A 137,594-nucleotide genomic window follows, 5' to 3' on the forward strand; every position below is an offset into this window, starting at 1 on the left:
ACTAGTGACTGGCTTTGTATCCAGCCAGCTGCAGGTTCTATAATGAAAGCAAACATTTGACTGGTTGCCATGGGGTATTGCCCAGGTAAAATTTGCTTATTGTTTATAAATGAGCCCCAGTACATTTAAAATCTTTTCTTCTTTTAAAATTCTTTTTATTGAGTTTACAATAAAATAAATTGACTTGACAATCATAGAGATATATCATGCAAGTCTATACAAATGTTGTTCCAAAATTTTCATAAGAACAAAAAAAAAAATAAACAAGAAATTGTTAAAACAATTAGACTTTTTTCCTTTCCATTTAAAACTTGACAAAGTAGGTTTAAGAATCTAAACAATATTTGTAAACTAGTATAACACAGCAATTATGTGAATGGTTTAGCCTGTTTATCATAAGACTAATTTTTCATTCAACTTTCCCCATTTATGGACAAAACTTTATCTTCCAGCGTTGCAATATAAACAGACCATCTACGTCTAATTTTATCTCTTTGAAACAAATCAACTCTGTATTGAATAACTTCCAGAATGCATAAATTATATAAATATGAAAATACACCTTTCAAAGTTGGAGACTTATCTTTAATCCAGCACAAAAATCTAGATATTTGAGTAACTGCCATAACTAACCAGCAGAAATCTAAAATTTCAACTGGGAAATTGACAGAAGAGCTATTATTTACCAACTGAAACGAACCTCTCATATCCAATAGTGCAAATTGCAGACTCAAAACAATATCCAGATTAATTGCATTTTTGATAGAACATGTGATTCTCTCCCAAAGTTTTTTTTATAAATGGACACAGCCAAATGTAATAAAAAAATTAACATTCTGCTCTTCACACTTTAGACAAAAATAAATCTTTTGAGAATCGGTAGAGTTCTGGTATAATAAACCATAACCAAGGTGAGTAAACCGATATTGCTGGTCTCTCCAGCCTTCTGAATTTATATGCTTCCTAAAATTTTGGAAGGATTTTAAGAGATCCCTAGATGTTATATTCATTTCCAAACAAAAACAAAAATTTTTTCACTCTCACTCGATTAAGTGGATCAACATCATTGGAGAGCATATTAAATAGATGTGCTGATGTAAAAAGGAATACTATTAAGTTTAAGGTTTTCAGTTAGTTGTAATACTGATTCATTTTTTTTCTGTAATTGCAACTTTGTTTTGTCACCAATCAGTTGAAACTCTTGTCTGACCTGTGAATAACTAAGTCTCTCTTTCTCTGGAAGACTATATACTTCAACTACTTCCCAAGAAAGATGATCTCCTGAATAAGATTTTATAATATGCCTAATTTGGGATATGCCAAATTGTCTCCACTTATAAGAAAACAGATTCCTTTGCCTTTTAGGAAAACCCTTTAGAAAAAAAGGAGAGAGGAAGGGCAAAATGTTATTTAAATTATTCTGTTTTCATAAAATCTTCCATGTAATGCCAGTATCCCTATAGAATGGATTTCTTTTAATATCAATATGCTGATCAGACCAATCTTTATGAAGAAAGGAAATAATATGCTCTTTGGAATTTTAAAATAGTTCCAAGTCAAGATTAGTACATTTCTCTTTACCAGATAACTACTCTAAAATATATTGTCTTTGCTGCTATTTTAAATTTCCTAAAATCCGGAACATTAAGCCCTCCTGAACATTTAGAGCTCAGTCTAACTAAAGACATTTTTGGCTTTTTGTTATGCCAAATAAAATTACTCAAGATTTGATCTAACTTTTGCACATCTTAACGCTATTTTTGGAAAAATTTACATTTTAAGTAGTGCTACTCTTCCCATTAGATTTAATGGTCTGTTAATCCATTTTTTACAAAGGGCACTCGTAGTCTGGATTAAAGTGGTGTAATTTAATGAGTATAATTTGAAGAGGTCAGAAGAGACCTGAATACCAAGGTATTTTAATTTGCCAGAAGGTGGTTTAAGTTTTAGATTCGCAAGTGTTTGGGGATGACATTACAAATATTTTATAGATCTGTTTTGTTCAAATTAATAATATATGACATTTAAAATCTTAAAGGAGAGGGAAAGGTTAAAACTAAGTAAGCTTTATCAGAAAGGTCTATATAAATACAACAGTAAACCCTCAAAGTTATGCTTCTCTGAGTCATCTGTCAAAAGAAACACAGCATTTCTTCCTATTGTGAACACGTGGGCTTCTGTTTCTGACTTCTTTCCTACATCTTAAAGGGATACTGTCGTGGAAAAAAATGTTTTTTACAAAATGTATCAGTTAATAGTGCTACTACAGCAGAATCCTGCATTGAAATCTGTTTTTCAAAACAAGAAATGGATTTTTTTTATATCTAATTTTAAAATTTGCTATGGGGATAGACATTTTGACATTTCCCAGCTGCCCTCAGGTCATGTGACTTGTGCTCTGATAAACTTCAGTCACACTTTACTGCTGCACTGCAAGTTGGAGTGATGTCATTACCCCTCCCTCCTACATGCTGCTGTAATGTAAATAGAGCCTTGTCTGCTGAGCCTGTCAATTGAACAATAGGCAGGAATCAAGATAAGCTCCCACTGACACCACTTCAGAAGGATTGAAATCCTGCATACAAACATAAATAATAATATAGTCCTGTGATCACTGCCCCCACTTACGTTTCAAAAATAAATAAATATATATACACACACAATTCATTTTGGGCACTGGAAAAAATATTTTATATACTGTAGATAGTTTATTTATATTTGTTTACACAAAAATGAAACACAGGAGTACACTCCCAGGACTGATGACAGGGAATAGAAAAAAGGATAAAATAAGGACATACTTGAAAACCAGGAAAACTTAAGAGGAAGTCTAGAAAGGGTTAAAATAGCTCATGAGAAAGGAGGCAGTAAGTAGTTAATGAAAAAATAAGTATTGCAGGCAGGAAAGGAGTAAGGCCTGTGTGAGATGGATAGCAGAGGGAACTCACAGCTCCTTTACCTTATCTAGTAACCAGTAAAACAAACTAGGAAGGCAGCAAGGAGAGAAAGCTCCCCCTCCAAAGGAATGCAGAGAACAAACTTACAGAAGGGCAGGAGCTTTGATAGTGTCTGTGGGAGGAGGGGCTGCTAGTGCACACTGTAGAGAAGGACGTAGGAAAGTGAAAGTAATTGCTTCCCTGCAAACCATGTGACCGCTCTCCTCCAAACATCACACGCATGGGCAGAGAGGGGAGGGGGAGTGTACAGCTAGATTCTCATGTCGTAGTGCGACTTGGCTTTTCATTACAGAGTGGCTGCCTCCAAGCACACAGGTAATGCTGTGCACAGGATGAATGTGTAATGAGCAGGAAATGGAAGCCCCCATGACAAAATACAAACTAAAATAACTTATGCATGGATTTGTGGATTAACATTTTATTTGCCAGACAGTGTTTATGGATGTGTGTTTTTTATAAAAATGCAAAAAAAAAAAAAAAGTTTAAAATGACGACAGATTCCCTTTAAGCCTCCAGGACATGGCTTGAGCATGCTCATTTCCCCTCCCTTTTACCTCCTCCCCTTCTAGCTGTAACCTGAGCCCAGAGCTATAAACTGGCAGGGAGAGATTCCGACAGGAAGTGATGTCAGACCAAGTTAATATGGCAGCTGCTTTCCTAAACAAACAAACAGTGTCTAGAGCTGTTTACTCAGGTATGGTAAAGCATTTTACAGAATAAAGAGTGTTATAGCTTGCACTATTGTGGCTAATCTATTGGCAATAAACTGCCTCAGTAGCTTTCCTTCTGCTTTAAGAATACTGTTGTGAGCAAAATGTAGCAAAACTCACCAGTGCATTTTCTCCCTACAATTATAGGGGGAAAACCCACAACAGAATTGACGCAGGATATCGATATTGTAGATTATGACTTTCAAGTATGGGTGCTCTTTATCATTGTAGGTAACCAGCTTGAACCTTGGGAAATGTTTCTTTCCAAAAATGTGTTTATGCAATCCTAATTGCCAATGATAAACAAAACTTCAAAGAATTAAGAGTGGTTCCCAAACGTTTTCATGTGACGGTATCTGTATCTCTGGGTGAAGCACATTGTAGTCATAAAAGGAAAACAGGTGAGTGGGGACTAGATCAGGAGCCATAACTTTGCTGGACTGATAAATTCACACTTACTGTAATCTCTCTGAATTCTGCTGCTTATCAAGTTGCACTTTCCTAACCTCTCCCTCATTCTTTCTGTACCTAGAAAACATGCAGCAGAAAATGTGGTAGATTACAGATTACCATGATTGAGGACACACTGTAACTTTAACCCTTTAAAGGTTTGGTATAAAAATAAAACTGGGTAAACAGACATATAAATAAAGATATTTCTAATATTCTTAGCCAAAAATGTAATCTATAAAGGCTGGAGTAAACAGGTGTCTAACATATTAGCCAGAACCCAACTTCCTGCTTTGCAACTCTAATTTGTTAGTTGGTCAGCAACATGAAGGGGCGCCACAAGGGACATAACTGTTCAGTTAGTTTGTTTTTTAATCTGACCTGAGTACTGAGGATCCAAAGCAAACTAACTTTGTTTGTTCCATATGGCTTCCCTTCAAGGCCCCAATTGATTACTGATAGGTAAAAGGTTAAAGAGCTGCAAAGGAGGAAGTAGTGTTCTGGCTATTATGTTCGACATCTGTTCACTTTAGCCTTTGTAGGTTACATTTTTGTCTAATTCATTTTAATTTTCCCAGCAGCACTTCAGAATTTCGCTCTCTTGAGAGGACACAAATTGTACAGTTCGCTTACCCCTGGAAACCAGATTTATTTTGGACAGAACACAGTCTAACAAATCCAAAATAAATATGTCTTTCTACTCTAAACTATTTAATTGCAATCCTTTCCTCCAAGGAACCATTTCTGAACAATTACATAAAAGTTTCTACTTTGCAGCATCTTCTCTCCGACACATCATTAGGTACCAAGATAGAAAATGATAAATATGAATGCCTGGGGTCTAGGTAATAGTTTAATGTGCATAAGTTAACTAAAATATGTGACATGTAGGGGCCCCAAAATAAAAACAGTAGACATTATTTATTGTGTCTGTCCTTTCAGCTACTGCAAAATTAACAGTTACTGCGTTGTGTCATGTACAGCCAATAAAAACTGCATATACCATGGGAAGTCATATTTTTGGAAAGTACTTATTCTCCCAAATCCAATATGGGCAAATATGATGTTCTACACCAAACTATCAAATTCTGAACCTTTCCAGAATGACGGTTTATATGAAAATTCCTAGAAATTGCCTCAAAACTTCCAATTTGCAGCATCTATTTTCCCACACATCATTAGGTACCAGGATAAAACATCCTTAATATGTATACCAGGGGTCTACTGAACAGTGTAATGCCCATTGGGCACCAAAGTATGTGTCATTTAGGTTTATCATTTCTGTCATTTCAGCTATTGCAAAATCAAGATACAAAGCACACTTTACCTACATCCAAGGATAAAATGTTCTAAATAGAAAGCTAAGGTTTTATTAAAAAGGGTGATGCCCAATATGCATAGATTTACCAATGTATGTGTCATGGAGGGACATTTTATGTCATAAGACCCCCTAATAGTATGGTGACCCTGAAAATCAAATATTTTTGGAAGGTATACATTATGACAAATCCAAAATTGGCTGCAACAAAACTACATACAAGAATCAAACATCCTAAATAAAAGCACCAAGGGTCTGCTGAAGAGTTTGATGCCCAATATGCATAGATTTACCAAGTTTGTGGTATGGGGATCCTAAATTGACAATTGTGCATATAAATATTTTCTTGACTACCAATTCACCTAATGCAAACAAAGCCCCCTGTCTGCATATTTTATGCTGTACAACCCATAACAGTACAAAGACTCCTGAAAACCATATATTTGATTTGAATGGTACAAAGCAGTCCTTTGGCTTAAATGCCAAAAATCCACTCTGTCTGTAAAATACATAGGACTGTCTTTGGCATACTGTAGGGTCTGAAGTTTGCCCATTTTCTTAGAGGAGATGGCTACCAAACATAATAATAGCAGCCAATGAGAAATTGAGTGTTTCTGGGAACATGGTTTTACGAACAGTGGTAAGTCCCAACTTGGACATGAAGATCTCAACTTGAAGACATGAAAAAAAAAATCTGTTCACTAGCATATGTTGGGATCATCAAAACTCTGAAGATGCAGAAATGTCAGAGACAGAGTTCTGACATTGTTAACCAATCCAAGCCTTTAACCAACCCATACTGGAGAAATGTAAGAACATATGTTGCTGATACCAAGGCTTAGGCTTTGCATTTTGATCTAGCTGAAAACATTTCCCATACTGTGGCATATTTGTCATTAAGTATTAAATATTGTAAGACTTTCGTAGAAAGAAAGTTCAATCTATCAGAGCCAAAGGTTCTGGGTCTAGGTGGAGAAAAGGCTATGGCAGGGCTGTCCAACTGGTGGCCCGTGACCCCCCCCCCCCGTGTAGCCCCTCACGTGAAAGTATGCCTGCTATGATTGCTTACCATGTGTAAACTATAAAAGGTATCACAACAGAGATTAACTGGCCTCAGCATTGCTTAAACCTCAAATTCAGAAATCCCCTGTATTGTTCACACATGTAATCCCCCTGCATTGTTCACACCTGTGACACCTCTATTGTTCACACTCTAAAACCCTGTTCTGTTCAAACCTGAGACCCAGACTGAAACTGCAAATATTGTTCACCTGTTCATACTCATACAAACTGCTGAAGGGCACCAGCACTGTGTCACTGTACATCTTAGAGGTCCTGGTAGGTTTCCCTGTCTCCTGCTCAGTTCTGCCTTCCCTATGCTTCTTGTGTGTGCCATACTCTGCCTTCCCTATGCTCCCTGTGTGTGCCATACTCTGCCTTCCCTATGCTTCCTGTGTGTTTCATACTCTGCCTGTCCTATGCTCCCTGTGTGTGCCCTGCTCTGCCTGTGGAACATAAGCCCGGTATTTGTTCTGAGGGTTTGTTAGCATTTGAAAATTATTGTTAGGGGCCCTAAGGCTGGATCATGTACTGGGGAGGGGTTGCTGTGTTATCCACAGGGGAGTAGGAGGCATATGGATTGAAGGGTAGGTCTTAATAGGACCTAACTTTTTTCACATATGAGTGATAAATGATATCTGTGCAGTGAGCACCAACCATCTGTTTTTTGGGGTGCTACCACCATTAATGTGGACATGGTCTTGCTGTGAAATGGGTGTGGGAGTGGCCAACACTGGTTTCCATTATCTGCCCTCCACTATGTAGGCCAGAAAAATTCTGGCCCTCGGCACCACAAAAGTTGGGCAGCACTGGGCTATGGGATAGCAGGTGGACTGATACTGGAAGCTTCTAGGGCTGGCCTACCAAAAGTTGGACCAGATCTATAAACCACAATCTCCGTGACCAAGCTTGGACAATGCAACTGATCTTTGGATCACTTTCAGAAACAGTGGAAAAGGCAGGAAGATGCAAATAGCATGTCCAGTTTTGGGTTCAGAGCATTCACTGCCAGAGTCACTGGATACCAAAATAGAGGACATTTGTGTTATGGACAACGTTTTGAGGTCTATACTCGGCTGTACCCAAAGTCTCCTTCCCACAAAGTTTCTATGACAGACCTGGAATATATACTACAATGTAGTCTACTAGAAATCTTTCTGCCCACTTCAAAGTGAGCTTAACTTCTGACAGAATCTAAGAACTCTTCATGTCTCCCTGCTTTTTGATGTGATGTTGTCTAATATGTCCTCTGGTCTTCAACCTTTGAGTTGATCTTGAAATGAGAAACAGGCCTGAAGAATTTCCCTCTATGCCAAGATGCCATGTTTGATAAGGGGTGACAACCATATTGCCACCCTACTGGCTATGGACAATTATGTGCACTGGGCAAGAGGAAATTGGACCAAACACCACTGAAGAGACTAGATCAGCTGGGAACACAATTTTATTAGTTGACTCTATTGCAGCAGGAAGTCAAATTGAATGGGTTTACAATGAGCCCATGTAACTTCTGTAAAAGGTAATCTGCAGTGATATTCTTCCAATTCTGTCTTCTTTCCTCTGGGCACAGGTAGGCACATACACAGGGATTGTGCCATGAATTGTATGGTATTGTTTTTAATAATAAATTATACTGTGTGTATATTGCATGTAATTTATAGTACTATTTATAATTATATTCTTTAACAAATAAATGCATTTTTTAGTTGTAATATTTGTGCGTAGCCAGCCATCTCAGGTCATTGTGCCTGATCACGTTCTTTCAGAAAGCCAGCACTACACACTTGAACTAATTCAAGACAGAGTATAATTTCTCCTACTCAATGTACAGTAGGAGAAGGATTCAAGTCTTGGAGTAGCTGGACTTGGATTTTTACTACTGACTGCTGTTCTCATATTTACCAGTAGGTGGTAAATGGGAGCATTTTAGCAATGAAGGTGTCAGTGAGCTCTTATGTGGTTACCTTCCCAATGTACTGCTGGAGGGTAGGGTGATATCACTCCAGCTTGCAGTGCAGCACTAAAGAGTAACTGAAGCACAAGTCACATGACTGGGGCATCTGGGAAACCAACAACATGTTTAGCTTCATGTCAGATTTAAAAATTAAATATAAACAAATCTGTTTGCTCTTTTGAAAAACAGATTTCAATGCAGGATTGAAGGAGTTGGAGGAGTGCTATTTAGAGACTCATTTTGTTAAAAAAAAAAAAAAACTTGTTTTACCATGATATAATTCCTTTAAAATTAGCTTTTTCACTATACTGCACATATGCAAAGAAATGCAAAGCAACTCTGTTGTGCTTCTATATAAATACCCCAGGCCAGTGCAATTTTCTGCTACCAGGAGCACTTGCCTAGGATATCAGGCAAGTATTTACAATTACTGGGGGATGCCTATCATTTGGCACTCACAGTAATTAACCCTTTTCTTCTTTACAATTATTTTATGGAACAAGTTAGAGGCAATGTCTCTTATGATTACTAAAACACTCACTAAGGAGATCCATATTTTGAACATAGTCCATGAAACAACAATAAGATTATTACCACAATCTGAAAGGTGAGACCACTGTTAGCTTTCTAGGTACCACATATCTATATATGAAGACATTTTCATTGGCAAAAACAATAAATTAAGAACAATACAGAAGGCAATCCAATCAGAATAAAGAACTGATTAAAGCATTTTCCCTGTTTCCCCCACATAGAATGAAACAGTGAACTAAAGTTTTACAGGCACAGACAAGCAATTAACAGCTACGCAGAAAGGAAAATGAAATAAATCACCAGTATATAAAATACGAAGTTAAAGGGGTTGTTCACCTTCAAACAACTAGTTGTTATCAGATAGATCACCAGAAATAACGACTTTTTCCAATGACTTTGTATTTTCTATGTGTCACGGTTTTTCTAATATTGAAGTATAAAGTGTCATTTCTCTCCTTCTGAAGCAGCTCTGGGAGGGGGGGTCGCCGATCCTGTAAACTGTTCTAAATTGATACATTGAGTTGATACATTTCTTATCTTTGTCCCTGCTGAGCAGAATCTCTGGGTTTCATTACAGGCAGCTGTTAGACTTGATACAATTGTTGCTAATACTCCAGAGATGCTGCTGAGAAATGGATCAACTAAATGTTGCAAAATTGTAACAGTTTAGAGTCTGCACCTGGATTACTGAGCTGTCAGACTGAAACACCACAGACACGAACATTCAACTTTAAACTTAGATTTTGGAAAAAACGTAAAAAATAAATAATGGAAAGTAATTGGAAAAAGTCATTATTTCTAGGGAACAATCTAAAAACAACTAAATTGAAAAAAGTGTTTGGAAGGTGAACAACCCCTTTAATACATTTTTAGGACAAAAAATAAAGTAGAGTAAAAAAAAAAAAGAAAGTGAAAATATTGAGTAAATGTGTATATGAGTCAAGATGGCGACCTGATAGCACGCGTTCTTACTGAGCTCCGTCATATAAAATATAATCCTGTCACTAATCCTTCCAGTCCAGCACTAAATACAGACAAGAAGTCTTCCATTCTCCCAGACAAACGATGGGCAAGCATGGGGCAAAAGCTACCGCAAACCGTATGGAGAAATACCTGTCTCCAACGCCACCACCTTTCGAGGCAGCAACTACGCAAGACCAGGACGCAGATTCGCAACCAGGCGCATCGGAGGACACAGCTTCGGCCTCCTCCGAACCAACAAATACTGACCTTCTTGCGGCAATCAATAATGTCCATTCCAGCATGACTTCCCAGCTGGAAACCATTAAAGTGGATTTATCGCACCTCAGGCATAATATGCAGAATCTCTTTGAGCGGACTACTGAGGTTGAGCAACGGGTCTCCACGCTGGAAGACTCTGCCAGGCCCATCCCGACAGAACTAGATCACCTTACCAAACAACTGGCGGAAGTCTCCTACAAAGCGGAGGATCTCGAGAACAGGCTCCGCCGGAACAATGTGTGGCTAGTAGGCCTACCTGAGAACACAGAAGGAAAAGAACCGGAGCGCTTCGTTGAAGACTGGCTAAAACTCACCTTCGGCGCAGAGGTATTCTCACCGCTATTAGTGATCGAACGCGTCCACAGAGTCCCTACTCGCCCACTGCCTCCAGGAGCCAGTCCATGGGCCCTGATTATGAAGTTCCTGAACTACAGGGATAGGGATGCGGCGCTAGCGGTGGCCAGACGGAAGGGATAGATTCTTCACAACGGTGCGCAAGTATCCCTTTATCCGGACTACTCCGAAACAGTCCAGAAGCAGCGCGCATCCTTCATAGGAGTCAAGCGGAGGATGAAAACAGCCGGCCTTACCTACTCAGTTCTCTTCCCTGCCACACTCCGCGTAATTGATGGAGATCAGACCAGATTCTTCACAAAGCCTGAAGATGCCGACCAATGGATGGATGCACGACAACGACGCATGACCCCAAGAAACAGCCCTACCAGGCGATGATTTGCCATTGCACCCATGAGCGACGCTGGAAGAGTCCAAGACCCAGTGTATGTAAGTTACGGTGGGCCCCTATGTTCCGCTGGGACCCCCGCATGATTGACCTTACTACCCATAAATGCACACAGTAAGCACTGAACAAGGGACACGCCTATGGCCTTTTTACCAACATATAGTTAGCCTTGGCCCAGTGCGAATAGCTTGGACGAATTCCAGACGGGAATACTAGGAGACGTTATGTCAACTTTGGATATTTCATTAATTCACTGGAAGACTACTCCCAGTGACGGAGCCTACATAGAGAAAAGCTACTCTATCTGTTACAGCACCAATACTCCTCCACAGTTAAAGTTACTACAGTTCGGGGCCTAGGCCCACTCCATTTTGCGGGTGGGCAGGGGAGGGATACCAGGGTGTGGGTTATTGTTGTTACCTTTCTGCACTTCACCACTTTCATTCCTTCTTCTCTCTCACCTCTTACCTCGTATACTTACTGTATTGCCAACTGTATGCATGTTAACTGGCTTCTTGTATTATTACTGACATTCATGTCTTCCAAAGTGACCCTTGTCGTTGCCCAACAGCTAGATCCCCAGTTCAGATCGGATCCTGCTAAGTCATTCCAGAAGCTTCCACAATGCAGAGCATAACGCTCATCTCCTGAAATATTAGGGGTCTAAATTTAAAAGGGCCCTCCTGTTTTCCTACCTTAAAAAGTATCGTCCTTCACTATTATTGCTTCAGGAAACACATCTCACAGGACAAAAATTACTTTCTCTCAAAAAACCCTGGGTAGCCCACGCCTACCACGCCCCATTCTCCACTCATTCCCTAGTCAGGAAGAACATTGCCTTTGAGCTGGTAACAATTCGAACAGATTACCATGGAAGATATATAGTCCTACAGTGCAAAATTAATGACCACCTGCTAACTTTAGTGAATGTATACTGTATCCTCCTCCCCCTTTCTCAACCGCACTCATGGATCATATCACCACAGTTTTGGCCTCCCTTCAGACAGCACCATTGTGCCTCCTGGGCGACCTCAATGCCGTATTGGACCCGCTACTTGACAGACTGCACCAAGGGGGCTCCCACAATCAAAGTCTCTCAAAATGGGGAGATGCCCTTGCACTTACAGAAGTGTGGCGATGGAAACACCTGCAAACAAAGCAGTACTGATGTCATTCAGCCACCCATGGCACTCTCTCCAGAATTGACATGGCTCTAGCATCTGCAGATTTTTGCCAATTAGTAGACACGGCCACATACCGATCATTCTCCATTACTGATCTCCATCCTCCCCACTACCGGGGGCAAAAACTCATCCTGGAGATTATCCCCACTATGGCTTACGGTACCCCTGGTCAGAGAAAAAGCTCAAGAGGAATATCTTCAGTACTGGGAAATCAACCAGATGACCAGGAAAACTTTGGGATGCATCCAAAGCTGTGGCTCGAGGAGTCCTAATATCAACAATGGAAGATAAAGTTGTATTTTCCGCACACTGCTTCAGTAAAAATCCAAATTCTTTATTAATCCATTTAAAAGCGAGAACACATCACACAAGCTTGACGCATTTCTGGCGCATGCGTCCTTAATCATAAGCTTATGATTAATCATGCTTATGATTAAGGGCGCATGCGCCCGAAATGCGTCAAGCTTGTGTGATGTGTTCTCGCTTTTAAATGGATTAATAAAGAATTTGGATTTTTACTGAAGCAGTGTGCGGAAAATACAACTTTATCTTCCTTTGAAATATACGGCCTGGGACGCCAAGGTCTTTCCAGCACCTGATGATATTTAGCATGGACTGCCTGCATTCCTACAAGAGAAAGACGCGGTGAGTCTGAGCGGTTTACCATTTTTTCACATTGCTCTAATATCAACAATAACAACAGCAAGAAGGGAATCTGCTGATAAGGTTAAGGAGGCAGAACACAACCTAGCGCAGGCGGAAGAGAAGCACTGCGATAACCCTACACCAGTGAGCAATATCACTCTATCTAATGCCCAGAGAAACCTGGAACTGGAACATACCCAATTAACTAAGAAAGGACTATTATACACTAACCAACGTATCTTTGACAAGGCTGGCAAGCTCCTAGCGTGGCTGGCTAGCGCCAGGGACTCCCAAACATGCATACCCAGAATAGCCAACTCCAAGGGAGAACCTGAAACCACGCCCCAAGGCATACAAACAGCATTCCTAAACGACTACACTGACCTGTACAAATCCAGGGTTAACTACACCCAACAGCAACTCGACGACTACCTTAGCCACATCGAATTTCCCACCCTATCACATGGTGAAGTGCTTGATTTGGATGCACCTATCACCCTACAAGAAGTCAGGGAAGCAATGGCCGCCCTCCCGCAAGGCAAAAGACCAGGCCCAGATGGGTTTCCAGTAGCCTGGTACAAGCTACATAGCAACAGCCTGCCCCAGCACCTCCATGAAACTATACTGGACGCAGTGAATAAAGGGGAATTGCCGCCTTCCTTTTACGAAGCAGTGATTGTCTTAATCCATAAGGAGGGGAAGGATCCAGAACAGTGTGAGTCATACAGGCCCATTTCGTTGATTAACACCGACGCAAAAATATTTGCTAAAATCCTGGCCACGAGACTAGCGAAAGTAATTACTTCAGTGATCCACCCGGATCAAACGGGCTTCATTCCTAGTAAATCAACAACTACTAACCTGAGAAGAATCCACACCCACCTACAAATCCTGCACGACAACTCAGGATCAAGAGTGATTGTCTCACTTGACGCAACCAAAGCGTTTGACTCAGTGGAGTGGCCCTACCTGTGGGAGATCATGAAACACATTGGGATAGGCCCAAACTTCACGAGCTGGGTTAAACTGCTATACAAAAAGTCGACAGCCAAAATCAAAGTCAATGGCACACTCTCCTCCCCCTTCCCACTGGCAAGAGGCACAAGACAGGGATGCCCGCTGTCTCCCCTACTCTTCGCTCTGGCTATTGAGCCAGTAGCCATTCTTATCAGACACTCCACCCAAGTAATCGGCCTACGCAAAGGTTTATTAGAAGACAAGCTGGCCCTCTATGCGGACGACCTCCTATTATTTCTTGCAGACCCATATGAGTCTCTCAGGAGTACGTTCACAATACTTGAACAATTCAGCACATACTCGGGCCTCACAATCAACAAATCCAAATCCGTCCTATTACCGATTGACCCGATACCAGCCCCATCCCCGGAAACATGTGAAATTAAATGGGTCACAAAATTCAAATATCTAGGCATAGTAATTACGCTCCAAGATTCACATTACATCGCAAACAATCTTGAACCTCTTATACAACAGCTTAAATCGGCATTATTAATATGGAACCCATTACCGATCACGCTTTGGGGAAGAGTAAACCTTTACAAAATGATTTATTTACCCAAGTTACTCTACAGACTCCACAACTCTCCAGTATGGGTCCCTCTAAAACTCTTCTCCCAGATCACATCTATTCTCACACCATTCCTCTGGGCCAATAAGAACCCCCGTTTGTCCTGGAAAAGCCTTACAGCCCCAGTAGAGAAGGGAGGCCTAGCACTGCCTCACCTTCAGTTATACTTCCTAGCAAGCCAACTATTTCACATCCACACCTGGTTCCACCCCGAGGGGGACCACCCTGGCCTAGTATTACAAGCAAGCCTAGTGGGCTCGTGGGCAGGCATCAGCAACCTTCCCTATAGGAGACTTACAGACTATGACAAAGAACCCTCAACTATCACGACTCCTTACAAAGCGTTGAGAGCAGCATGTAAGGTAATGAACTGTGCCCCACCGATCCTCTCACCCTTCCTCCCCCTCTGGCTGAACAGCAACCTTCCCCACCTCCGGGACCTCCAAGACTTCAACTATTGGGAGACCTACTAATGGGAAACCAATTCCCCACGCTTAACCAACTTAAAGAAAGCTCAGGACATCAGGATATACAATTATACAGATACCTTCAGCTAAGGCATGCATTTGGATCCCAATTCTCCACTTTAACTATACAATATGCAACAATACCATTTGAACAGGTCCTTAGGAACCCGCAACGCAGCAAACTGACTTCCAGGCTTTACAAATCACTGCTTAAAGTATTTCCTTCCCCCTTTGACAAAGCTCTTTCAAAATGGCAAACTTCTCTCCCGACGATAACAATGAGCTTTGGGAAGATGCAACAGACTCCATCTACACAGACCTGATTTGCTTGAAAGATAGACTGATCCAATTTAAATTCATGCACCAAGTCTACATCACCCCCACCAAACTGGAAAAAATGGGTAGGAATACAGGAGCCATTTGCCCCAAATGCGGCGAGGGAGAAGCAGACTTCTTCCACATAACTTGGAACTGTCCATACATTAATAACTACTGGAAACTAATAGTAAAATATATGACTGATGAACTGTTCTATCAAGGCCCCTGTTCACCAGAAGTATGCCTACTAGGCCTAGTTGATGACATAATACCCCTAAACAAAACTAGATCGCTAATCCGAACACTTCTGTTCTATGGCAAAAAACTCCTGATAACCAAATGGATGGCACCGCAACCCCCGACAATTCCAGCCTGGATAGCACTTATCAATAAACTCCTACCTCTGATTAAGCTCACATATGAGGGACGTGGCTGCCCCAAGAAGTTTGAGAAGGTTTGGACACCCTGGCTCGAAACTAACCCGGAAGCACAGATAGATTACTAGCCAGACACCTGTAAGACCTAGCAATGGTCACATAAATGAGGCACCAACACACCGCCTCCCTAAATAACTCCCCTGGGCTACACTTGATAAGGGTCACTTTGTAAAGTCAAACGCAAATATTCTCTTTTCTAATGCACAGTACATGTCGCGAGGTTTCTTTCTCTCGTTTCTGTCAATCTTATAATGTTAAAGCATAAATAAAACTTTAAAAAAAAAAGAATGTGTATATGAGCACTTGGCAAATTGTGTGTTGTTTGCTGTGACAGTGCGGGATTATTGGCAGGGCTCCCAGGTGTCTGCGGTTGTTTTTAGGCCTCCTGGAGCAATAGCGTTACTCACGTTTGCTCATTGCCAAGGACCTGGGGGAAACGACAGGAGAATTAATTATTGACTTTAAAAGCCTGCTGTCCAACCAGCAGTGCTGTCGAAATTAGGTGCATGATGGATACCTCCCTTACGATTTTGACAGCTCAACCCGCAGTCCTGGATTGTTACTGAAATGTCCTGACTTTGTTTTTGATCTCCTGCACTGAACAGCCAGAAAAAGATGCAAAGATTCTAAAATGTAATTGGTTTTTGGCAGTGAGCCCAAAATATGTGGCAGGTGCTCTTAGATACTTTTGTAACAATTTAAGATATGCAAAGAAACAATTGTAACTATTTAAGAGAAACAGGTCTCTTGGGGAAACTGTGACTTGCAGCTAAAAGAGCAATTCACCTTCATTAGCAAAACTGTTATAACAAATAAAAACCACAGCAATCTGTTAATACTTCCACAACCTGATACATTTTGTAAAATGAACATGGTAATTGGGGGTGTGATCACAAAAAATGGCCATGGTCAAAAACTTTTCAGCACGATTTGCGCGGCAAATCTTTTTGTTCCTCTTTATATTTCCAAAATGTTGGGCGGTATGATGATGTAGCACTTGGGAATTTTTGTCCACAGAACATGGATTCTGCATTTTGTGATATGTAAAGGGTTAAATAATGATTATACTAATCTATTCGTCTACTAGTCATAGCCACTTTCCTTCCATTGGAAGAAATGCCTTCCCCCCACCCATGCAGGGGGGGAGGGTGGTGAATTGTGTATTTAGTGAGCTACCAACAGAAGGCTTTAGATGTAAGAACTTAAATAAGATATAGAACTTGCTTGGAAGAACTTAAATTAAATATTAAATTCCAGTACAAACAAAATCTAATGAAACAACTGCCTTTTGCACAAATTCTGCATGTAGAGAGACAGTATTTCTGGTGATTTTAATAGAGTGAGCTCTAATACATCTTCTAGGGGAAAGGAGCCCCCCTATAAGATATATTGGATCATTTATCTGACATCCAACTCCTGAATGAAGACAGAGGAGAAACAGATGAGAGGAATAGTGAAGATAAACCAGATTATTTCATGAATGGTAGAGAATTTTTAATTGATTGTATTAGAAAGTTTCTTATTTCAATGAGCGGAAGCTAATATTACATTTTTATTTTCCCAATAGATCCCCTTTAATCTTCGATTATACTATTCATTCTTCCTCAAAATGTGTAAAGATGCTGGGGGAAAAAATGTTTTGAAAGTGTTTCACTTCCTAAAAATGTCATTAGATCAAAGTTGCAGAGAACCTTTCAGTTCAGAATCCAGGCTGAAATAAAGGGTGGGATTGTCCCACAGGAAGTGGTCATAGCTCTGATGGACAGGATGTGTTGTTAATGCAGTAACAGGGAAATCCTTCTCAAGTTCCTCCCTCTCTTCCCATCCTACATCATTTTGCTTATACTGCTGCCAGATTAATAAACTATAACAATATATTTTAAATGTTCAGCATAAAGTAATAGACGTTAAATTGTAAAGCTTAGTAGTATAACATATAAATTATAGTTGTATAAAAATATAAATAGAAAAAATATTTGTAGAAAACTGTAGAAAATGTAACAGTGATATCTTCTTTATTTATATTGCAACAGTATGTTCCACAGCAAATATGCAAATGAACACAAGCAGTGCACATTAGAATGTAGCAATTCCCTATTCTGCAATAACAGCTGCAAATTTGTTTTCTCTACAAATGCCTGCACTGGATCATAAACTGTTTCTGTACATTGTTTTCTCTGCAGCTTCCTGCACCTGATCAAATATCAATGCTGCAGCTGTTGTGGAACAGTATATGAACAGTATATGTAGGGAGTTTCAGGGGAAAAAAGTTGTGGGAGAAATGGATTGCGTGACATCACAAACAGCACCACCCACCTCTTGTTTAAAATATTTTATTTGATTTTCATATTAAACAAATGAAATCAAAATGACAACAAATGTTATGCAGATGAAAAAAATATGTTGCATACGAGACAATGGCATGATTAACAAAAGCTAACTAAAAATTAACTAAGCCAGTGGATGCACATGTAATAAAAGAAAGAAAAAGCCCATTTATCATCTGGAATGTCAGATAGGTCATCTAACTATTGAAGAAAGTGCATTATTTGATCGCCAGTATTGGAGTTACAGATTTCAAAATAAGGAGACCAAACCAGCCTAAAAGAATATTTGGAAATACTTCCTTTAGTTTTAGTTATTAAGGCTTCTTGCCAACTAAGCTGATTCATATAAGAAATGATGTCCGATAATGAGGGGGGTTCCTTTTGTAACCAGAAATTAAATAAAGCTTTCCTAGAAGCAGCTAGAAAAAAGGAAGTCAATAATTTACTCTCATGGGAGATAATATTTGATTTAGGCACCCACCTCTTGGATGCGGCTCTGTCACTGAAACAGAAGGTCAACTACAAGAGGTCCTCTGCACTCAACCCATTATCAATATATTTAAGACAGCGACATTATGTGCATACTGCTACTAAAAAATGCCTTACCCTTTAAACAACACAGGGATTGTTTGTCCATATATTGCAATATATTTAAGCTGGCCAACTACGTCAAAGTCATCCCATATCTGGCCAGTCCTACGCTTAATTTTCATCTGATTCATTAGGAATTCAATTGCATTTTACAAAGGGACTAAGTTTTACCTGCAACTTACTAGCTGCTTTCAAAGTAAAACTCCCAAACTTGTGTCAAATAAAAGGGCAGCCAAGTTTGGGAGTTTTACTTTGAAAGCAGCTAGTAAGTTGCAGGTAAAAGTTAGTCCCTTTGTAAAATGCAATTGAATTCCTAATGAATCAGATGAAAATTAAGCATAGGACTGGCCAGATATGGGATGACTTTGACGTAGTTGGCCAGCTTAAATATATTGCAATATATGGACAAACAATCCCTGTGTTGTTTAAAGGGTAAGGCATTTTTTAGTAGCAGTATGCACATAATGTCGCTGTCTTAAATATATTGATAATGGGTTGAGTGCAGAGGACCTCTTGTAGTTGACTATATGTATTTTGTGGTCACACCCTCATTGCACCCCCGCCTAATGGTTTTAAAAAATAGTGGTGAGCACAACTTTCCCTTGTTTGTTATAGTTATACAGGAGCAGTGACCAGCTCCATGTTGTAGCTCCCACCCTTCCCAGCTATAGTCAGGTGATCCCACTGGTGTCTAATAAAAGGGCAGCCAAGTTTGGGAGTTTTACTTTGAAAGCAGCTAGTAAGTTGCAGGTAAAACTTAGTCCCTTTGTAAAATGCAATTGAATTCCTAATGAATCAGATGAAAATTAAGCGTAGGACTGGCCAGATATGGGATGACTTTGACGTAGTTGGCCAGCTTAAATATATTGCAATATATGGACAAACAATCCCTGTGTTGTTTAAAGGGTAAGGCATTTTTTAGTAGCAGTATGCACATAATGTCGCTGTTTTAAATATATTGATAATGGGTTGAGTGCAGAGGACCTCTTGTAGTTGACTATATGTATTTTGTGGTCACACCCTCATTGCACCCCCGCCTAATGGTTTTAAAAAATAGTGGTGAGCACAACTTTCCCTTGTTTGTTACTGAAACAGAAGGTGCCAGCTGCACCTTAGCCATATATTTTTATAAAAGTTTACCGGCAATTAAGTAGTCGGAAAACTTGTAAAACACTTATGTTTAGCCCCTCACACATTTTATGTGCTAAAGAAACTAAATGACTCATTTAAACTGACATACTTAGAGAGCATGTGGGATTTTTTACACTTAAGACGAGAGATGTAAGAGGAGATATAACAAAATATAAATATAGTACAGGTATAGGATCCCTTATCCGGAAACCCGATATCCAGAAAGCTCCAAATTACGGAATGGCTGTCTCCCTTAGACTCCATTTTATCCAAATAATACAAATTTTTAAAAATGATTTCCCTTTTCTCTGTAATAATAAAACAGTAGCTTGTAATTGATCCCAACTAAGATATAATTAATACTTATTGGAAGCAAAACCAGCCTATTGGGTTTATTTAATGTTTAAATGAATTTGTAGTAGACTAAATTACAGAAAGATACATTATCCGGAAAACCCCAGGTCCCGAGCATTCTGGATAACAGGTCCCATACCTATATAACTATATGGAATAACTTCTCTAATATTGTATTTCCCAACAGGTTCTTCAAGCAGACATGGGGGCATCTATTCAGATTGAAGAAAAGAAGTTCATTTTAATATTGAGAAAATTGTTTTGTTTTTTAAAGTGAGAACTGTCAGGTTGATGGATTCTCCCCATTAAGTGTTTGTACTAGTGGATACATTAGATTGGATGGCTTTTTAGCAAGTGAGGAAATATAGGCTTACTGAAAGAAGCTCATATTACAAGTTGGTCCAGGGACTGGTCCAACTCCATCTTGGAGTCAGAAAGGAACATTTTTTCTTCTGAGGCAAATTGGAGAGGCTAGTGTTAGTAGCCTATAGTGTTTTAGCCCTGCCATAAAATGCCTTAAGAGGAAATGGACTAGCAATTCTGGGGTACAACAGGACATGATCAGGCAGCGGCCAAATAAATAAACGATACTCACCTTGACTTGCATAAGGGCAAAAGCTCTATCTTGCTTTATGGCAGGACTTCGGTCAAAATGAGAACGAATGACTCCACTGGAAAATAAGGTATTTTGGGTGCGTTGTCACTTGTGAAAACTTTTCCAGTGGGAGACAGGCCTTAGAAGAGTAGTTCACCTTTTTATTTTATCTGTGCGACCCTTATAGATTTATCCTATGTTCTAATTTCCCATGCTCCCTTGTTGCTAGAATAATTACACCTTAACAACAGCATTAGCTGAAACCATACAGAACACCTATCACTGAATTGTTATAAAAATAGAAAACTGTTTAAATACATAAGCTGTGCAAAATGAAAAAAATTTTCAAAATGTAATCTATAAAGTCTGGAGTGACTGGATGTCTAATATAATAACCAGAACACGACTTCCTGCTTTGCAGGCCCCTGGTAACCAATCAGATACTTGAGGGGGGGCACATAAGTCATAAGCATTTCTTTTTGAATCTGAGCTGCATGCTAATGATCAATGGCAAACTCACTGAACAGTTATGTCCCATGTGCGGTGTTCATCAGGTTGATGGCAATTAAATTGTTAACCTCACCTGCTGAGCGTTTTATTGATTGCGGATGCAGGCCAGGCAGGTGAGGTGATCCGAATTGTGATTGGATGAATCCAGTCACGTGATGTAATCTGTGGGGTATAAAATACCTGCGCTTACCGGGGCTCTGGTTCTTCAGCGAAAGTCATCAGCGGAGAAGGACTGCGGAGAAGATGAGCACTGGCATGGACGTCCAACAGGTTCTTCAATGGTTTCGGAGCTCCGCCAGTGACGAGGATCTTCGGCTTCTTCAGAACAGCTCCTGGTACCCGCGCTCCGACAAGGAATCGATGGACGATGCGGATGTGACATCAGCGTGACGGAACGTGAGGCGGAGCAAAATCAGCTACAAGCAACTCGGAGGCTGATCCTTAGTGGGAATAAGAGAGCTGCCAAAACTAAGAAGATTCCGGCGAAGAAGCCAGCGAAGAGGAGCACCGCAGCCCAGCAGCACACAGCAGGAGCATAGCCATCCATATCACCCCCAAGACAAGAAGCAAGCACGGAGTTTCCTGTGAGGTCCAGGAACATCAAGAGGAGAGGTAGCGGTTCCTGGGGCACTTAGTCAGGCCGCTGTTGCAAGTGGGCCTAACTACATAAGAGCTGTAAACACCGCTCAGGAAAAAAATGGCTTCTTCATCTGCAGTCCCATCTACATCGACAGCATGCCCAGGACCAGCGCCATCAGCACAGACAGTGGCTTCAACACAAGGCAAGGACGTCACAAGTGCATTAAATAATGTAGAACTACTAACTTTTAGAGAGGCAATTGACTCGCTCTCATCATTATTTAACAATATAGTCCTGCAGATAATTCAGGTTCTAAAGTACCTGAAGTCTGTTTAAAAGATGCTGTAACATGTAACACTACACCATTGGGACTACATCTGTCATCCAGCGTTAAAGAAAAAATTGTTAGAGGGGAATATATGGACATTTTTGTCACGAAAAAAGCAGATAACGAGGAAGACAGAAGGAGACCCATGGCTCGTACATTCACAAATTGGTTGCAAGCCTTTTGTATCTATGCCAATGTAATGACTGAGAAAAAAACACAACTTGGACCACAATTGTTTAAACATATTGACATTATCCTGGAAGCTTACAAAAGTTATGGTGGATAAATACATGTTAATAATAATAATAATAATAATTATCATGGTATTTCTATGATGATAGATTTAGACAGAAAATGTCAGTCCATCCAGAAGTCACTTGGGGAAAGAAAGATGTAGTTCTTTGGTTAGGAATGCTAGCTCCTAGACCCCCTCCTAATGCTACAAGTAAAAATCCAGCTGCCAAACCAAATTGTTGTTGGGCGTATAATAAATCAGTGTGTAAATGGCAGGCTAATTGTAGATATAAGCATGAATGTTCTATTTGCAATGGTAATCACCCTTATGTTGTGCAAGAAAATATGCAGTCAACCTTAAAACAACAAAAGAGCAGCCAGGCAAAATTGACAACCCCAGTTAGTTGGTTAAAAATGTTGCCTTGGCTAGAGCTCTAACCAAACCATCAGATGGTCATACTAATTAGACAAAGTTTTAGTGGTATTTTTTTTTGGTATCCCCGCGGAGAACATTAAGCCGTCTGTATGTGTGTATGACAATTTGAAATCTGCTCATTTACATGAGGAAGTTGTTAGGAATAAGATACAAAAAGAGTTGGAATTAAACAGGATTCATGGTCCATTTAATGAATTTCCATTCCAAAGGTTCAAAGTGTCGCCATTGGGAGTTGTTCCTAAAAAAGAAGATGGTGCATTTAGGTTAATTCATCACCTATCGTACCCTTGCGGTGATTCTGTGAATGATGGAATTGACGATGATTTATGTTTGGTTTCATACACTTCTTTTGACCAAGCCTTAGATATTCTTAGGGAATGTGGGCAATTAGCTCTTATGGCTAAATCAGATGTGAAATCTGCATTTCGATTATTGCCGATATACCCAGACTGCTATTGGGTATTGGGCTTTCACTTTGATGGAAATTATTATTACGATAAAAGGCTACCTATGGGTTGTGCATTATCGTGGTTTTTATTTAGAGGTTTTTGCCAAATTCATTGAATGGGCTGTAAAGTTTGAATCTGGATCTTCTTTTGTTATACATTACTTAGATGATTTTTTGTTTATTGGACCAAAAGAAACAGAAACTTGCTGTCATTTGTTGAGAGTTTTTATGTGGATAGCAAGGGAGTTTGGTGTGTCGCTATCTGAGGAAAAAACGGTAGCACCTACGACATTAATACAATTTCTTGGTATTGAAATTGATTCGGATAAGTTGGAGTTCAGGTTACCAGCGGAGAAATTGGAGAAGTTAAAGGGCATGTAAAGGCAAAAATATAAAATCCCATTTTTACTTTCTTTAATGAAAAAGAAATCTATCTCCAATATACTTTAATTAAAAGATGTCTACAGTTTTTATCATAAACCTGACTGTATGCAGTGCAATTCCCCCTTCTTTTACTGCTGTTGATAGGAATTGTCAGATGGTCCCCAACTGCTGTGCAGGTAAACGATCATACTTTCAAATGGCAGTGGGAGCCCCCCCACACCTTACTTCCCAGAACTCGAGCAGCATTGTTGGATTCCCTGTAGAGATTTGTATCCAGAGACGCAGTGCAGTCTCTATATTATGATTATTAATCAGTCTTACTGTATTGGCTTCTATGGCAGATATTATTTGACTTGTGCTGTTTTGATAATTTATGACGATCCCTAAGCTTAACCTCCCAACTGAAGCCCAGACCACACTGAGCATGTGCGAGTCTTGATAATGCAGAAATGTCTAACAAAGTTACAAGATGACAGCCCCCTGCGCCAACTTTGAAAGCATAAATCATTTGTCTTATTAGGCTGCTGGTGCTGTAAGTTCATGTTTATATTTAGTATACATAATACAGCATTTCTAACATTATTCTATTTTAGACTTTAGTTGCCCTTTAAAAAACTTAATTTCTCTTCACTTACTGTATCTATAACGGGACTATGGATCTTCTCATCGCGTCTGTCTGATCTGGAAGCCCTGGGGTTGGATCTCTGGACACATAAGTATAATCTTGAAGCTGCCTTTATCATCAGTACAGTTTGTCTTACATGTTGTGCGCTTTGATTATTGTTTATGTTCCCGAAAGTCTGGTGTAGAGAGCTACTGATAATATCCTTATATATCACGGTGGCGTAGTACAGTATGATATCTCGACCCCTATGAGATGTTCTCTTCTTTGCCCCCTCTAGTGTGAGAACAAGGTGGGATGAGTAGGGGGTAGGCCTCTTACGGGACTGTAGATAACTTAAATTCTCTCCCCCCCCTTTTTTTTTTTTGTTTTGTTTTTGTTTAAACTTAGTTTTCACTGGCGGCAGGCAACTCATAGGAGTTGGGCTGCGTGGGTTAATCTGGATTCCCCCCCAGGTAGTGTGGGACATCCGTATCAGGACGAGTCCTGAGTAAGATCCACTACGTGGACTACACCTAGAAATGTGGTCCAAATTTCAGGCATTCCTGAGTTGGTTCTGGAAATTTCAAGACATGTTGTTTTTTATTTCTATGTTTCAATTCTTTTTGTTGTTTACAAGTTGGAGACTAGACATATGGAAATGGAGTGTGCTTGTTACTATTGCCCTGTATACATTATGTGCACTGTATCCGAGTGCCTGTCACCCCCCTCTGAAACTCTATATAACGGTGTTGCAGAAGCTCATTATCACCCATAATGAGTCTACAATTTATCTCACATAATGCTCAGGGGCTCAATTCCCCACTGAAACGGAGAAAAGCCTTCTCCTACTATGCATCAGCGCATGCTGATATTATCTTTCTACAGGAAACGCATTTCTCAAAAACGTCTTTTCCTAAATATCTACACAAAAAATTTCCTGTAGTTTATATGGCAAACGGTGACTCTAAAACTAAAGGGGTAGCAATCTGCCTTAGAGCTGGCCTTCCAGTTCAAATTATTGACAAGTATGAGGATTCAGAGGGGCGGTTTCTGGCTCTTAAGATCTTGTTTAATGATGTTAAGCTTACGTTGATCACTTATTATGCACCTAATTCAGCTCAGTCAAGGTTCTTTGACAAGTTAGTTGCTTTCACCGCTAATTGGGCGGAGGGCGACATAATTGTTGGGGGGGACACGAATGCGGTACTAGACAAATACTGGGACAGGCAGTCGTATACTGCAACGCCTACTTCTGCTTTGCCGCCCTCGGTTAGAGAAGGGTGTAAGATCAGCAAATTATGTGGTGACATGGGATGGTTGGATATCTGGAGAGAACAACACCAGGGGGTCAAACAATTCACCCACTTTTCCGCACCTCATAAAGTCTATACTAGAATAGACCACATTTGGATATCTCAATCGCTGGCCTCCAAATCTCAGTCATCTAAAATTTCGACAGTGCCCTGGTCCGACCACTCCCCTATATCATATCTGGTTAAGCTACAGGCATTGAATAAAACCTTTGATAAATGGCGGTTAAATGCCCTCTTGTTAAAAAAGGCTGAAGATGTCTCACAATTGGAGAAAGTTATTACAGACTACTTCGCTGATAACTTGGGCTCTATACCCTCTTATGCCACAATTTGGGAAGCCCATAAAACAGTGGTAAGGGGACACTTAATTCAATTGGGTGTGGCTCGGAAAAAACTCCGGAATACTGACAGAGACCTGCTGACCAAAAAATTGGAGGACTTGGTTACAGCTCAATCTAATGATCCTGGGAAAGATCTTTCGAGTCAGATACACAAAGCTCGTATCGAGTTAGATCTGGTGCTTACCACTTCCGCCCAAATAGCAAACCAATGGACCCACCATCATTTCTACCAATACTCTAACAAACCTAGTAGGCTCTTCGCTAGACGATTAAGAAATAGGCTTGACTACACTCCAATAACCAACCTTAGAACCTCTTCAGGGCTAGTAACTAATGCAATACCTAAGATTTTACAGGAATTTCTGAAGTTTTATCAGCAGCTTTATGATACGCCTGCCGCTTCGGCACAAACCCGTTTAGATTCCTTTTTTAGGGGCCTTCGCCTTCCAAAAATCTCTGAGGATTTTAAATCCACGATGGACTCAGTGATTTCTGAAGACGAAGTTAGGTTGGCTATTAAAGCTCTAAAACTCTACAAAGCTCCTGGCCCAGACGGGCTCACAGCTATTTACTATAAAAAAAATTCCCACGTTTTGACCCCTCACCTTACAAAAGTGTTTAATAAACTACTAGAGGGAGATTCTCTACCGCAGCAAACCCTCACAGCTAACATTACTCCTATTCCAAAACCCCATTCTGATCTCTCTGATTGTAAGAACTTTCGTCCAATCTCAGTTTTACATATTGATGTTAAGCTTTTGGCAAAAATTTTGGCGGGGTGATTGAATGAAATTCTTCCTTGCATTATTCATAGAGATCAGGTGGGGTTTGTAAAAGGGCGGCAGGCAGCCGATGCTATTCGTAGACTCACTATTTTATCACATTACGCTATTCGGTCTGACATCCCGACAATGCTACTGTAGCTGGACATAAAAAAAGCGTTCGATTCCGTAGACTGGTCCTACCTATATCGTACACTTAACGAATGGGGGTTTGGGGGACACTTTATTAAATGGATTGCGGCATTGTATCATAAGCCTTTGGGCAGAATAACTATAGGCTCACACTCTTCACTCACGTTTCCAATATCTCGAGGAACCAGACAAGGCTGCCCCTTGTCTCCCCTACTGTTTGATCTGATGATTGAACTGTTGGTGATTGCAATTAGATCAGACCCCGATATCCATGGGCTCCAGTTCGGTACCTCTGAGCATATCTTGAGTCTCTTTGCCGATGATGTTACGGCAGTGATTTCTCGCCCTCTTACTTCGCTTCCTAATCTATATAGAGTGTTGCAACTTTTTGGTTCTATCTCTGGCCTGGTTCTTAACCCCTCCAAGACAGAAACCCTAAATGTGAACCTCCCTCCTGATATAGTTAAACTGTTGTCAATTAATTTTGATTTTCACTGGTGCGACAGATATATCTCGATCTTGGGCATTCGTTTTACCCCGATTTATAGCCAACTATACCAAGTTAATTATCCGTATATTTATAAAAAATTGCTAAAATCTTTGGAGGACTGGGGAAAGTATCATATTTCCTGGCTAGGCAAGATCTCAGCGATCAAAATGACACTACTTCCAAAGATTCTCTATCTGTTTAGAGTCCTACCCACGAATATCAAAGTTCATGATTTGAGAAAGTTTGAAAAAAGTGTATTGGCTTTCATTTGGAAGGGTGGTTCCCCGAGAGTAAATAAATCAACGCTTTGTAGAAGACCCTTGGAAGGAGGCCTGGGCTTGCCAAATTTCCATAATAATTATTTGGCTTCTCAATTAGCACAGATTCCAACACTTCATGTACAACACTTACCTCCGCTCTGGGTAGAACTCGAGAACTTTTTGGCACGTCCATACTCAGCTGAGGCTCTTGTGTGGGCCCCTCGTAAGGCCAGACCGTTGAATCTAAGCCCAAGCTTGTTACACACGCTCTCCCTATGGGATGGGTATGCTAAGAAGTTTGCTTTGGTATCCTCGCATCTCCCGGTAGCCCCGATCCTACATAACCCTATGTTTACTCCAGGGATCACTTCCCAGTCTTTCACTTGGTGGACTTCTAGAAAACTGACCAGATTAGCTAACCTATGTACAGTACGGGGCCCCTGTTCTATATCTTACCTACGAGAATCACAAGACCTTCCAGACTCAGAACTATTTCGAGCTTCTCAATTGTTGCATTGGGTTAAAGAAAGATGGCTATTGAAAAACCCGGGCGCAGCCGCCCAAACTTTCTTTGAACGATGGTGTTCAAGGGAAACTATACCTCCAAAAACAGTGTCACTTTTATACAGATGGATGACTTCGCCCAAGGTGGTTACTAATTTGGGATATATTAAACTCTGGGAAAAAGAACTAGGGACTTCTTTATCTGAAGATGAATGGTTCAGGGTCTGGTCTAACTTGAAATATAGTTCCATTAACACAGTCCTTTTGGAAGCAGGGTATAAAGTCTTGACAAGGTGGTACTTAACGCCAGCTAAAATAGCGAAGATATACCGCACATCTAACAACCATTGCTTCCGGGGGATGTCGGATTCCGGGCACGATGGGGCATATTTGGTGGACGTGCCCGAGGGTTATTAGGTTCTGGAGGAGGGTCTATCAATTAATATTTTCGGTTTTTCAAATTAATCTAAGGCAGAACCCTTACGAAGCCTTAATGGGATTACCTCCTACAAATATTCCGAAAATTCATTGTAAATTGTTAAATCACATATTCTTGGTGGCCAGACAAACAATAGCAAAATGCTGGAAAAGCCCAAATGTCAATTACACTATGTTTAAAAATAAGGTTGATTGGATATACGTGAATGAACGGCTTTCGGGGTTGGCCACGGACAGGTTATAGACGATTAACAAAATTTGGCAACCTTGGATCAGGTATAGGTTTAATGGCACAGTTTCGGGAGGCATCTGACGGGTTACGGTAGCGGGGCATTCAGACACTCAATATGTACTAGATTACTCTTCTCAGTCCATGGTAAATTGGTCTCCATCAGTTGGGTTATGATGACCGTTTCTTTTGTTTTTACTTTTTCTAGTAGTTTTTGCTTGCTTTGTGCTATCATGTTATATTGTCGAAACTATTGTTGAAGGGAAAAATAAATAAATAAATAAACAAATTGGTACGCATTTGTACATAGAATGTGGTTCTGTATCATGGCCGGTACTTCGCATTCTGTAAATGTATCTGGATTATACATGTTGATAATAACAGAATGTAATTTGGTTTTATATTTCTGTTTGAGACTACACAAATAAAAATATTTAAAAAAAAAAAAAACTTAATTTCTCATGCATAACTTGTTAAGAAATTAAAGCTGAAGGAAAATCAGTCTTTAATTGGTCATTTAAACTTTACCACACGCATATTACCTATAGGCAGGGTCTTTAATAGAAGATTAACAAACCTTTCACATTAGAATCACAGCTGAGGCAAAAGAGGACTTGAAGTTCTGGCTGCAATTTCTGACATATTTCAATGATAAATCATGTTGACAAAGGGATAGTTTACAGTTATTTACAGATGCAGCGTTTTCAGTGGGCTATGTTGCCTTTTTTTGAAGGTCAGTGGAGTGTAGGTACTTGGCCTCAAAGTTGGATAGATGTAGAACTTACTAAAAACCTGGTGCTATTAGAACTATTTCCTATAGTGGTGGCAGTAGAAATTTGGGGTCACATACTAGCGAATAAAAGAATATTGTTTAGAATGGACAATTTGGGAGTTGTTCAAGTTATCAATAACTTATCTTCAAATTCATTGCCGGTTCTCAAACTTGTTAAGATCACTGCAAAATAATATTTGGTGTAAGGCTAAGCATATAAAAGGAACCCTCAATACGACTGCTGATTCTCTGTCTCGCTTACAGTTTGGGATATTATGGGGACTAGAGAAAGGCGCAGAAGCGCAAGGAATGGCATTGCCTAGAGTATCTATGGGATTTGGTTTGGTGAAGCTGAAGGAAGCAGTAATTAATTCATTGTCAGAGAAAACTTTATCACAATATATATCTGACTGGAAGACTTGTGATAGTTTTAGATCCCAGAGTCAGGTTACAGAATATACATCAGAATCTGACTTATTTTTGTATTTTTTGCTGTAAAACATGGAATAGCAGAATAGTGTCTGCACTTTAAAAAGTTGCTAGGGGGCGGAGCTAGACGCCATGCTGTGAAGACGCATCTTTGGGAAGCTCTGCATCGTGACCAGGTTCATTACGAGATATAAGTTACTGGCTGGCCACATATATCTCTAATATACAGCCCGACGTCTACAGATTCTACCGGACCTCAACATGTCCGCATCCAGCAAGCGCTCGTCGCAAAAAGAAGTAGGCACCTACTTCAAGCGTTCACAGGACAGAGGTAAGGCCCAAAATGGCGGCGACTCTCCACAGTCTGACTCTAAGGCCAAACACACCTCGCATTCCTCCTGTTTAACTAAAGATGTCCTGGACTCGAGCCTAAATGCTCTATTTGATAAGCTGACGGCTACATTCCAAACTGACTAAAAAAACGCAATGGCGGACATTACTAAAGAACTGTCGGTACTTGGCACTCAAACGGATACATTGGAAACTAAACATGATGATTTATTAAACGCCCAACAAAAAATGCGAAGTCAAATAGACTCGTTACAAAGGGCTGTTTGTGCCTTGTCTTCGCATACTGAAGACTTAGAAAACCTTTCCCGCCGGAACAATATTCGTATACGCAATGTCCCTGAATCGTATACAGATTTGCCGAAACTGCTGGATCTGCTGTTCTCCAAACTTTTGCCCAATGTTAGACCAGATTTGCTCATTATAGACAGGGTGCATCACACTTTACGCCTTAAACCATGGACGGGTGAACTCCCACGCGATATTATTGCCAGGCTCCACTACTATGAAACCAAAGAGGATCTGCTACGTTCCTCTCGGGAGCAGTAGGAGATCGAGGTTGATGGAGAAGCTATACAATTGTTTGCAGACCTTGCAGCCACTACTTTAATGAAACGCAGAGCACTGCGCCCGGTTACTATGCAACTTCAGAAAGGGGGCCTGAAATATAGATGGGGATTCCCGTTCAAACTTGCTGTTTTACAGAATGGCACACTGCACACTATCACGGATCTGGCGGAGGGCGCAACATTCCTCTCCGCGCTTGGCATTGATGCAGATTTGGAGATTCCAAGATCTTCCAAAGATGATACCTATTGCAACCTATCTGGGAAAAAAAGCAGAGCAGACGCCAGATTAAGCCGCCACAGAATCCTCAGAAACCGACTACAACGACACCTGAAGATCATCTAAGATCCATATGGCAGCTTGGATACTTATATCTTAATCTCAATTGTTAATACCTGATGGATGTGGAGACGCCCCCTAACTGGATGTGTTAGTACAGTGTGAACTCTACCCGGACCTCCTGAATAGGTCGTTTTTTTTTTCCTGGAAATCGGTTTTTGGAGACCTTCCTGAGAATGTTGGAGCTCAGGTTTGATTTTCAGCTTAAACGTAAATTTTTTGAATTTATTTTTTGGTTTTTGCCTATTTTTGCTTGCTTTTTCTTGTTTTTTGTATATTTTTCATTATTTTTTTTGCCAATATATGGTACTTGGCGGTACGATCTAACCTACGGTGGTTGGACTTCTGTGATAGATGCATACTGGATGCTGTACTAATTGTTTTGAATTATGTTTTTATGCAAAGCTTTGCACAATGGGTATATTGTATGGGGCAGCTATTGATTTGTATGGGCTACTCAGTAGTGATAAGCGAAGGTCTATTGTATTTGTAAGATGGAGATTGACTCTATGCAGTTATGGCAGTGACTATCATATCACATAATGTGAAGTGACTGAACTCCCCTGTTAAAAGGCGCATGGCGGCCACATATTATCTGAAGCTGAAAGCAGACATAGTAGCTCTGCAAGAAACTCATTGGGCTCACAAAGGCCCCCCCCCCCATATCTGCATAGGTCCTTTCCTCAAATTTTTGCATCACTGTATTCAGATAAAAAAAAGAGGTGTAGCTATTGCCTTTCGCCCTCATATCCACTTTGCCCCACAAAAAATTATTAAGGACCCGGAGAGTCATTATATTATTTTGATAGGTCTATTACAAGGCAACCCATACACATTTGTTAATGTATATGCTCCATTCCTATAACCTAAATATTTTTTTTTTTTCGGGAATTGTTTACCGTGATAAAACAACATTCCCAGGGGACCGTGATATTGCTGGGGGATTTTAATTTAGTGGTTAACCCGATTATTGATCGCAAAGGCCCCATGACCATCACAGCTAATGCTGCTCCTAAAGGGGTGAAACATCTTATTACTGACTCTCATTAAGTGGATGCCTGGCGCTATCAACATCCAGCAGACCTGGAATATACTTTTTTTTCTGCTCCTCATAATTCCTATTCCCGGATAGATTTCTTCCTGGTCCCCCAACATTTTCTCCCAAGGATAACCGATACACAAATTTATCCTATATCCTGGTCGGATCATGCAGCAATAACCTTAAGCTTCACCCCTACTTCAAATACATCTACCTGTCACATGTGGCGTTTGAATGAATCCCTTCTGGTTGATTCTGCAATTTCATCTAACATCTCTGATGCTTTAGAGGACTATTGGGTCCATAACTTAGATGCAGAACTCCCTATGTCTACCATATGGGCAGCACATAAAGCTACATTGAGAGGGGAGTTTATAAAGTTAGCAACATTTAAAAAAAAAACAATTTCTGGATGATGTAAAAGCGTTGGAGCGGGATATTGGAGATCTGGAGAGACTGCACATAAACCCACCTACCCCACAAATTTTTACACGTTTGATAGACACTAGACATAAATTACAGAATTTATTACAACATAAAGCGGACAGAGCATACAACTGGACCAAACAAAAGTTGTTTAAACTTTATGACAAACCTGATCGGTTATTAGCCCACAAATTACGCCAAGATCATGGTTATCGTCCTAATCCATATATACTGTCAAAAGAGGGTAACAAATTAGTTAATCCAGTAGATATGGTTAAAGAGTTTGAGTCCTTTTATGCAGCTCTGTATACACCTCCCGCAACCCCCCCAACTTCCTTACGGGAAAGACTTTTAGATGGTATTGTTTTACCTAAACTTTCCAGTGAGGAGAAAGCTAACTTGAATGACCCAATAACTATTGAGGAAGTGGTACTGGCAATAAAGCAATTGAAAAATAATACTGCACCTGGTCCAGATGGATTTCCACCAAGTTATTACAAAAAATATAGAGACATTCTATCCCCGCATTTACTGACGATGTTTAAAAACATGCTACATGGTCGAACTCTCCCAAATGATATGCTCACGGCAAATTTATCTGTTATTCCCAAGCCACACAAAGATACTTCGGATGTTCAAAATTATAGGCCTATCTCAGTTCTTAATGTTGATCTCAAATTATTCTCCAAAATTTTGGCCACCAGACTTTCTGATTTTCTACCCCAGCTTATCCAGCCAGACCAATGCTGCTTTATCCCAGGCAGGCAAACTATAGATTGTACATGCCGTCTGATTAACATTATTGCAGATGCTAATCTCTCCAGGTCTCCTTTACTCACCCTTATGCTGGATATACAGAAGGCATTTGACACCGTATTATGGCATTATTTGTTTACGGTGTTACCCAGATATAATATCACTGACCCCTTTTTAGATGTGCTCAGAGTTCTGTATAATAAACCTACAGCACATGTAAGACTGATGGGGCTTCGATCCCAGGGGTTCACCATAGCTAGGGGGACTCGTCAGGGTTGTCCATTATCACCATTACTATTTGCCCTAGCGATAGAACCCTAAGCATATCTTATTCGGACTTCTCCAGATATCATGGGTTACGCCAAAGGTGGTTCCTGTCATAAAATAACTATGTATACAGATGATATATGCCTCACTTTTACGAAGCCCCTGACAAGTCTCCCTAATCTATTCCATATATTGAACCAATTCCACTGTATCTCAGGATTGAAAGTTAACCTCTCTAAAACGGAAGCCCTCACAATCAATATCCCTAGACCACAGGTGAAATTACTGGAGTTAAATTTTCCATTCCAATGGAGGCAAGAATCAGTAGACTATAATGGGCATTAAGCTTACCAAAACATATACCTTACTATATAAAAGCAATTATATCCCCATGTAACGAAAATTATTTGATTTGTTGATTGAATGGGACAAATTGCCGATTTCATGGTTCGGTCGGATCGCTGCATCTCGCATGGTGATTTTACCTAAGATCCTATATTTGTTTAGAGCCTTACCATCTCCGATATATAAGAAAGATATTGATTTATTACAAAATAAGATGTTTAATTTTATTTGGCACAATAAGTACCATAGAATCAACAAATCTACACTTTATAGGTTACCGGCACAAGGAGGTTTAAAGGTCCCATGTTTATATAATTATTATAAAGCAGCCCGACTAGACCAATTAATACAATGGCATGTTCGTCCGACCATTCACCGTTGGGTAGATTTTGAAAACGCATCTATAGCTCCGCTCTCTACTGCAGCACTTTTATGGGCGACTCCACTGAAAGTTAAACAGTGTAAAATACAAAATCCAGTTGTCTCCTTTCATTTGCAACTGTGGGCAGGGACTTCCTCAGCTTTAATACCCCATCAGTCACGAAGCTACATGCAACCTTTAATAGGCAATCCAGATTTTCCCCCAGGATTAACACATTCCTTATTCTCGTGGTGGATAGACAAAGGCCTCCTAACTTTTTACAAATTACTTTCTCCTAGAGGACTTAAAACACTACAGCATTTGAAAGAAATACATGATTTACCCAATTTGGAGATTTTTAGATACCAACAAATCTCTCATTTTTTTCACTCTCAAACACCGATCCCACCTACATTGGAGGGCTCTGTCTTTGAAAGACGTTGTCGACACCCACTTACTACTACCAGTAATATTTATAGAATTTATAATACGCTCACGGAAGTGTCACCTGAGTTGGAATGCTCTTATATGACCCTCTGGAATACAGATCTTCCCACGGGAGGTATGGCGGATAAGTGGCCAAGAATATGGTCCTCCATACAAAAAATTTCACAAAATGTGGGGGTCAAAGAGATGGCATACAAGGTAATCTCCAGGTGGTACATCACCCCACTTCGTAAACATAAAATTATGCCTACCACTTCAACATTATGTTTTCAAGGATGCCAACAACCAGGCAGTTATATGCATACTTGGTGGGAATGTAATATAGTGCAGACCTTTTGGTCAAAATATACCAGATTGCGACACAAATCTTTGGTAGTACGATTTTACCAGATCTAGATGAGGCATTGTTTTGCCTGCCACACCGTTCTCTACCGATCATTCATAGGAACTCATGTCTCAAATAATAGCGGCGGCTAGATGGGTTATAGCTCTGTATTTGGTGGCTCCTAAACTCTCTCTCCTACAATTCCGCCAGAGACTTGATTACATACAGAATATGCACTATCGTACAGCTCTCTTGGAGGATACTCTGGATATTCACTCAGAAATTTGGGCCCCTTGGGTCTCCTATAAGTCTGATACAGTAGCTCCGATAGATTAAGGTCCTACAATGATACTGTGTTCTTACACTAGTCAGTGTTGTGTTAGATAATATTCTGCAATGCTTGTGATTTCTTATCCTCTATGAGATAGAATAAAAAAGAAAAAAGAAACGAGATACATTTCCTAACCATTCTCCGACCCATTGTTATGATTTCTGTACTTTTTGGCAGTTTTTTTGTTTTCTTTGGATTTACTTATGATTTTGCTTCAAGTGTATTTTTGTTTTTGTTTTGTTGAAAAAACAATCATAAATAAAGAGATTTTAACCCTTTAAGTGCCACAGAACGTAGAATCTACGTTCTGTGGCAAAGTAACTTGAAATTCCACAGAACGTAGATTCTACGTTCTGCAGCATTTCCCCCAGGCTAGGAAGCGATGCGCATCAAAAACCGGCACATCGCTTCTAACAGGCGCAGATCCCCTTAGGCAACGAGCAGAGGCGGTCCACTTACTGGATCCCTTCCTCGATCGTCGCAGGCAGCCAATGGGAGCAGTGGAGACCACGAGGAACACACTGATGACGTCTCCACTGCTCCCCCTATAAATTACTCCCCCCAAACGACACACCTTCCCTCCTGCTGCGCACTTGTGGTTGCTGGAGTTCCCCCTGCTGCCTGTCTGAGCTTTGATCGCTGGATTGGTTGCCTGGATTGCCTGGATTCAACATTGTGAGTTGAACTGCACCTCTCTACACCCTTTATTTTACATATTTCTCTCTAAAAAAAAACAACTTTTTTTTTCTTCTGTCTTTGGCCTTAGCACACTTACAGACAACTTTGCCAAGCTCACACTCACACACACTCACACACACTCACACACACAAACTCACACTTACTTTCTTACTTTTTATCTCTACTTATTTTTTACTTTGCTTTCTTTAGTCATTTGTCTTTATTTGTTGCTCAAACTTTATTTCTGCTCTGATTTGATTGCGTTTTACTGTTTTTTGGCCATTCTTATCATTGGTTTGTGATTTTATTGCACTTTTATTGCACTATTACTTGTTTTGTTCTTCTCATCCGTAAAAATGTTCTGTTTGCAGTGACGCTGGTGGATCTAGATTTCTGACCACCGATTTCACTCCAATACCTTTATTTTATTGCTTTTAGTGATTTTATTACATTTATTCTTTATATTTTTCTTTACTGCTGGTTTAGTTTCCTAGAAAAGTTTTCCCCTACCCAAATAACTGTTCATTGTATTGCTTTTGGTGGTTTTATTACGTTTACCCTTTGCATTGTTCTTTGCTGCTAGTTTAGTTCCCCAAAAAACTTTCCATTTGCAGTGACGCTGGTGGATCTATAGTTCTGACCACCAATTTCACTCCAATAACAGTTTTTTTATTGCTTTAGCTGTTTTTACTGCTTGCTTAGTTCCCCCGAAAAAGTTCCCTTTGTAGGACACTAGTGAATCTAGGACCCTTGACCGCTGATTTTAGTGTATTTGCTGTTCTTTTATTGCTTTGAGTAGTGTTGCATTTTAGTGATTTTTTCAGGAGTTTTCTTTGCACTGTTTATTGCACACTTTATTGCTTGTTTAGTGCCCCTAAAAGAAAGTTCCCTTTGCTGTGACACCATTTAGTGGTCTTATTCTGCTTTCTGATTTAGGTGATTGTTCCAGAAAGTCAGGGATTACGTTGATTGTAAACTGTGCCATATCTTTATTCCATAGAATTCCATAAGGGTTCATTTGTTCAATCTCAAGGTTTTTTCCTTCTGCTTGTTTGTATTAGCAGGGGTTAATTGTTGGTCATATCTTGCAGCCTTGCTTTTTTTTCTTCTTCTGGTTGTTTATATTAGCAGGGGTTAACTGTTGGTCATATCTTGCTGCCTTGCTTTTTTTTTTTCCTTCTGGTTGTTTCTGTTAGCAGGGGTTAACTGTTGGTCATATCTTGCAGCCTTGCTTTTTTTTTTCTTCTGGTTGTTTATATTAGCAGGGGTCTCAGTCATCTTGCTGGCTTGCTTTTTTTTTTTTTCTTGTGGTTGATTGTATTAGCTTTTTTTTTTTATTTATTTGTTTGACTTGCCTATTGATTCTTAGCTTTGTAGTTGTCTGTAAATTTCTGGCACAATGGCCAAACGGTTTTATACCACTGAGGAAGCGGCTAGGTATTGCGAGGACTCCAGCTCAGAGGAATTTAACAATTCCGATTCTGAGTATGTCCCATCTGATGACTCTAGTGAGGAATCAGAGATTGGTGATAGCAGCACTATTAGCGCAGAGGCTAGTAGGGGCGGCACGCTTACTGCTGAAGAAGCAGAGGAAGAGGCAGAGGCTGGTGGCAGTGTGCCAGATGCACCCATGGAGGTAGAAGAGGGTGAGGGTAGTGATGATGCAGCAGTTGGAGCGCCCATGTGGGGGCCTCCCTGTAATTATGCCCCCAAAATTCCCCCATTCACTGCAGTCGCAGGCGTCAAGGTGGACACCACTAACTTTCAAATCATAGATTTCTTCAATCTTTTTATCACAGAAGCCATCCTACAGGACTAGGGATGCACCGAATCCAGGATTCGGTTCGGGATTCGGCCTTTTTCTGCAGGATTCGGATTCGGCCGAATCCTTCTGCCTGGCCGAACCGAACCCTAATTTGCATATGCATATTAGGGGCGGGAGGGAAATCACGTGACTTTTTGTAAGAAAACGAGGAAGTAAAAAATGTTTTCCCCTTCCCACCCCTAATTTGCATATGCAAATTAGGGTTCGGATTCGGTTCGGTATTCGGCTGAATCTTTCACAAAGGATTCGGGGGTTCGGCCGAATCCAAAATAGTGGATTCGGTGCATCCCTATACAGGACATGGTCCAAGCATATGGGTGGCGTTGATAAAACAGACCAAATTCAAACTTACTATGACGCCACCAGAAAAACCAGGGCCTGGTACAAAAAAGCAGCAATTTACATGATTCAAATGGCCCTTTATAATTCCTATGTCGTTTACAAGGCGGCAGTACCAGGCCCAAAATTGTCTTTATACAATTATCTGCTGCAACTGCTCCCTGCCCTTTTGTTTGGTGATGTACAGGAGGTTCCAGATATGCCTGGCAATGACAATGTTGCCCGAATGGTGGGTAAGCATTTCATTGCACAAATTCCACCAACACCTAATAAAAGATATGCCCAGAGAACTTATAAGGTTTGCCGTTCCAGGGGTGTTCGAAAAGATGTGCGATATTTTTGTCCCAAGTGTCCTAGCAAGCCTGCTTTGTGTTTCCAACCCTGTTTTGAGGTGTACCACACTGTGGTACACTACGTGAGGACTTGAGTTGTGTTGGTAGGTTAGGGTTCTCTGGGTTTGTTGGTGGTAAAAGGATTTAGTAAATCTGTGTAGTAAACTTGGCATGCTCTGTTTTTATGCACATGCTAGCAGTAGGTGTGCTGGCAAAGTGATGCTTTTTATTTCGTGTTTTTTTGAAGTTGTGATTGTGCAGTGGTTTTTCAGGTTCAAGCCCCTTTTGAGATATAACATTTCACAAGCTAGGTGTCTATGCACACGCTAGCAATAACTGGTTAGGTGTGCTGGCAAAACAATGCTTTTTCTTTTGTATTTTGTGCAGTGGTTTTTCAGGTTCAAGACTCGACAGACAGACGGCACTTCTGGAATAGGTTTATTGGGGTTGCTGCTGTAAAAACCTAACGCGTTTCGGGAGTAGATCCCTTAGTCATAGGTCCTATGACTAAGGGATCTACTCCCGAAACGCGTTAGGTTTTTACAGCAGCAACCCCAATAAACCTATTCCAGAAGTGCCGTCTGTCTGTCGAGTTTTGTAGCGTCCACAGTGGGGACACTGTTTGACTGAGCACCTGGATATAGGCAAGAGCGGTGAGCAGTAGCGGTCCTTCTTTGTTCTTTATTTTCAGGTTCAAGCCCCATATTGAGATCTAACATTTTACGCTCTAGGTTTTTATGCACACGCTAGCAATAACTGGTTATATGTGCTGGCAAAATGATGTGCCTTTCTTTTGTTTTGTGCAATGGTTTTTCAGATTCAAGCCCCCCATTGAGATTTAACATTTTGGCAGGTACCAACTTGGCTTATAACTAGGTTATATATATTGGTAATAAAAAATGTTTGACGAGGCAAAAGTTGGCAGTTTTTTTTCTGTATAGTAGTGATCTTTGATTTATGGTGTAGAATTTGGCACAGGGTGAGCAATTTTTTTGTGCAGTGTAGCAGTAAAAACAATTGTATGTAAGTTTGTTCTTAGTCTATGCATTCAGCTTTTGTGTTGAGCTATGGTGCTTTAGGCCAGTTGTAGTTTTATGGATAGCATTTGTATTGCGCTGGTGCTGTAGCAAACTGAGGTGCTTGTTGGTCGAGAGGGCGCACGATAGAACTTGTGGTGCGTGATGAATACATGGGATGATGTGCATCTCTAATGCTGATGCCACAAGTCTTTTTTTTTTTTTACTGGCACCTCAAAAGCTCCTCTATCAGCGCATTTATCTATAGTTTTGTCTGTATTTCTGGGCAACATTTGCATTTGTTTTTGTAGATTTAGGCATCTCTGGATTTGTGGGTAGCATGTCTTCAGTTTTCTTGTATAGTAAAGGTTTTTGAGCACAGGGTGGCGGAACACTATGGTCTTCCATTTAGAATTGTTTATAGTGTAGGCATTCAGAATTTTTTTCCTGAAAAGTTGTGGTTGGAACAATCCATTTTTTTTGTACTTGTAGCGCACATTGAATATTTATGCAGTATTTAGGTTAGACAAGTTGCAGTGGCTCTCTGAATAGGAATAGTACTTTGATCACGTGCCATGTCTGCCACCAGTAGGGCACCAGCTTTTTTACAAACTTCTGGTGTGCACTTCTTAGGACACTTGCATAATTTATGGGTCAAATGTACTATGGATTCTGTTGGTAAATATATTTGCAAATGTGGTACAGATTTTGTCATTGGTGAAAGTGTAGGAAGAAGCAAATAAATTGGTATCGTTGCACAACAGGACAGATGAAACTCAGACGCTCCACTAAATCGAAAAGGGTGAGTGAAATATATTTTTGGGGTAGTGGGGCCCAGATGCAAATCCATAAGAGTAGTCACAAAATTATTGGGTATAAATCTAACTTCGTAAATTGTCTTTTCCTTTATTTCAGACCAAAGCACTGATTTCTACAAAGGATTGTGGCCACAATTATCCGCGTAGTAAGGCATGAATGGCATCTCTGAATAGTTGAAGGTGTTTATTTTCAAGAAATCTATAGTTTGTGGGGGTTATTTTATTGGTAAGGGACAGTTTAGGATAAAATATGGATGCATGCACATAAATTCGCAGCCCCAATATTATGCATTGTGCCTGTTTTGAGGTGTTCAGTGGCTGCGTCTCTATGTGTATCCATACATATGGAGTATCGTTCTATTCAGGGGAACTTGCAGATTGTCATTGAGCAGGTTTTTTTTAGTTGCCATGGAAACTTAGGGAGAAATCGAACTTTGTAACTCTTTTTTTCCTTTATTTCAGACCAAACCGCTGACTTCTACGAATGGCTGCAGACACAATCCTCCATGTAGAAAAGCAAGAATGGCATCTTTGAATAGGTGAAGAAGTGTACTTTTCAGACATATATGGTGTGTGGGGGTTATTTCACAGTTTTGGGGGGGTGTTTAGACTGAAAAATTGCAAGTAGTACACATAGAGAGCAGCCCCCAGATTTTCAACTGCAATTGCCCTTATGTGTTGCTCCTGTTTTGGGGTGTTTGGGGGCTGTGTCTCTATGTGTATCCATACATATTGGGTATCGTTCTATTCAGGGGAACCTGCAGATTGTCATTGAGCAGGTTTTTTTTAGTTGCCATGGAAACTTAGGGAGAAATCTAACTTTGGAACTCTTTTTTCATTTATTTCAGACCAAATCACTGACTTCTAAGAACGACTGCGGCCACAATTCTCCATGTAGAAAAGCGAGAATGGCATCTTTGAATAGCTGAAGAAGTGTACTTTTCAGACATATATGGTTTGTAGGGGTTATTTTACAGTTTGGGGGGTGTTTAGACTGAAAAACTACAAGTAGTACACATAGAGCGCAGCCCCCAGATTTTCAACTGCAATTACCCTTATGCGTTGCTCCTGTTTTGGGGTGTTTGGGGGCTGCGTCTCTATGTGTATCCATACATATGGGGTATCGTTCTATTCAGGGGAACCTGCAGATTGTTATTGAGCAGGTTTTTTTTTAGTGGCCATGGAAACTTAGGGAGAAATCTAATCTGGAACTCTTTTTTCCTTTATTTCAGACCAAATCACTGACTTCTAAGAACGACTGCGGCCACAATTCTTTATGTAGAAAAGCGAGAATGGCATCTTTGAATAGCTGAAGAAGTGTACTTTTCAGAAATATATGGTTTGTGGGGGTTATTTCACAGTTTGGGGGGTGTTTAGACTGAAAAACTACAAATAGTACACATAGAGCGCAGCCCCCAGATTTTCAACTGCAATTACCCTTATGCGTTGCTCCTGTTTTGGGGTGTTTGGAGGCTGCGTCTCTATGTGTATCCATACATATGGGGTATCGTTCTATTCAGGGGAACCTGCAGATTGTTATTGAGCAGGTTTTTTTTAGTTGCCATGGAAACTTAGGGAGAAATCTAACTTTGGAACTCTTTTTTCCTTTATTTCAGACCAAATCACTGACTTCTAAGAACGACTGCGGCCACAATTCTCCATGTAGAAAAGCGAGAATGGCATCTTTGAATAGCTGAAGAAGTGTAATTTTTGGAAATATATGGTTTGTGGGGGTTATTTCACAGTTTGTGGGTGTTTAGATTGAAGAACTGCAAGTAGTACACATAGAGTGCAGCCCCCAGATTTTCAACTGCAATTACCCTTATGCGTTGCTCCTGTTTTGGGGTGTTTGGGGGCTGCGTCTCTATGTGTATCCATACATATGGGGTATCGTTCTATTCAGGGGAACCTGCAGATTGTTATTGAGCAGGTTTTTTTTTAGTGGCCATGGAAACTTAGGGAGAAATCTAACTTTGGAACTCTTTTTTCCTTTATTTCAGACCAAATCACTGACTTCTAAGAACGACTGCGGCCACAATTCTTCATGTAGAAAAGTGAGAATGGCATCTTTGAATAGCTGAAGAAGTGTACTTTTCGGAAATATATGGTTTGTGGGGGTTATTTCACAGTTTGGGGGGTGTTTAGACTGAAAAACTACAAATAGTACACATAGAGCGCAGCCCCCAGATTTTCAACTGCAATTACCCTTATGCGTTGCTCCTGTTTTGGGGTGTTTGGAGGCTGCGTCTCTATGTGTATCCATACATATGGGGGCAAATTCACTAAGCCTCGACTGTTTTTTTACTTCGAATTCGACCTTCGATTCGAACGGTCGAGCAATCCTCCGATCAGGTGAATAGTCAAATTCGATAATCGAAGTGGACAAGTACGATTATCGAAGGATGTATTAGTTCGCCTATTCGACTATTCGACTCGACTCGAAGGATACCTTATTTATGAAATCTTCACCCGAAGTTTTATTTGTACCCCATCTTTGACCTACCGAAGTTGATTTTGGACTTCGACATTCGAATATGATATGGTTCGAATCGAACGATCGAAGTAACCCATCTTCGCCTATTCGATTTCCTTCGATTTTTTTGCTGGTGCTCTCCACTGTTGTGGGTGTATAGTGACACCTAGGGATCACTTTATAAACTGTTAGAAACTGTTTTTTAGTTGTGGCTGCACTAGAGGTTTGGGGAATTACATTAAAATAAATACTGACACCAGAAACATGTTTGTTTTGGCATCTATCAGAATCTAAGCTAAGATTTTCAAGTATCAATGGCTTAAAACATAATTTTTGATTTATATTTTTTTACAACATCAATTCAAATATTAATTGGCCCTATCTATCCTTACGCTTCACTAAATGGTTAAATGTTTCCAAGCTGCATGGAATGCTGGGAAACACTGGCTTACTTATAAAAACCCCCCCACCAGATGCCATTTGAGTAAGAAAGTTTAAAAAATGGAATTTTTGGTAGCCACCATTTTGGAGGCAGAAGAGCAGGATGAGGAGCAGGAACACCTTGTCCCTGCTAGGATCAGGCAGCCTCGTCACTTCAGGAGACCTGTACTTTGTTTGGACGAGTTGTCTGATGGTGAGGTTGTGAGGATGTTCCGCCTGAGTCGTGCCGCCATAGTGCAGGTTTATGGTCTCATCAGTGAGGCCATTGAACCTGTGACGGCACGGTCTCAGGCAGTGCCTGGGATGTGCAAGCTGCTTGCACAGGTTTCTTCACGCCTCATTGGCATGAGCCAGCCCACCTTTAGCAGGATACTAACACAAGTGCTCAGGGCACTACTGCAGCACTCGCGAAGGCTCATTTCCTTCCCCTCAACTCAGGCAGAGTGGATAAGATTAAAACAGGATTTTTTCCTAATTGGCCAATTTCCAAATTGCCTAGGAGCCATTGATTGCACTCATGTTGCGCTCACACCACCTCGCCATCAGCAGGAGCGCTACCGAAATCGTAAAGCGCTCCCATTCCATCAATGTGCACTATGCATCTTGGGACCTGTAGTTTAGTTCAATCAGCTAACTTTGTTAGGGCTTTTAATTCTTGCCACCTGATTCAGTTTACAGGTGAGATGTGTTAAGTGGATGATTTCTTAATGGATCTGCACACACACAATTTTTGACATTTGGGGGGAGGGGAATTCCCTCTTTTATTGTGCCAGCAATGTTGTTTGGCTAACAAAAGGGGTAAAGTAAGTACCCCAACAGCAAAGAATTTGTGTGTAGACTGTACTGTACTCCACAAACACAAGAGAAATTTGGCATGTTGCGTCTCAATCTGTACAGCCCCATTGAAAACAACTGCATGCGTCTACTCCTGCGCTCCCCTGTAATGAGGTTTAGTAATGTCATGATCTAGATCAACTCAATAATGTCTGAAACCCATTAATTCCTAGGTCAGTTGTTTGGCCTTAATATGTTTGCCTTGTCATGAGTGTTATATGTCAGGTCTTTATAACCAATCTCAATTATTAGGCCTTATATGATTGTTGGGAAATGAAATTGTTTGGAATGGATATCTGGAAAGTAAACAATTTTTTATACTTTTCTTCCAAATGAACAGCCTGCTGATGGTGATGTGCTGGCGTGCCCCTAGCAGTGAATGCTTTCCTGTAACATCTTATGCTGTAAGCAGAAAAATGATGAGATGATAAACAAATTTCCATGTGTATACACATATTCAAGAGAAAGCATTATCTGTACTTGTCATTTCAGCTTTCTGGCCTCCTACTGTGTTATGGTTGTGGTTCATGTGTGTCGTACTCTACTTTATTATCTTGGTACTTGCCCACAGAGGATACAGACATGGACACTGACTGATTGGCCACGCCTCAAACTCCGTTATTCAGGTATTTAGGAATTACTCAGGGAATTTAAAAATATATTGCTAACAACTTACCATATTATTGATGTGACTTTGCAGCCTCTCCATGTGCAAACTTTTCCTGACCCACTAAATTGGACTCAACACAACCGACAGATGTGATGAACTGAAAGCTGTTTGGCTCATTTGAACCTGGGTGGAGTGACCTTTCAATAACATATCAGTAAGTGGCAGTGTTTGTTTAGCAATGACAGGCTTTTGTGTGGCTACTTAAATTTGTTTGGATTTGTGTTAATGCATTTTTCTTGTTTGATCCACAGGTATGGCTTCTTCTGTTTTCTTGCAGTAGAAAGTAGAAAGTTTGTTTCTTTGTTTTTGGAACATACAATAGTTATTTGAAAACCTTAAAATATGTACCTTAGCTGGAAGGCACAGGAGGAATTTGTTCTCAACATATATTTCAAAATATAGCAGCCCCTATAGACCACTAAAGGGCAAAAGCTTTACAAAGCATTTGTTGCATAACGTTGCTAATGCACCCCAGGATTCATCATGGCCAACTTTACATTAAACAGTATCCAAAAATTTGGCCCTGATAAGCTTGTATCAAAAACAATAATATAACAATCAATATGATGTACAACTAACATTTGGCCAGTTGAAAATCAACAATATGAGATTAGTGCTGGCCAGGTAGAGTGTTGGACACCCAACAATGCTTGATAGTGCAAAGTGACAACCATTTGTGCCTATAAGGCATATCATACACCTAGGACTTGCTATTGGATGAGCACAGGTGGAGGAGGAGGAGGAGGTAGTAGGCGTTGGCACCTATTAGGAGTGCTGGGTAGCCAAAGTAGGCCAGAGGTAGGCCACATAACTTCTTGTGCAAAGTAACAACCATTTGTGCCTATAAGGCATATCATACACCTGGGACTTGCTATTGAATGAGCACAGGTGGAGGAGGAGGAGGAGGTAGTAGGCGTTGGCACCTATTAGGAGTGCTGGGTAGCCAAAGTAGGCCAGAGGTAGGCCACATAACTTCTTGTGCAAAGTAACAACCATTTGTGCCTATAAGGCATATCATACACCTAGGACTTGCTATTGAATGAGCACAGGTGGAGGAGGAGGAGGAGGTAGTAGGCGTTGGCACCTATTAGGAGTGCTGGGTAGCCAAAGTAGGCCAGAGGTAGGCCACATAACTTCTTGTGCAAAGTAACAACCATTTGTGCCTATAAGGCATATCATACACCTAGGACTTGCTATTGAATGAGCACAGGTGGAGGAGGAGGTAGTAGGCGTTGGCACCTATTAGGAGTGCTGGGTAGCCAAAGTAGGCCAGAGGTAGGCCACATAACTTCTTGTGCAAAGTAACAACCATTTGTGCCTATAAGGCATATCATACACCTAGGACTTGCTATTGAATGAGCACAGGTGGAGGAGGAGGAGGAGGTAGTAGGCGTTGGCACCTATTAGGAGTGCTGGGTAGCCAAAGTAGGCCAGAGGTAGCATATGTTAACATATGTTATGTTTGAAGTAATTAGTGAAAAATACACAAGCAAAAGAGTAGTATTTCAATTCTTTGAGCCTTACATGTAACATTTTTGGCCCAAGTGAATGTTTTGGGAAACACTGCAGCATTACTATAGAAATATGTTAGAGCAAATGCACTTTGATGTTTGTAAGTGCTTTTCCAGATGTTATTGGAAAGGGTACCAATGGATGGTAGATATGGCACACCTTGGTGCTGATAACACCATAAATAGACAAATATGTTAGAGCAAATGCACTTTGATGTTTGTAAGTGCTTTTCCAGATGTTATTGGAAAGGGTGCCAATAGATCTTAAAATGGCACCCCTCAGTGAAGAGAATGCAGCATGGTCTAAAACAATGGGATGTGTTGTTTGGATGTCAGTCCCATTGCTGGGTAACGGACAAAGTCACACCTGAAGCGTGAATTGGGCGAAGTTCTTTGCCAGGATAAAATGGGCAAAGAGGCCAGTGTCAGTTTGAGAAGTGACACAGACTGGAGCTAGGGACGTTTGCGCTTATCCCCTTGGACAGGACCTTGTCCCCTTCCACGCCCCCTTCCTCTGCGCTGCTGAGGAGATGCAGGGGGTGGAGGGGGAGCAGCAGCAGGACCAGGGACTGGACCCTCAGCAGAACCCCGTGGTTGTTGAGCCACTTCCCGAATAGCCGCCACCAGGTCCTGGATGCTTCTTTGGAGGGTTTGCTCCATGCTCTGGAGGGTTTGCTCCATGCTCTGCATACCTTCACGGAAGGCGGCATGGATGTGAGCAAACCATCTTCGCATCCAGAGACTGTTGCGGCGTTGCTGTTGGATGAGAAGTTGCATAAGCCCCACATACTGCCCACGTCTCTCAGCCAGTCGCTGTGGTTGCTCCTGTGGTGGTCCCCCAATTGGTGCAGCAGCAGCAGGAGCTGCAGCACCTGCTTCAGCAGCATCACCTACAACAAAAAACAAATATAAACATCGCTAAATTTATTGGACATGTGCATAACCCATAACAAAAAAACAAAGGTGGGAAAGGAAGCTCACAAAGATAATCTTAGAAGATAAATTGGTGTTGGGTGTTTCCATGTTTGGGTGTGGGGGGGGGGCTAAATCATTCCAATACTGGATTTGAAATGGAACATTAATGTGTATCTAGTCAAAATATATGTGTTTTTTGTTTGCCTTGTTTGTCATCAGCTGCAAGTTAAGGAGATAGTATGAGACACACAATGAGAGTGGTTATTGAACCTGGGAGAGGGGAGTGAAACTTGACAGAGGGGTGGTATAGGAGGTGGGAGCAAGAACAGAGAGGGAACCTGCAAGTGGAAAGGGAGACCCGAGAGACAGCATGGAGTGAGAAAACTACTATGAGGCATGAGGAGCCAGAGTAAATCTTGAGACGGTGGATGGCTTGGAGTGAGGGGGAGCAAGATGGACCATGTAGAAGGAAAAAGAAAAGTGTCGAGTCAACAGGTGAGAATGTAGGCTGAGCAGAGCCAATAGTCAAGGGCAGTCACAAAGACATCAGTAGGATTTTAAAGTGGGGCTGAGAGAGAGTGAAATAGTAGTAGCACTGTATGGTGATTTCAGGCTGACAGTCAGAATGGGGGGGGCACAGGAAGAGGAAGGGAGAGATGCAGAGCCAGAGCAGCAGAACAATCTGATATAATTGACACTTTGGTCGCATAAGGAAATGGGCAAAATGTATATTCTATCCAAAATCTGTCTTTAACAACCTACTGCTTTTCATTAACACTGAAGAGGCACATAAGTAGGCTGCATAAGGGACTCAGTAAATGTTCTTTGCATCTTTGGGACACAGACAAATAAAGGAAGGGCTCTTACGTCTGGGGGGCACCACAGGTAGCACGGCTGGCGACTGGGCACGCCGGGGAGCTCGATGTTCTGTAATGTGAAATTGGACATTAGTAATGTTGCAAACAATTTGAGGAAGCAACTACATTGGCCACAAACACAAACATGTCTGTACCTTGAGTTTGTGGGGCTCTAGGGCTCTCTGCAGCCTCACCCTCTTCCTGGGGCTGCTGAGGATCAAGGTCCTGGTCCTGGTCACTGTCCGTGGGTTGTGGCACTGTCCGCGGTGGTGCTGCAATTGTTAAGAAATGTGCCAAAAAAATTTGTCAGTCATAAGCTACTACAATTGTACTTGTTTATTAGGCTGATGGACAAACCTACAACATGTTTCTAAAATATTTAAGTTAGCCTTTAAAATAATAACTCAAATGTAATGGGGGAGGAAACGATATGTTTAAAGTCCAAGTGGAGTCTATCAGGGCACTGCAAGGGAGATGCTAAGGTTGAAAAGTTAAATACATGACACAAAGGCCCTGTTTGCAATGATGTGAGAAGCACAGAATGTAATAAGTGACAATACAGGTGCTGTAGGCTCTACATATGTTGCTTCACACTTTTACACACTGAAGTTAAAGGGTTTGTTAACCTTAAAGTAATGTTTTCCTCTGGTACCCAATATTCTGTTTTTTTTTATACAAGCTCTACAGTAGACGATTTTGAAAAAGTGGTTGCTAGGATGTAAATTACCATAGCAACCATACATTCCTAGAAATCACAGACTGGAATAGAATGATATGACTGTCTAAAATGATAACATAACATAGTTCAAAAGTTAACTTCAAGCTCAACAACCCTTTTAATCCACTTTATAAACATTTCTGTTCTAGTAGGGAAATGGTTAATAAACGTTTGCCTTTTTGGCAATGTTACAGCTGCACGTAATTAACTACTACAAAAACAAACAAGAATCCTGGAAACATAAAATCCTCTAATGGCAAACAGGAGCAATATTTAAGGAAAGAAGCTAAATGACAAAGGGGAAATGAGTTATTTAGGCAAATGATAAGAATGTGGATAAAAGCAGTAAGAATGTTGTGTATTAAAATGTACTTACTTCTCCAGTCTGTGTCATGTGAGCTTTCTAAACCTTCACACACCTCTCTGCCCATAATGTCCAGAAGCCGGCGTTCATAAGGCTGCAGCCTCAAAGATGGTAAAGGGCCACCGCCGGTCTTCTGGGCCTTTGCTCTCCTGGCAGCAAACTTCGCCCACATCCAACGCTTCAGGTCACTGAAGCGCTTGTACACAGTGTTGTGATCTCTGTGTACAGCGCGTACAGCGTTAACTTTGTCCGTTACTAGCTGCCAGATTTTTTTGCGTCTGGCAGCATTGATGCAATGGGATCGACATCCAAATAACACATCCCATTGCACGATCACTTCATCAACCAGTGCTGCATTTTCTTCACTGGTAAATCTTCGCCCCATTCGCCCACTGGGGCCCTCATCGCCATCGTCCTCCTCCTCTGGCCTCCTCTGTGAGGCCGGTGTCTCTTCCTCCTCCTCTTGCCTCCTCCTGGCGGTCATCTCTGTAGTTCCAGCCCTGGCTGAGGTGCCGGACCTGCCACGTGTCTCCGATGTTGGGGGAGACACGTGGCGTGCCCTGGGGGAGGCCCTACTTCCCCTGGCTGGGGTGCGGGACCGACCACGTGTCTCCGATGTTGGGGAAGACACGTGGCGTGCCCTGGGGGAGGCCCTACTTCCCCTGGCTGGGGTGCGGGACCGACCACGTGTCCCCGATGTTGGGGGGGACACGTGGCGTGCCCTGGGGGAAGCCCTACTTCCCCTGGCTGGGGTGCGGGACCGACCACGTGTCTCCGATGTTGGGGGAGACACGTGGCGTGCCCTGGGGGAGGCCCTACTTCCCCTGGCTGGGGTGCGGGACCGACCACGTGTCCCCGACGTTGGGGGGGACACATGGCGTGAGCTGGGGGAGCTCATTGTCCTGGCACTCCCAGACCTCTCCCCTCCCCCTCTATGGGACCCTGACAGGCTCTCCTCCTCCACCTCAGCCCAGGAACCCCTCCCTCTAACACTCCAGCCCCTGTCCCCCTCTCTCCCCCTCCTCTGGTGACTTACATCCCACGTAGTGTGGGATGCAGCCACCCTGGGCACCTCTTCAGGGCTGGAACCACATTCGCCTTCCTCCTCCTCACTCCTTCTTCTCATTTTTCAAGCAGCTGTTTGGCAACCTCCTCCACCTAGCTCATCCAAATAGCAAGTGCGCATTAAGGGCGCCAATGCACCTAAAATGGCCTCCAGAGGACTTCCTGTTTGAAAAAAATGGCAGAAAGGAAGTGGGGCATAAAAACTTCGAATCGATCGATTCGAATAGAAGTGGGGCAAAGGTTACCTTCGATCAGCTTCGACTATTCGATACGCGCAAACCTTCACATCGTAGCATGGAATCGATCGATCGAACGATGGTTTCCTTCGATCGAAGACAGCCTTCGATTATCGTAGCATGCTAATTCGATGGTCGAATATCGAAGTTTTTACAATTCGATATTCGACCCTTGATGAATCGGCCCCATGGGGTATCGTTCTATTCAGGGGAACCTGCAGATTGTTATTGAGCAGGTTTTTTTTAGTTGCCATGGAAACTTAGGGAGAAATCTAACTTTGGAACTCTTTTTTCCTTTATTTCAGACCAAATCACTGACTTCTAAGAACGACTGCGGCCACAATTCTCCATGTAGAAAAGCGAGAATGGCATCTTTGAATAGCTGAAGAAGTGTACTTTTCGGAAATATATGGTTTGTGGGGGTTATTTCACAGTTTGGGGGTGTTTAGACTGAAGAACTGCAAGTAGTACACATAGAGAGCAGCCCCCAGATTTTCAACTGCAATTGCCCTTATGCGTTGCTCCTGTTTTGGGGTGTTTGGGGGCTGCGTCTCTATGTGTATCCATACATATGGGGTATCGTTTTCTTCAAGAGAAGTTTGTCTTTCAAATTGTCTGTAGTTATAGCATTTAGAACGGTTTTATTTTGTCAGATTTACATTTGGTCCTGCGTCTTAGTTTGCATTTTAGAAAAAAACTAAAAATGCAACAAAAAAGCTCTAAATATCATGATGCACTGGTAAAATGTGTTTGAATTTTGAGTGAAAACTACAGCACGCCTAGAAACCTGAAGGTCTGTAGTTTCTAAAAATACCAAACATGAAGGGATAAGTTAGATTTACATATACGTTATGCAGCATCAACTGTCACGTGTGCTTATCTACTTTGTTCTGGTTTAAAATTATACAAACTGCTGTTTTAGTTTGGGGGTTACTCCTGGACAAAGAAAGTGGGTTACTGATACATATTTGGTATCGTTGGACTTGGCAGGATCTGGGCTTTTAGAAACAGAAAAAAAATTCATGTAAAATTAACTTTTCTGTGGAAAAAAAACTCAAGATATACACAATTTTTTAACAATTTTTTTTTTTTACATATTTCACCCAAAATACACATTAAATCTCCTGAAAAGTCACAAAATTCCACTTGCATGTCGAAGCCCAATTTGTAACGAAAAAAACAATATATAATTTTCCTAGTTTCGTGGAGGTTTTCCTATAATAAAACTTTGTTAATCTGAACAAGTACAAAATGCTTAAAAACGGCTGGCATTTCGCGTAACCAAAATGTGAAATTCTGCTGGCACTTAAAGGGTTAAAAAACGGAGAGTTGCTGGAATTTCATTCTTCCTGAAACTTATAGGTAAGATGGACTACACTTAAGCACACTTGGTAAAACAGATTCTAAAAGGTTTAGCCAGGAGAAACAAATCTGTTGATACAAGGAAACCCATTACGATGGAGTTGTTGAGTAAATTGATAAATGTTTTACCTGAAGTTGCTTTGAATGTTTATGAATGTATATTGTTTAGAGCTCTATTTATAATTTCCTCTTTTGCAGCATTAAGGGTAAGTGAGGTGGTTGCCCCATCCAAAATAATACCAGGAGGTTTACAGGTTGATGATTTAACCATTGTGGAAGGGAAATTGAACAAGAATGCAAAAGGTTTGATCTCATGGTTAGGCCTTTTGTGCAAAAATACATTATGCCCAATTAAATTGTTTATAGAGTTTGCAGCCATTAGGCCGAAGGTCACAGGTCCATTTTTTCTTCACCAGGATGGTAAATTTTGTTTTGAGATATCAATTTGCCAGCATGCAAAAAATGTGCTTACAAAAACTGGGCATTCCTACTGAAGGCTTCAAGACAAATTCTTTTCGCATAGGGGCTGCTATGTTAGGGCTCAATGAGAACACCATCAAAACAATAGGTTGTTGGGAAGCTGCTAGGTACAAACTGTATGTTCGATCAAATATGGTTTAAAAATGTATTTTATTTTAGGCCCTACGATCAAGATATGGATGCTGGGACAAGTGTTTATTTTTTTGGGCAAAAAGGAGGGAACACATCAGATCATATGGAGTCAATTTGAGTTTGGACTGGCAGAAATGCAAGATATTATGGATGGGTATCAGAGGTCTAAGGTGGAATGATTTAATTTCAGTTTTATTGCAGATGCTTGTTAGATGGGGTTACCCGGATATAATACTTATTCATCTTGGTGAAATCATATTGGGAAAATTAGAACAGTCGATTTAATAAGTCAAATTAAAAGAGATCTTTCTTAAATTCAGGCAATGATGGAAGATGTGATCATTATTTGGTCAGAAATTGTTCCGAGATTGGTGTGGTTTTCACCAGAAAAGAAACTGCTTGAGAAATGCAGAAAGAAAGTAAACCATTGTGTGAGCAAATTTGCGAAAACTCTGAATATTATTGTATTTAGACACTTTGATTTGGAACCAGTCGGAGTTCACCTGTCAGACATAGTGAACGATATATTTAACAATGGTTTGCACACAGCACTGGAGAAAGCACTATTTATTGGAGGGGTGTCAACCGCTGTTAGAGGTTTATGACGCGCTTGACATGGTGACATGGCGGCCTGCTGGGCATGAGCAGAGGCTGGCTGGTTTTTGGATATCAAAGAACTGATAACTTTTGTTTTAAACTAGACTGTATTGTTTAAAAATGCTAATAAAACAGTGCTGCGGCCAACCCTCAAACCAAAAAATGTGTTCCTGGTGTTGTATGCAATTATTTTCTATATATTTCTGGTTATACTAAGAGTACATCATACCTTGCCCATGTTCCCCCCTTAAAATTGCTGACTAGCTCAGAGTTAGAGAGCTGAAAAACAGGAAGTTTTTAAAATCCATATACCTCCTCCAACCCCTGTGGATAAAACAGTGCCCTCCAGCACATGATTAAACACCTTAGGGGCCCCTAACAACAATTTCCAAATGCTAACAAAACCCGAGGCTCACATCCCACAGGTAGTGTAGGGCAGGCAGAGTATGGCAAAAACAGGGAGCATAGGGTAGGCAGAGTATGGCACACACGGGAAGCATAGGGCAGGCACACACGGGGAGCATAGGGCAGGCAAACACAGGGAGCACAGGGCAGGCAGAGTATGGCAGACACAGGTAGCATAGGGCAGGAAGCCGTATGGCACACACAGGGAGCATAGTGCAGGCTCAGTATGGCTGACACAAGGAGCATAGGGCAGGCAGAGTATGGCACACACAGTGAGTATAGGGCAAGCAGAAGTATCGCACAAACAAGGAGCATAGGGAAGGCAGAGTATGGCACACACAGGGAGCATAGGGTAGGCAGAATACAGCAGGAGACAGGGAAACCTATCAGGGTCAGTTCATACTGTGCTACATACAGTGACCCAATGCTGGTGCTCCTCCAACAGTTTGTCTGAGGTGTGAACAGGTGAACAATGTGGGCACTTTCAGTCTGGGTCTGAAGTTCAAACAGTACAGGGCTTTAGGTGTGTGAAAAACAAAGATTTTAAAGGCGTAAACAATGCAGGGGCCAGTTAATCTCAGTACAGATATCTTTTAAATCCTACACAAGGTAAACAGTCCAAGCAGGCCACACAAAGGGGGGTTTGTGTGGGGAGCAACACAAAGGGGGATTGCGGACCACCAGTTGGACAGCACTGCTTTAAAGCATAAGAAAAGACTAATTTCAAAATGCATTGTACTACACGATTTGTGCACTCTGCTGCTGGTGTGCATTTTAATCTTGCCTGGTGCAATAGGTCAGAAATGCTTCTGTCAAGTGACAAAGTTGTCAACATAATATAATTCAACTGCAACAACTTCTGACCACTGATGATTTAAGCTTTTGTGAGTTCAAAACAATTTTATATATTTGCTAATTTAATTTATAGTTTCAGGGATAGCAAGAGATCAATTCATCCCCAAATTCCACTGTTTCTTCAAGCCTAGCCCCAGGGTCGCTGCTGCAGTGGGGTGAGATATGAAATGGCAAAAAGTCACTCCTACTAACTTCAAGAGCCAAAATTTCCATTTTTAAATCAAAAATTTGTCTCATTCTAGTGCAATTGTACTCTGCACTAGTGATGTCTCCACCCCACTGGGAAAAGGTAAAGCATAGGGTGCGAGAAGAAATTGCATTGGAAAGGCCGCCTCGGGACAGCAAGGGGCCCACGACAGTCGCCGTGACACTCTCTATTACTATGGATTTCGACAACCCCAAGATTGCGGATTCTAAGTTGAGCCAAAAGCCTGGTAGTAGTAGCCAAAAGATGCAAGAGAAAAATCCCAAGTCTACATTTTTTGGGGGGTTAGATGCCCTGTAAAGGGGCTAGTCATCTTTAATTTAACTTTTAGTAAGATGTAGGGTAATATTGTAAGAATAATTGCTAATTATTTTTTATAAATTATGGTTTTTGTTATTTAGCTTTTTAGTTCAGCTGCTCTCCCGTTTGCAATTTCAGCAATGTGGTTGCTAGGGTCCAAATTACCCTAGCAACCATGCCTTTATTTGAATAAGATGTATAAAAATAGGGGTGTGGAAGCACTCTAAAGGCTAAGTAACTTGTTTGCCTTTCGGCCATAGTATAAAAAGTCTTACTGCATAGTAGCATTCAGTGTAATCAGTGTCTGTTGAACCTTGGTTTCAGTGAAAAGGATCTATCCTCCCCCGCCAGTATGCGGCTTTTAAGGGAGAGGCATTGTCCAACCAACGCCCATTTTTAAAAGTATAGGGCCCCATTAGTTTAAGGGGGGGTATGGGGTGCTATTAAAAACCACATGAAGCTCAGCCACAGCTTCTGGCAACAATACAATGTATAAAAATAGGGGTGTGGAAGCACTCTAAAGGCTAAGTAATAGTATATTTAAGTATAAAGGAAGTGCTAGTTTTAATGCACATTCCCTGGGCCCCTGTCTCAAAAGTAAGTTTACAAAACAGGGGTTTTTAGTTACAAAGTTATGATCATAAAGTTGAAAAGCCACCATACCACGTCAAGGTAAACCCCACATGGCGGTCCCTAACTTGTTTGCCTTTCGGCCATAGTATAAAAAGTCTTACTGCATAGTAACATTCAGTGTAATCAGTGTCTGTTGAACCTTGGTTTCAGTGAAAAGGATCTATCCTCCCCCGCCAGGGGTTTTCACTGAAACCAAGGTTCAACAGCACCTGACTACACTGAATGCTACTATGCAGTAAGACTTTTTATACTATGGCCGAAAGGCAAACAAGTTAGGGACCGCCATGTGGGGTTTACCTTGACGTGGTATGGTGGCTTTTCAACTTTATGATCATAACTTTGTAACTAAAAACCCCTGTTTTGTAAACTTACTTTTGAGACAGGGGCCCAGGGAATGTGCATTAAAACTAGCACTTCCTTTATACTTAAATATACTATTACTTAGCCTTTAGAGTGCTTCCACACCCCTATTTTTATACATTGTATTGTTGCCAGAAGCTGTGGCTGAGCTTCATGTGGTTTTTAATAGCACCCCATACCCCCCCTTAAACTAATGGGGCCCTATACTTTTAAAAATGGGCGTTGGTTGGACAATGCCTCTCCCTTAAAAGCCGCATACTGGCGGGGGAAGATAGATCCTTTTCACTGAAACCAAGGTTCAACAGACACTGATTACACTGAATGCTACTATGCAGTAAGACTTTTTATACTATGGCCGAAAGGCAAACAAGTTAGGGACCGCCATGTGGGGTTTACCTTGACGTGGTATGGTGGCTTTTCAACTTTATGATCATAACTTTGTAACTAAAAACCCCTGTTTTGTAAACTTACTTTTGAGACAGGGGCCCAGGGAATGTGCATTAAAACTAGCACTTCCTTTATACTTAAATATACTAATTACTTAGCCTTTAGAGTGCTTCCACACCCCTATTTTTATGTGAATAGGAGAGGGTTTTAATGGAAAAATAATAAAGTAGCAAAAACAGTAAAATTTGCAGCCTTATGGAGCACTCGTTTTAGATGAAAACCAAGCTGGAAAGAGTTATAAAGGTGGCAGCAAATACTGTAACTCAAAAGCTATAAAAGAAATGAAGGCCATTAAAAGTTATATAAAATGTGAAGCACCCATTTAAAGGAACAGTAACAGAAAAGGTTTTCAAAGTAAATATAATGTACCACATTCGTAAAAGTTGTATTTGCTTTAGAAAGATTTAGTCATGGGAGCAACTATTTAAACTGAAAAAGGAGAAGAGACAACACATTTAACAGATAAGCATTAAGATGCAATGCTATTCTACAAATTGAACTGGTTATCTGCTGTTACCAGAGCCTTGAATGGCTGCCCCATGGCTACACAGAAACTTGTTTGTTTCACAAACTCTACTATATTTCATAAAAACACCAGTTTTACCAGTGCAACGGTACATTATAATTTAATTAAGTTAATAAACTTGTTTTTTTTGGTGTTACTGCTCCTTTAAAAAAACCCAAGCAAAGTCACAATAAAATGTACATACATTACATAAACGGTACCATTGTGTACAAAGAAGAGACCGACAAACGCCATGTTAACCAAGAATCCAACTAAAGTTGATTGCTTTATTACAATTGATACGCAGTTTAAGGAAAAGCAGACGTTGTTGGTACAAGGATTTCAATGAGACTTCATGCAGATGCACGAGTGTCCATATTCGATTTTGCAACGCACTAGTGCGGTCCTTCCCTTCATTACATGCCTGATAATTTGGCGGGAAATCCTTTATGAAGTCCCGAAAACTTTAAGAAGAACGACGTGATGCTTTGGCCGACTCTCTGAACGGGTAGGTTGTAGATCCCAGGCAGCATCAGAAAGCAAACACCTCACTTAGGAATCATCGGGTTTGTCAGCAGGGGGTCCACACGGCTGCAACATCTTCTCCATAAGGTTGAACCGTACCCGTGCTTTGCTCTCGTTCTCGGCCACAGCGAAGTAATTGAGCAGATCAAAGTGACCCATGTAGGAGCAATAAGAGTCTCTGTGCTGGTTCACCAGCCACTCCCACTTGGTAGTATCCGCATGGCCCGTGCCGATATACTTGGACTGCAGGTGCTCCAGCTGGCTGTGAATAGTATACCGGTCAGTCATGGCGATGGCAATCACGAAGTACAAAAGCACGCGACTCGATGTAAGCTTTATAGCGGTAATAACCCCCGGACTTCCTGACGACGGCAACAACGGAGGAAGTAAGCGTGTTGTAGCGGGCGGAAGTTACGTTGCTTCCGGTAGTGACTAATACGCGAGGGGGCGTTCCAAACTGCTTCGAAGCTAGGAAATTTCGGTTTATAAGTAATTTTGTTATAAAATCCAACTTTTATATTTGCATCAGTGGTCGCCCAGCAGATTCGTATAAACAGGAACAATATTATTTTAAATCTCTATCTATAGCGAAATTAAAATTCCTTGTGTGTGCCCGCCTGTGTGGACATCGGGAGAGGAGGGTGGAATTTGCAATTCAACTGTTGGCGACGGCGAGCCATAGCAGAAACAAGTCACAGCATTGTGTGGTGCGAGTTAAAGGTTTCTTTGGGAAAAACACTGTTTGTGAATACTTACCTCAGCAAGACTTAAAACAGGAAAAACTAACCAGAGGGCATAAAGGTTAAAACTCACGCCTTGCACATTTAAAGTGATACCAGTATAAAATGCATCCTCCAATCAAGTGAAGTTATTACAACGTTCTACTGCAGTGTTTCCATCAGGTGATTTCTGAGGCAGTGCTTGCTTTGAGTTGATCAGGAGCCATGTTAGCCTGTAGTGGGAACAGCCTACTCATAACAGAAAAGTGTAGGGTCACAAGTAGGAAGATTTCCAAAAGTGGCTCAGCTGGTTGTGGAGAAGCTGTGTACAGACAAGAGGCTGTTGGGTGAATTACTGTCACTCATGGATGACATCCACATTGTTTGAATTTGCTGAAGAAGAAAGTGGGCAAATATCACTAGTGTGGGGACTAACAGCACCATGTATATTTAATACTCTTATTGTGGCATTAGGGAAAGCATTGCACTAAACTTCACTAAATATGGCCATATGCAAAGGATAACATAAAATCCTTCTGCTGACATCCAAAGCCCTTAACTCCTCTGCTCCTCAATACATTTCTTCATTTGTCTTGCTGCATGTCTCCTCTGCTCCTCACAGAGCCACCTTCTTTTCAATCCATCCACACCAACTGTCCCCTCTTGTCTCAAACCTCTTGCTGCTCCTTACCTCTAGAATTCCATTCCTACATAAGGAGAGCTCTCTCAATCCCTAAAATTCTACCTTTTGAAGCACTAGAACATTAGTCTAGTCCTGGTACCTATTGGACAATGCCTTTACCTTGTGCACTTTTTTCCCTTCCAATTTGTGCCTGTATGTTAGCCCCCACCCACTTAGACTGTACGTTCTATGGGGCGGGACCTCCTTCCCACTGTGTCTCTTAGACAGTTAGCTTTACATCCAAGAAATACTAACACATTTCAGTCCTCTTTGTGATGTTTGTCAAGGCCTTAACAACGATCCCAGAGAAAGATGGACTGCATCAAGGGGTCAGTGTAGCACTTAACTAACAGCAATTTCAAACCTGCCCAATACATATTTTGTTAAGTGTTGCAGTAGATAAGCGAAAATCATATCATACTTACCGAGATTTTCCTTTCCTGGACTGGAACATGGCAGTGGGTAAACAATGGGTTAATCCCCCTGCCGTGCGCATGGGACAGGATATTAAAAATATAAAAGGCTTACTTCCGCCCCCGGCCGCCATCTTCAATTCCTGGAGTCTCCCCCATCGAGGGTGGGAAGCCTTACCCACTGCCATGTTCCAGTCGAGGAAAGGAAAATCTCAGTAAGTATGATATGATTTTCACTTTTCCTGTTCCTTTCACATGGCAGTGGGTAAATAATGGGATGTACAAAAGCATCTTACAACAATTTGCGAGGGAGGGATTTTTAATTGAATTATTTAGGTAATACTGATTGAAGAACTGCAGTTCCAAAATTTGAATTTTTGTTTGAAAAGACATCAAACTTGTAATGATTAATGAAGGTGTGAAATGAAGACCACACTGCCACTCTGCAGATTTTTTCTGACGAAACTCTGGACTGGAAGGCCCATGAGGCTGCCAAACCTCTGGTAGAGTGCGCTCTGATATTAGAGGGTACCGTACTGGATTTTTTCTCATAGGCCATTCTAATGCACGTTTTTATCCAGTTCACTATGGTAGACTTGGTAGGTTGAGATCCTGCTTTTTTTCCCTTCCGGGATGACCAAGAGGGAATCGGAAAGTCTGATGTTTTTCATTTTTTCGAGGTAGATGCTCAGACATCTGACCACATCCAAAGTGTGCCATTTTGCTTCTTTACTGGACTTCGGATTTTTGAAGAAGGAAGGCAAAACTATGTCTTGGCTGGTGTGAAAATTAGAGACCACCTTAGGTATGAAGCTGTCTGCTGTTTTCAAGATCACTTTATCTTGAAGGAAGGTCACTTTTCCTTCCTTTATTGAGAACGCTTGAATCTCAGCTACTCTCCTGGCTGTTGTTATTGGCAATAAAAAACACATCTTAAGGTTTAAGTTTTTTAGTGGAATCTTCTCAATTGGTTCGAATGGATCATCCGTAAGTGCCTCAAGGACTAGACCTAAATCTCATGGAGGAATCTTTATTCTGTTTATTGGTTTGATTTTCCTGAGTCCTAAGAAAAATCTCTTAATCAAAGGTTTCTGTGCCCATGATGTTTTAGTAAAATGGGAAATTGCCTTGACATGGCTCCTTAAAGTGGAAATGCTGAGTTTTAATTCCACTCCTTTCTGAAGAAATTCAATCAGATTAATTTCTGATATGTTATTGGTATTTACTCTATTTTCCTTGCACCATTCTGAGAATTTTTTCCAGACGACAAAGTATCTTTGTATAGTAATTGGTTTTCTGGCTGCTAGTAGGGTATTGATTGAACCATCCGATAATCCCGATGCTGACAAATTCAGCCTTTTAACAGCCAGGCCGTCAATGCCCATTTCGCTGGGTGAGGATGGATCATTTTTTCCTGTGACAACAGGTCTGCTTGATAAGGGAGTCTTAATGGTTTGTCCCTGGCTAGGAGCAGAATCTTCGAAAACCATGGCCTCCTCGGCCACCATGGAGCTATCAACACCACTTCCACTTGGTCTTTCTTTATTTTCTGCAGAATACATGGTATTAACGGTATGGGAGGAAACACATAAGCTCTCTTGAATTTCCACTGGAATGAGAAAGCATCTGTTTTGATAGCGTTGAGGTCTTTGTTCCAGGACACATAATTCGCTAACTTCGCATTCTTTTTCGATGCCATTAGGTCCATACAGAAGGGACCCCATTTAGCCTCTATCGTCTTGAATATTGTTTGATGCAACTCCCATTCTCCTTGCTAGTATGTTTTGAACACCCGGAATGTGTTCCGCCCTCAAATCTATCAGATTCTTTTCTGCCCATGTAAAAATAAGAGTGGTCAAGGTTAATAAACTTGACTGGTTCCTCCTTGTTTGTTCAGGTATTGTACCACCGTAGGGTTGTCTGATTTTATCAGGATTGGTTTGTGAAGGAGATGGTTTTGCAAGGCTAGAAGACCTAAGTACACAGCTTTGAGTTCTTTCCAGTTTGATGATCTTGAAATCTCTGAGGTTTCCCAATTCCCCTGGGTTGTGGACTCCGTTGTATGGGCTCCCCAGCCCCATTTGCTTGCATCTGTTGTCAATGTTATCCAACTCGGTTGGAACAGTGAGACTGGTTGTTGCAAGTTGTTTGCCTTCTTCCACCATTTCAAGGACTGTATCGTCTTTGGGACCATCTTTATTAGCTGGTAAGGTGTTCGATAATTGTGGTCCCAATTTTGTAGAAAATGGCTTAGGAAATTCCTCGTGTGGAACTGTGCCCACTTTACACAGTCCTTGGTGGAAATGAGTTTCCCCATTAATCTCTGACAAGCTTGTGCTGTTTGGACTGGTTTTTCCGAGAATTTTTCCACCGAATGCTGAATATCCTTCATTCTTCTTGAAGGAAGGCTGAGGTTGAACTTTACTGTGTCCGCCTTTGCTCCCAAGAACTCCAAATGCTGGGAAGGTTGTAACACGCTTTTCTCTTTGTTCACAACCCATCCAAGTTGGTTTAGGTACGAGATAAGAATCTTCATATGATTCATTAAAGTGCTTCTTGTTGTGGCTTTGACTAAGATGTCGTCCAAGTAAGCGAATACCTGTATGCCCTTTATTCTTAGACTCGCAATTACAGGGGCTAAGATCTTTGTGAAGATCCTGGGTGCTGTTGCTAGGCCAAACGGAAGAGTTTTGTATTGGAAGTGTTTGTTTAGGATTTGAATCTGAAAAACTCCCAATGACTTACTTAGAGGTATATGCAGGTAAGCGTCTTTTAAGTCTAGTTTTGCCATCCAATCTCCCTGGTCTAGGAGTTGTGCTATGGAGCGTATTGTTTCCATTTTGAAGGAGGGCACCACCAACTGTTTGTTTAGACTTCTCAGGTTTAGGATTACTCTGGATTGACCGTTCTGATTATGTCTAGTACCCATTGGTCTGAAATTTTTCGGGCCCACTCCGCACTGAAGTACTTCAATCTTCCTCCAATGTGCGAAATGTCCCTCGCACATTCATGCTTTCTTTTCTGATTTGAAGTTTCCTCTTTTTGCTGGAAAGGACTGATTCCTACCCTTCCATTGTCTGAAATATTGTTTATTTCCTGGTTTGTATTGTCTTGCTTCTTTGAATGCATTGGTACTTGTTCTGGGTGGATTTTTTCTTTCCCTTCTATCTTGCGGTCGGAAAGATGATTTCCCCACGGATGCCTTTGATATGATATTATCCAGCTCAGTACTGAATAGTAGCTTTCCTTTGAAAGGCAAATTACAAAGATCGTGCTTTGACTGTGAATCCACGTTCCAATGTTTTAACCATTGGCTTCTTCTGGCCACTGCTGACACACTCATGGATCTTGCCGCGAGCTTCCATTGAAGTTTCGGCTAGGAAATTATTTGCCAGCTTAATGTCTTGTAAAGCTTCAACCAGTTTTTCCCTTGTGGTACCTGATTTTATGGCCTCTTCCAGATCTTCAAGCCAAAAATTATTGGCTCTTGCCACTGTGGTAGTAGCAATAGCTGCTTTGCAAGATGCCCCTCCTACCACATAGACTCTTTTAAGTGCCCCATCTTGTCTTCTTTCCATAGTGTCTAAGGACACCCCTTCATCCACCGGCAAAGTAGTCCTTCTGGCCACCCTGGTAATTGTTGCATCTACTTTGGGTGGATTCTCCCAAGGTTTTGCTGATTCAGATGAATATGGGAAAAATTTTTTGGACACAACTTGCTTATTGTCCGGGAAGTTTCATATATTATTTATGGTATCCTGGATTACATTGTGTACTGGAAAAAGATGATTTTTCTTTGTTACCGATTTGAACATCTTATCTTGTTTGATTTCACTTTGTTCTTCTAAATTCAGAGTTTTCCTTACTGCTTTTATAAGGGGTTCAATCAAATTGAGTTTGAATGCATAATCTCCTTCCGATGATTTATCTTCCAATGAAGGATTTCTTATGTCCTGAGTCGAATCTTCGCTCTGTCTACTCAAATGAGCGTAACCACCCCCCTGGAACCCGAAAGAGACCTTCTGGAGCTCATCCTCGGATAGTTGCTATTAGTGGAGTTTTGTTCACCAGTCTAGAAAATATGGTCGTATATTAATATACATGCTTAAGGGTTCCAACCTGAGGTCAGGGGAAGTATTCTTACATGAGTACCCTCTGACAGCACAAAGGCATTAAAGCATATTACCTGCAGCAGCACAGGGGAGGCAAAGAATGGACGCTCCTTTTAAATGCTGGCATCCAGCTTCCATTGCGCTTTTTAACGCTGACCGGGTTCACGCGAGTTCGCACATGCGCAGAAGCGCTCTGCCATTTTGGAAGCACTGGCGCAGCGTCTTATAGCGCACGGTGCCGAATTCGGCTCTGCGGCTGACAGCGCAGATCAGCACAAATGGCCCAAGCATGGAGCTTATTCTGGAGCTCACACAGGCAGTTTCAGCAGCCTTGGCCCTCAGAACTTCAGCAGGCGAGAGGGACCCGCTGGCACTTCGGGGGGAGCACGACAGGAAGAAATAAGATGGCGGCCGGGGGAAGTAAGCCATTTATATTTTTAATATCCTGTCCCATGCGCACGGCAGGGGGATTAACCCATTATTTACCCACTTCCATGTGAAAGGAACAGGAAACAGTTAATTTGGGATCCTGTACAGAGTGCATGTCGTTATCAGTAAACATTGTCGGATTGTACTTAGACTAAGAGGTCTGTCACTGGGTTCTATATTGACTTTTTTTTATTTAATCTGTTCATTCATGGCTTGTATCTACACAATGATGTATAGCAACATGTCTTCAGGATATCATCCTAGAAGGGTGATCTTGACAGACTGTACCTCTGTGCTGCAAGTTGCTCAAGAGATTTTAGTTACAAGTTAAATGTATTCATATGCAGCATACTTATAGCTATAATGGAACTAAGAAAGGAAAATCCTTGATGGAGAACGACCATAAAGTAGTTGTGGAAAATTAACTATTCTGTAAAATGCCACTCAGACAAAAGAAATGGCCGGCAAGATATTGTCCTGTACCATTAAAACAGTCATGGTTATGTTGTACCTTGTGCTACAGTGAACCATAGTAATTGCTACTGCTTATTGAACTGAGCAGTTAATCACCTATGCTATCAAATTAAATATTGTATTTCTATATTCACTATATATACTAATACCGAAATGGGATCTGTTATCCAAAATGCTCTGGACCTGGGGTTTTCCACAAACAGATTTTTCTATAATTTAGATCTTCATACCTTATGTCTACTAGAAAATCATGTAAATGTTAAATTAAAAATTAAATGCTTTTGTCTCCAGTAAAGTGTAATTATATGTTTGTTTCGATCAAGTATATGGTACTGTTTAAAAAAAAAAAAAAAAAAAAAAAAGGAAATCAATTTTAAAAAATTGGATAAAACAGTGTGACTAGGGATGGGCGAATTTTTTCGCCTTGTTTCGCCAAAAAAATGACGCCCATAGACTTGTATGGCTTGGTGCGTCAAAATAAAAAGACGCGCGTCAAAAAAATTTCACCACACGAAAAAAATATTTTGACGCCCACAGACTTTAATGGGCGTCGGCGAATTTTTGGTGAAGCGAAATGGGTAAAATTCGCCCATCCCTAGGTGTGACGCCTTTCCGTAACTTGAAGATTTCTGGATAATGGTTTTCCGAATAAATGATCCCATACCCGTACTATATTGTTACTTATTCCATGACCTAAACATGGGTCAGTTACTAGCTTAAAGTGGACCTGTCACCCACACATAAAAAGCTGTATAATAAAAGTCGTTTTCAAATTAAACATGAAATCCACATTCTTTTTATTTTTTTATTTAAGCTTTCATAGCCGTTTTTAGAAATCTCAGCTGTCAATCAAATATTGGCTGCCCCTCCTCTATGCCTTAGGCATAGAGAAGGGGCAGGCAATTACTTTCAGTTTCCATTCAGCACTTCCTAGATGTCACTGCTCTGTCCACATTCCCCCCCCCATTCGTAACCATTTAATTGTGTAACCAGTGCATGGGAATGGACATCAGGTCCCCCATTCTTGTGCACAAACAAGATTTTAAGATGATGCAAGGCATGCCTTAATAATAGTGTCCACAAAATGACTCCTGCCTCCTTGCTATAATTATGAGTTCCTAGACTGAAGGAAACAAGATTCAAATATTTTTTACAGTGTAATTAAAGTTCTTTTTGCTTAACTGACATGATAAAATAGTATTTGGAACTTTTTTTGGGTGACAGATCCCCTTTAACACTTTAAATACTTTATTTGTAAACAAAAGTAAAGTAAATTCACAACTGGATTAAAAAGCTTACAGACATATTTACAAAGCATTACATTTGATGTAAAATAAAATGTAAACTTTGGCATATAATTACAACACAGAGAGTTTTAAACAATAATGAACTTTATTAAAGTCCACTGGAGTATATAGAGACAAAACCATACATGTCTTATAAACTGGTGTAGAAACTGGAATTATTAGCAAAATTGTGTATGAACCTGCAATTTTAAGTCAAGATCCTTAAAAACTAGCATAACCTTAAACTCTATTTTTTATGGACATGTATTTAATAATTTGTATAATCCACACGTCACTCAAAACACTTCTCAACAGCACATGCTTTACACATTAAAGGAGAAGGAAAGGTTAAAACTAAGTAAGCCTTATCAGAAAGGTCCATCTAAATATACCAGTAAACGACCTAAGTAGTGCTGCTCTGAGTCCCCTGTCAAAAGAAACACTGCATTTCTTTCCTTCTATTGTGTACTCATGGGCTTCTGTATCAGACTTCCTGTTTTCAGCTTAAACCTCATTGCCCTGGGCAAGAGCATGCTCAGTTTGCTCCTCTTCCCCCCCCCTCCCTTCTCTACTGTAATCTGAGCCCAGAGCAGGGAGAGACTCAGGCAGGAAGTGATGTCACACCACATTAATACTGCAGCTCCTATACTAAACAAACAGAGTTTCTAGAGCTTTTTACTCAGGTATGGTAAAACATTCTACAGAATAAATATAGCATTCTAGCTTGCACTATTGCAGCAAATCTATTGGCAATAAAATGCCTCGGTAGCTTTCCTTCTCCTTTAAGCAAAATGCAACCCTGCCTTTGTCTCTTGTTAAATTAAATGCACTTTTTTTTCTACAAATTCTGGTTATTCCATTCAATTTTCATTCCTACTGGATGTTCTTAACTTGCTAACCCTAAATCACCATAGCAGGGTTATGAAAAGTGAAAACTGGATTATTATGTAATTGCTTACTGTTCTAAAGTCACCTCTGCAATACCTGAAACATTCAAATAATTAGCTAATAAACACATTACTTCTACTGTATAATTATATGGTTACAATGCCTATTTCAGATATATTTATTTAGAATTTAAAGTATTTTGTCTATCTACAAATCTGAATCAGTACTGTAAGCGTACTGAGAGTTTCTAGAGCTTTTTACTCAGGTATGGTAAAACATTCTACAGAATAAATATAGCATTCTAGCTTGCACTATTGCAGCAAATCTATTGGCAATAAAATGCCTCGGTAGCTTTCCTTCTCCTTTAAGCAAAATGCAACCCTGCCTTTGTCTCTTGTTAAATTAAATGCACTTTTTTTTTCTACAAATTCTGGTTATTCCATTCAATTTTCATTCCTACTGGATGTTCTCAACTTGCTAACCCTAAATCACCATAGCAGGGTTATGAAAAGTGAAAACTGGATTATTATGTAATTGCTTACTGTTCTAAAGTCAACTCTGCAATACCTGAAACATTCAAATAATTAGCTAATAAACACATTACTTCTACTGTATAATTATATGGTTACAATGCCTATTTCAGATATATTTATTTAAAGTATTTTGTCTATCTACAAATCTGAATCAGTACTGTAAGCGTTGCCATAGACATAACAATTACGATCTTTCCAAGAAAGATCGTTTGTTTCAAAACAATCATGTAGAGCTGAATCGTATGCCCACCTTTAGGCTCATGGCATACTCCGCATTGCTCCACTCACATAAAACACTGGCGGAGAAAAGGCAGACACACTGTCATGTGCCTGTCAGCACACATACGGTGTGGATTTCAGCATGACAAATGTATACATTTGTGTTTCCACACTGAAATCTGTTTTGTGTGTCAGATGACATTCCTGTCAGCATACACAGGACAATGGAAAGAAAATGGAGAGAGCAAACGCAATGTGTGCCACTAACCTAAGATGCACCATCTTGCAAGCCTGTGGCCTACACAGGGAACTTTATTAAACTCCTTTGCTTATAATGTCAAATATTTGGCCTGCAAAGAAAAACAATGGAAAGACCAAATGCAGAGTGTGCACTATTTTGCAAACCTGTAGCCTTTGCTTATAATTTTATATAAGGCCTGCAAACATATATGGCGATGCATTTAAATTTTTAGACAGCCAGCTAGATAAAATGCCAAGCAAGGGATTACAAGGTACTTTTGAAAGCAAAATACACCATAAGTAATTTGAAAATTAGACAACAGATGTTGTACTCTCAGGGTTTACACGCACCAATCTTGAAGAGTTTCTTAACTCTTGCAGTTGTTTTGCTGGCTTTCCAACACCCTCTTCGAATCTCTTTTCCACAACCACAAGAACATTTTCATACAAAAAGGATGCATTCTGTCTGATAAATGCTTTCTTTTCAGATTCCTGTTCACATCTCAAACTGTAATCTACATGCTGAATAGCGACAAGTATTATTTCCATTAAGCATTCAAGCAGCACCATGTGCAGCTCTGGAAAGTATAATTTAAGTGCTTCTTCTAAAAAGGCCATGGTCTGTTTTGTAAAAGCAACAATAGTGTAACTAATATTAACCCAACAGTCATCACCAGTGTATTGGTCAAAGTTATTTATGCCACAGTTTCTCATTTCCTCTCTTAGCTTGCCAAGCACTTCAGGGGTCATTAGGTTCATTCTTCTCCACATTTCCTCAGAGTTACGGTGTTTTGTAGCTTCAATGACAATATCTTTGTAGCTCTGCAGAGCAGCTTTTATATCTTTTACAAGCAGTGTATGCAGTATAAAGGTGAGATCTAATCCTATTTCACTTAATTGTTTACAGTGCTCTTTTGCAACTTTTACACATTCAGCTACAGTAGATAGACTTTCCTTGCTGTCAAATACTTGCTTACTAAAAGCATCTACAAACATCTTTAGGGCTAACCGAGACCAAACAATAAAAGCAGAGTAGCAACCATGATTTTCAGCAAAATCCATTTCAAATTCCTTGGCAGTTTCAAGTAAACTAGTAAAGAATACATTGCATAATTTATGAATATAGAGCAAAGTGGCTCCCTCAATTCGGAGCTGTCGTATGGCAGTTTGTACTGCAGCTGCTTGGTTTTTTAAAAACAACTCGCATGCCTTAGTGGACTGACCTAATCTAACAAGTTGGGAGACTGCTCTTCGAGTTGCTTTTGGACCACCCCTCAGAGATCTATCTGGAGAAAGTTCAAAAACAAGCACATCTGTTAGCTGTCGAACCCGCTCATCAACTTTGGACTTCAGCTCTTTTACAGGATGTGTTAAAGGTTTATCTTCCAAATAACTGTTCAGTTTATCAAGCAAATCAACAGCCCCTTCAAAGTTTCTTTGGGCTATGCAAACATCTAAGTCTTCAGGAAGCTCCTGGATCCAATCAATTGTTAAATCTACTTCTACTTCATCAAATGTCCCATCCTCATCAATGAATGGGTTGGCAGGTATTTCTGGTACAACAGGCAATTGTGGGGTTGTCTCCTCTTGTTTTTGCTTTTCATTTAAAGCTTTATTTTTCTTTGTTTGTTCCAGAATTTCCAGCCATTCTTTTTTAATTTTTGCATTTTCAGCCTGGAAGATACGGCTTTCAGGAAACATGAGTATTTTGAACATGTCTTTCATTGGGGGATTTTCCTTTACATTAACTACAGCAAGGTCATCTAAATTATGGAGTGCATTATATTTATAAATCCCTCTGCGATTGGGCACAGAGGTAGCAATGAGCAAGCAATCATTCATTAAAAAGGCATGGACTTTCTGAATCAGAGCCATATTGTCCACATCAAACTCGGTTAGGTCACCATTATAAACCAAATACCTAAAGAGGGAACAAAAAGAATTAAAAAATTACAAAGGTAATTATAAAATATCTACAGCAGCTAAAAAAATTACAAAAACACACAAAATTGAAATAGAAAAAGTACATTTAATAGTGAAATCTTTTAACATTTTCTGACAATCTGGATAACAACTAAACCTATATTCAGAATATCATAAAGGAACCAAAATGTTGCTCTGGTATAAGGCTGCAGCAGAAAACATGTGATTCTGGTGGCTATTCTTGCCTTAAGGGGCATCGGAAATAAAGAAAATGGAAAATAAAAATTTTTTATGACTTTAAAAGCATTGAAAGACTATGACTTTGTGAGAGACTAAGAATGTTTTGGGGGATATTAAATTTGCAGAGGTTTGGGATTGTTGCCCACCAGAGATATCAAAAATACAGGCCTATAATTGCCAGGGTGAAATCACTATTCACTTTTCAATATCCATACTCTATTCAATCAGGCCCCGGTGTCTTGTTCTGAATCACCATTGTCTTGAAAGAGCTTGGGGATCTGTGCCCTTCCACAACCAGTAACTTGTAGAGCAGGCACAAAGATAAAGGCAATTTTTCCCCAGGCAGTAAAGTTCAGTAAAATAATTTTAAGTCATTATTAGCCTTACGCGTTTCGTGTTATACACATTTAGTCATATGCGAAGTGTGTATAACATGAAAGGCTAATAATGACACAATAAAAATAATTTTACTGAACTTTACTGCCTGGGGGAAGATTGCCTTTATCTGAGTGCCTGCTATACAAATTTCTGGTTGTGACCCCTCCCCTTGCCGACGGCTTCGGAAAAGTGCACTTGGGCCTCTTCCATAACTTGGTGAGTTACTTCGTGTTGATGGATTCTCTCTTCTATTTTGTTGATCTGCTGCCTTACCTAGTGAGTATTGAAACTCTGACTCCTAAATATACACTAAAAAATAACTTATTAAAGGAGAACTCAACCCCCCCACTAATAAAAACCCCTACCCAGTACCCTACATAGTACTTCCTCCCTGCCCCCCCATAAGTGATAACACCTATAAGTGCCCCATATCCTTTACTCACATATAGGTGCAGAGTAAGTGAAGCTCATGGGTGCCATCTACCGGCTCTTCAGTATTCTTCAGGTCCTCTCTTCCCTTTGGCAATTTCTGGCACTTTTGGCGCATGCACAGCTGCTACGAACTGGAAGACTGCTCCAATTGCACATGCACCAATACAGTACTCACTTCTCGAAGAAATCCGAAGAGCCGGAAGAAGGTGCCCATGAGCTCTGCTGTACTTACTCTGCACCTATAGGTGAGTAAAGGATTAGGGGCACTTATAGGTGTTATCACCTATGGGGGGAGCAGGGAGGGGGCACTTTGTAGGGTACTGGGTATGGGTTTTTATTAGTGGGAAGTTGAGTTCTCCTTTAAGCACATTTGCTTTTTCGATTATAACCAAATTATCTCCATAATTCAAAAGGCATCTATCATCGGAAAATGGTTCCCCCTACTAGAGGTGCAGGCTTATAGAATACACACACAGGTCAAAATATCAAAAACAGAAAAGCGGCACTCCGGGTAAAAATTAATAAAGAAAATTTATTCCAACAGGAGATGCCTATTTTTTTAATTATTACAAGGCACAGCTGGACGCTGGTGGCTGAGCGACCGGTATTGAAGTGGAACGAATGGAGGAGGAAAACCCGCGAGGGGTGAGTTTAGAGTGGCTATCTATTTTGACTGTGTTACTTCTAATATCCTCCAACAAGGGGTACTTTATTATAATACACAAGCTTTAGTGGCAAAAATTACATCATTTATAACTGATGACATCACTGAGAGCCATTTAAAAGGATATAATTTTACACGATATTCATGGCTTTTGTGTATTATAACAATAGATAGCTCTTGAAACTATATTTTAAGGTAAGTCATCACTTGTGTATAAGCTTCTGGTCTTTTTATTCTGATTACAATAAGCACATGTGCGCCAAGTGTACTGCGGATGGGCAAACTGAACAGGAGAGAGGCGTGCCTAAATCCAGATATTAATTTGGCACTGACTGGAAGAAAATACATTTTACATTCGCTGCTTCATATATGTAGTTACGGTTTCTTCACACAAGCCAAAAATGGTTAGGTTAAGTGGCTCCTGATAAAACTGGCTATAATGTGACTAGATTGTAATAACTCCACTAGGGTAGGGACAGATATGAAAGCTTAACATCTCTAAATCAATGCTAGATAAAGCATAATAATATTGCTAATCACATACTTAGTCCAGGGCCTGAATAATAACACTGAGCCTTTGGTACTAACATGCCTTCAAATAATCAGAAATTACCTCCCCGGTGTTTCCAGCAGGTTTTTGCATCCCTCCACTTTTTCCAGCAGAGTGGTGAGGTTCCTGACTTTTCCCTCTTCTGCCTCCTTAGGAAATGCTGTCTGGAGTTCTCGTGCGGCTTCAGAGCGGTCTGTATAAAGTAAGGCCTGGGTGACGCTCTCCATGATACTCTTTTGCTCGGTTAGAATGTGGCTCAGTTGGTACATCTCTCCTTCCAGGTAGCTTATCTCTTTCGCAGTTTCAATGAACTGACGGTAGTTCTGATAGACATTACGTTTGAGACTCTGAGCGGTCTCATCTGCCAGACTCTGAATGCGCTGTCGGTGCTCTTGCAGGTCTCTATCCCCGTCTGACTGCTGTGACAATAGCTTCACGTACTGTTCTGCTTGAAAGCTGTTGGACTCTAATTGCCGCCTCAAACGCTGCACTGAACCGCCGCCTTCTGCCATCTTTATGACTCAAATAAAGCAGAGGTCCAGCCGAAATAAGAGAATAAACGTCTCAATCTGTCAGTACGATAACTATGGCTACATAGATCATGTACGCTTCCGTTCGTAAAGCACAGGCGGAGCAAAAACAAGCCTTTTTCCTATTGAGACTGCGCTTGCGCCGTTCTCATTAATGTACGGAAGCCGGAAGGGTACTACTAGCGCGTTTATTATGCAAAATTTAGTAATCCAGTGGATTAGCATTTGTAAAAAATTGCCTCAAATGTGAACTTTTACATGATTTTGTCTCCTACGTTTCTTTAAGTATTGGATTTTAAAATGGGTAAATATTTAGTTTTACTCTAAACTGCAAAGCTTTTCACTTTATTGTTGTGGGGGTTACCAATTCCGTAAATTTACTCAAGTTTTCCTAGTTGTTATGTGGTTTTAGACCCCTCCTTCTGGCCTCCCATCACTATATTGCAGCTCCTACTCACACTCCCTCCCTGGCCTTCTTAGTAAATCATTGCCTTGCCTGGTGCACAGTGTTGGAGGGATGGGCATCCTCCCTATACAAGTGAATAAAGGATATACTGGCACTCAAGGGGTGACAAGTAGGGTTGCCACTGTAAAAATGATGGTTGATCCCAATGTTATTAATAGGGAAAAAAAGATAAATATATAGGAAGGCCAGTATTTTTTTTTCCAGAAAAGGTGGCAACCCTAGTGACAAGTAGGGACTTACCCTTGCTTTTTATTGTAAATATGCAATACAAGTCCCTGCTTGTCACCGCCATGAATGCCAGTGTATCCTTTTTTCACTCCCAGCACTATATGCCATGCACCCCTACTTTTGAAAGGTCTCTGGTTTAAAAGTGTGCATGTGCAGAGGACTTTTAGCTCAGTGGATAGGGTTGCCACCTGGCTGGTAAATAGTATGGCTAAAGGGGACCTGTTGCCAAAAAATATTATCACCAACCAAAGGCGTGGGCTAGTAGAGCACGCACTCTGGGGGTAATAGTTTAACACCGTAGATTAATCCCTCAATAGTCACCAGGGTAGGACTAGGCCCGCCAGCCCAGACATGCTCCCTAATGTTACCTCCGTGACCCGGCTGTCGCTGCCCCAACCTCTTTCCCTGGCCTGTTCGCTGCAGTGAAGAATAGGTAAGCGTAACGGGGCTAATGTAGGGTTTTGGCTTGAATGGGGAGGCCTTAGGGGGGTTCAGCTGGGGGGGGGCAGAGGGTGCTTTGCAGCTGGGTGACCCGAGAGGTGGTGTGGGGGCCCCTGAGGCATCAGGCCCGGTGGGCCCCCCAGTTCGACGCTGATAGTCACCCATGACAATAATTTGCACCAGAACCTTTTACTGGCCATTGTAAAGCAAAGAAGTTGCACATGAAATTCTCAGACGCAGCCGAAGCAGGAAACATGACTAGGGCAGCTCAGGCATGACCAGATGCACTTGGATCCTAGTTGATGCCTCTATTCTTCCTTGCATTTTGTTCCCCTCTCACACTTTCTATTCACTTTTATTGGCCATAATTTCCCCTGCAACTGCACCCCAACTGTTTGCTCAAGAGGCAGTTTCAGTCATGCTGAGCTGGGACGGCGCGATCCTTCCATAGGTTGGAGTCATGTTTTCATTTGTAATTGGCCCATGGAAGGATTGTGCCATCCTCAGCCCAGCGTGACTGAAAAAACATTTTGCGTGCAGCAGCTCTTCATTGATATGTTCCAATAATTTCTATAGGAATGTTTCAGTATCGGTTTAAGCCTACCCCAGTTGCGGTAATAGACTAGTGTTGCCACCTTCTCTGAAAAAAATATTGGCTTTGCTATATTTTTATCTTCCCTATTGTTTAAGATGAGGATAAAGCATTATTTTTACTGGCTACACTATTAAAATACTGGTGAGGTGGCAAGAGGTCAATTTCTAAGTTCTAAGCAGGCAGGCTTGACTTCATTGTACATAAGCATGACCCCTCCAACATCACTGAACACTGTGTATGCACACTGGTTCTTCCATTTGTAGGGTTGTCATCTTTACTGGAAGAGATTATTGGTCTGTCTATATTTCTTCCCTATTAATAACACGGGCAAGCCATTAAAGGGCACATGTTGCCAAAAAATATCCCCAACCAAAAGTGGGGGTTAATCAGTGTTGGACTGGCCCACCGGGATACTAGGAAAACTCCCCATGGGCCCAGGTGTCAGTGGGCCTCTTGCTTCTAACCATTTAGCATATTTTATGGTCATTACCTATTTCATTATGGGAATGCTTTATAATGGAAGAATATATTAAGTAGATGTAAAAGACTAGGATAATAAAGAAGTTGAGTGAGGAGAGGAGGAATAATAGTTTGGAAAGTGAGTCCATGGTCTTAGGTGGGCCCACAGTCTAAGGATTTCTGGTGGGCCCCTGGCATCCCAGTCCGACACTGCCTTTTAAAGCTTGGTAAGCAGACACAGCAGGCAGACTTTCATGTGGGGGCCACAAAGGGGGGGGGGGGGTCGCGGGCCACATGGAGAGCCCTGTTCTACATCATTTCTGAATTTTACTGCTTCCCTTCCTGTCAAATAGCTCATAAAAGATGAAAAATAAAATCAACTCAGACAGGATTTTTACTGATTCTGTAATGTAAAATAGGCAATATCTCTGAAATAAGTTCCTACAAAGTCCTCTCATTCAGTTTTTCACCTACTTTTCTAAAATTATTCTAAAGGACTTTCCTTCTTTCCCTTAAATTTGTCACTGTTACCAATTTGTACCACAATCATTGGGTCTTCCCCAGCCCCTCCCTCTACTAGAGCAGCTGTTCCCTCAGGGTGCACCTTTGTAAATAATATTATAAATAATTTTTTGACGCTTTGCATTTCACACGCATTTTAAATGAACCCCTTATAACTTTGAACAAAATGTCAAGTGGAGATCAAAAGTGTTTTAATTAGCCCTGAGGCACAAAAGAATACTCAAGTGGCAATCATACTAATAAAAACGTGACACATTAGCTATTCAGTAGAACAAGACATTTATTATGAAATGTGCAGCACAGGTGTAAAATGTACTTATTTATATAAAATACAAGCTTATGCTATTATACAGCCCTCTTGCAAAGAATGATTTTTACTGCAAGAGAATCCATTTAAATTCTGTCATCAATTTCAATTAACTCTGATTTGAAAGAAAACACATCAGCAAGCATATGTTTTGGAATCTCTGACCCTCTCACTTTTAATGCATAACAAGCATTCTCAACTTTTGACAGACTCTGTTTTAAAACATGGATCTTTCTTGAAATTTCATATGGCCCAGTGTTGCCAATGTATGCGAATCCATCAAAGACCTGGCGCAGGAAACAACTTAGCTCAAAGGGTGTGTCAATGTCTCCGTTTCCAACACTACTTATACAATAACGCATTAATTCTCCAGTAAGGTCAGCTACCCCAAGTAGGTAATCCACAGGTGTAACTTGGATTCTTAATGCAGTTATTTTTGAATGGTCGTTCTCAGTTGAACATGATAAATTACTGCAAAATGACTCTCTTGTTATCTGTAAAAAGAAAAATAAAATATGAGAAAAAAAGATATTTATATGTCCATGGGTTTTTATATAATACTTTTATATCATACAGTCTGATAAACATATGAAAAAAATATTGTGCAGATTATTGTGCCTGATTAGTTGGATTTTGTTAACAGTTTAAATACAAACACATTAGCTCGGCTTATTTGCTGTGCACTGAAAAAAAAACCCGCTAATGCACCAGTTCAGTTGCAGACACACTGAGCAGATTTTGGTGCAGAAACATATGAGTATCTATTTTGACACTGAAATCCACTCCATGAGTCTGGAGCCCAGGCCGTCAAAGTGGCTCCAGTGCAGTTTCTTAGGCTTATAATTAACTAATTTAAATATTGCTGCATTCTTATTTATATTACTATGCTCAATATTGTTTAATGTTAATGAATCACAAATTGTAGGTGTACAATTTATAATCCTAAAAAATACATCTGCTAATGCTGAATTTTATATTTCGTAAAATCTCTAGAAGTGCTTACATTTTCAAATCAAATACAAGGGGTTTTAAATGGCCAATAATCAGAAAATGTAAATTTTTAAACATTTTTAAAATTCAAATCGAATTTGGACTATTCCCTAGTCGAAGTACACAAAAAATTGCTCAAATTCGAATTTTTTTAATTTTAAAATTCACCTCGACCTTTGATAAATCTGCCTCAATTGACATTACTAAGAAAGCATGATATTTTTTTTTATTTAAAAAAATATCTCTTTAGCGCCTGTATCAGACCAATTCACAAAATATCTTGCCACCAGGGCTGTATTTAGCATATAGGCAATTAAGGGCCCATACCCAAAAAATAAATTTTCTGTGCTGCCCAGGGGTGAGCATCAGGCGGCAGCAGCCCCTCCTCTACCGCCCGGTGCTTAAAAAAATCAGCATCAGAGTGGGTGAAAAGGGGGGCCCTATCGCTAGTGCTATGAGCAAAATAGCTCTCTCTGCTTGATGATGATGTTTTTTTCCTAAGAAGCAACTTTAAAGGGGTTGTTCACCTTCAATGTACAAATCTTATGAAACCACTAACAATGCTCTCAATGTGTTAGAAAAACCATTTTCCATAACAAAAAGTAAAAATGCCATTGTAAAAGCTAATTTTTATACCTATTAAAGGACCAGCAACGTCAAAAATTATTACAAAATAATTCTTTCTAATACAACGAAAAAAAAAACACCAACACAAATTAAAATTTAAAATAGCAAAGCCTTTATTAAGAAATAACTTACAGAAACTCCACTTCCTGTCCTCTTCAGAAACGGCGAAAGGGCGACCATCCATCTGCAGCGCTCGATTTCTCCTCCTGAATATACACTGACAGCGTGTCCACTGCCCGATCGCCTTCTCCAGCTCTTCTTCTTCCAGCAGCAGTAGGAAGGCGATGTCTCCCGCTCCTCCGCTCCAGGAATGCAGCCCTGACTGCCGACTCCGTGCCTGTCAAGGCAGCTGAAACAAAGCAGCCAGAAAAGAATGCGTCCAAGGAAGAACGCTTCCAGGCTGCTGGTAAAACAACAATCCCATAGGATTCCTTTTCTCCAAGAGTAACAATCCCTACTTGCTCCCAGTCTCTCGTGGCGCCACTGCCTGTCACTCGCCGCCTTCCCGGGACATTACGTTTGCTGGAGACATTCTGCTGCCTGCTGCCTTTCCTTCTACAACTTTGCTCGCTCTCCTGTCCCAAACTGTCGGCATCCGCTAATAGGTGGACTGAGCTTGGCTGCGCGGAGGAGGGCAGGAGCCTTGAAAGGCTGTTGCGGGGGAGGACGAGCCGCAAACCTGTGGATAGCAGTGTGCAGGGGGGAAGTGATGGCCACGGCTGCCTCTAACCCCTACCTCCCCAGCAACAGCATCGGTATCCATCGTGCACTCAGACTCAGGGGGAGGAATGCAGCCTGGAAGCGTTCTTCCTTGGACACATTCTTTTCTGGCTGCTTTGTTTCAGCTGCCTTGACAGTGACGAAGTGGGCACGGAGTCGGCAGTCAGGGCTGCATTCCTTGAGCGGAGGAGCGGGAGACATCGCCTTCCTACTGCTGCTGGAAGAAGAAGAGCTGGAGAAGGCGATCGGGCAGTGGACATGCTGTCAGTGTATAGTCAGGAGAAGAAATCGAGCGCTGCAGATGGATGGTCGCCCTTTCGCTGTTTCTGAAGAAGACAGGAAGTGGCGTTTCTGTAAGTTATTTCTTAATAAAGGCTTTGCTATTTTAAATTTTAATTTGTGTTGGTGGTTTTTTTTCGTTGTATTAGAACTAATTTTTTTGTAAAAATTTTTGACGTTACTGGTCCTTTAACTCAGTTCTTCTCCTGTCTCTCTGACCAGTTTTCTGAAGTGATGGGAGTGGCCTATTTTGAACCTGACACACCAAGAACTTCCTATATGATGACATCATCATGCCCAGGCTTTGCCCTTACTTGTTTCCTAATTGGATGTTGATACTGCCCTCCTTCTAGTAATTAATTGGTTGCTTGTGAACTGTAACCAGTCACATAATTTGAATGGTCATTGGTTGATTACTCAATTGTAATGGCAGAGGTTAACAGACGCAGCATATAAACAAACCTGCCTTGCAACAAACAATCACACAGCCATGCAGACAAATACTGCAGAAAAGGAAGAAGCAACATTGTTCTCCCAATTCTGGCACTCTCCTTCTGCCTAGACTAAAACTGAATGGAGAGCCAAAGGGGGTGCAACCTTTTCTGGGAATAAATACTGGCTTTTCTATATTTTTATCTTTTAATACCTTTGGCATTAAGCATAATTGTACAAAATTGCAACAAAACCAGCACTGACTTACTTAGAAACATATGTAACTTACACATCTAGCAGGGACAGTAGGGTTGAGACCTCACCCTTTTAAAACCAAACACATATGAAATCCACAGGCTGCATGGCTAATTATCAACTCATTTAGATGCTGCAGACTGAACTGATTTCTGTGCAGTCATGTATCATGCATCTAAATGAATTGCTAATTAGCCATGCAGGCTGTGGATTTCATATGTGTTTGGTTTTAAAAGGGTGAGGTGGCAACCCTAAGTGACAGGCAGAGCAGTGTTGAGGGCAGGTAGGTTTTTTTAACATTTTGTGCGCTCTCCCGGGGGGGGGGTTAATTACCTAGGAAAATGATACCTTTTTTAATTGTTTAAGTGTTCCACTTCTGGAACAAGATTTAGAGCTCTAAATACCAAAAAATTAAAAAGTTATATTTTTCATGATATAGGGATCTATACCAGAAAAATATTTTACTTTATGCACAAAAATTCAACTCATTTGGAAAGCCTCAAGCTCATACAAATAGTCCTGGAAGTCACGTCAGCTGCTGAATAATGATTTTTTTTATGAGGTAAAAACACAAAATAATACATGGACCCCCCCCTCCCCAAAAGGGGGTGTCGTCTCCCATAGTATCCATTATAATCCAATAATTAAATTTTTTCTGTGTAATAATAAAACAGTCGCTTGTACTTGATCCCAACTAAGATATAATTAATCCTTATTGGAAGCAAAACCAGCCTATTGGCTTTATTTCATGTTTATATGATTTTCTAGTAGACTTAAGGTATGAAGATCCAAATTATGGAAAGATCCATTATCCGTAAAACTCCAGGTCCCAAGCACCTCGATCCCCCCCATCTGCACAGTTGAAGTCTCTGCAGCACACAGCCCACACTCCCCCTCCCTCTCACAAACTTGTAACAGTTTCTCTTCAGTACCTGAATGCTGCTCAAATTCCCCAGCACAGCCCAGCACAGGAAGCAGTGGCAGATTGACAGCAGACATAGCCAATAGGAGTTAAGTTAGCTGCCAGTACAATGTGTGATGTCATATAAGGAAGAGGAAGTGAACACTGTAGTGTTTTTGGGGGTCAGTGACCCCCTCCCAGCACAGGGTCTGTGTGGAACTGAAGGGTTAGTACAGGGACACTTCTGAGGTGAATATCTCTTGAACTGTACTTTTTCTGTTAACTATTTCTATGGAAAAGTTTGTTCTATACATGTGAACTGTTAGATTTGTCAATTTGTTACAAAGGTGAACAACCCCTTTAAAGGGATTGTCATGATTTTTTATGGTGTAGTTTTTCTTTCTAAACTACACTTTTTTTTAGTTGTAATATTGGTGTGTAGGCAGCCATCTCAGGTCATTTTGCCTGATCATTTGGTTTCAGAAAGAGTCAGCACTTCAGGATGGAACGGCTTTCACGTAGGCTATTGTTTCTCCTACTCAATGTAACTGAAGGAGTTACAGTGGGACATGGATTTTTACTACCGAGTGTTGTTCTTATATCTACCCAGGAGCTGTTATCTGGTTACCTTCCTATTGTTCTGCTGATGGGCTGTAGAGGGAGGGGGGAAGGAAGGGGTGATATCACTCCATCTTACAGTGTAGCAGTAAAGAGTGACTGAAAGTTATTAGCGCACAAGTCAAATGACTGGGGGCACCTGGGAAATTGACAATATGTCTAGCCCCATGTCAGATTTCAAAATTAAATATATACAAATCAGTTTCCTCTAATTAAAAACGGACTTCAGTGCAGAAGTCTGCTGGAGCAGCACTAATAACAGATGCATTTTGAAAAAACATGTATCCCATGACAGTTAAATGGTCTGTGTGCATGATGACGCCTTTAAAGAAAAGAAAACAATCCATACAGTCAAACATGGGGTTTCTAGCAGGACAATAAACTGAAAATGGTTCAAAACACTGCTGGACTGTCCTGAATTGCCAGACCTAACTCCAATTGACAAAATTGCAAAGATATCCAAGAACCTTAAGCTGGCCATAGACGCAACGATCCGATCGTACGAATCGTGGATTCGTACGATTTTCGGACCGTGTGTGGGGAGTCCCGACATTTTTCGTCCGGCGGAGATCGGTCATTTGGTCGACCGGACAGGTTAGAAAATTTCTGTCGCCTGCAGATAATATCTCTGCATGTATTGTCGATCGTACGATTTTCAGTGGGAGACTGTCACCAGCTATGTCAGACATAACTATCGTACGATTGCTGTCAGGTGCAGAACATTGGCTGATCTGTTCTTTTACTACTTTATTTGATTGGAATGGTAAGACTTTGATCTGAATGGTTAGTGGTGGTTCGGGAGATGGGAAAGTCCGATCGTATGTTGATTCTTACGATCGGATTGTTGCGTCTATGGCCAGCTTTAAATCTAGAAGAGCTTGCGTTCTTTGAAAAAATAGTGGTCCAAACTGGCAGTAGAGAGAGAGAGAGAGAGATTTAGAAACCTATTTATTGCTATAGAAAGCTCTTGCTTTCTGTTATTCTTTTCAGTGATTGTGACATCACATATTAGGTCTCATAAAAGGAAAATTTTGCAAATTTTTTCAAATCTGAAAGCATATGATTTAATGGAATTAAAACATTGTACTATCTTAATAAGGGACAGGAAAATCTAGTTTTGTCAATTTCAAATAGTTTGCAGTAGTTTATTTTACAGTAATTTACTAGTTATTTGACTTTTTTTTAACACAATATACATCATTGTGTGCAATTCAACATGAGGCTTTCTTCTATACTCTTTTAAACAAACATTAAACTCCATATCCATACTAAATACCAGGGAAGAAGCATGACTATGTTTTCATACCTCATTTTATGCTAGAGAGTACTTTATTTGCTTTAGTAGACACCAATTTGCAAGGAGGAAATATTGTAGAGCAGACATTTAAAATAAAGGCATTCTTCCACCAGGCAAGTAAAATCAAATAGAAAAAGTTTATGTCCAAAATACAGCCTTATGCATTTCGTGTTACAAAAACTTAGTCATAGGCTAACTATACAGAGCTCTACACACAACATACTTTGCTCTGTAGAATTGTGTGTAGAGTTCTGTATAGCTAGCCTATGACTAAGTGTTTGTGGCATTTACTTGCCTGGTGGAAGAAAGCCTTTATTTTGAGTGCCTGCTCTACAATATTTCCTGGTTGACCTGCTCCCCTTACCGAAGGCTCAGGGCAGTGCACATGGCCTCTTCTTTTATGTGGGGAGTTATTAATTTTTGGGTCCCTTATTCATTCATCTTTAACTAATTTGCAATGTCTAGTGTTGCAAAGACTGTCACCCACAATAGCTTTCATTATTTTTAACATACGGAGCAGCCAAAACACAATTCAATTTAGTATAAAATTGTCATTGTCCAAGTACTCTTGCACTATTTCCCATTACTCGAGTTTACTTAGGGTTGTGATTATGTCACCAATAAACAAATTAAAAAGTATAGCACTAAATATAGACCCGGAGGTACCCACTAACAAAATTGGTCCAATTAGAAAATGTTCACCACAACATAAAGAAAAAAGTAGAATATTAACAATACTTACTGTAGGCATGTTTTCCAAGCCTTCAAATATCAACTGCTTGTTAATTTCATTGATGGTAACAAGTGTTCTGGACTCAATGAAATGTTTGAAAGTGATAGCTTCAACATACTCTTGAAGACCTATGTAAAAAGTAGCAAACTTGTTTAATGATTAACAAACACAAATTCAAAGAGCCTACAATATACAGGGTATTGGGGGCTTTTTTGGGGTACATGCCACCACCTCAACCACCCACACCCACCTTTTCAATGGCACAACTGAAGCAGGGGTTGGGGCCCCTCACCACTACTGCATGAAGCATAATAGTGCTGTCTACACTAGAAGAGCTAATTTTACAGTTAAAAAAAAAGAAGAAGTTACCAAGTGGAACTTTTTGCCATCCCTAGTAATCTGCTGCATACCGCTGCTTCAGACATGGCAGAATTGGAATAGATGTCGGTAGAATTTACTTCTATTCAATTACAAGAGTATTAATGAGGTTGAGCAGATTTTGCACAATAACCTTTGGCTTACAGTTAGCATTGCAATGCAGTTGGGTTAAGGACAGGGCTCTGTGCAGGACAGTCAAGTTCTTCCACTCCCTTTTCAGCAAACCCATTCTGTACAGACTTTGCTTTGTGCATGGGGCATTATTGTGCTAAAACTGGAAAAATACTTTCCCAAACTGTTGCTTTCAATGGAACCAGGGACTCTAGCCCAAACCATAGCAGAAAGACCCAGACCATTATTCCTCCTCCACCCAACTGCATTCAGGTAGTGCTCTTTCGATCTCAAACGTTACCCTTCAGTTATCTGGTGAAAGGCTACACGATCATTTCAAAAGACACTTCCCTGCTCTTGGGTCCAATGGTAGTGCCTGTTTTTTTTTTTTTGTTTTTTTTTTAAACTGTTTTATTGATGTACCCAATGAAGAAACAAATATTAGACAATTGACAGGTTATTACTATGTTATGCAGAGAGATCTGCCTTACCAATATTGCAGCATTCTGACCAATGCCTACTAACACTTGCGCATGAAGTTAGGTTTGTTTGCCTCTGATCACCCATAAAAACCTCCCCACTCCCTGATTATTGTGCTGACAATGCTTCTATAGCCAGCAAGGATAACAGCAAATAGTGTTCCAGATGAAGGCATGTTACTTTAAATGAAGTGTTCCAGATGCTTATGGCCATGTATTTTATTTAGTCATGTAACATAGCATAATTATCTTATAAATGTGTTCTCTCACAGGTAACCATCCTCTTGGTGTTAATCCCAGTCAGAGAGAAAATCGCCTCAGGAGGCAGTGCCCCGTTGGGGAAGTAAAAATGCCTCTTCCGGTAAATTTACAGGCTGAATTCATTTGGGTCTTCTGGCATAGAGAACAAAATTGTGCAATTGACAGCATTGTGGACCCACGAGCACCCGATGAGGTTAAGTGTGGGAGGAAGGTGAGATGGGGGGGGCGGGAGCAGTAGGGTGGCAGAGGGGCCAGGTGCCCTTGGTCCCAGTCCCCTACTTCAAGGGTCACACCCAAATCTTTTCCCATTGTAGCATGTATTTATGTTTTGGAGAATTTGTAGCAGGTATAAAGGTTTGATAGCAATGTCTTTTAAAACAATGCATCTTTTGTCAGGTTCTCAAAAGGAGATAATGCCCCAAGGTGCTATAAATGCGAAATGTATCTTGACTAAATAAATGTAGGTAGAGTTGGACTGGGGATGTGTGGGCCCACCGAGGCTTCCAGGTCAGGGGCCTGCACCCCCAGGGCCCCCCTCTGAACCTCAAATAATTGCTATTTATTAAAGAAAAAAGTCTGCAAATAGTCACCGGAAAAACTTGGCAAGTAAAAGCTGGCAAAGTTTAATAGAAGTCAAAAAGTCTATGGGAATAGTCTCTCAACTTTATTCCCAGTTCATATTCCAGTTCATTAAAACATGTTCATTAAGTTCATTAATGAATGAAATAAAGTTTGTGGTTTAGCATACAATCGACTCACTGACGCTTTATTCAACAGTAAATAGTAAACAGTGGATGTGAGGGCATCCATTCACAGAAGAAGAAACAAGGTTCAATCTAAGGGCAATGGCAGATGATGAGCTTTGTAGCCCACTGTAAATCTATGCTACTGTGGGTGACATATCTCCCAAGAATGCCTTCCCCTTGATAAAGCTTAAGGACCAGTAACATCAAAAAAAAATGTTCAAAAATTCGTTAGAGCACAACAAAAAATGAACACAGAGACAAATGAAACTTTTAAATAGCAAAGACTTTATTAAGAAATAACTTACAGAAAATCCACTTCCTGTCCTCTTCAGAAACGGCGAAAAGGCGACCATCCACACTGCAGCAATCGATTTCTTCTCCCTGGATATTCACTGACATCCTCCTCTCGTTGTGTCCAACAGCAGCTGGTTTGTTCCTGTGCTGGCGGCGATGAACTGACAGCAGCGAGTCCTCTCGCTTCCCTTCCACTGGCCTGGCCGTCTACAGTCTCCCAACGGCACACTTGTTCCTGCACTTTCACTGTGCATCGGCTTCCCTGCTCCGCTCTCCTCACCTCCCTCTCCGTCTCCCCTCCTCCCCAAGCTGCTGCCTTATCAATGGGCTGCTATAGACATCACGCGTTACTGTGAATATAAAATGTCTGGACTAGCCGGCAGTGCAGCATGCATGTGTATATTTTCAGCAGCAGTAGAGCCGATCCTGCCCAGACCCTAGGGAAGCAACTTCATGTACAATCAGCGCGCCAAGCCGCGTACTTCCATTCCGACCTGGATCGAGTCTGGTTACTAGCTGCCCTTCTCTTCCTCCTCCCTCACTCACACCAGCGAGCGCCACGATCGGCTTTTGGGAAGGAAAGCTCAGGAGGCAGCGGCCGCGCTGTGGGAAATGCTGCCCCGGATTCCAATTCCAGCGCCGGGGAAGTGAAGGCAGAGCACGAGCAGAGATCCCAGACGCAAAATCTGTCCCCTTCCCAGAGAGGAAGGGAAGCCGATGCACAGTGAAAGTGCAGGAACAAGTGTGCCGTTGGGAGACTGTAGACGGCCAGGCCAGTGGAAGGGAAGCGAGAGGACTCGCTGCTGTCAGTTCATCGCCGCCAGCACAGGAACAAACCAGCTGCTGTTGGACACAACGAGAGGAGGATGTCAGTGAATATCCAGGGAGAAGAAATCGATTGCTGCAGTGTGGATGGTCGCCTTTTCGCCGTTTCTGAAGAGGACAGGAAGTGGATTTTCTGTAAGTTATTTCTTAATAAAGTCTTTGCTATTTAAAAGTTTCATTTGTCTCTGTGTTCATTTTTTGTTGTGCTCTAACGAATTTTTGAACATTTTTTTTTGATGTTACTGGTCCTTTAGAATCACTGTTGTTGTTTTTTTTTTTACAGTGAGGCTGTAAAGTTGTGGAAATCTGTTCCTGAGTTGTACTGGCAAATACATCAGATAGTTTTAAAGTGATACTGACACAAAAAAATGTAATTCCTCATAGAGGAACATGGGGGTAAGAAAGGTAACGTAAAAGCATCAGGCAAATACTTTTATTGCAAAATTATAAATAGCATTCAAAGATAATGTTATGATAGATGTAAAAAAATTAAATTTCTGGTGTCAGTATCTTTTCAAGAAAGGGTTGCATGTCAGTGTAGAAAGTTAAAAAAAAACAGTGTAACCGAAATTAATTCTTAGCACAAAGTTAATCCAGGGACTGGTTTGATTGTACTTTTGGAGTCAGGGAGGATTTCTTCCCCTCAGAAGCAAACTGAGAGGCTTCAAATGGGGTTTATTTGCCTTCTTGCAGATCAACTAGCCGTTAGGCTGGTTGACTTGGAAAAAAGGTTGAAACTGATGGACAAATCTTTTTTTTAACTTCATCTACTACATCGTTATATAAAAGTTATTTGCAACTGTAATTGACACCCATTGCTTAGCTCTTTTCTCTGGGTCTGACTTTTAAAACAATAGTCAGCCTTTTTCAAAGCTTTCTCTCATCTTACTCATCATGCTTCCTTCTCCAGGATTGTTAACAATAAACTTGTGTTCAGAATTCATTACTAGCACAATTGATTTTAATCAGGCTTTCATATGAATTTTTCTATGCATATAATTAACTAATAATGCATTTTTATTTGATTATTATGAGTAACTTATTGCACATGAATTGTTATAAAAAATTGTAATTAATGTGGTACATACAATTAATTAATAAGACTCTTGTTTAAATAAAATTTAATGAATTGAAATATATCTACAGAGTGCGAATTGAGATTATTTTTGCTGAAAAACATTTATAATTGTTTTGTACAGACTTTGGCTAGGGACATAAAATTGCAAATGCAAATTAAAGAACATGAGAGGGATCCCTTTAAACCCTGAAGCTCTGCTATTAAATCAGGTTGAAGAAACTGACCCTACAATAGCCATACAGACTCTCCTCAATTTCCTTTTCATACAAGCACAAAGATTCATTGCTATGAGAAGGAAATCAGTTCACCCCCCCCCCCAAAAAAAGCCAATGGATACTAATGGTCAATGATGCTGTCCCTCTATACCAATTGTTATTGGCCAAAAATGTTTTAAAAAAAATATGGTCACCCTGGATTTCAGAGCACCTTCCTGCCCTAGACTTTCATTTAGCAGATTCTCAAGGAACCCAAAATCCCCTTCCCCCCTAACTACCCCCCCCCAAGTTAGTCAGGAAAAAGAAAGTGAAAAATTATTCAATACAATATTGATGGGTATTAAGTTTGTTTATTTGTATGATAGTTAACATCCCGGTTCTCTGAAGACTTCAATTCCATGTAAAGGCTTACTATTCAAACTGAATCTAAGGAAAACTTTTGACATGTGCCTTGAACTTGATATTCTATGTCAATATTGCTTAACAGATAACTGAACGGATGATGTTAAAACTGATGTACTCAAGTTGATGATGTATGTTTAAAAAACAATGAAAAAAAGAACATGAGAGGGACATAACTAAGAGCATGCACTGAATGGAAATGATAAATTAAAAAAAAAAAAACTTTGCCTGATTGGGGAATTTTTTGGCAAAGACGATTTTTTTGGCAAAGACTGTGTAACTCTTCTGTTTGGGGAATACCTGTACCATCATATACTGTATTTTCCCATTCAAAATGTGTTGTTTTATATCTTACCTGGTGTAAATGCCCGGTGATACTGATACATATCTTCTCCCACCAACTCCTCTGCAATTTCTCTTATTTTTTGACGAACGGTAAGTAATTTAGTCTCTGCTTCAGACAATACATCTTCTTTATTATGATCACTGTAAAATAAATTGCTGTCACAAAAAATCCACAAATTTATTGAAAGTACATTTAAGTATTTTTTTTTTTTGCCACACTTTGGTCCCCAGTGAGTTTTATTGTGGTGAGCTTTAATCTCATATTTTTATAAATCTGCCCATTAAAGGTAGGGATGCACTGAATCCACTATTTTGGATTTGGCCAAACCCCTGAATCCTTTGTGAAAGATTCAGCCGAATACCGAACCCAATCCAAACCCTAATTTGCATATGCAAATTAACGCTGAGAAGGGGAAAACATTTTTTACTTCCTTGTTTTGTGACAAAAAGTCACGCAATTTCCCTCCCTGCCCCTAATTTGCATATGCAAATTAGGATTCGGCCGAATCCTGCTGAAAAAGGCTGAATCCTGCCCGAATCCCGAACCCTGAATCCTGGATTCGGTGCATCCCTAATTAAAGGACATGTAAACCACCCCCCCATGAAAATATACTCCTCTAATTTACTCAGCCCCCTCCCTCAGGAATTTGCTTTGAATGTTGGCTCATGAGCATGCTAAATTCTTCTCAGCTCAGATTACTAAACACACCCTCCAGTCTAACAGCCAATGAAGAGATAGCACTGCTGAAACCCATAGAAACTCTGTTCTAGCTGTCTGATTCTATTTTTTTCTCCTAACCACCTCTCCTAAATTCAGTGCTCGACCCCAGCAGAACTTTTTATTAAAGTATGTTGTGCCTGTGTAAACCTGCATTCTGCATTGCATGAACTTTACAGCATACATGTTTGCAGATGTCAATGTTACTGATGATGTGTCAGAGGTAAAATGGCTGTCAGTGAAAGCTGCTATTTGTTTTAGGAAAATGTGATGGCCGCTGGCCTGGTATATGCAGTGCAAATGATGTGCCTTGGGTGGGGAACATATGCCCAATGAGTGAATGGGATTTCATGTACTGTATATGTGGGATTATACGTGTGAGTGAATAGTATTACATGTATGTGTGGGATTATACATATGAGTGAGTGGGATTACATGTATATGTGGGATTATACATGTGAATGGGATTATACGTGTATGAGTGAGTGGGATTACATGCAGACAACTGGAAAATGAGGTTCAATGTTGATAAATGCAAGGTTATGCACTTTGGCAAAAATAATATAAATGCAAGTTATACACTAAATGGCAGTGTGTTGGGAGTTTCCTTAAATGAGAAGGATCTAGGGGTCTTTGTAGATAACACGTTGTCTAATTCTGGGCAGTGTCATTCTGTGGCTACTAAAGCAAATAAAGTTCTGTCTTGCATAAAAAAGGGCATTAACTCAAGGGATTAAAACATAATCATGCCTCTTTATAGGTTCCTGGTAAGGCCACATCTGGAGTATGCAGTGCAGTTTTGGACTTCAGTCCTTAAGAGGGATATAAATGAGCTGGAGAGAGTGCAGAGACGTGCAACTAAATTGGTTAGAGGGATGGAAGACTTAAGTTATGAGGGTAGACTGTCAAGGATGGGGTTGTTTTCTCTGGAAAAAAGGCTATAATGTCTATAATGTCCTCTGAAGTATATCAGAGGACATTATAGACAAATAGCAGGGGACCTTTTTACCCATAAAGTGGATCACCCTACCAGAGGCCACCCCTTTATTGGACAGTCAGGACAGTCAGGTTGTGGAATGCACTGCCGGGTGATGTTGTGATGGCTGATTCAGTTAATGCCTTTAAGAATGGCTTGGATGATTTTTTGGACAGACATAATATCAAAGGCTATTGTGATACTAAGCTCTATAGTTAGTATAGGTATGGGTATATAGAATTTAATTAAAAGAAGGGAGGGGTGTGTGTATGGATGCTGGGTTTTCATTTGGAGGGGTTGAACTTGATGGACTCTGTCTTTTTTCAACCCAATTAAACTATGTAACTATGTATAAATGAGTGAGTGGGATTACATGTGCGAGTGGGATTACGTGTATAAATGAGTGAATGGGATTCACGGCCAAGGCCATCAAGGCAGCCAAACGTACATATAGTCATAGGATACATAGCCAATTTCAAGACAGCGGGAACACCAGGCGCATGTGGCAAGGCGTTCAGGCTATCACCAACTACAGGATGACAACACCAGTCTGTGATGATGATGCCTCCCTTCCAGATATGCTTAATAAATTTTAAGCCCGGTTCAACGAAATGAACAACACAAAGGTGTCGAAGACCATACCCCCACACAACGACCAGGTGCTACGTCTAACCAAGTCTGATGTGTGGAACACTCTCCGCAGGGTCAACCCAGGTAAGGCTTCTGGACCAGACAATATCCCTGGAAGAGTGCTCAGAGAATGTGCAGACCAGCTGGCAGATGTTCTCACCAGCATCTTCAACATCTCCCTGAGCACCGCTGTTGTTCCGAGCTACTTCAATAATATGTGCCCAACCTAAAGACATGGTAAGTGTTTACATGTCCTTTAATGTTTCTTTCGCCTGCTAAATTTTCTCTTGCAGATTACCTACTATCTGAGCCATTTAAAGCTTCTATATTCCTCTATTTCAGTGGAGTTATAAATTCTCTATACTGATATACCCATGCACCAGACCCTAACCCACAAAACCTTAATTTGCACCCAACCCTAGTCCGCACATTTTTGCCATTGTAGGACCCACAACCAACCTATACCAGTGTCTGCCTAATCCTTAAACTACTTCTGTGTGCACCTCTGGTACCAAAACAGGAAATCTTCAGGAGCATAGAAGAGGTGTACTTTCCCAGTCTAACCTGCACCCAACTCGAAACAAAGGGTTTCAGGTTCAACCTGTACATTATTAGTTCTCTCCCTCCAGGCGGAGTAACAGGCTGGTTTTACACTCAGGGGTCCATTTACTAACAATCAAATTATAATTTTTTCCACAAATCATGAAAAATACATGGTTTTCCTATATTTCTAAAAGACTCAAAAAATTTGAGATTTATTAAGTGAAAAAAAAACCTTTAATGCCAAACAGTGTAAGATTTGACCAGTGTTGCACTTTCATCCTTAACGACCTGACTATTGGGGCTAGATTCAGTTCTGTAAACCTTAGTGGGTCCCTGTGTATTACTATGCCAAATACTTAAAGGAAGATACCCACTGTAGTTGAGGGTGCGGATTTCTGATTTCACCAGTGTCAATGGGAAATATAACTGATTTTGCCCAGTTGAATCCAAGGCCAGAGTAGTCCCCAAAGTTTGTAATTTCCCTCAATAATTCTGTGAGAGCCTCCCTGGGATTGGCCAGATACACTAACATATCATCCGCATAAAGCAAGATTTTCTCCTCAAGCGTATAAGAGGGGCAACATTGGGCACCCTTGCCTGGTGGGAAGATTTGTGTTACAAATTGGTTCCCCTTATCCTCCATATCGTTCCAGCAGAGCCCACAAATAGGTCCAACAGTGCTGAACACTTTTTCAGTGTCCAGTGAGACTACTACTCTCTCCTCTATAACACCATATGTAGTCCAGATGTTGTTATAGAGCAGGGATCTCAAGACCAAAAAAGGACGGCACTCCGGTAAGAAAAAGGCAGGTTTATTGCGAAATCCTGCAGGTGTTCATTGCCTTACGCGTTTCAGGAACAAAATCCCATAATCATAGGCATCATGTTCCCGAAACGTGTAAGGCAATGAACACCTGCAGGATTCCGCAATAAACCTGCCTTTTTTTACGGCAGTGCCGTCCTTTTTTGGTCTTGAGATTACGTGTGGCAGTGGGGAAGCTGCGGACAGAACACTCTGAGGATTATATGGGAGCAGCTACGGGGTTGTGAGTTTGGAGCGGTCCCCTTTGTGTGTTGGTGATTATGTCTCCTGATATTCATGTCTGTGGCCTTGTTTGGCATAAAGCCGGTCTGATCTAGGTGTATTAGGTGTTCTATCACTCCTGTTAGCCTTGTAGCAAGAATTTTGGCTAGCACCTTAACGTCAGTGTTTAGTAAAGAGATCGGTCTGTATGACTCGCATTTCTCTGGGGGTTTCCCTGCTTTGGGGATTAGGATGATATTGGCTGCTTCGAGATTTCTGGTATCTTGGCCCCGTGAAGTATAGAATTTGAAGAGGGAACAAAGCCTAGGTGCCACTATATCTTTGTGGGCTTTATACCATTCTATGGGAAGTCTATCTGGACCATCATTATTGGCTTCTACTCTTCTACTCATAGTTTAGGGAGTGGAATATCATTCAAGTACTGAATGAGGGATTTAGGAGGGTGTTGATCTTTAAAACTAGAGATTAGTATAAAAAGTCAACAAATTGGGAAATAATCTGCTCCTGATCCCTAATTTCTTGGCCCCCTGTAGTAGTCAATCTTGGAATGGCTGTCAACTGTGTTGGTGGTCTGGAGAGAATCGCTAAGAATCTGCCACATTTGTGGCCTTTATCATACCATAAAGCTACCCTGCTGAGTTCTCATTGGGAGTATTTATGAACATAGGCTAGATTAAAGTCCCTTTGGGCTAATTCGAGGTCCATTCTTTGATGCTCAGCTGGGTCACCTACATATTCTTTTTCGGCTACACTCAGCTTATCACGAAAGGATTTTTGCCTGGCTGGTCAAATATGTGCGATTTGCCCCCCTTCGGTTATGCGCATTTTGGCTGGGAAGAGCATGTTTTAGCTGAGCCCAAGGTCCCGGGGACATCTTTTGACCCCGTTGAAGTGCTGCTGAATAATCTGGATACAAGGACACAGGGGTCCCTTAGAAGTAAGTCTCGCTTTTTTTTTTTTTGCTGTGTCCCTGTCACAGTAGTTCAGGAGCTTGATTAGGAATGGTCTTGGGGGGGCTCCAGCTGAAAGAGTTTGTGTTTGGACCCTGTGTGCTCTCTCAGCTATGCATTGTTGTGAGAATATATCTGCACCCAGCATGTCCTTAAGCCACTGCTCTGCAAAAAGTTTGGCATTTTGCCCCTCACTTTTTTCAGGGAGTTCTACCACTCTGATATTAGATCGCTTCTGCCTGTTCTACATATGTTCCATGCGATCCCATTGATTATGTAGTTGCGTAATCTCATGTGGTTGTGGAGTAATTCGGTCATCAAGGGCACTCATGCTCCTCTAGGGCTCCAGTCCTTCCTCTTATGACTTGGACATCTTGTTTAGGTAGTGATATTTCCCCCTTTACCGCCTCAATTTTGCCAGTCAGTGTTGCTGTCATTGTAGTTTGGCAGGTGGTGATAGCATTAAGTACATCCTGCATAGTTGGAGCAGGGGCAACCTGTGCTTTGGGAGCAGTTTCTGCCTGGCTGTGTTGTTCGGCAGGGGGAGAGGAGCTGTGGGCACCATCTTGGGTAGCACTGCGCACATACTGCTCAAGTCCACATCTCTGATGACCTCACCTGGACCAACCAACACTGCCTCCATTACCAAAAAGGCTCAGAAGCGTCTTCACTTCCTAAGACGTCTGAAACGGGCCAGCCTTCCGCCTTCCACCCTCACAGTGTTCTACAGGGGCACAATAGAGAGCGTCCTGACGAGCTGCATCTCCATCTGGTACAGTAGTGCCAGCTCTGCTGACCGGAAAAGTCTAGAGCAGACTGTCAGAGCAGCTGGCAACATCATTGGAGTAGCTCTTCCATCACTGCAGGACCTCTTCCATCACTGCAGGACATCTTCCACAAGCGCTGTGTAAGAAAGGCCTCCTGCATTGCACTGGACTCTACACACCCCTCACATGGACTGTTCACGCTGCAGACGCTTTCGCAGTATTAAAGCCCGAACAACCAGGCTGCGTGAAAGCTTTTTTCCACAAGCGATCAGACTCCTCAACTCGCTGCCTGCCTTGCAATAGATTCCAGACACACCTGAACTGTGAACTTATCTTTGTGAACCGTTAATTTATTTGCACAATTCTAAAGGTTTACACATGTATATATCCAATTTCTGCCAATATATTGCACATTTCATGTTTACATATTTATTGTGTATTTTTAAGTGCCTTTTTGTGATATGTACTAGCTGGAGCCACGTCGTCTCGTCTCACTGTATATTTGTATACTGCTGAGATGACAATAAGTTGACTTGTGGCAGCCCCTGCTCCAACGATGCAGGATGTACTTATTCTTCACCATTTCCGGTTTCTGCAGGTGCCTGGGTATACGTGACATTGTTTGGATAAAGTAAGTCGGATTTTTAGAATCAGTTATGGGCTGTACAGGATTTTGTTTTGCTGAGCTCCCTTTTCGCGCTGCTTACTGGCTCGTCATGTGGCTCCGCGTCCCCTTATTGGACCATTTTAAAAAAAAAAAAAATTTAAACTCAGGTAGTTTATTGAAAAGTTGTCACATCAGAAAAACAAACATATTACTGTTCAGCGTGTTGATTGATTACAGAAATATCAGATTATTTAGTACAAGGGTGTTGAACTGTACGTCAAGTATCAATACTTACATAGAGAGCAACATGAGTCGTAGTTATACAAATATATCAAAAAAGAAACAAGGAGTGTAGTATATCGCAAACTTGGTAATAACATACTTTCCTGGTCTTTATTGCCCAACTATCAGGATTTTTAATAATTTAAAGGAACAGTAACACGACATAATGAAAGTGTTTTAAAGGGAAGGCAATATAATCTAATGTTGCCGTGCACTGGTAAAACTGGTGTTTACTTCAGAAACACAACTATAGTTTATACAAACAAGCTATGGGGGCAGCCATTCAAGCACAGGATACACAGTAGATAACAGGTAGGTTATAAAGAATCCCATTGTATACTACAGATTTTATCCGTTATCTGCTGTGTATCCTGTGCCTTTTCTCCTTTTCCAGCTTTGAGTGGCTGCTCCCATGGCTACACAGCAGCTTCCTTATATATTTCATTGTGTTTCTGAAACAAACACAGCAGTTTTACCAGTGCAGCACAACAGTATGTTATATATAGGACACTTTTTTTGGAGTTACTATTCCTTTAAGAGGTTTTTGGATTTTCTACAAAAAAAAACCTTGTTCTGTGTTTTTTTTTGTTTGTACTTTTTTTAATCAGAACTTTTGATGAATTCAATGATAATCTTTGTTTTAGAGTTTGTGAGTTTAGTCATGGTTTCAACAACCTCCAAATCTACTAAAATCCAACCTTTAATAAATAGGCTTATCAGTGTCATGCTATACCTAGGAACAGTATGATAAAACCTCCACCTTAATTAAAATTGTCAATTGTTTTAAAATAAATGTAATTACAGCTAAAAATCAACATTTATTTGTCTAATTCTGAACTATAGTTGTAGCAAAGTTGCCGTATTAAAAATGTTGCCATGGTTATCTATTATAAAGCTTGAAAGCATTATGTTAATCATAATCCACTTCAACTTTTTTGAATGCACAGCTGGTTCTAACTTAAAGGAACAGTAACACCAGAAAATGAAAGTGTTTTAATTAAATGACAATTTAATGTACTGTTGCCCTGTGTGTTTGCTTCAAAAAGACTACTATAGGTTATACAAACAAGCTGCTGTGTAGCCAGGATACACAGTAGATAACAAATACATTCTGAAGAATTCCATTGTATACAACAGAGCCTGTTATCTGCTATGCATCCTGTGCCTTTTCTCATTTTTCAGCTTTAAATTGCTGTGGCTACACAGCAGCTTGTTTATATAAACTACAGTAGAGTTTCTGTAGAAAATCAAAAGGGAGCACTCCCCCTCTTTCACCTGCACGTGTAATTCAGCAAACCTGTGTGCTTGCACGCAGCATGCCCCCGGTCCAGGCCAATATCACATGAAAACAAAACAGGAGTTGCGGAGCATATCGGCAGCTGAATCATAAAATATTCATTTATTGGAAATGATTAAAAGCATAAATATCATAGCAGTGACTTGTACCCCTACGCCTGACGCGTTTTGTGGCGTCTCGCCACTTCCTCAGAAGCATAAGGTATGCCAACCCCCACACCAGTTAAAATATCACGACAAAAAGCCTCACAAACCACGCCCATAAAAACATTAACCCCGATCAGGATTTATACATAAATAGATTAATACCAAAACACACTGGGGCACATTTATCAACACTGGGCAAATTTGCCCATGGGCAGTTACCTATAGCAACCAATCAGTGATTAGCTTTTTAAAGCCAGCTGCAAGTAGAACAATGAATGCAGCAATTTGATTGGTTGCCATGGGTTACTGCCCATGGGCAAATTTGCCCAGTGTTGATAAATGACCCCCATTGTGCATTACATAAACCCGTTTAAACTTGCAAAAAAGTTTTCTATACAGTAGTGGAGTATTACAAATTGCTACTATATATAAGTTTAGTATACAATGTTTGTTATTAGTTACATAATACTTGCAAAATTTCTATATTACAATGTAGCAGATTTAGGCTGTCAGGCATATTCTTTTAGGGGTTACTTTTACACTAATAGAGTGCAATATATTACATATATGTAAGATAACACTTACACAGTGGGATCCCAAATACAAAATATATACTATAAAACATATATGCACACTAAAGAAATGTACTAGTTACAAAAACAAGCGAGTTCCCACTCTCTGTTAAGCCCACCATAATTTTCAGTAGTTTTCAACTGGTAGATCCAGAAAGCCTTGAGACGACACAGCTTTTGATCTAAATCGCCCTTCCTCATATCATTTTGGGGTCTATCTATAATTTGAAAACTTACACAGGATGCACCCTGATGTTTGTCTATCAAATGCTTAGCTATAGCTGATTTAGTATCCAAACGTTCCACAGCTGACATATGTTCTGATACCCGAGTGCTGGCTGTCCTGATGGTCTTCCCTACATATTGGGATCCACAAATGCAGGTTGCCATATATATGACCCCTTTTGATGCACAATTAAAATATTGCTTTATTTTGAAGCTGGCCCCAGTTACGGTGCTGTGAAACGTTTTGGATACTTGCATGAGCAAACATGTTTTGCAACTGCTGCGTCCACATCTGTAGGAGCCTTTGTACTTCAGCCAAGCACTCTCCTCACTCTGCGTTTTGGTGTTATATAAACTTTTGGAGATGTGTGCTGCTATATACAAAGGAAGGTGTACTTCCCAAAATCTTACCTAAAATTGGATCTTGAAGGAGGACGCCCCAATGTTTTCTAATACTACCTTGAATTTGATAGACATCACGGTTGTATGTTGTGCAAAAGCGAACACTGATTTGTCCCTGGGTCTTAACTATTTTAGGTCTAGTTTATCTCTCAGACTTATACTTCTGTTCTAACAGTTTAGTACGGTCAGCTCTAACTGCCCTCTCATAGGCTGTTCTTATATCTTCAACCTTGTATCCTCTTTCAACAAACCAATCCCACAACAACATAGCTTGTTCGTTAAAGGCATCCCAAGAGGAACATATACGGCGTAACCGTAAAAATTGTCCTACTGGGATACCCCTCAAACACAAAACTGGATGGAAACTCTGTGCATGTAGCAATGTGTTGCGGGTAATGGGTTTTCGGAAGAGGGTGGTGGTAATCCTATCCCCTTGTGTCTGGAAAATTATTTCCAGAAACGGGATATCTGAGACATGCGTCTCATAGGTGAATTGTAGGCACTTGACCGTATGATTGCAGTAATCGATGAAGGATGACAGAGAAGCTTCATCCCCTTCCCATACTCCTATACAGTCATCGATATACCTATAAAAGCGTATAATCTGATGTTTATAGGGGTTCTGATCCCCAAAAATGAAGGTTCTCTCCCACCAACCCATAACCAAATTGGCATAGGTTGGTGCGAAAGATGCCCCCATTGCGGCTCCCCGTAGTTGCAGATAAAACTGCCCGTTAAACAAAAAATAGTTTAAGAGACTGAAAAAGGCAATTTTAAGTCTTACTAACGACCCTTCACCAATATGATCTCATGCTCCCCAGTGTCTACTGTAGACTTGGCTAAGCTATCTGCCTGATACTGAATTGGGGGGGAGAGACTTGCCACTCCCGGACCCACACGCAGATATTCTGTTCCATCTAGCTAGGCAAGCAGCTGTAACAAGAAGTGTGACACCTGACTACACGAATCAATTCCTCGGATTACTACCAAGCTGAGGGGCAAGACTACTTGATTATGGGGTCTGACATTTTTTTCTTTTTTTTTTTTTTTAGGCAGTCCATTAGCCTACTCTATAACCGGGCCGGTAGGGACAACGGCTGTTCAAGTCCCTTTTGTTTATTTTCTACTCCTTTTTAAATTTTTTTTTCTTTTCCTTCTTTGACTAGTTTAAGTTCTGGGTTTGAAGGGGCGCGCATCCCAGTAATGACCACTTCCAGGTCTTTTGTTATGGGTTCTAGACCCACCCATGTTTGGAGGGTGGGTAGGGAGGGATCCGGGGGGATGTTAAAATTTTACTTATTTTCTGGAACGCTGAAATGCTTTATGTGTGTTATGTTAACTTTTATCTTCTTTCCTATAATGGTCACACTGGTCACTAGTATTGTACAGGTACTGAGGCCCCATCCGTTCACATATGTAGCTCTCCATGATCATGGCTACTTGTAATATAATCTCCTGGAATATCAGGGGGCTAAACTCCAAATTTAAGAGAAGCCTTATGCATAACTATATTAAGAAGCACGCACCCTCCATCCTTTTATTGCAAGAAACGCATCTGACAGGACAAAAAGTCCTTTCTCTGAAACGTCCATGGGTAGGATGGTCGTACCATTCCACTTTCTCCAATCACGCCCGGGGAGTAACTATATTAATAAAAAAAAATACTGTATTCTCGCTGACCCAAATAATTACGGACCATTATGGCCGATACATTATTCTTTATTGTACCCTCTATAACAAACCTTTGATTATAGTTAACCTATATATTCCGCCACCCTACTCTGGAACAGTTTTAGATATTGTTAATAACAAACTTGCAACTTTGCCACCAGCCCCAGTAAGTATATTAGGAGATTTCAACTCCATCATGGACCCCAAATTGACCGCCTTAATGCACAAGGTACTAATCCCACTAAACTGGCTCAATGGGCGGAGGCCCTCCAATTGGTTGACACTTGGAGATGGAAACACCCGGGGCTGAGAGAATACTCCTGCCATTCTACCACACACCAATCATTCTCGAGGATTGATTTAGCTTTAGTATCCTCAGATATTCTCCCTTACATTGACAAAGTACAATTTCTGCCACGCATACTTTCTGACCATTCCCCACTTTTACTCTACCTAAGATGGTCGACTCCAACGACTTCGAGATTGTGGAGGCTCAGTCCTCTCTGGTTGACCAACGACCTAGTACAAACGGCCAATACTGACGGTTACTCTAATTATTGGGCCCTTAATGCAAACTCAGCCCCACAAGCTATTCTTTGGGACGCCTCTAAGGCGGTTATGCGGGGGGCGCTAACAGCCGCAATATCACAGGCCCGTAGACAAGCCAGAGAAACCATAGAACAGGCAGAGGCAGAAGCCTATCAAGCTGAAACTGATCACATCACTAACCCTACACCAGAGAATTACTCAATTCTACTAGAGAAACGTAATGCATTAGAACGACATAACACACTACTGACCAAAAAAGTCCTTCTCTACCAATCGCAGAGATACTTTGAACAGGGGGACAAGAACGGACGGCTTTTAGCATACTTTGCAAAGACACAATGCCCTTCTACAGCTATACCGAACATTAAGTCGAACGGGGGTGACATGGTTAACGATCCCAAGCTCATAGTAGAGGAGTTTGCAAACTATTATCATGGGCTGTACAGATCCACAGTGTCCCAATCCAGCACCACCCACCTACCCTTCCTAGACAACATCTCGATCCCAACCCTACATTCCTATGACAAGGACAACCTAAATCGACCTATTACAATAGAAGAAGTAAAAGCAGCCATTGCCTCCCTCCCAACAAACAAAACACCGGGCATAGACGGTCTTCCCTCCAACTGGTACAAGGCCCTCTCAGAACAGCTGGCTCCCCAGTTGCTGGCTACCCTTCACGCCTCCTTTGATCTTGGCTCCCTGCCCCCTTCATTTAGTGAAGCACTTATAGTTGTGGTCCCTAAATCCGGTAAAGACCCTGACCAGTGCAGTTCATATCGGCCAATCTCCCTTATAAACACTGATGCCAAAATTCTCGCCAAAATCTTGGCCACAAGACTCCAACGCTATATAATAGACCTGATTCATCCCGATCAATCGGGATTTATGCCAGGTAGGGCCACAAATATTAACATTAGGAGATTGTATACTAACATTGAAACGCAACATGCCAATGTGGGGACAAGAGCAATAGCCTCCCTAGACTCAGCTAAGGCCTTTGACTCAATAGAATGGCCCTACCTATGGGAGACCCTTCGCAGGTTTAACCTGGGTGACCAATTCATTAAATGGATACAGATGCTTTATTATAGACCAACTGCACGGGTCAGGGTTAACGGCATGATATCAGATCCATTCCTACTGGAAAGAGGTACGCGACAGGGATGCCCGTTATCCCCATTTCTCTTTGCCTTAGCCATAGAACCTTTAGCCATAGCCATACACGAATCTGAACAAATTGTAGGTCTCAAACTTGGCCCACTTACTGAAAAGATCTCCCTGTACGCAGACGATCTTTTGATCTACTTGGCAGACACCCAGAACGCGCTAGCATCGCTGCTCAAAGTAGTGGAGCAATTCGGAGGTTTCTCTGGCCTCAAAATAAACTGGGATAAATCCATTCTCTTCCCAATTGACAATCAGGACCCCCCTAACGATCTCCCCCCCAATGCTCCCCTTCAGTGGGTCCAGAAATTTAAATACCTTGGCCTCCACATACAAACAAATCTATCAAACTACATACAAGAGAACCTGGATCCCATAATTTCAAAACTTGAATCTGATCTACTGGGCTGGGCTAATCTCCCCCTATCATTGTGGGGGAGAATAAACCTGATCAAGATGATCTATCTACCGAAATTTCTATACCACCTCCATAATGCCCCCGTATACATTCCCAAATCAGTATTTAAAAAAATCAACCAATTGATACTTCCCTTTATATGGAACCGTAAGGTACCGAGAATTGCCTGGGAGAAATTGACAGTGGAGAGGGAGGATGGTGGACTCGCCTTACCCAACTTCCAGTTGTATTACAAGTGTATTACCTGCACTGGTGGTATCATCCGGACCCATATAACCCAAATATGGCGCTACATGCAAATATAATAGGGTCACTGGAAGGACTTAAAAATCTTCCCCATCGGCAAATCTCGGATGCCGCAGTCTGCCATCCACCATCTCCACTCCTCATAGAGCCTGGACCCAAGTATTGAAAATATTTAAGAAAGGACCAATTCGGCTGAATCCACTATTACCATTATGGGGCAACTCCAACCTACTTCACTTCCGTAACCTAGAGGACTTCCTCTTCTGGCCAAGGCAGGGCATTAAATACGATCTTCTGCAAAACAGTACCTTCCCTTCACATACTGAACTACAAGCCAAATGCACCTCTCAGACCTTCCCACTTTTTCGATATTTCCAAATTCGACACACTTTTAAGGCCCAGTTTGGTACTCTTTCTCCTGTCCTTGCCACAATGACAATTGAAGAAACACTCATAGCTGAACAAACAGTTAAGTTGGTGTCCAGGCTATACAAAAACCTGCTAGCCAGTGTCCCCCCTCCTTTCCACACAGCTCAGGTACGGTGGAAGACTAACATTCCAGAGCTGACCCAGGATGACTGGGACGAGGCAACAGAAACTATGTATAAAAGCTTAATAGCAATAAGGGATAGGCTGATTCAATACAAGGTGTTTCATCAACTCTATATCACCCCGCTTAAACTAAAGGCAATGGGTAAGACGGACACTGACTCCTGCCCCAGATGTGGAACTCCAGTAGCCAATTTTCTGCACATGATCTGGTCTTGCCCAGAGATAAATACTTACTGGTCGCAAGTAATGGCCTCGTTAGCGAACACACTCGAATTCACAAATATACTCTCCCCCATTGTGTGTCTCCTGGGTGTAGTGGAACACCTTGTGCCCACTGTCTGTGCGAGATTAAGGTTTAGAGCGTTATTATTCTATGCTAAAAAATGTGTGATTATGCACTGGATGGGACCTACCCCTCCCACAAAGGACTCCTGGATTAACCTTGTAGATTCAACTATACCCAAAATAAAGCTTACCCATGAAGCGAGAGGCACCGCAGATAAATTTCAAAAGATATGGAGTCCTTGGTGGGAAATGGGACCGGGCGTGCAACCTAGAATTTATCATGCAACTGGATAATATATATATATACTTGCACTATACCTGTAATGTCTTCTGATGCTAACTTACCCTCAATCTACGCTGTACCACTTGAAAGCAAATAATTATGGACCAGTGACACATGTCTTAACTATGCACATGTTTGTGGATAAATTACTTTTATTTTTTCTTGTTTGTAATGTTTATTAAAAGCAAATAAAACATAACCTTTAAAAAAAAAAAAAAAAAAAAAATAGTTTGAATGTAAGAGAAAATCTATCCCCTCCATAATAAACTCATTCTGTATCTGGGGAAACGAGTTTGTGGTTGCCAACCAAAATTGTATTGAATTGAGGCCCATGTCATGGTCTATAGAAGAGTATAATGACATCACGTCCATAGAAAACCACCTATATGTTCCTTTCCACATCAGGTCAGACCTTTTATTTATGCACATAGTAGTATCCCTCAAGATAGGTGGGGAGTGCAAAAACCAGGGGTAACAGTAGCTTGTCCACATATTTTGAAAAATTCTCAGTTAGAGAACCAATACTAGCCACTATGGGGCGCCCCTTCACATTTGTTAAAGATTTGTGGACTTTGGGAAGTACATGAAAAATGGGTATGACTGGATTTTCACAATATATGTACTCAAATTCTCTTTTGGTTATAATGCCCATATTCAATGCAGATGACAAACGGGTGCGCATGTTATTCTGAAAAATCATGGTAGCATCCGCATCCAAAGATCTATAAGTCTCCTTATCGGCAAACAAGGGGAATGGCAGGAGGCTCGCAGAGCAACCACTGCAGGGGCTAGTGGAGTGGGGGGAGGAGAAGGGGCAGTGGAGGCTAATGAGGGAGGAAGGTTTGTGACAGTCAAGAGGGGAAGTAGGGGACAGAAGAGTAGGGGGGCTGGTCCACAGTTTGTCCAAAACAGCAAATTCGCCGTTTTGGCTGAAGATGCTGGGGAGGAAAACTCCGAACTGGTGTGTATGGAGCAGGCTGACTCTCGGAGCACCACGGGAGGCAGTGGCTTTAATACGGGTGGTGGGAGGACTGCAAGGAAGGAAAGGCAGGTTCTAGTTATAGGGGATTCAATTATTAAAAAGGTGGATAGGGTAATCTGTCGCAAGGCCCCTACATGCCGAACAGTCTGCTGCTTGCCTGGTGCTGGGGTTCGGCATGTGGTGGAATGAGTGGACAGATTATTGGGAGGGGCTGGGGAAGACCCAGCGGTCTTGGTACACATAGGTACCAATGACAAAGTTAGAGGAGGTGGTGAAGTCCTCAAAAATGATTTTCAAAAACTAGGTGCAAAGCTAAGGGCGAGGACTTCCAAGGTAATTTTCTCAGAGGTATTACCTGAGCCACGAGCAACACTAAGTAGACAGCGGGAGCGTAGGGAGATTAATGCGTGGCTGAAAGATTGTTGTAGGGAGGAGGGTTTTGGGTTTTTGGAGAACTGGGCTGATTTTTCAGTCGGCTACAGGCTTTTTGCTAGGGATGGGCTGCACCTCAATGATGATGGGGCAGCTGTTTTGGGAGAGAAGATGGCTAGAGGGTTGAAGGAGATTTTAAACTAGGTGTGGGGGGCGAGGGTTCAGTAAAAGATTCAGTGGAAGACAGGTTAGATGAGATAGTGGGCAAAGAAAGGGAAAATGGGGGAGGAGATTTGGCTGGGGATACTGTTAAGGATAGGGAGGACCACATGTCATATGTTCATGGTACATGGTACCAGTATTAAATGTATGTTTACAAATGCAAGAAGTCTGACTGGTAAAATGGGAGAGCTGGAGCTGCTGGTGTTGGAAGGAAAATATGATGTGATTGGTGTGGCCGAAACATGGCTGAATGAGTCGCATGACTGGGCAGTAAATATCAGTGGCTATACTTTGTTTCGGAGGGATAGAGGCAATAGAAAAGGAGGAGGGGTATGTCTGTATGTTAGGCAGGATTTAAAAGCTCATATAAAGGAGGAGGTTATGTTAGAAAATGAGGGGGCAGAAGTCGTATGGGTGGAGTTCTTCACCAATTGTAAAGAATCCAGCAAATTAATCGTAGGAGTATGCTATAGACCCCCTAATGTAAGTGAGGAGGAAGAGACAAAGCTCCTAATGCAAATAGAAAAGGCTGCTAGTTTAGGTAAAGTAATGATAATGGGGGATTTTAATTACCCAGATATTGACTGGAGCAACGGTACTGCTAGATCAGTTAATGGGAACAAGTTTATAAACTTATTGCACGACAATTTTTTAGCACAGGTTGTTGAGGAGCCTACCAGAAAAAATGCTATTCTTGATTTAGTGATCTCAAATGACCCAGAACTTATAGCAAATGTGCAAGTCATTGAACCCCTGGGTAATAGTGACCATAATGTTATATCTTTTAATGTCTGGTGCAAAAAACAAAAATATACTGGGGCAACAAAAACAATGAATTTTGGAAAAGCTAATTTTAGTGCCTTGAGGGCTGCCCTACAGAGCATTGATTGGGGCATTAGGTTTTCAGCTAAAAACACAGAACAGAAATGGTTGTCATTTAAAATGATATTAAATCATTACTGTTCTCAATTTATTCCCTTAAGGACTAAACGCAGAAGCTCTAAGAATCAACCTGTGTGGCTTAATACAGAAGTAAAGAAGTTAATGGGAAAGAAGAGAAAGGAATTTAAAAACTACAAATCTGTAGGGACAGAAGCTGCATTTAATGAATATAAACACTGTAATAAATGTTGTAAATCAGCAATCCGGAAAGCTAAGAAAAGAAATGAAGAGTTAATTGCGGTGGAGGTGAAAACTAACCCTAAAAGGTTTTTTAAATATATTAATAGTAAAAAGATGCAGGTTGAGAGTGTTGCTCCATTAAATAATGGTACCAGTATGGTTGTAACAGATACAGATAAGGCAAATGTGTTAAATCAGTTCTTTTCTTCAGTGTATACAATAGAGGAGTCTGGGTTCACAGGCTCACTTAATAACTGCACGAATGGTTCAGCTCAATCTAGTCAATGGCTGACTCAGGATATGATTCAAAAAGCTTTAATACAAATTAATGTAAACAAGGCTCCAGGGCCTGATGGCATACACCCCCGGGTTCTAAGAGAGCTTAGTTCAGTTTTAGACCAGCCCTTATTTCTGATTTTCTCAGATTCACTGTCATCTGGTATGGTGCCTATGGATTGGAGAAAAGATGATGTTATTCCAATATTTAAAAAGGGATTACAATCTCAGCCTGGCAATTATAGGCCAGTAAGCTTGACATCTGTGGTAGGCAAATTATTTGAAGGCTTGTTAAGGGATCACATTCAAAATTTTGTCCTAATGAATGGCATTATGAGCAACAATCAGCATGGCTTTATGAAGGATAGGTCATGTCAGACAAATTTGATTGCTTTTTATGATGTTGTAAGTAAGATTCTGGACAGTGGGGGGGCAGTAGATGTGATCTATTTGGATTTTGCCAAAGCATTTGATACCGTGCCCCACAAACGACTGCTTTCTAAACTAAGGTCTGTTGGGCTTAATGAAGGCGTTTGCACGTGGATAGGAAACTGGCTACAGGATCGGGTACAGAGGGTGGTTGTTAATGGGACATTCTCTACTTGGAGTAAGGTTCTTAGTGGGGTCCCCCAGGGCTCAGTATTGGGTCCACTTTTATTTAACTTGTTCATTAATGACTTAGGGGAGGGTGTTGTAAGTAATGTATCAGTGTTTGCAGATGACACAAAATTATCCAGCCCAATTAATTCCATCCAGGATGTGGCATCCTTGCAACATGATCTTGACAAACTGGCAATCTGGGCAGCTAAGTGGCAAATGAGATTCAATGTTGATAAATGTAAAGTCATGCACCTGGGATGTAAAAATATCCAAGCCACTTATACCCTTAATGGGACTGCACTAGGCAAATCCATTATGGAAAAGGACCTTGGAGTCCTTGTAGACGATAAACTTGGCTGTAGCAAGCAATGCCAGTCGGCAGCATCAAGGGCAAATAAGGTCTTGAGCTGTATTAAAAGGGGCATAGAGTCAAGGGAGGAGGGGGTCATTCTTCCACTGTATAGAGCACTTGTAAGGCCCCATCTAGAATATGCCGTACAGTTTTGGTCTCCATCACTCAAACAGGACATTATTGTATTAGAGAGGGTACAGAGAAGGGCAACTAAGCTGGTAAAAGGTATTGAAAATCTTAGCTATGAGAAAAGACTGGCCAAATTGGGGATGTTCACGCTGGAGAAGAGGCGCTTAAGGGGTGATATGATGACTATGTATAAATATATAAGGGGATCATATAATAATCTCACTAATGCTTTATTTACCATCTGACACGAGGTCACCCATTCCGATTAGAAGAAAAGAGGTTCCGCCTAAATATTCGGAAGGGGTTTTTTACAGTGAGAGCTGTGAAGATGTGTAATTCTCTCCCTGAATCAGTTGTACAGGCTGATACATTAGATAGCTTTAAGAAGGGGTTGGATAGCTTTTTAGCAAGTAAAGGAATACAGGGTTATGGGAAATAGCTCATAGTCCAAGTTGATCCAGGGACTAGTCCGATTGCCATTTTGGAGTCAGGAAGGAATTTTTCCCCCTCTAAGGCAAATTGGAGAGGCTTCAGATGGTTTTTTTTGCCTTCCTCTGGATCAACTGGTAGTTAATAAAAAAAAAAAAAAGGTTGAACTCGATGGACGTGTCTTTTTTCAACCTTACTTACTATGTTACTATGTTACTATGTTATCTGATAATTGACGCATAATTTCTGACTCATAGGCTAGGGCATCTAAAACCACAACAGACCCGCCCTTATCTGCGTTCTTCACTACAATACTTTTATTCTCAGCCAAAGTTTTTAGGGCTTTATATTCACCCATATCCAAATTTTTACATTTAGGAAACTTCGTCTGTTGCTGTCTCAAACCCACAGTTTCTATGTCTCATTGTACTAATTTTTGAAAAAGATCTATAGTATTACTTTTTGACTGTACTGGGCAGAACCTAGAATGTTTTCTAAGGTCAGTATGCTTAATAGGGGGTTCCAGAGAGTCACAGGTAACATTCTCCCTTAATAGATCTTCTAAATTAACCAAAGTACATTCATCAATAAAGTTAAAATTCAATTTCAAACAAGCGGGATTTGTCACCTGTGTCTCTGCACTACTACTATCACTCTCCATATGATCTGAAATATTAACAGCACTAGTTACATTTATGGCTTCAGTATTAATCCCGGCACATGACTCTTCACATTCCCCAGTATTAGCAGCAAAATGTCTATTTAAAGTCAGCATTCCGACAAATTTATTAAGATCTAATAGCATGGTGAAAGTGTCACTGGCTGCATCTGGTACGTAGTTCAACCCCCGAGAGAGTAGGGAACGTTCATTTGCCGACAAAACATGTGTGGACAGAGTAATGACATTAGCATTGGCATTATTAGAGATATTACCCGAATCCTGTGAATCTAAAGTTGGCTGTCCATGGACAGGATTAGGCCCCGATGTACCTAGCAACATGTTGCCTCCAGACCCGTCATTCACCATCGTTGTTTCTTGTTGCGGTTTCCTGCTCCACCTGTATGGAAACCTGGTGTTGCTCCTATGCCCCCCCCCCTCCTTGTGGGTTTTTGGAGCTGCGGGTGTTGATCGGATCCCGTTGCGTGTAACCTTTGCCCTTGTATCTCTCTCCCGGGTAACCCCGATCTCTGTAATCCTCCGGCTCGCTCTCTGACGCCTCCGCTTCTGAAGTTAAAAAAGAAGACGAGGAAACCGGAGACATGAATCTTGGGCGCAATGTTCCATCCTCTCTATCGGCAAACTGCACGGATCTATCCGGAATTGAGCGTGGAGTATTAGCGCCATATCTTCTCATGCTAGCTTGTTCACCGCCAGCGTGCCTGTATTGAAGTATACCTCGTTTTTCAAATCTCCACACGTAAACGGACTGGTTGTCATAGTCCCTTTTATCCCTTTGGAACTTTTCTTTTTTGAGATTTTTGATGTTGGATTCATATTTATTAAGCTGTTCTTTGATATATGCCCAATCTGGAGGATCCATGACTATATCAGCAGAGTCAGACACAACTTTATTCAGGTATGTGATTTCATTCTGTGTAGCAATTAACTCGCTCTTGTCTCTCTCTAAAATCAGCCGCATGAGACTCATTGAGCAGTCCGTTAGCACCCTATTCCATGCCTGTTCAAAATCAGGAGAGATAACATCAAAGGACGGGAACTTGCTTATTCGGAGATTATTCAATATGTATGGAAGACCATCAGGACAGCCAGCACTTGGGTGTCAGAACATATGTCAGCTGTGGAACGTTTGGATACTAAATGAGCTATAGCTAAGCATTTGATAGACAAACATCAGAGTGCATCATGTGTAAGTTTTCAAATTATAGATATACCCCAAAATGATATGAGGAAGGGCGATTTAGATCAAAAGCTGTGTCGTCTCGAGGCTTTCTGGATCTACCAGTTGAAAACTACTGAAAATTATCGTGAGCTTAACAGAGAGTGGGAACTCGCTTGTTTTTGTAACTAGTACATTTCTTTAGTGTGCATATATGTTTTATAGTATAAATTTTGCAAGTATTATGTAACTAATAACAAACATTGTATACTAAACTTATATATAGTAGCAATTTGTAATACTCCACTACTGTGTAGAAAACTTTTTTGCAAGTTTAAACAGGTTTATGTAATGCACAATGTGTTTTGGTATTAATCTATTTATGTATAAATCCTGATCGGGGTTAATGTTTTTATGGGCGTGGTTTGTGAGGCTTTTTGTGGTGATATATTAACTGGTGTGGGGGTTGGCATACCTTATGCTTCTGAGGAAGTGGCGAGACGCCACGAAACGCGTCAAGTGTAGGGGTACAAGTCACTGCTATGATATTTATGCTTTTAATCATTTCCAATAAATGAAGATTTTATGATTCAGCTGCCGATATGCTCCGCAACTCCTGTTTTGTTTTCAGTAGAGTTTCTGTAGCAAATGCGCAATTTTTACTAGAACAGCACATTATATATTCATTACGTCTAAACACTTTCATTTTTTGGAGTTACTGTTCCTTTAAAATAAAGTAACAGAAGCTCTACTCTTCTGTTTCTCCACAGGGCTGTTAAGTAGCTGGCTTTTGCTACATTGTGTTAAGAACCAGCTGTACATTCAAAAATAAATTGAACTGGATATTGGTTAACTAAAAGCTTTTTAATAGATACTCATGGCAAATATAGGGAAACATGCTTTATCTTTCCAAAAAAGTGGAGACCTTGACCCCCCACACTTAAGCTCTCTTTGACTGACTTCATGACTTTTGTATGACCATTGATCAGCAACATTACTACATTTGTCTCCAGGCGTCATGTTTTCTTCTATTGATAAACTCTAGACAATTACACTGGGACCTCTGGGAAGCCACCTATGACCACTTTTTTCCTAAAGACCGCTGCCCAAGTTCAATAATAATTAAAGGAGAACTGAAGCTTAAGTAGTGAGAATGATATTTTGTTATCATTATGTTCTGGGGTACTATAGCCCAAGGCAACTACAGACCTTTAGCAGTAAAGATGAGCTTAGGAACTGAGTCGAACATACAATATATCTAGAATGTCACAATAGTTCATTCAGATCCTCCTCATTACATATCAGCATTTTATAATCAGTCCTGGAAATTAAAGAGCATTGTTGAAGGGATACTATCATGGGAAAACATGTTTTTTGCAAAATGCATCAGTTAATAGTGCTGCTTCAGCAGACTTCTGCACTGAAATCCGTTTTTCAAAAGAGCAAACTGATCTTTTTTATATTTAATTTTGAAATCTGATAAGGGGCTACATATTGTCAGTTTCCTATGTGCCCCCAGTAATGTGACTTGTACTCAGATAAACTTCAGTCACTCTTTACTGCTTAATTGCAAGTTGGAATACTATCACCCTCCCCTAAGAAGCCCATCAGCAGAACAATGGGAAAATAACAGCTCCCTGTAGATCAGGGATCCCCAACCTTTTGAACCCATGAGCAACATTCAGAAGTACAAGGAGTTGGGGAGCAACGCCAGCATGAAAAATGTTCTTGGAGTGCCAAATAAGTGCTATGATTGGCCATTTTGTAGCCCCTATGTGGATTGTCAACCGACATTGAGGCTCTATTTGGAAGTGCACCTGGTTTTTATGCAACCAAAACTTGCCTCCAAGCCAGCAATTCAAAAATAAGCTCCTGTTTTGAGGCAACTGGGAGCAACATCTAAGGGGTTGGAGAGCAACATGTTGCTCGCGAGCTACTGGTTGGGGATCACTGCTGTAGATACAAGAACAGCACTCATTAGTAAAAATCCATGTCCCACTGTGACGCCTTCTGTTACATTGAGTAGGAGAAACAATAGCCTGTCGGAAATTTAGTTCAACTAAAAAAATACACTGGGTTGGGAATTAAATGTTACATGGTAGAGTTAATTATTTGCAGTGTAAACAGTGTAATTTAGAAATAAAAACTTCACTATAAAAATCATGACAGAATCCCTTTAATATGAAATATAAAGAAGGAATTGGATATACAGTTCCTATAGGACTACGTAGATCCTTCAAATTAGGGATGTACTGAATCCACTATTTTGGATTCTGCGGAATACAGAACCAAATCCTAATTTGCATATGCAAATTAGGGGTGGGAAGGGAAAACATGTTTTACTTCCTGGTTTTGTGACAAGAAGTCACGTGATTTCCCCCGCCACTAATTTGCATATGCAAATTAGGATTTGGATTCGGTTCGGCCGGGCAGAAGGATTCGGGCGAATCCGAATCCTGCTGAAAAAGGCCGAATCCCGAACCGAATCCCTACTTCAAATACATAATTAACATACTCTACCTCATAATTCTGTGTAACAGGAAAATTGTCCTTTTGCTCTCAATCGTTATATCCCGGCCAAGTTTCACAAGTCGTTCATATTTATCATGCCTTGCGTCCAGTTCACTTTGAAAATCTGAATAAAAAGAGAAATATGTTACAATTTAAACCATGCACACCCCACATCTGCCCACCCCATCCACACTCAATGCACAGCACCTTTCTCAATGGGAAAGTGCCAGGGGCACCACAGGGATTCAGTGAGAAGGAAAAAGTACTTTTCTGGGATTTAAGCAAAGTACATCTGAAAGGTATGCTATATATAGTGCTACCTTCGGTTATATGCAATATATTATGAATTTCAACAATGTATAAAATGAAGGCATATGTCCCCTTTAAAGGAGAACTAAACCATTTAAGCAAATATGGCTAGAAATCCTGTATTTTCAATACTAATTTTACTGCAACAGCCTAAAGGATTATAATCTCTATAGTATTAATGACTCAGGCTTTCAAAGTTGTGCCCAGGAGCTCACCATCTTGGATTTTGTTAGAAGTGTCATTGCTCAGTAAGCACTTGACTACTGTGTCAAATATAAAATTTGAAGAACTGCAGTGCTCACCTTTAAAGGCCATTACTACTGCTGAGGAACTGTGAACACTGCCTTTCTCATCTTTTCTTTGTGATCTTTGAAAAATATCAGGTTTGCGGTTTTTAAATGATCCCGAACCTATAACAGAAGAATAAAAAAATTGTTACGTTCACTCACTAGTTAAATAAAGGTAAATATAAATCACATATTTTGTTTACATAGGGGCAGATTTATCAAAGGTCGAGGTGAATTTTCAAATGAATAAAATTCGAATTTCAATTTTTTTTTGTGTACTTCGACTAGGGAATAGTCCAAATTCAATTAGAATTTGAAAAAAATTAGAACGTACTGAATGTACTGTCTCTTTAAAAATGTAACTTTGACCATTCACCATCTAAAACCTGCCGAATAGTTGTTTTAGCCTATGGGGGAACTCCAAGAGCCTATTTGGAGTCAATTGGTGGACTTTAAAACATCAAAGTTTTTTTCGGGGAAAACTACGAATCGAATTTGATCGAATGTGCTATTCCTTAGATTCGTACAATTCGAATTGGGCTGAATACGGACCTATTCGTTCAAAAATTGACCTATTCCACCAACCAATTTCGGTTGGTCTTTTTGAATTCTAATTTCGAAGTTTTTTCAATAAAAAATTCGACCCTTGATAAATATGCCTCATAGCGTTTAAAGAACAAGAAACATCAAACAGCTTTTTAGTAGAAGAAAAAAATAAATACTAAAGTAGACATAGCATAGCTGTAAGTTTTCCCTTATTCCCAACAAAAAAAGGGCTCAAAAGAGCAGGAAAACAATATATTGTGTAATATTTATATACATTTTATTTTTCACACAAAGTCAAGCACACAACTATAAACTTAGTTTGAACACCAGTGTAAAATATAAATGTTACTTTACACATTAACCACACAATAGAATCAAATTTCCACTTCACAGTACCAACATACCAGGCACCTACAGGAAATTTGTGTCTCAATCAAGACATCTTGGAAGAGCAGAGAGTGATAGATCCACATTGGTGATGAGTGGAAAATGTTGCCATAGAAAGATTCGCTGTGAACCTCCCAGTTTTGCCACTGGCTAAAATCTCATGGAAAAATTCGCCACTCAGCTCATTTCGCTTTGTGCGACAAAACAAAAAAGATGTGGGACAAAAAAAACCCCCAAAAAACATGCAACAAACGCAAGTGTAATTTTATCCTTCCCCACTCCTTCCACCCACATCTGAGGCATCTGAGCTGTTCCACTGTCTATATAAGGGCATACACATAAATATATGGTTTATTTTAATGTGTGATACAAAGCACCCAGATATCTGTTGGTGTTCAGATTTTGTTTATTAGTGCCTGTGTTGTAAGCAAGTAGTAATATTTAAACTATAGATGGTACTTTTTGGTTAAACAGCAACATAGTTACTAAGCATTGTAGTAGATACCATTACCAGTTTACCAGAGGTAAATTCAAAAATTGGCAACATTGGAGCTTTTTTTTCTATTGAAAAAGCAGTTGTAGCCTAGTGGATAGGAGGTTCTCTAACAATGTAGGGCATGTGTGTAGCAGTGAAAATGAATGTGATTTTGCCCTCCCAATTTTTATTGGTAGCCCCAAAGCAGAAACAATGTGCCAAGAAAGAAAAATCGTGACAAAACCATTTTGCAAATTTTTGAAACACCATTGTGATGCTGCATTCACAGATGCAAGTTAAAACTCTATCATGCACAGAAAAAAAACAATTATACCTGGTGTCTCAACCCCTTCTCCTTTTAGATTAAGTACTGTTGATCATGACCCTTCACCTCTAGTATTGGTTATTGTAACCAATTGAATTCTGTATGTTCAGTGCATAAATTGATTTATTGTACAGCTCTTTGGAATATGTTGGTGTTGTATAAATACATGGTAGTAATAATAATAATGAGATACTGACACCAGAAATTAAACTCTTTTTTACATCTATCATAATATTGCCTTTAAAAACTACTTATGCCATAAAGTATTTGGACAATGCTTTTACATTACCTGTCTGATGCCCCATGTTCCTGTATGAGGGGGCTGCCTTATTTGTGCAGCAGGAGTCCGTTAGCAATAGAAACTTTAACTGACAGGCTGAGATGGGACAGTCAGGTTTAGGAACTTCAACTAACAATTACTTACAAAACAAACCTCTCAGCAAAAAACAATCAACATGACCAATGGTAACTTTTAATTAGGGATGCGCCGAATCCCTGAATCCTTGTTGAAAAATTCAGCCGAATACTGAACCGAATCCTAATTATGCAAATTAAGTTGAGAAAAAGAAAAAAAGTGGATTTTTTTTTTGTGACAAAAAGTCATGTGATTTCCCTACCTGCCCCTAATTTACATATGCAAATTAGGATTCGGTTCGGGCAGGCACAAGGATTCGGCCGAATCCCGAACCAAATTCTGGATTCAGTGCATCCCTACTTTTAATGTACATTCATATTTTAAAAAGTAGTTTTTTAGTGTCATTATCACTTACTCTCAAACAGAGCAAGAACAAATGGTCCCCATAAAGATCTCAGCTCACGCTGATTTTGTGTCTTTCACCTTTTAACACTGCAGGTATCATATATGCCTGACTGAAATCTGCTCTGTGTGCACACAGGCTGCTTAGGTCAATGGAGCAGGGGCATAGAGCAGATCCACTTCTCAGCCTGAAAAACTACACAGGCTCAGATCAGCAGAGCCTACAACTCCATGTGCCCATGCCCTTAATATAAAAGGGCACAGATATATCAGTATGTGTGCATAAAAGGCACGGTTGCATAACCCCATAACAACAAATTAGTTGTATTGCTTTTAAACAGGGTACCAATAAATAAAAATGAATACAGATTAGGGAGCACCACCCAGAGAAACAGTAAGATGGTGTGCAGGGTTAAAGATATAAATGGTAATTGAAACGAGAAAAGCGAACCCTTGAGGTTGCAACCTCAAAGGTTAGCTTTTTCTCGTTTCAATAACCAATAAATAAAACCTGCTGATTTCTATAACTAATAACAAATGTAGAAAACTTTGCACCTTATAATACATAACCACCATTATGTCCTAATGTTGAAATTAGAGCTAGTCCAATTCTGCTTTCTTTGTCACAAGGTACATGTGCTTTTTGATTCATTTACCCACCTATCAATCAATGTTATTTATCTACAAATATTTCTGCTATACTAAACCTTTTAGCTGCCTGTTACAGTAAGCTGAATGTTGCAGTTCAGAAACAGATTGTGTGTCACTGTTTTATCACTGCAAAGATGTTAACTATTAAAAAAGATTTCCCTGAGAAATGTGGGTGTTCCCTTGGCTTCCGTACCACTGGTCATTTTACACTGACACTTATTGGTGTACTTATTAAATTATTACAATAATATTGGAGACAAACATCACTGTTGATGTTTCCGATACCAGCCAATCAGCAATTAGATTCTAGCCTATACCTACAATTTAGAAAACAAAAGAAATGTTCTGATTGGTTGCCATGGGCAACATCACGTTAATAAATATGCCCCATAAATAGACTTTATGCAAGCTTACATCTTACTCAGGGTCAATGTATAGTCCTGCAGTGGGTCGGGTACCCCAGGTTACATGCAGGTTACATTGCGGGTACATTGTGGGATGCGGGTAGGATTTTTGGGTGTGTATACAGATTCGGGTCTCATCTATATTTCTTATCTGTTATATTATCTATATGTTACTCCTTTTACAATATCTTTTACATTTTTCTATCCCGCCCACTTATAGTTTGCAACAGCACTTCCTGTGTGTTTTGTCAAATGTATGTGGTGTTGGAGCAGCTGTTCCATGCAGTATTTTTATGTGAGAGATGCTGGTAAGTTTTCATCTTTGAATCTAGAGTCAGGGCAGTATCTAGACTCTAAGGGGAAACTTGCAGCACATGGGGGAGGAAAGGAGGCCACTAGAAGGGGCCAGTGTAGTGGGGGGGGGGGGATATGGTGCAGTGGAAGCTAGGGAGATTGTTCTGTTACAGTCAAGAAAGGAATTAGAGGACCCGTGTAGGGGCCCGTTCATATGAATAATCCAATATATCTTATACGAGGGTTTCCTTTTCTAGCAGATGAATTATACAAAATAACTTCCTTTTGCACAAATTATGCATGTAGAGAGACATGATGTCTTGTGATGTTAAAAGAGTGAGTTCTAATACATCTTCTAGGCATAAGGAGCCCCTCCTATAAGATATATTGGATCATTCATCTAACACTCAACTGTTGCATGAAGACAGAATGAAGAGAAACAGATACTGAGAGAGGAATAGTGAAGGGGTCATGGGGGAGGAGTGAGGGGGGCATACAGTTTACCAGCTAAGGAGGTCCCTCTGTTACAAGGAAAACAGAATAATACTAACTTAACATATAATTCTCCACTAAATAATGCAAATTTCAAAAGTAAAAGTAGTAACCTCCGCTGTATGCTGGCAAATGCACGGAGTTTGTCAGGTAAAATGGGAGACCTAGAATTAATTGCATGCTCTAAAAATTATGATATAATTGGTATCACTGAGACCTGGTGGGATGAAACGTGACTGGATTGTGAATTTAAATGGTTACACCCTTTTTAGGAGGGACAGAGGGATTAAAAAGGGTGGAGGAGTGTGTTTGTATGTAAAGCCTGAATTAAAGCCATGCGCTAAAGAAATAACAATAGCTGGCACTGGTGAGGGTGTAGAATCACTCTGGGTAGAGGTTTTGACTGGGCAAAAGGTAACAAAAAGAATTATCATTGGTGTATGCTATAAACCACCTCGTATAAGTGTCGAGTATGAAGCCCAGCTACTCTTGCAGATACAAGCGGCTTCACAGCTGTGTCAGGTTGTTGCTATGGGTGACTTCAATTATCCAGACATTGACTGGGGTAATGGGGTTGCTTAGACAGAAAAAGATAGTAGGACTGTAAATATGCTGAATGACAACTTTTTATTCCAGCTCGTTCAAGAACCTACAGGAATAACTCTCTTTTGGACCTTGTAATAACTAACAATACTGAACTCATCTCTAACATTTGTGTGGGTGAGCATTTAGGGAATAGTGATCATAATATGGTCTCCTTTGAGATTCTGTTGCAGAAGCAATTCTATAAGGGAGTAACTAAAACACTAAATTTCAGACGTGCAAACTTTGACATTATAAGGGCATCTCTGCAACATATTAAGTGGGAAATGCTTTTCACAGGGTTAAACACAGAACAAAAATGGGAAGTCTTTAAAATGCTGCTTAATAAATATACTTGTCAGTATATTCCACTTGTAAGCAAGGAACGTCATTGCCAAGCAAAACCTTTTTGGTTCAATAGAAGCGTTGGTGTTGAGGTGGGTAAGAAAAGACGTGCTTTTAAGGCTTTCAAGTTAGCTGGTACAGCCAAAACATTAATAAGGTACAAGGAGGCCAATAAATCATGCAAAGAAGCTATAAGGCAAGCTAAAATTGATATAGAAAAGGATATTGCAGCAAGCAGTAAAAAAATCCAAAATTATTTTTTAAATATGTTAATAGTAAAAAAAGTAAGCAGGAAGGGGTGGGACCCTTACTATCAGAGGGGGGTCAGATGGTTGATGAAAACAAAATAAAAGCGCAGATTCTGAACTCATATTTTTCATCTGTCTACACAAATGAGGAACCAGTAAGTGAAGGTTTCCTTCTTAACAGTCCCAATTCTAGTAATACAACTAATGATGCATGGTTCACACATGATGAAATTCAAAAGAGACTAGAACATGTTAAGATTAACAAAGGTCCGGGGCCAGATGGTATTCATCCCAGGGTAATTAGCGAGCTTAGCTCTGTGATTGCCAAACCTCTTTACTTAATTTTTCAGGATTCATTGAGATCTGGCATAGTGCCGAGAGACTGGCGAATTGCTAATGTGGTGCCTCTATTCAAAAAAGGATCCCATTCTCAGCCTCAAAACTATAGGCCAGTTAGTCTGACGTCAGTGATAGGAAAGCTTTTCGAAGGGCTAATAAAGGATAAGATACTGGACTTCATAGCAAATCATAATACTATGAGTTTGTGCCAGCATGGTTTTTTGCGTAATAGATCTTGCCAGACTAACTTAATTTCTTTTTATGAGAAGGTAAGTAGAGACCTCGATTCTGGGATGGCAGTGGATGTGATTTACTTAGACTTTGCTAAAGCATTTGATACAGTGCCACACAAAAGGTTACTGATTAAATTAAGGAATGTTGGCCTGGAACATAGTATTTGTACCTGGATAGAGAACTGGCTAAAAGATAGACTACAAAGAGTGGTGGTAAATGGAACATTTTCTAATTGGACCAGTGTTGTTAGTGGAGTACCGCAGGGCTCTTTACTAGGTCCCTTGCTTTTCAACTTGTTTATTAATGACCTGGAGGTGGGCATTGAAAGTACTGTTTCTATTTTTGCAGATGATACTAAATTGTGCAGAACTATAGGTTCCATGCAGGATGCTGCCACTTTGCAGAGTGATTTGTCTAAATTGGAAAACTGGGCAGCAAACTGGAAAATGAGGTTCAATGTTGATAAATGCAAGGTTATGCACTTTGGCAAAAATAATATAAATGCAAGTTATACACTAAATGGCAGTGTGTTGGGAGTTTCCTTAAATTAGAAGGATCTAGGGGTCTTTGTAGATAACACGTTGTCTAATTCTGGGCAGTGTCATTCTGTGGCTACTAAAGCAAATAAAGTTCTGTCTTGCATTAAAAAGGGCATTAACTCAAGAGATGAAAACATAATTATGCCTCTTTATAGGTCCCTGGTAAGGCCTCATCTGGAGTATGCAGTGCAGTTTTGGACTCCAGTCCTTAAGAGGGATATAAATGAGCTGGAGAGAGTGCAGAGACGTGCAACTAAATTGGTTAGAGGGATGGAAGACTTAAATTATGTGGGTAGACTGTCAAGGTTGGGGTTGTTTTCTCTGGAAAAAAGGCGCTTGCGAGGGGACATGATTACACTTTACAAGTACATTAGAGGACATTATAGACAAATAGCAGGGGACCTTTTTACCCATAAAGTGGATCACCGTACCAGAGGCCACCTCTTTAGACTAGAAGAAAAGAACTTTCATTTGAAGCAACGTAGGGGGTTCTTCACAGTCAGGACAGTGAGGTTGTGGAATGCACTGCCGGGTGATGTTGTGATGGCTGATTCAGTGAATGCCTTTAAGAATAGCTTGGATGATTTTTTGGACAGACATAATATCAAAGGCTATTGTGATACTAAGCTCTATAGTTAGTATAGGTATGGGTATATAGAATTTAATTAAAAGTAGGGAGGGGTATGTGTATGGATGCTGGGTTTTCATTTGGAGGGGTTGAACTTGATGGACTTTGTCTTTTTTCAACCCAATTTAACTATGTAACTATGAAGATAAGCTTGAGTATTAACTGTAGAGAATTTTTAATGGATTGTATTTAGAAAGTTTCTTATTTCAGTATGATGCTTATATTAAATTTTCATTTTTGCGATAGTTCCCCTTCAGCAGGCAGCTGATTGGTTACTGCCTGGAAACCAAGAGAGCGGCAAAGCAGGAAGTAGTATTCTGGCTATTATGTCACACATCCAGTCACTCCAGTCTTTATAGATTACATTTTTGGCTAACTTACTATATTGAAATTTTTTTTTTATTCTGCGCAGCCTATCTATTTAGCCATTTTTTATTTTATACTGAACAATTCCTTTAATGGTGGTTGGCAGATCCAAGTGGGTAAATATGGTTGCGCATAACCTCCCAACTGTCCCGTTTTTAGAGGGACAGTCCCTCTTTTGACAGCTCAACCCGCAGTCCCTCATTTTTACTTGAAAGTCCAGATTTTCTCTGCACTGAACAGGCAGCAAAAAGAAACAATGTTTCTAACTTAATTGGCTTTTGGCAGAGAGCTCAGAACAGCCACAGCTGCAGATAAGATACTTTTGTAACAATTTTGAGATAAGCAAATAAGTAATTGTAACAATATAAGATAACAGGTCTCTTGGGAGAAGTTATACTGTCGGACATAACTTTCGTATGATTGCTGTCAGGGGCAGAAAATTGGCTGATCTGTTCTACTTTATTTGATCTGAATGGTTAGTGGCAGGTCGGGAGATGGGAAAGTCTGATCGTTCGAGGATTCGAACGATCGTATCTTTGAATCTATGGCCATCTTTACAGCTTAAAGGGCAAATTACCTTCATTAGAAAAACTGTAAAAAAAAACACTTCCCTAATCTGCCAAATTTTGTAAAATGAACATGGTAATTAGGGGGCATGGCCAAAAAAAATCTCCACACTGCGCGCGTCAACTTTTTGTCCCTCTTTTTATTTCCAAAATGTTGAGAGGTATGCTTGCAGTTCGGGTCGCAGGCTACAGGCTCTGGTCTCAAAAATTGGTTCTGCACAGGACTCTAGGCAGGACTGTATTTAGGTCCGATGCTGCCCTAGGCATCGGACCTAAACACGCCTTTACATTGGGCATAATAAGTTCATGCGTAGTGCACGTGATGCCAATTCCAAATGCTACCTCGGCCCCCCCTACCCCTCACCTCCATTAAAGGATTTCCCAAGAAATCCGTGGAGGAGGGTGGGGGGATTTTTTTAAAAAAAAAAAAAAAAAAGAAAGAAAAAAATAAGCACCCCGAAACCGTGCCAACCTAGGCACATGCCCTCGGGAGCCTTAATATAAATAATGACCTGACTAGGTCACTGCAATGGAGAATAACATTTGTATGATGAATATATAGCATATATATGATGATATATATATATATATATAATAATTCATTACCGACTACTACATTATTCTGCACAACAGTATCCTTTAAATAAGGAGACATTCAGTTAGATGGTTGTACTACTGTAATTATGCTACAAAGCAGTATTCAAAAAATTAGGTTTCGCTTATATTTGGGACTTAATGATTCAATGAACAGGAACATTCAGGGGCAGCTGGCGACACTTGAAACATAAGAAAAATAGAAACCTCCTTATTGTTCCTTTATGCAACAGACTAGCTATTCGCTATTTAGAATGTTCCCAAAAACATAAGCATGCCATAAAGATTTCAGCATATAATTAATATTGATTTACCTTTAGCAGACATTTTAAGGTAGCTGCTAGTTCCAAGATGCTAAACGGCCTCGGGTGACGTCACGAACAATTGACTCTAAGCTAAACACGTGACGCTAAGCCTGGTGACGTCTCTAACAACACGTGACACGGCGCCTTCTATACGCGCATTCTTCAAATTTTTTTAGGACATTTAGGGCCTATTCGGTCGTTCTTCAAGGTATATAAACAGAATGCACGTTAGTCCAGCTTAGTGGGTACTCGTGGATGCATGCAAAAGAACGCCTCACTGAACGCATCCAGTGCGACAAGCTCTTCTAACTGAGTATTGCGTGGCATTATCATTTCTTGTGGCAGACTTATATATTGGTGGAATACATCTGTATTTGTGCAAAACGGATCTCCTGTTGCATCAGCCTGGGGCATTTGCTGTTGCTGGATGTGGTCTCTGTATGGTGTGTGCCCTTAATTTAAGGTGTTATTGGAGCCTACTTATATATGAAATGTTTTTATTTTTTGGTGTATGGATGCTACGTTTTGAGGCGTGTGCTTTTTTTTTTTTTAAGGGGGTGGTGACTTTTTGTGTACACTGACCTTTTCAGGTGTGTGCCCTGCCTGCACTATGCTCCCTCTGTGTGCCCTTCCTGTCCCTCTGCTCCCTGCGTGTTCCATGCCCTGCCTGCCCTATGCTCCCTCTCCATGCCCTGCCTGCCCTCTGCGCCCTCTCTATGCCCTGCCTGCCCTATGCTCCCTGCGTGTTCCATGCCCTGCCTGCCATCTGCTACCGCTCTCTGTGCCCTTCCTGTCCCTCTGTGTTCCATGCCCTGCCTGCCCTATGCTCCCTCTGTGTGCCCTGCCTGCCCTATGCTCCCTGCGTGTTCCATGCCCTGCCTGCCCTATGCTCCCTTTCTGTGCACTTCTTGTCCCTCTGCTTCCTGCGTGTTCCATGCCCTGCCTGCCCTCTGCTCCCTGTCTGTGCCCTTCCTGTCCCTCTGCTCCTTGCGTATTCCATGCCCTGCCTGCCCTATGCTCCATCTCTGTGCCCTGCCTACCCTATGCTCCCTATCTGTGCCCTGCCTGCCCTCTGCGTGTTCCATGCCCTGCCTGCCCTATGCTCCCTCTGTGTGCCCTGCCTGCCCTATGCTCCCTCTGTGTGCCCTTCCTGTCCCTCTGCTCCCTGCGTGTTCCATGCCCTGCCTGCCCTATACTCCCTCTGTGTGCCCTGCCTGTCCCTCTGTGTGCCCTGCCTGCTCCCTGAGTGTTCCATGCCCTGCCTGCCCCTATGCTCACTCTGTGTGCCCTTCCTGTCCCTCTGCTTCCTGCGTGTTCCATGCCCTGCCTGCCCTATGCTCCCTGCGTGTTCCATGCCCTGCCTGCCCTCTGATCCCTGCGTATTCCATGCCCTGCCTGCCCTATGCTCCCTCTGTGTGCCCTTCCTGCCCCTCTGCTCCCTCTGTGTGCCCTTCCTGTCCCTCTGCTCCCTCTGTGTTCATTCCCTGCCTGCCCTATGCTCCCTTTCTGTGCCCTGCCTGTCCCTCTGTGTGCCCTGCCTGCTCCGTGAGTGTTCCATGCCCTGCCTGCCCTATGCTACCTCTGTGTGCCCTTCCTGTCCCTCTGCTTCCTGCGTGTTCCATGCCCTGCCTGTCTTATGCTCCCTCTCTGTGCCCTGCCTGCCCTCTGCTCCCTACGTGTTCCATGCCCTGCCTGCCCTATGCTCCCTCTGTGTGCCCTTCCTGTCCCTCTGGTCCCTGCGTGTTCCATGCCCTGCCTGCCATCTGTGCCCTGCCTGCCCTATGCTCCCTATCTGTGCCCTGCCTGCCCTCTGCTCCCTGCGTATTCCATGCCATGCCTGCCCTATGCTCCCTCTCTGTGCACTTCCTGTCCCTCTGCTCCCTGCGTGTTCCATGCCCTGCCTGCCCTATGCTCCCAATCTGTGCACTTCCTGTCCCTCTGCTCCCTGCGTGTTCCATGCCCTGCCTGCCCTATGCTCCCTCTGTGTGCCGTTCCTGTCCCTCTGCTCCCTGCGTGTTCCATGCCTTGCCTGCCCTATGCTCCCTCTCGGTGCCCTGCCTGCCCTCTGCTCCCTGTGTGTTCCATGCCCTGCCTGCCCTATGCTCCCTCTCTGTGCACTTCCTGTCCCTCTGCTCCCTGCGTGTTCCATGCCCTGCCTGCCCTCTGTGCCCTGCCTGCCCTATGCTCCCTCTCTGTGCACTGCCTGCCCTCTGCTCCCTGCGTGTTCCATGTCCTGCCTGCCCTCTACTCCCTGCATGTTCCATGCCCTGCCTGCCGTATGCTCCCTCTGTGTTCCCTGCCCTATGCTCTCTCTGGTGTGCCCTACCTACACTATGCTCCCTCTGTGTGCCCTACCTACCCTATGCTCCCTCTGTGTGCCCTGCCTGCACTATGCTCCCTCTGTGTGCCCTGCCTGCACTATGCTCCCTCTGTGTGCCCTGCCTGCACTATGCTCCCTCTGTGTGCCCTGCCTACCCTATTCTCCCTGTGTGCCCTGCCTGCCCTATGCTCCCTCTGTATTCCATGCCTGCCCTCTGCTCCCTCTCTGTACCCTGCCTACCCTATTCATCCTCTGTGTGCCCTGTCTGCCCTCTGCTCCCTGCGTGTTCCATGCCCTGCCTGCCCTATGCTGTCTCTGTGTGCCATGCCTGCCGTATGCTCCCTCTGTGTGCCATGCCTGCCGTATGCTCCCTCTGTGTGCCCTTCCTGTCCCTCTGCTTCCTGCGTGTTCCATGCCCTGCCTGCCCTATGCTCCCTCTCTGTGCCCTGCCTGCCCTATGCTCCCTGTGTGTTCCATGCCCTATGCTCCCTCTGTGTGCCCTGCCTGCCCTATGCTCCCTCTGTGTGCCCTGCCTGCCCTATGCTCCCTCTGTGTGCCCTTCCTGTCCCTCTGCTCCCTGCGTGTTCCATGCCCTGCCTGCCCTATGCTCCCCTCTCTGTGCCCTGCCTGCCCTATGCTCCCTGTGTGTTCCATGCCCTGCCTGCCCTATGCTGTCTCTGTGTGCCCTGCCTGCCCTATGCTCCCTCTGTGTGCCCTTCCTGTCCCTCTGTCCCTATGTGTTCCATGCCCTGCCTGCCCTATGCTCCCTGTGTGTTCCATGCCCTGCCTTCCATATGCTCCCTCTTTGTGCCCTTCCTGTCCAAGATCAAAATAAAAAATTAACCCTGGAGAGCCACATCAAATTCTGTGTATTTATTCAATTGCACCATGTTTTGGATAAACATATCCTTCATCAGGTGCTAGTTACATTGTGAATTCACCCAAACAATTTATTAACTCTACACACCAACAAGTTCGTCAGCTCCCCCAATTGGCCAGATGTGCAAATTTGCATATTAAAACATTACACAGCAGAGTACTGCCAACTTGTGGCCTACGCCGAAAGTACAGAGAATTAGCACCACTAATATACAATGTATCTATAAAGGACCATGTTTGATAAATAGTTACAATAAATAGTACAAAGATTGTCATATAAAAAGTTTCACTAGTCTGACACATTTATATAAATATAACAGAGTCTCAAACCGTATAGTTATAAATTAGTAATATATAAATAGAGTAAAAAGTATCATAGTCGTACCCTTAAGATATATTCGATCCAATTTCATGTAAGTAGTTTTCAATCTAAAATAGGAGAAAGGTGTACCAAGTTATGAGAAACACTCTGTTGTGCAGAAGCTAGACACCTTTGGAGTAAGGGACCACCCAACAATTTATATAATTACCTGTGCCCTTCCTGTCCCTCTGTGTCCATGCCCTGCCTGCCCTTTGCTCCCTCTGTGTGCCCTCTGCTCCTTGCGTGTTCCATGTACTGCCTGCCCTATGCTCCCTCTGTGTGCCCTTCCTATCCCTCTGCTCCCTGCGTGTCCCATGCCCTGCCTGCCCTATGCTCCCTCTCTGTGCCCTGTCTGCCCTCTGCTCCGTCTGTGTTCCATGCCCTGCCTGCCCTATGCTCCCTCTGTTTCATGCCCTTCCTGTCCCTCTGCTCCCTGCGTGTTCCATGCCCTGCCTGCCCTATGCTCCCTCTGTGTGCCCTGCCTGCCCTCTGCTCCCTGCGTGTTCCATGCCCTGTCTGCTCTCTGCGTGTTCCATGCCCTGCCTGCCCTATGCTCCTCTGTGTGCCCTGCCTGCCCTATGCTCCCTCTGTGTTCCAATTTGAATGCATGTAACCACTCAATACTGATTACTGGCAACACCAAATTGGTTGGATTAGCTTGTTAAACCTTGAACTTCAGAGGTAGGTGTGTCCAATTATGAGACAAGGTATTTAAGGTGGCCAATTGCAAGTTGTGTTTCTGTTTGACCCTCCTCTGAAGAGTGACTGCATGGGATCCTCAAAGCAATTCTCAAAAGATCTGAAAACAAAGATTGTTCAGTATCACAGTTTAGGGGACGGCTGCAAAAAGCTATCTCAGAAGTTTAAACTGTCAGCTTCAACTGTAAAGGTGGCCATAGACGTAACAATTACAATCTTTCTTGGAAAAGATCTTTCCAAGAAAGACCGTTCGTTTCAATATACATGTGTAGAGCTGAATCATCAGATATACAGGTAGAAAAAATAGAATTCTACCTGTATCTGATTATATAACACTTACAATGGACGATGTTTGGATGCCTTCAAAATTTTCCATCCAGCCTGATCAACGAGCCGGCCGATATCCAAGTCTTCTGCCAATATCGGTTGGCTCTTTTCCCACCATACATGCACTAAATATCGTACGAAAATGTTTTCGTATGATATTATCTGTGCGTCTATGGCCACCTTAAGGAATGTAATTAGGGAATGGAAGGCCAAAGGCACAGTTGCTGTAAATCCCAAGTCTGGCAGGCCAAGAAAAACTACAGGAGCAGCATATGCAGAGGATTGTGAGAATGTTTACAGACATCCCAAAGATCACCTCCAAAGACCTACAAAAACATCTTGCTGCAGATGGTGTATCTGTATATCATTCTACAATTTAGCGCAATTTGCTCAAAGAACATCTGTGTGGCAGTGTGATGAGAAAGAAGCCCTTTCACTTATGCCACAAACAGAGTCACTTGTTGTATGGAACAAAGTGCTTGGGACTGGTGAGACAAAAATTTAATTTGGTCATAACAAAAAGCGTTTTGCATGGCGGAAGAACACTGCATTCCAAGAAAAACACCTGCTACCTACTGTCAAATTTGGTGGAGGATCCCTCATGCTGTGGGGCTGTGTGGCTAGTTCAGGGACTGGGGCCCTTGTTAAAATTGAAGGTCGGATGAATTCAACCCAATATCAACAAATTCAGGATAATGTTCAAGCATCAGTCACAAAGTTGAAGTTAGGCAGGAGTTGGATATTCCAACAAGACTGACCCTAACACACTTTGGAATCTACAACGGCATTTATGCAGAGGGAGAAGTAAAATATTCTGGAATGACTGTCACAGTCCCCTGACTTGAATATCATTGAAAATCTATGGGATAATTTGAAGCAGGCAGTCCATGCTCGGCAGCCATCAAATTTAACTGAACTTGAGTGATGTTGTAAGGACGAATGATCAAAAATACTGCCATCCAGAATCCAGACACTCATCAAAGGCTATAGGAGGCGTCTAGAGGCTGTTTAAAAAAGGAGGCTCAACTAAGTATTGATGTAATATCTCTGTTGGGGTGCCCAAATGTATGCACCTGTCTAATTTTGTTATGATGCATATTGCATATTTTGTGTTAATCCAAAAAACGTTATGTCACTGCTGAAATACTGTTTCCATAAGGCATGTTATATATTAAAAGGAAGTTGCTACTCTGAAAGCGCATCCAAGGATAAAGAGAACTCTAAAGAATTAAGAGGGGTTCCCAAACTTTTTCATATGACTGTATATGGTGTGGGGCCCAGGTAAAGGCTTTGCAGCCAGGATCCCCCACCCCATGCAGAAATGATCTTCGTGGCAGATTCGTGTGTGCACAAAATGCTGGCAGGCCTAGAAGGGTTGCTGGCCTGGGTGTAATTGAAACCCCCTGCACCCCTGGTAGTTCTGCAACTAATGCAAAGCCCTGTTCAGTTTTCTCTCTAAAAACAGCTGCCCAGGTAAAAAACAGACAGGTGGCAACCCTAGCTCTGACTCCTTTTGAGTCTAAGGTTTTTGCCTCCAGGCACATGCACACTAAGAGTACCAGAATTTCTGTCCTTGCCCAAGATGGCGACGTACTCCTCCCCTTCCTGGCAACAAATCTTACCTGTTGAAAGTTCTCAGTGTAGCATCCCTCCCACATCAGTAGTGGTGGCCAAGCACAGAGCTGCAGTGTCAGACCCGTCCTGCCCATTTGTTGCCTACCAAGATTTCACTTTTGTAAGCACCACCTCACTTCTGCCTAGCTCCTCTTTGCCCTATGCCCACTGCTTTATCTACTTCAGCAGTACTCTGGTTGCCTAGAGCCGTAAGAGAGCTGCTGGCAAAAGCAAGAATACAAGCAAGAGTGTTAGTATAGACAGATCCACACCCACTAACGGACACCAGCTTTGATCCCATCGCTTCCAACTAACAGTGTTAGATTTATGACATGTGGGGCCCCTAGGCTACATTCACAAAGGCCTGCCATCAAGCCCTCAGCATCCATCATGAAATTAATAATAATGTGACCCACCAGCATAGTGCGATCAGGAATCTCGTAGCTGTAGCAGTAATATTTGGGCACATTAGTGAAATGACCTGCCACTTGGTCTATACTGCTGCCTGTGTGCTGAAGGTGTTAGCAATAGACACGTATTGGCACGTAGCGACGCGCCACTCTCGCATACTTCTTTAGCGCTGAAGGTGTAATAGAAGTAGTGATGTGCCAGTACAGTAAAGTAAAGAAGTATGTGAGAGTGGCACGTCACTACGTGCCAGTACGCGTCTAACACCTTCAGCACACAGGCAGCAGTATAGACCGAGTGGCAGATCATTTTACTAATGTGCCCAAAATATTACGGCTATGCGATTCCTTGTTTAAATGGTGTTAATGGTTCAAAGAATGTCGGGCTAAATGGTTGGCCCCCACACATTTTCACCTCACCAGATCTGGCCCTCGCCGCAAAGATTTAAGACACCCCTGGTCTAGATGCTTGCAGATCCAGGCATGTGTGCACCCAAAATTTTTTTTTGGTAATTTATCTTTATTACATAACATGTTTGTCTCTCAGTTCTCTTCTCTGTTATGGGTTCGCCGACACGCTCTGTGTAAGAGATGCAGGTTGCAGAATAAAGAAGTTTACGACTAAATCTGCACTGCGCATGCTCTTTCTCCTGTCCTCTCTCCAGTCTTTTATTCAAATCAATGCATGGTTGCTATGGTAACTTGGGCCCTAGTTACCAGATTGCTTAAAATGCAAATTGAAGAGTCTCTGAATAAAAAGCTAAATAACTCAAAACCCTTCAATAATAAAAAATGAAAACCAATTGCAAATCAGAATTTCACACTTTGTATCATACTAAAAGTTATCTCAAAGGTGAACAACCCCTTAAATCTAACAAGCATAAGCTGGAAAATAGGTAGGGACACACAACTGGAAACGTAAGAAGGGAGGAGTAGAGTTAAAAGGCAAGTGGTTAGAAACATTAAAAGGGGAATAGATTAAGTGCTATACAAGGAATGCAGAATTAAAAGAGGAAAACTTTAAAGAAAAGAATGAAGCACAAACTTGCTAGTGGATAGAAGAAAAGAAAGACAATAAGAGGATAGGCCAGAAAAGTACAAGAGGGCATGATATAAAGGAAAAGATACTGTATAACAGTATGGAGAGTAGAGTGGACAGTTTTATTTGAAACAGTTAAATGTTTACAGCAGGAAATGGAACATTGATGTGGCAATGATGATAGACTGAAACTTGTGGCTTTCTTGCTGTATTTACCCTAAACATGCCATTGGGATGTAAAAATATGTAAGCCAATTGTACACTTGAAGGAACTGCACTAGGCAAATCCATAATGAAAAAGGACATTGGAGTCCTTGTAGATACAAAAACTTTGCTGTACTATGCAATGCCAGTCAGCAGCTGCAGGGGCAAATAAGTTCTTGAGCTGTATCAAAAGGGGTCATAGATTCCCAGGAGCAGGGGGTTAATCTTCCACTGTACAGAGCTGGAAAGGCCCATCTAGAATATGCTGAACAGCTTTGGTATCCAGGGGATATTATTGAATTGGAGAGGATCCAAAAAAGGGCAACTAAGCTAGTAATGGATAGGCCTGGATTTCATTAATAAGCGGCCCTAGGCTGCCAGTTCCTAGCACCTGCCCACTTTCTGGCATGCTGCCACTTGAAATGTTGCTGTCCTAGTCCCAGGTCTTTGCATCCTCACCAGAAATCTGGACGTCGTAATGGAATGTCTCAGTTATAAAGAAAAACTGACCAAGCTGGGGTTGTTTACACAGGTGAAGAGGTGCTTGAGGGTTGTTAATTCAGGGACTAGTCCGATTGCCATTTTGGAGTCAGGAAGGAATTTTTCCCCCTCTGAGGCAAATTAGAGAGGCTTCAAATGTTTTCTTTTTGCCTTCCTCTGGATCAACTAGCAGTGAGGCAGGTTAAAATAGTTAAAAGGTTTTTCGGGCACTACCCATTCTGCTACACAAATCCAAAAATTACTATAAGCCTTCATATGGAATCAAAAGAAACCAATAATCTCACAAGACATTATGTACGCTACCAAACAAAAAGCTAGGCTGGCATGCCCTAACCTACAAAGGTATTACAAGGCCACCATCCTAGATCAAATGGCTGACTGGCACCTACCCTCAGGAACCAAGAAATGGGTGGACATGGAAAACTGGATTTACAAAACCCACTTCAGGCACACGGCCATAGCACACATATTGTCTATGGACAAACACCACCGTATAATGGTGAACACTATGCCTCAACCTATACGAGACACTTTACAGACATGGTATACAACCAAATACAATTGGAACCTCTCCAATCCTCCGACCCCATTCATGCCAATCAACATCTTGGAAGAAGCGATTCCAAACTTAAAAATAAACCAATGGCGAAAATGGGCATAACAAAGCTAGGTGGTCTTTATGACCAGGACAGACTAAAAACCTCCAATTTGCAAAACAAGTACAACCTCCCAAGCGCACAGCTATATACATATATAAGGATACGACATTATTTACACACAAACAAATGGAACAGAGTACATCAACCAACAAGATTCGAAACTAAGTGCTGGACTCCCATAAGGAAAAAGGAACCTGGACTATCTATAACCTACTATTACAAAATAGTGCTGACAAAACTCCACCGGCATAGGAAAAAGACATTTACCAATACCAGATGTATGGAGTCAACATTTTTTACAAACAGCTAAATACTATTGAGCACTTAACCATCATGAACTGACCATTAAAATAATGTATAGATGGTACATGACCCCAGAAAAGATACACAAAGCCTTCCCTAGCTCGTCCAGCTTATGTTGGAGATGTACTAACACAACTACTACTAGCAAGTAGGAGCCTAATAGCAAAGAATTAGAGAAAGACCACCCTCGCGATATACAGAGAAATAAAGACCGAAGTAGAACGTTTCCAGCTATACGAACATACATACTACCAACTCAACCTTGGACAATAGGAAACTCAACCTTGGATAATAGGAAACCAAAGATCAGTTTCCTTTCAAAAAGGGCGCCAAAATGACGTCATAGACAGCTTAATTGTGTAATTGGTGCAGACATTTCCAATGAGTAAGTTAAAAAGACATTATGTGGTTTCTTCACTAGATGTCGCTATGTGACCTAGTGATATATCAATGTGAACACTTAGTCCATAAGTGATAGATACAAAATGGATACAAAAAAAGATACAGAAAGTATTTAGCCCAATGCTTTGCCACAAGTTGTTGAGGTTGAAGGCATAGCGTCATTTGTGGACTCAGTGCTGCAACCATGTATACAAAACATTTATGGGTATTTGCAGGACACTAATGAATTTTTAAGAATGATACAAAGTATAAATTTGGAAATGGAACAGATCACATTGGTGATGATGGACGTACAGAGCCTCTATACCTGGATCCCACATGAGACAGGTATAGAAGCGGTGCGTGAATTGGTCACCAATAATGCATTGTACAAGGGACCACCAATAAAATTCATGCTCACATTACTCAGATTTATTCTGTATAAAAACTATTTTATTTGAGACAAATTACTATGTACAGTGCACTGACAATGCGATGGGGTCAAAGGTGGCCCCAGCATATGCAAATGCATATATGCATACATTTGAATATGATAACATTTTAAGTCATCCGTCATACAGAAACCATGGGGCATGCTATACAAGGTATATCGATGATGTGTTCTTCTTATGGACAGGCCTTGTGGGTGATCTGGAGAAATTTGTGGAGCATTTGAACCTATTGGAGAGTCCTATAACATTTACAGCTAAATACAATGTGGGTAGTATAGATTTTTTGGATGTGAAAATCTATAAGGACAAGGGCACTTTGGTGCATTACAACAGCAACCACCCCAGACATCTGCTAAATTCATTGCCTAGGTTGCAGATGTTGAGTGTGATAAGAATAGATAGTGACAGTACCAAGAGAGAGGAAGATCTAACCAATATGTATAAGAAATTTCAGGCGATGAGGTACCCAGAAAAACTCTTGTTGGACACTAAAAGGTGGGCACTTTCACTTAAACGAGATGAAATATTGATTGAGCAGACAAATATAGACAAGGACAGAAATAGAAGTGAAAAAAGGATCTTTATTATGTTAGTCAATATGGTCCAAGCAGCATGTTAGATAAAGGTAGTATAATCAAACATTGGCCCATTGTAAGTACTGACGAGTTAATATCCAAAAAATTACCTGTAAAACCTAAGTTCAGTTACAAGAGAGGGAGACATCTAAGAGAGATTTTAAGTACATCAGACCCAGCCAGCAAATACTCAAAACCTAAAGTACAACACTACCTGACAGAGATGCCAGGTGTGTATAAATGTATGGGTTGTGTCATGTGTCGAACCTTGATACAGAATCCCTATTTTACATACCTGAATACAGGTAAAAAACACAACAACCGCCAGAGAATGAAATGCGAGACCTCTATGGTAATATACATTATCAAATGCCCTTGTGGTCTTATATACTGTGGTAAAACCATCAGACAACTGAAAGAGCGGATTGCTATGCATAGGTCTAGTATAAGAGCAGCCCTAGACCCTGAAAGATCAGAAAAGAGCAAACACAAAAACAAGACATTTCTCAACAACTTGTGGCAAAGCATTGGGCTGAGGCCAAACACAGTCCAGCTACATTTAAATGTATGCCGATTGAACAAATCCCCAAAAGAGCGAGAGGGGGATTCAATCCCCTTTTTACCCATAAAGTGGATCACCGTAACCAGAGGCCACCCCTTTAGACTAGAAGAAAAGAACTTTCATTTGAAGCAACGTAGGGGGTTCTTCAGTCAGGACAGTGAGGTTGTGGAATGCACTGCCGGGTAATGTTGTGATGGCTGATTCAGTTAATGCCTTTAAGAATGGCTTGGATGATTTTTTGGAAAGACATAATATCAAAGGCTATTGTGATACTAAGCTCTATAGTATAGGTATGGGTATATAGAATTTAATTAAAAGTAGGGAGGGGTGTGTGTATGGATGCTGGGTTTTCATTTGGAGGGGTTGAACTTGATGGACTTTGTCTTTTTTCAACCCAATTTAACTATGTAACTATTGAAAAGAGAGGCATTCTAGATTCACGAGCTGGACTGTGTAGCGCCCAGGGGGATTAAATGGCCAATTGGTATTGAACTGCTTCCTAACTTAGAAGTGAGTTTTTCCCTAAGTTCCTATAGGCAGAGAATTAACTATGTACCCCCAAATAATTTAATTTTGCACATTTAAATAGTGTTTACAAAAGGTAAATGGAGACCTTTTTTCATTTTTAGGGTATGACATTGTGGATCTGCCACTTCTTGGAAACAGAGTAAGCAATGAACTTTCTTGTATTGAGGCATTTTTTGTATCTAAATACTTTTTGTTTAAATTTTGTATCTATCACTTACGGACTTTTGGGCCCATTTACTTAGTTTGAGTGAAGGAATAGAATAAAAAAACTTCGAAGTTCGAACGATTCGAACTAAAAATCGTTTGACTATTCGACCATTCGCTAGTCGAAGTACTGTCTCTTTAAAAAAAACTTCGACCCCCTAGTTCGCCACCTAAAACCTACCGAAGTCAATGTTAGCCTATGGGGCAGGTGCCCATAGGCTTCCTAAGTATTTTTTGGTTGAACAAAAATCATTCGATCGATGGATTAAAATCCTTCGAATCTAACGATTTTTCGTTCGATCGAACGAATTGCGGTAAATCCTTCGACTTCGATATTCGAAGGATTTCAATTCGCCAGTCGAATATCGAGGGTTAATTAACCCTCGATATTCGACCCTTAGTAAATGCGCCCCTCAGTGTTCACATTGATATATCACTAGGTCACATAGCGACATCTAGTAGAGAAACCACATAATGTCTTTTTAACTTACTCATTGGAAATGTCTGCACCAATTACACAATTAAGCTGTCTATGACGCCCTTTTTTAAAGGAAACTGTGTATATATATATATCACTTTTGTATCACTTGCACCTTATCCTTGATGAAGGCCCCAATGGGGCCCGAAAAGTTGGAAAACATGAGTGATGATTTAATAAAATTAGTTTGAAAAAATAATCGGAGTGCTGGTCCAATTTGAACTTTGTATGCTAAGCTTTGACCAAGCACCCACCACTGGACTACGTAAGAGTGCGGGTACTTTTGAAACATAATATATATATTTTGACCAAATGCCTGTGCTTAGATAGGCATATAGCGACATCAACAACAAGGAAATTTCTTCAGTCATGTCGAATAATGCAAACTACTAACATGCTTTAACTGTCAGATGCCAGTACTCCAACCTCTTCTTCTTTCTCTCTTCTTCCACCGACCTCTCCAACCCTATAAAGAAGAAAAGTTTGTTAAAACTTCAAAAATTAATAATAAAAAATAAATAATAAAATAGTTAAAAGGTTGAACTTGATGGACATCTGTCTTGTTTCAACCTAACTTACTATGTTACTAACTTACTTCTTTAGAACGGCAAACAAAACCCGAAAGACATGGAAGAAAATGGAAAACTATAATCAAATTGATAGAAGAATAGCCAAAATGACTCAGCCAATGATCAGCTTCAGGAAGATCAAAGAAGGTCTAAAGTTACCTGTGACTACTGTTACAATTAGAAGATGCCTATTTGAAGCCAATCAAAGTCCTATTGTTGAAAAAAAAGACGTGCTGAAGACGTTACAATCTGCCAAAGAACACATTGACTGGGCTAAAGATAAATGGAGCACATTACTCTGTGAAGCATGGTGGCGCAAGCATCATGATATGTGGATATTTCTCATTCTATGGTGTTCGGCTTATTTATACCAAGGATCATGGATCAGTTTCAGTACATCAAAATACTTGAAGAGGCCATGTTGCCTTATGCCGACGAGAAAATGCCCTTGAAATGAGTGTTTCAACAAGACAACAACCCCAAACAAACCAGTAAACAAGCAACATCTTGGTTCCAGACCATCAAGATTGACGTTATGAGTGACCAGCCCAATAGACAGACCTTAAAGGAGAAGGAAACCTAGTCGGCGCAAAAACCCTCTCCCCCTCCCGTGTGTTGCCCTCCCTCCTCCCCCCTGGCCTACCCGTCCCGCTGGGCAAATGCCCCTAACTTGTTACTTACCCTTCTGCGCAGGTCCAGTCCACAGAGTTAACAGGCACCATCTTCTTCCACGCGATCTTCTTCCTGCTTTGAACGGCGTTTTGGCGCATGCGCAGTAGGAGCATTTTGCCGGTACGGATCTACTGCGCATGCGCCAAAAGTCACGAAGTTTTCCGATTTCACTTCATGACTTTTGGCGCATGCGCAGATCGTACCGGCGAAATGCTCCTACTGCGCATGCGCCAGTCAAAGTAGGACGAAGATTGCGTGGAAGAAGATGGTGCCTGTGAACTCCGTCGACTGGACTTACGCAGAAGGGTAAGTAACAAGTTAGGGGCATTTGCCCAGCGGGACGGGTAGGCCAGCGGGGAGGAGGGAGGGTGGGCAACACACGGGAGGGGGGGGAGGGTTTTTGCACCGACTAGATTTCCTTCTCCTTTAAAAGGATTCTGTCATGATTTTTATGGGGTAGTTTTTATTTCTAAACCACACTGTTTACACTGCAAATAATTCACAGTAATATTGGCATGTAGACAGCCATCTCAGGTAATTTTGCCTGATTATGTGCTTTCAGAAAGAGACAGCGCTCCAGGATGGAACTCCTTTCAGGCAGACTATTCTTTCTCTTACTCAATGTAACTGAAGGTGTCACAGTGGGACATGGATTTTTACTAAAAGTCTTCTTAAATGCCCTTCTGGCTTAGCATATGTAGGGCAGAAAAGTAGTAAATATGCACCCGCTTAAATGAGCATAGAAGTAATATAAGAAATGAGGCAAAAGGGGGTACATGTGTCAGCAAACACTTTGTGGTGCCCAGGCACAATGTGAACCAATTGGGATGGCAAATTCTGGAACAAGTCACGTTCAGGGTTAGTGACAATAAACATAAATTGTATTTACTTATTAGATAGAACTGACTTTAATATAAACTCAACAATTAAAAAAGTCTAAATGGCTAAATGAAATCTTGAAAACATTTAATTTTATGGATATTTGGAGATTACTTCACCCTACTGAAAAAGAGTACTCACTTTTTCACGCTGTTCTTATATCTACCAGGGAGCTGTGATCTGGTTACCTTGCTGGGGTGGGGGGAATAGGGACATCTCTCCAATGCAGCAGTAAAGAGTCACTGAAATTTATCAGAGCTCAAGTCACTAGGGGCACCTGGGAAACTGACAATATGTCTAGCCCTATATCAGATTTCGAAATTTAATATAAAAATAATCATCTTTTGAAAAGCTGATTTCAGTGCAGAAGTCTGCTGGAGCAGCACTATTAACTGATTTCAGATTTCAAAATTTAATATAAAAATAATCATCTTTTGAAAAGCTGATTTCAGTGCTGAAGTCTGCTGGAGCAGCACTATTAAGCAGCATTTTGAGAAAAAAAACATTTTCCCATGACAGTATGCCTTTAATCAAATCAAATTTGTGGGGTGACATCAAAAATGCTGTTTCTGAGGCAAAAGCAAGAAATGCAGAATAATTGTGGAAAGTAACAGGTGTCAGAAGTTGGTTGACTCCATGCAACACAGATGTGCAGCAGTTCTCAGAAACAGTGGTTATACAACTAATTATTAGTTCAGTGATTCAAAGGAAAGCAAAATCTTGAAACATTTTTCAGTTTATACAGTGAATGTTAGAGTTTGTAAAGAAGAATGCAGACACTGCTATTTTCTTTGGACAAACTAATATTCCTTTTTCTTCCGTTTCTATAAAGGAATAATAGTTTGGGAAAGCCATACTTTGACAGGTCCTTCAAAGTACTTTTAACATCAGGCCCGGATTTCTGGGAAGGCCCAGGCCTAGGGCAGCAAGATTTTAGGGGCAGCATGCTCTGCAGCTGCATTCTAATTTTTTTGAAACACTGGGAATACACAGCTCTTTAAATCTTCTGCGCACCTAATCCCCTGGCATACTCGCTTGCGAGGGGAAATGGGCAAGAGCAAGGACCCTCTGGTTTAGGGGCGGCCAAATTAGAAATCTGGGCCTGAACTCAAAGGCAAATTTGCATTGATCCACATTACTATTCATAGTAGTTTCAACGACTTGCCCTGAAACCAGGCGTATGTAGTAAAGCCCACAATGCATGTCCAGCCAAATTTAGTTTGAGTGTCCAGGGACAGTTACAGCTTTATCCAGCCATTTTTCTATAAGAGAACTGGTTAGTCAGCAAGTTTACAGAGGGTATTTCTATTTCAACATGTTATACTTGCTTGAAATCAATTATCTCATTTTTAGTGGTGTTAGCTGGCGTTCAGATCTGTTTTTGCTAGCCAACGGTTGAGCCTTTTCCTCCTCAGTTCCTGCTAATGCAGTGGGCAGGAATCAAGTGTGCTCCCCAATCAGAAGTGTCAATTTGCCTGATGTGCTATCTGGCTGGGCTGAAATGTGCTCACTGCTAACAAACCGCATACAAAAAGAGAGTCCAGAAGGTAGCACATTTTTTTCCTCTCTCTGTCCACCAGATATTTTGTAATTCAGGCAATTCTTGTCCATGTATTTTTTTTTTTTTACAGCTTAAAAAAAAACAAAAAAACAGAAGTTTGACAGAGTTTTATCGGGGAGGCAAAATTTCTCCAGCCTACAGGTCAGTCATGTTTTGTTTATATAGTGAATTATGTACCCCCTATTCTAAAATATAGTGATATTATGTAACCAAGGTTTTCAATGGCCATATAAAAGTATGAGGCAGATAGCGGAGTGCTTTTATACCGGTCATGGAAACACCAAGGTGACTTCAAATAGCCTCATATTTTATACATTATTTATTATAATACACAAGCTTCAGTGAGTTATGTAAAATAAAATGACATCACTAAACATAAATTATATCTCATGACATATATTTTACAGAAGATTCATGGCTCGTGTATTATAAAGAATTTTTATATGGGAGCACCTGCATAAAGAGAAGTACAGGTGGTGTGCAGGGTCAAAGTAATGAACGTAATAACTTGGTAATTTGATAGAGAATCATGGACTAGTAGGTGTGAAGGTCCAGCATTAGGGGTCATTTTTTTCTTGTGTCTTCTTTCCTTCACTTATATTCTTATGTATTATATAATACATTTTAAATGTCAAAATAGCGTATTTCCCCCCGAGAAAAATAACATATGGCTTTCTTACATAAACAAATTCACCCCAGGAAATAAAAACAAATCGCAAAAGTCTGTCTCATACTAAACGATCTGGTCCTCATGAATATCTGAAACTTCATTATTCTGTCTGGCCACAACCTTTCTTATCCTTTTTTTCATGTTATAATCATTTTTACTTTGAGGTGTTGAATATAATCTCTTTGGGTATTTCCAGTCACAAAGAGCTGGTAGTAGAAAATTCCAGGCACACTGTTATTGGGAATAGCTGCTGATAGCCTATATAGAACTGGTCAAACCCTGAGCTGTAAGGTGAAACTATTACATTTAAATCTCTAAAAACAATAATTTAAGTACAGGCGTTGTCCTGTGCTAAGTATGATGTAGTGTTGTGGCCTTAATATGTTGAGTGACCAAGTAACTTTACAAGATGGACTTTTGAATAGCAGTGGGTGTTATGGGACTGATGGAACGCCAGTGAATTTATAAGTTGAAACATTGAGTCACTCTCTTTTTAATTGTGCCCCCTTAATTGAGTGCCAACATGTGCACTCATGAGGCTCTAGTCTGTCAAAGGCAACATATACATTTTTGTGTGAGCAGTGGTTACATGTTTATAAAAGATCCTGTTTGCCTGTTTTGGCTACCTACATGCTGTGCCAAATCAGACTGATCCAATTGTTAATCCCCTGTGATGATCAGAGCACCATGAGGGCCTGTGCAAGCCTGCTGGCCAAGTACTGCATCAACACGCTGATGCAGTCCTTCCAGACAGGTTTTCTAAACATGCTCGATAGCTACAGTATGTTGCCAATTTTCATTTGGATATATGTCAGGGAAGTAGTCAGGTAGAGTCCACACACAGGCAGGCAGGGCCGCCATCAGTGGGGACAGGGGGGACAAGTGTACTGGGCCCGGGCATGAAGGGGGGCCCGGCAGCGCTGCATTTTTT

At 41.1% G+C, this 137,594-nt stretch overlaps 4 protein-coding genes and 1 long non-coding RNA gene across 5 annotated transcripts; 1 reads left to right on the top strand and 4 right to left on the bottom strand.

Annotated features, from left to right (window-relative positions):
• The first annotated feature begins 44,147 nt into the window (after nt 1-44,147).
• On the top strand, nt 44,148-44,938 carry LOC121394067. Its single transcript, XR_005961483.1, has 3 exons — nt 44,148-44,528; nt 44,617-44,750; nt 44,825-44,938. It is a non-coding gene; the product is annotated as an uncharacterized LOC121394067 (long non-coding RNA).
• Nucleotides 44,939-46,464: 1,526 nt separating this feature from the next.
• LOC121394209 (myb-related transcription factor, partner of profilin-like) lies at nt 46,465-49,777 on the bottom strand. The gene is made up of 4 exons (XM_041564530.1): nt 49,172-49,777; nt 48,233-48,349; nt 48,088-48,147; nt 46,465-47,195 (listed from the first exon to the last, which is right to left on the bottom strand). The coding sequence occupies exons 1-4, from the start codon at nt 49,641-49,643 to the stop codon at nt 46,759-46,761; spliced, it is 1,086 nt and encodes a 361-aa protein (XP_041420464.1). The 5' UTR covers nt 49,644-49,777; the 3' UTR covers nt 46,465-46,758.
• Nucleotides 49,778-56,997: 7,220 nt separating this feature from the next.
• sf3b5.S (splicing factor 3b subunit 5 S homeolog) lies at nt 56,998-57,659 on the bottom strand. The gene has a single exon (NM_001171762.1). The coding sequence runs from the start codon at nt 57,552-57,554 to the stop codon at nt 57,294-57,296; it is 261 nt and encodes an 86-aa protein (NP_001165233.1). The 5' UTR covers nt 57,555-57,659; the 3' UTR covers nt 56,998-57,293.
• A 7,661-nt stretch (nt 57,660-65,320) lies between these two features.
• exoc8.S (exocyst complex component 8 S homeolog) lies at nt 65,321-72,125 on the bottom strand. The gene is given in 2 exon segments (NM_001096796.1): nt 65,321-69,182; nt 71,512-72,125. Coding segments are annotated over 2 exon segments (2,058 nt in total). The 5' UTR covers nt 71,961-72,125; the 3' UTR covers nt 65,321-67,573.
• Nucleotides 72,126-74,951: 2,826 nt separating this feature from the next.
• Nucleotides 74,952-119,884, bottom strand: tsnax.S (translin-associated factor X S homeolog). The gene is given in 6 exon segments (NM_001086293.2): nt 74,952-75,490; nt 81,858-81,976; nt 86,993-87,123; nt 110,156-110,270; nt 110,758-110,865; nt 119,829-119,884. Coding segments are annotated over 6 exon segments (894 nt in total). The 5' UTR covers nt 119,842-119,884; the 3' UTR covers nt 74,952-75,082.
• Between the last annotated feature and the right edge of the window lie 17,710 nt (nt 119,885-137,594).

The sequence above is a fragment of the Xenopus laevis genome, chromosome 5S, assembly GCF_017654675.1.
Source record: "Xenopus laevis strain J_2021 chromosome 5S, Xenopus_laevis_v10.1, whole genome shotgun sequence".
In the NCBI taxonomy this organism is placed as follows: Eukaryota; Metazoa; Chordata; class Amphibia; order Anura; family Pipidae; genus Xenopus; species Xenopus laevis.

Coding starts and splice junctions, on each gene's coding strand:
- LOC121394209 (XM_041564530.1), bottom strand. CDS start 49,643: ATGACCGCCAGGAGGAGGCAAGAGGAGGAGGAAGAGACACCGGCCTCA. Junction 48,350..49,171: donor ACATGACACAGACTGGAGAA/GTAAGTACATTT, acceptor TAACAATTGCAG/CACCACCGCGGACAGTGCCA. Junction 47,196..48,087: donor ACCTGTGGTGCCCCCCAGAC/GTAAGAGCCCTT, acceptor TTTTTGTTGTAG/GTGATGCTGCTGAAGCAGGT.
- sf3b5.S (NM_001171762.1), bottom strand. CDS start 57,554: ATGACTGACCGGTATACTATTCACAGCCAGCTGGAGCACCTGCAGTCC.